At 43.6% G+C, this 144,179-nt stretch overlaps 4 protein-coding genes and 1 long non-coding RNA gene across 10 annotated transcripts; all 5 read left to right on the plus strand.

Annotated features, from left to right (window-relative positions):
• The first annotated feature begins 10,494 nt into the window (after nt 1-10,494).
• Nucleotides 10,495-30,446, plus strand: gtpbp8 (GTP binding protein 8 (putative)). The gene is made up of 8 exons (XM_052083083.1): nt 10,495-10,641; nt 12,470-12,664; nt 12,764-12,917; nt 23,427-23,525; nt 23,928-24,058; nt 24,492-24,591; nt 29,035-29,153; nt 30,252-30,446. The coding sequence occupies exons 2-8, from the start codon at nt 12,489-12,491 to the stop codon at nt 30,340-30,342; spliced, it is 870 nt and encodes a 289-aa protein (XP_051939043.1). The 5' UTR covers nt 10,495-10,641; nt 12,470-12,488; the 3' UTR covers nt 30,343-30,446.
• Nucleotides 30,447-36,028: 5,582 nt separating this feature from the next.
• On the plus strand, nt 36,029-42,972 carry slc10a2 (solute carrier family 10 member 2). The gene is made up of 6 exons (XM_052083057.1): nt 36,029-37,585; nt 37,808-37,926; nt 39,351-39,439; nt 39,520-39,695; nt 39,900-40,057; nt 42,164-42,972. The coding sequence occupies exons 1-6, from the start codon at nt 37,188-37,190 to the stop codon at nt 42,355-42,357; spliced, it is 1,134 nt and encodes a 377-aa protein (XP_051939017.1). The 5' UTR covers nt 36,029-37,187; the 3' UTR covers nt 42,358-42,972.
• A 3,968-nt stretch (nt 42,973-46,940) lies between these two features.
• si:dkey-3d4.3 (kelch domain-containing protein 3) lies at nt 46,941-71,523 on the plus strand. Of its 5 annotated transcripts, XM_052083048.1 has the most exons (9): nt 46,942-47,212; nt 48,636-48,676; nt 54,902-55,094; nt 56,116-56,198; nt 56,318-56,396; nt 59,481-59,527; nt 61,232-61,352; nt 63,404-63,593; nt 68,882-71,523. In XM_052083048.1, the coding sequence occupies exons 3-9, from the start codon at nt 54,935-54,937 to the stop codon at nt 69,504-69,506; spliced, it is 1,305 nt and encodes a 434-aa protein (XP_051939008.1). In that variant the 5' UTR covers nt 46,942-47,212; nt 48,636-48,676; nt 54,902-54,934; the 3' UTR covers nt 69,507-71,523. The 5 variants fall into 5 exon arrangements, 4 of the variants coding, with proteins under 4 accessions (XP_051939009.1, XP_051939008.1, XP_051939007.1 ...); XM_052083047.1 differs by lacking the exon at nt 48,636-48,676 and having other exon boundaries at nt 46,942-47,228; XM_052083046.1 differs by lacking the exon at nt 48,636-48,676 and having other exon boundaries at nt 46,943-47,212.
• On the plus strand, nt 47,235-47,934 carry LOC127612131 (uncharacterized). Its single transcript, XR_007965589.1, has 2 exons — nt 47,235-47,443; nt 47,510-47,934. It is a non-coding gene; the product is annotated as an uncharacterized LOC127612131 (long non-coding RNA).
• A 2,875-nt stretch (nt 71,524-74,398) lies between the features above and the next one.
• On the plus strand, nt 74,399-107,171 carry inhbb (inhibin subunit beta B). 2 transcript variants are annotated; one of them, XM_052083054.1, is made up of 2 exons: nt 74,399-75,503; nt 104,053-107,171. In XM_052083054.1, exons 1-2 carry the CDS (start codon nt 75,128-75,130, stop codon nt 104,877-104,879), a joined length of 1,203 nt encoding a protein of 400 aa, XP_051939014.1. In that variant the 5' UTR covers nt 74,399-75,127; the 3' UTR covers nt 104,880-107,171. The 2 variants fall into 2 exon arrangements, with proteins under 2 accessions (XP_051939014.1, XP_051939015.1); XM_052083055.1 differs by having other exon boundaries at nt 74,403-75,503; nt 104,056-107,171.
• Nucleotides 107,172-144,179: the final 37,008 nt, after the last annotated feature.

Below are 144,179 nucleotides of genomic sequence, written 5' to 3' on the forward strand. Positions count from 1 at the left end.
GCCCAGTAAACACATTCAGAGAGCAGGCTGGGAGTTCACACAATTATCTGACAGGCTGCATGCAGGAGCACTGGGCTATGGTTGTCCGACTTGCCATCCAATCGTCGAATTATATGTGCCATGAATGGGAGGAAAAGAATTGAAAGAAAATAGAAGGATGCGGATTTTGCAAACTTTGCTTCCTGCTCACTAACATCCCAATATAAAAGAGTATACAAGGAACACACATACATTTTTTTCACAAATGAATTGTTTTTAAACCTGAGAGTTCTGAACAACATTCAACTTTAAGCCTTTCAGGGATAGTGGTTACTGCAGCGGACATCTTATCCTGTTATCAGGTTACAGGGTAAACGAAAGGGTTAATAACGAGATACCCAACCATGGTGCACAATAAACAAACAAATCAAAAAGTCATAAGCATAGGCGCAGGCAATTGTTCTTGTTGAGGAAGCATGGTCCTGCACCTTTAATATCAGCTTACGCTCACACCGAGGGTCAATTTAGAGCACCCAACCAGCCTGCCATGCATGTTTTTGGAATGTGGGAGGAAACCGGAGCACCCAGAGAAAACCCACGCATCCCCGGGGAGAACATGCAAACTCCACACAGGGAGGCCGGAGCTGGAATCGAACCCGGTACCTCTGCACTGTGAAGCCGACGTGCTAACCACTGGACTACCGTGCCGCACCAGAGTGAAACTGACACAGCCATTATCACTTTATTCACTCCATCTCGTACTCCCGTTCGTCCATTTTCTTTTTGTTATTACTTTCAGGATTAGATCAGGGTTGAATGATCTACAGAAAAATAGTGCCAACTTAGAGAATACTTTTTGATTTGTTGTTGGTGTGTTTTGTGTGTGTGTGTGTGTGTGTGTGCGTGTGTGCGTGTGTGTGTGTGTGTGTGTGTGTGTGTGTGTGTGTGTGTGTGTGTGTGTGTGTGTGTGTGTGCGCACATTTTCATGGTAATGTGCCAGTTTGCCTCTAATTTTATTCACTCAGTCCTCTCTCACATCACATCCCATAGTACATAATAACTGCTGCAAAGACACAAATGGAATTCATTTTGTTCTGTTCAGAATATTTTAGAAGATGCAATGTTTTTGTTATGGTGAAGAAGGTGCTTAAAACAAATTCCCTTCTTTGACACCTGTAGTGAACTGAAAACTTCCTTCGATCATGCTGTATATTCCGTTTCCGGGAGACTTAGCGCAGGGCCTCATTTTGCTGCATCCCCTAACAGCATGGCCGAAAGCATCTTTTTCATCCATGGGCCAATGGCTGGCCGCTCCACTCTTCAACAAAAAAGGACAAAATCCGATTGCACCGGACTTCGGAAAAAAATCATCGGCACCGCCCTACCCACTCTTGAGGTCTTGCACACCGCAAGGACCCAGACCAGGGCAGGGAAAATCCTACTTGACCCCTCACACCCTGCCCATCACCTTTTCCAGCTACTCCCCTCAGGCAAGCGCTACCGATCCATGCACACCAAAACCAGCAGACATTCAAACGGCCTCTTCCCTCTCGCCATTAACTCCCTAAACAGTAACCGTGTGTTGTCCTTGTTTATCGTGGTTGCTGGTTATATATAATACTAGTGTAGCCTGTACTACCGGAGACAAATTCCTTGTGGGTTTTACATACTTGGGCAAGAAAGATGATTCTGATTTCTATTCAAACTTATGCCACTTGTTTGGAATCACGCCAGAGGAGAGAGTTAAAAAAAAAGGTGGAAAAAAAAGGTGGAGGGAACAAAACAGGCTCCCGGAGATAGTCAGGAGATGACTTGTACAAGTTTGATTTTACTATCTTGGCATCTCACTTGCAAATATTCCGAATCGAGAGTCTTCTTGTGCAAAAACACAAAGAAGATCAGTCTGTCCTCTATGTCTACAAATCAATGCATGACACCATCACCCCTTCAACAACTTTGCGTAAAAACTGCAACGTCACTCCTGTGAGTGTACCTTGACATCCCGTGTGTAATGTCTGCCTGCTGTATTTCAGGGCACAACTTTATCTGCCAAGATTGCTTACTGGCTCAAGGTCACTCCCTCGTCATTCAGCTCCCTCTCCTGGGTGTATTGATGCCAGTAGAGCCGTGGCTCTTGGCTGCTAAAGCAAAATCGATATTCCCTAGCGCTCAGCGCTTGTGTTATAATATCCTCCAAACACCAACTGCCAAAATGTTTATGCTGCATTCATGGGAGATGCTTAAGGAGACACCCGGAATAACAAGGAATGACATGGCATATGGCTTAGAAGGATCACAAATAAACCTTTGGTTAATGACCGGTACAAGTTCAAGGTCGATACTTTATGGCAGTTTCTGGTACGCACGTTTGCAGCTCATCTTTTTTTTTATTCCAGTTTCAGCTCATGTTTGCTGGCGACAGTAAATTATTGATGAGCCGTTTATAGCCGGGTGAAGAGCCTAATTTGGAGCAAGGCCTGTCTACTTCTACAAGGATTGCAGACATCTCTCTGATTGTTCTGTCTTTAGTGGCAGCAAGAGTGAGGTGAAATAAAACACTGGTCAAGGAAATCAATTTGATAAAAGATTTGCTTTGAAAGGTCGTGTTCTCAGTTCTATGGTTTGGAGATGTTTGGCCGGCGTGGGCCCTGGTCACAATTCATTCAGCCTTGTCAGCTGGGGGAAACGATGCAAATAGAGTGTGTGCATCTCATAGCCAGTAATTGTTTGTATGCGTGGGCCTCTTGACTCGATAAAGTCTTCAGAACTGGATCCTCCTGGACAAACAAAAGCACGGACAAGGGTGGGGAGGAGCAGGCGGTCTGGAGGCACACGGTCCCTGCTGTGTGCCGAAAATGTCGCAGAGGGAGGTTTGGATGTTGAATGTGAGGGGCGGGGACAGGCTGTCCCTTGCTGGTTAACATGTAAATGAATCGTTTAATGCATCCAAAAATGTCACAGAGGTCAGGCTCTGTGGTAATTCTGTTTCATGTTAGAGAATCACTGTTTGCACTTGTGGGTGTCAGTGAAAGGCCGGTAAGCATTGCAGCTGGAATTTTTCCTTGAACTTGAATTCTTGTGCTTGCACATTAATCACACACTCTGAAGGTGTAACAACAGATGAAAAGGCCAATAGGACAGTGTTGAGAGGGACAGCTACAAAGCAGGGCAGCAGAGATAAGTGCTATCAAGAAGGGTGCTATTCGTATGGATGGGATTTGGGTCTTTTTGAGAAGTGGGGGGATAAGTGATGAGGATTTTTAATAAAAGTGCCCAATTTCCAGTGTTGACATGGTTGGGCTCTAAGTGAGTTTTTCACAGGATCCGAAATCCCTGACACTTATTGTTATGAATAACAAATGAGGATGGCCAAGAGCCTGGCTTGATGTATGGGTGTGCAAGGTGTTTTGGGACAATTGATTTGTTTTCTTTATTATTCTATTGATATAGATGCCGGGGAGGTAAATGTCATCATGGTTTGTGACATAGATGTCTGCTTGCTGGATGATTGATTGTTCTGGCATTTGATCCCACCCCGCTCTCAATGATGGGATGATGGAGTAATGAGAGTACCCACGGCTGCTGCTGCTTCGTGTCCCCCATTGTAACTTTTCCTGTTTGGGCCTGCCATCGACCACCCTGCTCCATATTTTTCTATATCCTCTTTGCCCATACATTTGCCTCTTAAAAACCCAGTGCTATTTATTTTTATGTGGTCTTATGATTGCAACATGAGCAGTATACGTGTCCGAGATCTAATGGAAGTTCCAATCAGCTGATAATTTCATCAGGCCTATTTACCCTTGAAAAAAAATTGTTCATGTAACAATCTGTGAAATAGTAAAGGAAAGCTAAATATCGTCAGAATGAACACGTGGGGTACATTTAATTTCGAAAAGTATTATGTACTTGATACACTCGTATAGAAAAAGTCAACAAGTGGTTTTAGAAGATGAATACGTGTTATAAATTACAAAGATGTACGAGTGGCATCCATGGTACACAGAACACTCGGTCAAAAGAGGAGGTGGGAGCAGAGGAAGCACGAAGGCAAGCATGGCATTCCTTTTAGTGTTCTGCACTACCACCATGTGGCCAAAATGAGAAAATGTGTGTAGTAGTTAAAAAGAATTGTATATTCAAATGAAGGAAATAAAACTGATTTGATGTCCTTCAAATAATCAGTTACATTACCTCTACTATTGGAGAATCGTCATTTTTCAACACGAGTGAGGGAGGGAGGGAGGACTAGATGGTATGACAAAACGTTTTGGGGGGCAAAGCTGTCACCAATCCCCAGTCTTTAGGGGTGCACATGAAATGCATACAGGGGGGTCTGGGGGGGGGGGGGCAATTATTATTACCTATATACAACTGCATGCATGCGTATGTGGCTCCAATAAACATACAGCACACACTTTGAAACCTACTTTGAGGCATGATAGGCTGTTGCACATTAGATACCTATCAATAAAACAAACATCATGTTTCTTTATATTTTTAATGTCTTAGTTCAGCGTGTACCCCGCCTACTGCCCAACGTCAGCTGGAATAGGCTCCAGCATGCCTGCAACCCTGGTGAGGATAAAGTGGTTCAGATAATGGATGGATCGATGGAGTAATAAAAGACTCAACACAAGCATTTCTTAACCCAAAATAGAACCTATGATTGTAGGGGAGAGCTACTACTTATTCACTGATTCGGCTAAATAAACTGTCTTCACACAAGTGTGTTGGTCAAACAAGGCTTGAGGTCAACTCCAAATAAATAGACAGGGCAGGTGTTTGTCTTTCTATGCTCTTATCCGGTTTTCCTCATTGAATCACTTAGATCTTCATAAAACATTGGTGCACTATTGTGGCCTATGGGTATTTTGGGTATCCATGTGTTAATATGGCTTTCCTAAAGAATGGCATAAATTAGGGATGTGAATCTCAGCACTGAGGACGATTCGATACACGTCACGATCCACTGCCAGCGATGCGATACTTAAACGATACATGGAATTTTCTGGCGATACGATGCGATACGTTTCACCGTCGTCACGATGCGATACGATTCGATACACATTAAGTTCAAATCAATGCGATCCGATACGATACAATGCAATTTGTTGCGATATTGTGCAATTAAACATGATGCAAATAAGCAAAGAAAAAAAGCTTTTAAAAAGATGGAATTCAGTATGGTATTACAAAAAGGATACCACTGTATTCCTTATAAAGAGTAGAACTTGTAAAACAACTTATTTAAGTCCTTTCACAATTGGGTTTTGTGCAAAGAAAATGTAAACAATTTGGCACCTGAGACTCACAGCTGTTGCTATAGTGTAAACACAAACAGATTCTCACTGAGTGTCTTATATGAAATATTCATGTATCCATCCATCCATCAAACTTCTACCGCTTATCCGGGACCGGGTCGCGGGGGCAACAGCTTTAGCAGGGAAGCCCAGACGTCCCTCTCCCTAGCTATTTCTTCCAGCTCTCCCCGGGGGATCCCGAGACGTTCCCAGGCCAGCTGGGTGACATAGTCTCTCCAGCGTGTCCTGGGTCTTCCTCGGGGTCTTCTCCCGGTGGGACATGCCCGGAACACCTCACCAGGGAGGCGCTCAGGAGGCATCCGAATCAGATGCCCAAGCCACCTCATCTGGCTCCTCTCGATGTGGAGGAGAAGCGGCTCGACTCTGAGCCCCTCCCGGATGACCGAGCTTCTCACCTTATCTCTAAGGGAGAGCCCGGACACCCTGCGGAGAAAACTCATTTCAGCCGCTTGTATCCGGGATCTCGTTCTTTCGGTCACGACCCATAGCTCGTGACCATAGATGAGGGTTGGAACGTAGATCGACCGGTAAATTGAGAGCTTCGCCCTTTGGCTCAGCTCCTTCTTCACCACGACAGACCGATACAACGTCCGCATCACAGCAGACGCTGCACCGATCCGCCTGTCGATCTCTCGCTCCCTCCTGCCCTCACTCGTGAACAAGACCCCAAGATACTTAAACTCCTCCACTTGGGGCAAGATCTCCCCCCCGACCCGGAGGGGGCACTCCACCCTTTTCCGACTGAGGACCATGGTTTCAGATTTGGAGGTGCTGATTTTCATCCCAACCGCTTCACACTCGGCTGCGAAACGCTCCAGTGAGAGTTGGAGAGCCCTGTTTGAAGGAGCCAACAGCACCACATCATCTGCAAAAAGCAGGGATGCAATACTGAGGCCACCAAAACGGACCCCCTCAACGCTTCGGCTGCGCCTAGAGATTCTGTCCATGAAGGTTATGAACAGAATCGGTGACAAAGGGCAGCCTTGGCGGAGTCCTACCCTCACTGGAAACGATTCCGACTTACTGCCGGCAATGCGAACCAAACTCTGACATCGGTGGTATAGTGACCGAACAGCCCGTATCAGGGGGTTCGGTACTCCATACCCACGAAGCACCCCCCACAGAACTCCCCGAGGGACACGGTCAAACGCATTCTCCAAGTCCACAAAGCACATGTAGACTGGTTGGGCGAATTCCCACATACCCTCGAGAACCCCGCTAAGGGTGCAGAGCTGGTCCACTGTTCCACGGCCGGGACGAAAACCACACTGCTCCTCCTCAATCTGAGGCTCGACTTCCTGACGGGCCCTCCTCTCCAGCACCCCTGAATAGACCTTACCAGGGAGGCTGAGGAGTGTGATCCCTCTGTAGTTGGAACACACCCTCCGGTCCCCCTTTTTAAAAAGAGGGACTACCACCCCGGTCTGCCAATCCAGAGGCACTCTCCCTGTTGACCACGCGATGTTGCAGAGGCGTGTCAACCAGGACAGCCCCACAACATCCAGAGCCTTGAGGAACTCCGGGCGGATCTCATCCACCCGTGGGGCCTTGCCACCGAGGAGCTTTTTAACCACATCGGTGACTTCAACCACAGAGATAAGAGAGCCCACCTCAGAGTCCCCAGGCTCTGCTTCCTCCAAGGAAGGCGTGTTGGTGGAGTTGAGGAGGTCATCGAAGTACTCTGCCCACCGGTTCACAACGTCCCGAGTCGAAGTCAGCAGCGCCCCATCCCCACTGTACACAGTGTTAGTGGTGCACTGCTTCCCCCTCCTGAGACGTCGGATGGTGGACCAGAATTTCCTCGAAGCCGTCCGGAAGTCGGCTTCCATGGCCTCACCGAACTCTTCCCACGCTCGGGTTTTTGCCTCGGCGACCACCGAAGCCGCGGCCCGCTTGGCCAATCGATACCCGTCAGCTGCCTCTGGGGTCCCACAGGCCATAAAGGGTTGATAGGACTCCTTCTTCAGCTTGACGGCATCCCTTACTGCTGGTGTCCACCAGCGAGTACGGGGGTTGCCGCCACGACAGGCACCAACCACCTTACGGCCACAACTCAGATTGGCCGCCTCAACAATAGAGGCACGGAACACGGTCCACTCGGGCTCAATGTCCCCCGCCTCCCCCGGAACATGGGAAAAGCTCTGTCGGAGGTGGGAGTTGAAACTCCTTCTGACAGGGGATTCCGCCAGACGCTCCCAACAAACCCTCACTATACGTTTGGGTCTGCCAGGACGGACCGGCATCTTCCCCCACCATCGGAGCCTACTCACCACCAGGTGGTGATCAGTTGACAGCTCCGCCCCTCTCTTCACCCGAGTGTCCAGAACATGCGGCCGCAAATCCGATGATACAACAACAAAGTCGATCATCGAACTGCGACCTAGGGTGTCCTGGTGCCAAGTGCACATATGGACACCCTTATGTTTGAACAAGGTGTTCGTTATGGACAATCCGTGACGAGCACAGAAGTCCAATAACAAAACACCACTCGGGTTCAGATCGGGGGGGCCGTTCCTCCCAATCACGCCCCTCCAGGCCTCACTGTCATTGCCCACGTGAGCATTGAAGTCCCCCAGCAGAACAAGGGAGTCCCCAGCAGGAGTACTCTCCAGCACACCCTCCAAGGACTCCAAAAAGGGTGGGTATTGTTGAGGAATGGGAGCTGTCAATTTGCTCTTGGCCCTTCCTTGGTTACAGATTATTTTATCTCTCTATAAGGTGGAAGAAGACCCAACACCACGTAGTCTTTTCTTCAGTTTATCGCAACGCAACACGAATCGATTCGGGCTCCTGTGAGTCTCAGATTTCATCAGGAAGCCCCGAAGAAACACGTTCATGAGATTATATAGAGACAATATGATAATGAGAGGCGTGGAGGTACGCCTCTCATGCAAATCCCGAAACAAAGAAAGTAACATGTCATCTGACCCGGTGTGGCCGGAGGAAGCCAGGAGCGGTGAGGTGAGACCAGACCACCACTACCCCCCATTTGGTGCGATGGCAGGAACACAGACACCTGAGATAACAGCTCCTCTAAAACATGTCCCGTGGAGGGGGGCCCCAGAAGTGGTGGGGGTCGAGGGCACTAAAGTTGATTGTAATAACATTGAGCAGGAAATACCTTCTGGTCACAGATCTTGAGATTAGGGTTCCTCTTTGAGGGCACTTGAGAGCCTTCAGGGACTTTTATGAGGTGGTGGAGGCAAGAAAACCCTTGGGGGGCTGTTAATTAACCAAAGGGAAATGGGCTCTAAACTTCACAGTACATTCTTTGTTTTAACTACTTCAGCAGATTCTCAGGAGAGAGACTAGTGTCAATAGTTCTCATACCAAGATGAAATTCAACAATGTTCTACTACTACTTCTAGCGGAATAATTCCTTAACAGTATGCTGAGCTGCTGTTTGGTGCATATGCACAAACAACAGTCAGGACCCGTCCCCCCACCCGCAGGCGGAGGGAGGCAACCCTCTCGTCTACCGGTGTGAACCCCAATGTACAGGCACTGAGCCGGGGGGCAATGAGTATGCCCACACCTGCTCTGCGCCTCTCACCGTGAGCAACTCCAGAGTGGAAGAGAGTCCAACCCCTCTCGAGAGAACTGGTACCAGAACCCAGGCTGTGTGTGGAGGCAAGTCCGACTACATCCAGTCGGAAATTCTCTGCCTCACACACCAGCTCGGGCTCCTTCCCTGCCAGAGAGGTGACATTCCATGTCCCAAGAGCTAGCTTCTGCAGCCGAGGATCGGACCGCCAGGGTCCCCGCCTTTGGCTGCCGCCCAGCTCACATTGCACCCGACCCCTTTGGCCCCTCTCATGGGTGGTGAGCCCATGGGAAGGGGGACCCACGTTGCCTCTTCGGGCTGTGCCCGGCCGGGCCCCATGGGTGTAGGCCCGGCCACCAGGCGCTTGCCAACGAGCCCCACCTCCAGGCCTGGCTCCAGAGGGGGGCCCCGGTGACCCGCGTCCGGGCAAGGGAAACCTTGGTCCATATATTTTGCTCATCATAAGGGGTCTTTGAGCCGTGCTTTGTCTGGCCCCTCACCTAGAACCTGTTTGCCATGGGTGACCCTGCCAGGGGCATAAAGCCCCAGACAACTTAGCTTCTAGGATCATTGGGACACACAAACCCCTCCACCACGGTAAGGTGACGACTCACGGAGGGGGGCTACCGTCCGTATTCAACACAAAACGCAAAGCAATGATGGTGCATTCCATGCGCCTAGGAAAGGGCAGATATGTGACGTTTAACATGAATAAAACGGCGATTGAAGCGGATTTTACCGATACCTATCAATGCATCGTGATGAATCGCGATTTCACCCGTCAATCGCGTCGTACCCAGTGAATGAGCCGATGCACTCGGATCGCGGACGTGCGCATCGATGTATCGATTAATATCGATTATTTTCCACACCCTTAGCATAAATAGACCAATAAACATGTGTACACCACATATATTAAAGCAACACTTCCGGTTGTGCTCTTATTGTGACACTAAAATAGTGCCACTTCCGATGCCTGACTTCGCGAAGTGACAACAATTTAACTTCACTACCCAGTGATGTGGGTACTGTACATGAAAAACGTTGAACAAAATACCCGAACAAAATATTTTGGTGAAACACATTATGTCCACGTCCAACAATGTGCTTACAGACACATAATTAAGACTGACATAACTAACTGGTCATACTGCTAAACGAACTCACAACACGTGTCCACACCAACCCCAGACTCCTGTGAGGCACACGTAACTTGTTTTGCATGGGTGACGGGTCTGTTTGGGAGTACACAAGTTAAAAAAAAAATGGGACATACCATTAATAAAGCATACAGTATTCTGTTCAAGTACGACGTATGCACGCACACACGCATCCATACACACACACGCACACGCAGTAGCGCGCACAAAATATTGAGAAAACAAAACACAAATTAATTGCAAATAAATATAGATTACTGCTCCACTTTACGACTGTAGCCCAAATCTTATTTTCATTCATTTCTGATGAAAAGCCTCATCATACAAAAATGAAATAAACAGGAAATGAAAACGTTTTAGAGTGTTACATCTACAGACTTTTACAACGTCTAACTGTTATTTTAGATTTGATGTATTTAATAGAATTGACTGGATAGCACCAAACGAGCACACAAAGTATTTCGTTGATTGAGAATAAGCAGGAACCTATTCTGAAATGGTTGATGTTTCAAAGGGACTTATTTTGAGTCGCACGCAATATAGAAGAGGGACTTCATAGTAGATATGACAGATAAGGCTTGCCTTAACATTAATTATTTCTGAAATATTTTGAATCCATGCAAACATAACACGGGTGAGCAATGGCATATTTTGTCTTTTCTATTGTTATCTTTTTGCAGGATTTACATTTACAGTTGTTCGATCACATCTTGATCCACCACTTGATTAAATTAAGGCAGTGTTTATTTGTCATGACAGGCAACTCTCCGTGAACGTCTCCGATTGGTCAATCGCAGAATAGTTGGCCGTGAAAAGGTTATTTTTTTGTGATGTGTTGGCTGCCGTGTTATGGTTCCATTGGCTTCCACATGAACTGGCTCCTGCTTACAAATGTTGCTAACCTGACCTTAACTTTGATTAAAAATGTATACAGGTTACACTCTTCAACTTTGATTGAATCTAACCTCAACGTCATTTTAAATGTTACTTCACCCTCTACTGATTCTTACCCATTATTTTGGTGGGTCCCTAATCATTTTGCCAATTATTTCTGTTTCACAAGCAGCATTGAACCCTAGTGGGGATCAAACGGTACGGAAGATGAGATGAGATGAGAAGCAGCATTGAAATTGTTCAACAGCATTACTGTTCAATTCTTCAATAAACACGTGAAACAAAACGGGTCATTGACAACTCTTGACCTGCTGCAAGAAATTGTAAACATAATTTAATTAATTAATTAATTAATTAATAAAGAAAGAAAGAAAGAAAGAAAGAAAGAAAGAGAGGTTGCAGTCCAAAACGCGAAATGTAAAAAAGCTTAATGTGGCTTATTGTGAGAAAACTACAACCGCGTTCATCAAAATTCACATGCACATCTCGACTTGCTTAATGTTGGAAAACTGTGACCAATTGGCACCAAAATATATGTGCACATCTCTACCCATGCCCACATCAACATCTTAAAATAAAAGCAATCGCACCAATATTTGAGATTTTTTTGGGACATTACCGTCTTCCTCTCCATCGGTGCACACTCAGGCTTCATGTCACTGAATGAGGAAGATGCTTAATGTTCATCCATCCATGATTTGATCCACTTTATCCTCACAGGTTGCGGGTGTGCTGGAGCTCAGTTGACTTTGAGCAATAGGCGGGGTACACCCTGGACTGGTTGCCAGCCAATCACAGGGCACATATAGACAAACAACAAACATTCCCACTCATAATTACACTTTAAGACAATTTAAAGTGTTCCTTTAACCTCAGGTGCATGTTTTGGGAATGTGGCAGGAAACCGATGCATACAAACTCCACACGAGAAGGCCCTTAATCGAAACAGTAACCTCTGCAGAAATCCCAAATATTGAAGGAGGGGATTGTTTTGTTTTCAGAGATTGGTGTGGACATAGGTAAAGTTCTGGACATTAATTTTGGTGGTGACTGGTCAGAGTTGTCTAACAGGCCACATTAAGCTTGTTCTCTATCGTGAGCATCGATGGGGAGGAAAAAGATTAATGCTGATAAAATCCAACATATTTTGGTGATTGTTTTGATATTTCTTAGGTTGAAGTGGGCGTAGGTGCTGCTATGCATGTGAATTTTGGTGGTGATAGGTTTTCAAACACTAAGCCACTTTCAACTTTTTACACGCACATTAAGCGTTCTACACTGTCCGGCAGAGAGCTGTATTTGATGTTGTGACGCCATGGAATAAAACATCATGTACCTCACGGCAGAATGATAGGTGGTGAGTTGCCAGTCACTGCAAAATAACCACTGCATTAAATTAAACACGACATAATTAATATCCCAATTAATATTTATGACTACATATAATGTTGTAATAACATTTTTTTTCTCGGTGTATCAAATTCATACCTTTACACACATCTATTTAAAGCTTTGATGCCACATTAACTACTTTCTGTTTGTGTTTCTTTCCAATTTACTTCAACCAGATTTCTATTTCACGGGAAGATGTTCAATCATCTTCGGCAACCTGTACAATGGCTTCAACCTTGGACGCAGTTGTGTGCTCTCCTTCGACGGAGAGTTCACAAGTTGGCCTCGCTCAAAGAAGCCAGCGTTTTATCCCCAAACAAAGTGAAACGCTTGCTCTACCCTCTGACAGATGTAGAGGCATACCTGGACAGGTACCGTTTTTTGTATACAACGCTCCAATGTTCCTCGTCTCACGCTCACACAATCAAATATTACACAGACATTAATAACTATTTTCAATTAACTTTCAGCTCTGTGGATAGGACACAGTTTCATCTATTTCATCCCCATGTAGATGATGTTCTAAAAGCTGAGAGGCTTTTTTGCCCCTCACCATCTCATAGGATTGATTATTATACGTCAGCAGAGAGGATGGACCACTCACCTGCACTAAAACAACCCGAGGTGAGTAGAATGCCTTGGTCTTACCGCAAAGGCTTTTACTTTTTGCCATCCATGATGAGTTCGGTAGATTGGATCTTTTCCACTTCTACGTTTTAATCAGTGTTGTGCAAGTTACTTCTAAAGCAGGGGTGGGCAAACTTTTTGGCTCAGGGGCCACATTGACTTTTAAAATTTGATAGACGGGCTGGGTCAGCACAAGATAGATTTATTAACATATCAGAACATATTAAACATAAACAGAACAAAAGCATTAAAGTATTAACATTCTTTTTAATGGGAGCAGTCTGGTTGGAATCATGTTGTCGCAATTCTCAGAACATATCTGAGGTGTTCATCACTCATCTGGGATCTGTGGGGTGCTTTGTTGGTGTTCATCACACTAAAAGTCTGTTCACACACATATGTCGAGCCAAACAACCCCAGCATTCTCCATGCCATAGTCTGGATGTTTGGAAATTTGGCTGCACTTAACGAAGCATAAAACATAACCAGTTTCAGGAAGTGGAACTTGTCCTTTAACATTGTTTGTTTGTTTATTTATTGAACATAAAACATATACGGTAATAATTTGACAGAAAATAAGGTAGATAAAGTAAAAAGAAAGAAATCAGTCTTCATTCAACACAGTTATTATGTTCAAGGGAGTAGGATGAAGTAAAAAAACTTATCTAGTCCTACCCCGTTATGTGTTTATATCTACTAAATCATTTTTATATCAATCAGAAAAGAAAAAGTAAGAAGAAGTCTCCATTAAGGCTCATACTTTACCCTTAGCCGTGATATTTTCACAACTTTTGGTTTGTATCGGGATTATATACATCCTCACCCTGGCACTCTTGTGTCAATTTTCTCTTGTATTCATAATGGATATTTCAATACCTTTCTCTATTTATCAACTTAGTTCTGATTTATCATTATATTTAATGTTTAGAACTTATCATTTTAACTCTGATTGATGTAGGTTGTTTGTACTATTTTTTTGAATTTGTTTTTGAAATCAGCAAGCGATTTACTCATTTTTAGGTCCGTTTCGAGATTATTCCACATATTAACACCTTTGCTAGATACACTTCTTTGCTTGATGTTTGTTCTTATTTTGAGTTTTTTGAATAAGTTGGTACCTCTTAATTCATAGTTGCTTTCTTTTTTCAAAAAACTTCTGAATGTTTTGGCAGAGCAGGTTATTGTGTGCTTTGTACATTAATTGGGCGATTTTAAAGTCAACCAGGTCATAAAATTTCATCGTATTTAATTTGATAAATAGTGGATTTGTGGGTTCCGTATATTTTGATCTATTAATAATTCGAGTTGCTTTTTTTTGTAGTTTGAGAATAGGGAGTGTGTTTGTTTTGCAGGCATTTCCCCATATTTCCACACAGTAGGTCATGTATGGTAATAATAATGAAGTGTATAATGTGTACAAAGATCTCTTATTTAGCACTTCCTTGGTTTTGTAGAGGATCCCTACGGTCTTGGCTATTTTTCTTTTTACGTTATCGATATGTGGTTTCCAACATAGTTTTGAGTCTATTACTAATCCGAGAAACTTGGTTTCATACGCTCTTTCTATTTCAATTGAGTTTACCATAATTTTAGCTTGGTGTTTGATTGGTCTTGTGCCAAAAACAATTGACTTCGATTTTTTCAGGTTAAGTGACAATTTATTTCTGTCGAACCAGTTTTTTAATTTGTTTCATTCGTTTTCTACAGTTGTCAGGAGCTGTTTCAGATTTATTCCAGAACAGTAGAAAGTTGTATCATCAGCAAATAGGACACATTTAAATAGTTTTGAGACCTTGCAGATATCATTTATATATAAGATGAATAGTTTTGGACCAAGCACTGACCCCTGAGGAACTCCGTGAGTGATTTTCAGTTGATTCGTTTTTTTATTGTTGAGTTGCACGTACTGATATCTGTTTTCTAAATAACTTTTTATCCATTTATAAGCTACACCTCTAATGCCATATCTTTCTAGTTTTTTCAATAATATACTGTGATCTATTGTGTCAAAAGCTTTTTTTAGATCTAGGAAAACCCCAACAGTAAATTCTTTGTTGTCTATATTAGTGGCTATTGCTTCCACAAACTCCATAACTGCCATTGAGGTGGTCCGTTTTTCCCTGAAGCCATTTTGATTCTCACTTAACAGCGCATGCTTTTGTATAAAACTATCAAGTCTGCGAGAAAATAGTTTTTGTAATATTTTTGAAAATTGTGGTAGTAGTGATATTGGTCTATAATTTGTAAACAGATGTTTTTCTCCACTTTTATAGATTGGAATAACTTCAGCATTTTTCATTTTTGATGGAAAGATACCAGCTTTGAATGACAGGTTGCATATGTGTGTGAAAGGTCGTACCACATATTCTATAATCTGCTTGATTATTGTCATATCAATATTAAAGCAATCAGTTGACTTTTTATTTTTAAAAGTTTTTATAATATTTGATACTTCTTCTTGTTTTACTGCAGTAAGGAACATCGTGGAGGAGTTTTTTTCTACGTATTTATCTATTTCAAACAGGTTTGTTGGATCAGGAATTTGTTTTGCTAGGTTACTGCCGATGTTGACAAAATACTCATTTAATTCAGTTGCTATTTCTGCAGTTTTTTCCAAAATAGTATTTTTGCCTTTGATAAAATACTCTGGATAATCCATTTTTTTAGGACTATTTCTGATTACCTGGTTAAGTATTTTCCATATTTCTTGTGCGTTACCTTTATTCTGCTCTAATAGTGCATGATAATGATCTCTTTTACTGGTTCTTAAAATATTTACTAGTTTATTTTTATAGGTCTTATATTTTTTTCTGCTTCTTCAGTTCTGAATTTTAAAAACAATTTATATAAATTGTTTTTCTTTTTACATGCGTTTTCTATGCCTTTCGTTATCCATGGCTTACTTGGGTCTTTATACTTTTTGGAGACCTACTCAATGGAAAATGTTTATCATATAAGGAGATTATGGTAGACTGAAATACTTCAAACGCTGTATTTGGGTCTTCGTTTGAGTAGACCTCGGTCCAGTTTTGTTTTTCTAGGTCTTGCTTAAAGGCATCGATGGAACGTTGGGTTCTTAGTCTTATTTCTGTTATACAAGTTGTTGATTTAGCTTTTCTATCAAAATAATTATGAAAAACTGCAAAAACAGGTAGGTGGTCACTTATGTCATTAATGAGAAGTCCACTTTCCATTTTATGATCAATCTTATTTATAAATATGTTATCTATTAATATGGCCGTGTCAATTGTTATTCTGCTAGGTTTCTGGATTACTGGGGAAAAGCTGTTGCTGTCCATAGTATTTATGAAGTCAGTCGTTTTTTTGTGTCTATTTGGGTTTAATAAGTAAATGTTAAAGTCACCACATATTATTCGTGTTTTCTTATCGTTGTAGTAACTGAGCATATCTGTTAGTTTTTTATTGAATGTGTCAATACATGTTCCTGGTGTCCTATAGATGCAACTTATGATGATATTTGATGCCTTTTTATTGTGTATTTCAATGGTTAGACATTCCATTAGGTTTTCTATTGTGTTTGTCAATCTCTCGATTTTACTGCATTTAAGTGCTTTGTCTACATATATTGCAACCCCCCTCCTTTTTTGTTTTCTCTATTAGTTGCAAACATTTCATAAACTTCTATTTCCATTTCAGTTGTTTTATCTTCATCAAGCCAAGTTTCTGATATGGCAATTATTTTAAATTTATTGAATTTAGTCAGGTATTCTTTAATTTTTGTGAAGTTTTTATAGAGACTTCTACTGTTTAAGTGTATTACCGAAAGTGCATTTTCCAATTTTATATTAGTGTTGAATTGTTCATCCAGGTAATAGTCAGAGTTTGTTACCCTTTGTTTGTTGTTGAAGAAGTTATTGTCTGGGTCCAAATTGTTCTCGGGATCGAATGGCTTATAGTCAATATCTTCAAAGGGTTGGAAGTTCATGTTTTTGGGATGTGAATTTCCCGCTCCCACACGGTCGTCGATGGCTCCCTCACGGCCGTCGTTGATTCCCTCGCTGTCGTCGCTCGCTCTCTCTCCGTCATCACTGGGTCCCTCGTGGTCACTGGCTCCCTTGCGGTCGTCGCCGACGCCCTCACGCTCGCCGGCTGGCTGCCTCCCGGCTCTCTCACGCGGTCGTTGGCTCCCTCACGGTGGTCGCAGGCTGGTTGTCTCCAGGCTTCCTCACGGTCTCTGGCTTCCCTGCAGTCGTCGCTGGCTTCCTCGCGGTCATCACTGGCTCCCTCACGGTCGGTCGTCGCTGGCTGCCTCGCGGTCGGTCGGTCTTGAAAAAGTTATTGTCCGGGTCCAAGTTGTTCTCAGGGTCAAACGTCTTGTGGTCAGTAGGGTTGGAAGTCATCAAAGGTTTGCAAGGGTCATCAAAGGATTCAAAGTCCATGTTTTTTGGTATGTGAATTTCCCGCTTCAGTAGGGTCAGAGTTTTTATTGTCGGGTGGTGAATAATTCTCAGTATGCTGCTTGATGGTGTTGAACTCGAGCCTGTTGTGTTGGAGTACTGGTGCGGGGGTGGACAATAAGTTTGTTATGTCTTAAGTAGGCAGTTTCCCCTCTGTCACGTGCAGCTTTTAATTTTGGGAGGAATTTCTTTTTTGTCGTACGGCATCTGTAAAGTCTTCGTTGATGTAGATGTTGGAGCCTTTTAAGTATTTTGCTTTTTGTAGGATCCTTGATCTGTCCTTGTATCTTAGAAATTTCACCACAACTGGCCTTGGTCGAGGTCTTCCAGGGTCTTGTCTTCCTGTGCGGTGAGCTCTCTCCACCTCAATTTGCCCCTGTATCAGCAGTTTCTCCTTAAGGATTTTTGAACTTTTTCCTCTGTTTCAGTCCACGTTTCTCCCGGTTTTTCCTCAATTCCATCAATTACGAAGTTGTTTCTTCTTGACTGTCCTTCCAAGTAGTCCACCTTGTCCGTTAATACAAGCATGCCGTCACATACTTTGTAGAATTCCGTTTGCATGTCTTTGGAATGGCCAGTTTGACAGATTAGATTTTTTTTAATGTCGTCTACCTCTTTTTGGGTAAAGTTGATGCTGGTTTTTATTTGTTGGACTTCCCTGGTAAAAGTGTCAAGTCGTGAGTTTGTTGAGTCTCTTATCATCTTGATAAATCCTTTGAAATTTTCCTGTTGTTGTTGCCGTAAAAAGTTCTTTTTGTTGCTGGAGTAATTCATTTACTTGAGTGAGGGTCAGGGAATCCTCTTCCTGCTTTGTGTCTTGCTTCTGTTTGGGTGGCATTTTGTCGGGTCTCGTCATCATGTCACATTGGAGATCTATCAGTTCCAACTGCAACTTCTGTGGCACTGTTTCCGGGTCTTGTGAGAAGGGACATGACACCAGCTGAAGTGCCCTGTCAATTTTTCCAAAATTACAAAAGCGACGGCAGAATTCCTCATGCAGGTCACCCAGTGATTTTCTGTATTTTTTCACATGTTGTGGGGCCTCCTTTAATGTAGCCAGTGTGGGGAAATGAGCAAATGACTTGGCTGACATTTGCTTCGAAAATAAAATCAACTTGCTTTTGAAGGCTTTGACGTTTGCTTGCATTTCATGCACAAACTGGTTTTCCCTTGGAGCTTCATATTCAGTTCGTTCATATGTGTCAGTATGTGCACAGTAAAAGCAAAATCACTAAGCCAATCTGTGTCATTCAGCTCAGGAAACTTGTCACTGTTATCAAATTCCTCTAAAAATGAAGTAATCTCCCGTCTGAGCTCGCACACACGTTGACATACTTTCCCCAACTTAACCATCGGATATTAGAATGGTACAATAAATCCGTGCGTCAGCTTCTTCAAGGAATTGAATAAATTGACGATGGTGAAGTCCCATCGCTCGAATATAATTGACAAGTTTCACGACTGGCTTCACAACGTGGTCAAGCTGCAGCACGGATTTACACAGTGCTTCCTGGTGAATTATGCAGTGTAGGAAAATTACCTCCTGCTCAGGGTTATCCTCTTTCACCCTGTCCTGAACTCTCTTCAGCATCCCGATTTTTTTTCCTGTCAGATTCAGTGATCCGTCTGTGGTAACGTTGGTGAGCGTTCTCCAAGGTAATTTGTGCCTCTGTATGACCGCTGACACGCTGTTAAATAAATCCTCTCCTCATGTTTTTCCTTTCAAGGATTCCATATCCAAAAACTCCTCTGTAATCTCGAAATTCTCATTAATCCCTCTGATAAAAATTAAGATTTTAGCAGTGTCCTTAACATTGTTGCTTTCGTCCAGTGCCAAAGAATATAATGAAAATCTCTCCGCTTTTTTGTTTAGCTTGCTCGTTAAGTGTTCGTCAATTACCGTATTTTCACGACTATAAGGCGCCATTAAAAGTCTTACATTTTCTCCAAAATGGACAGGACGCCTTATGGTGCGGAGCGTCCTTTATATGAGCTGAGTTCCAAAATCTGACTGACAGCCGACACGCTGTTTGTATAGAGAAAAGGCGGAAGTGACTGTGGCCAGGCATGCGGGAAAAAAGTCGGCCAATCAGGGAAGGGTGGGCGTGTATATATACATATATGGAGAGAGAGAGAGAGAGAGAGAGAGAGAGAGAGAGAGAGAGAGAGAGAGAGAGAGAGAGAGAGAGAGAGAGAGAGAGAGAGAGAGAGAGAGAGAGAGAGAGAGAGAGAGAGAGAGAGAGAGAGAGAGAGAGAGAGAGAGAGAGAGAGAGAGAGAGAGAGAGAGAGAGAGAGAGAGAGAGAGAGAGAGAGAGAGAGAGAGAGAGAGAGAGAGAGAGAGAGAGAGAGAGAGAGAGAGAGAGAGAGAGAGAGAGAGAGAGAGAGAGAGAGAGAGAGAGAGAGAACAGGCAAGCTAGTCCGCCAATGGTGAAGGGTGGGCGTGTAGTGGGCGCTAAAGGGACACCTCTAGCCAGTACCAACACTTGTATAGAGTGTGGCAATGTGCATTGTTGCAAAACAACTCCGGTTTTGGTTTCTAAGAACCCCTGAAAATAAATTCGGCAAAAAGACACGCCTACGAAGCTCAGTTCAAATTTAAAGCCACCGGTTATGCTTTTGGCATGCGTGCCCATCTCACAGCAGCGGTGAAAAAACAAGTCAAGCAAATGAACTCTGAGCTTGCCGTTATTCCCGGAGGCTTGACTAAAGAACTCCAACCGCTGGACATTGGCATCAACCGGGCGTTCAAAGTAAAGTTGCGAACGGCATGGGAACAATGGATGATCAGTGGCAAACACAACTTTACAAAGAGTGAGAGGCAGCGCTTGGCGAGTTACGCCACAATACGCAACAACGAGAGGGAACGCGGTGTTTTTGATGGATTACGGTACTTGCACAATTGTTCAATTCTTTCTACACACACACGCGCTGCCACCATGTTTCGCTGTTCTTTACTTTCAAATGTGGGAAAGCTTCACACGAGAGAAATGTTGACTTTGCTGTTGCTACTCCTTCTTTCCGCTCGGCAATGCGTAGCAACTCACACTAGCATGTGATGCATTCAATGACAACTGAGATGTGCAGTCCTCTGCTTCTGATACAGAGGATGAGGACTTTGATGGATTTCTGGGTGATGATTGATCGAAAAACGTGAGAACATTGTACGATGGCTAAATAAAATACACCCGAACTCAGTTCTGCTTTCGTTGCCTTTTTAAAAACGTGTTTTTAGCTTATCTGTATGTCTTGGCATGCTACCGTATGCTTCAAGCTAACGTGTTAGAGTGCGCGCATGCATGCCGTATGTTTAAGCTTTACCACTGTAAAACTGCGGCCATTGGTACGGTGCGTTCTGTGTATGTGTAAAATACAGAAATGTCACCCATTAATGAGACTGCGGCCATTAGTACGGTGCGTCGAATGGTCGTGAAAATACGGTACTTCAATTCGGCGAGTCACTGACCTGAGAAAGGCTTGCTGGCTCTTGCTAGTTTGAATACCAGTAAAAAAAATTGTGATCGTGCTTGCTTCTTGGATGGAAGTTGATCGAGTAAAGGTGTTTTGTTGAGCCTGCAAACCTGCTAGCAACCTGTCAGCGGTGGCTGTACGTTCTTGTGCTGAAAGGTTGCTGGCGTAATTAGCATGTTTAGTGGAAAATGTATTCTTTTAAAACCGCAACAGTTTCTTGGCATATATGACATACAGCCTTGGATCGGACTTCGGTAAAAAAGTATTTAGGCCTTCCTTCTTAAACACCCGGCACTCACTGTCTACTTTTCTTTTCTTTGACATTGATGATGGCTTGCGATCCAACCAGTAGAAGTAGAGCGATTACTGAATTGGAAATGGCTCGCTCTCTAGAGTGCTCTCTCTCTCTCTCTCTCTCTCTCTCTCTCTCTCTCTCTCTCTCTCTCTCTCTCTCTCTCTCTCTCTCTCTCTCTCTCTCTCTCTCTCTCTCTCATTCTTTCGCAGTACAGGGACTGCAAAATAACGTCACAGCGCCACCTGGTGTTGAACGCAAGTAAAAATGAAATAAATTGCGGGAATTCACATCAAACCTTGTACTGTATTCTGAACCAATCTTCGGCGGGCCGGATTAAAAAGCCCAACGGGCCGGATCTGGTCCGCGGGCCGTAGTTTGCCCATCCCTGTTCTAAAGTGTAATATAGTTAATCTTACAAGGTACTTGCATTTGAAAGTAATATGTTTCTTTACAATATGATCGTCTGTGTCGAGTGATAAGTTACTCTAAGTTGCTTTTAATTTACTATGTTGAAAGCGAGATTAATTGATTTAAGGATTATTTTGACATTTTCAAAGGAAAATGCTACATTTGCAACCACAACCATAGCTGGTAAAATTAAATTGCAATGAGGATCTTTTAGTATATAGTGTGGGGTAAAATGTGACTCTTTGCCTTTGATTATTTGTATCAATAACAAGATGGGTTTTTTACATTTTGATCTGATATTGGGTCCAGTAAATAAATAAATAATAATAAATAAACTGTACACCATGAATAAAATGATCAACAAACTAAAATTTATTTCCACACATATGAAAGATGTTTATATTGCCAATACATGTTCCTGTTCTCATAAAAAATGTATTTTTTTGATGTATTGAAATATATTTGATCATTAGTTGAACAAATAGAGAGAGACGAAGTATAATTAATTTGTCAAACAAAACTGGATGGAAAGAGGGATGGATGGATGCATAGATAGAGACAGACCATCAGATTTCTGGGCATTGCAATTTTTAAAAACATTTTAAGTGACACAATTTGGATGTGGATCATGTGATGGGAAAAAAACTCAACATGAAATAAGATATCTTCAGATTTGAAACAGACCTCTTCCAAACGTGGGTGAAAATCTGATGCATATTGCACAATATTTGTCAATGCGAGCGCGGCGTAAACTAACATTCATTCATTCATTCATTCATTCATTCACTTTCTGAACCGCTTTATCCTCCCTGGGGTCGCGGGGGGTGCTGGAGCCTATCCCAGCTGTCTTCGGGCAGTAGGCGGGGGACACCCTGAACCAGTTGCCAGCCAATCGCAGGGCACACAGAAACAAACAACCATTCACGCTCACACTCACACCTAGTGACAATTTAGAGTGTTCAATCAGCCTGCCATGCATGTTTTTGGAACGTGGGAGGAAACCGGAGGACCCAGAGAAAACCCACGCAAGCACGTGGAGAACATGCAAACTCCACATAGGAAGGCCACAGCTGGAATTGAACCTGCTACCTCTGCACTGTGAAGTCGACGTGCTAACCACTTGACTACCGGGCCGCCCGTAAACAAACATTGAATATTGTAATTATTTATCCAGGTAAGGGAATTCAGAACAGGTTCTCTGTTGCAATGCCAACTTGGATGAAGACATAAGACTAAAACAAGGTAATATAAAAGCAAATATGGGTAAATACACATACAACCAATTTTTAAAGTGGGGTGTACATACACTATACACCAAATTTATTACATAATTATATAATAATTATATACAAAATGATTACCAATTTTTTTAACTCTTCATTGTGCATGTTAAATTGCTCCATGTACAGCACTTTGTATGCAGCGATGGCTGTTTGAAAGTGCTCTATAAATACAGTTGACTTGTCTTGACAAATGAAAATAATGTAATCATGAATAACCCGCTCAAATGTTTTGCAATCGAAATGCAGCATAACTCCCTTCACATTGGCCCATTGACTGTGTCAATGTGATTTAGATCAGGGCTTATTGAAGGCTACTCCAGAATAGTCCAATGTTGTGTTCTTAGCCATGGGTGTTTTTATTTTTATTTTTTCCCGTGTGTTTTGCCTCACTGTCCTGTTCTAAGAGCCACATAACTGCGACTGAGCCCATTCTTGCTGACACTGGGCAGCACATCTCTCTCCAGAATACCTTGATTATCTTGAGATTTCATTGTCCCTTACCTGCGCACATTGCACCCCTGCACGGATTCTCGATATTGGACCTCAGATGTAGCAAAGCAGTCCCAGAATATCACAGCGCCTCCTCCTCCCTGTTTCATGTGTGTATATCCACGGTGTTGTTGTGTATTCCCAGGTGTGTTTCATTGGCCGAAGCAATGTGGGGAAGTCATCTCTTATCAAATGCCTGTTTTCCCTGAGTCCTGAGGTGGAAGTCAGAATCTCCAAAACCCCCGTGAGTAGTCATAACAGAAATGGATGTGCATGATGAAGCAGTCAACATTTTAAATACACATTTGAGAGAAAATAATCATCATCAAACCATTTTTACTTACCGGGTAGTGCCCTTCATTTCTTGCTCTCCTCATGTAATTATATTTGATTGATGTCAGTTTGCATGTCTGCAGCTGTTTCTCTAACGCAGATAGAAAAGGAAACACAAATGGCATTTAAACATTGATGTGTAAAATATAATTTTGAATTAAAAATAATTATTTTTCCTAACTAAGGGCTTCACAAAGCTAAATCATTGTAAGAGGCAGGAGCGTGACATGAAGCTATCTCTTATAATGAACAATTAAGCTTAGTGCTAAATGATGTGAATCAAAGTCAATGTTTGTTTTATATTCCCTTGCAGGGTCACACAAAAAAGATGAACTTCTTTAGAGTGGGCAAGGCTTTCACCATCGTGGACATGCCAGGTTATGGACATCGAGCACCCAAAGATTTTGTGGATATGGTTGAACCATATCTCTATTCAAGAAAGAAGTGAGAAATTGAATTAGCTATTTGGAGAAGGCTTGTTGTACAAAAAGTGCAATTATGTCGTGTGGTAGTTTGGTGAAAAACAACACACACACACACACACACACACACACACACACACACACACCTCCTTGTATCTAAGATGACCAATACACAACATTTATTTCTGAACATAATAGTCTAAAGATCTGCATCTCCAAGCCATATTTATGTTTTCTTAAATGACTGCAATTCTAAATGAACTTTCTCTAAGATGACTGCAGACTGACCAATCACAATGATACATTGACAATGTATCATCATTGACAATGATACAAAAACACATTTCCCACTCCCCCAAAAAAGACAGTGGAAGCATCAAATTATTTTTAATTCAAGTGTCTTCCAAATCATGTGACCTTCCAGGCAACGGCTTTGTATCCCTGTTTTTTTACAGTCTTGTCAGAACATTTTTGTTGGTGGATGGCAGCGTTGGACTGCAAAAGACTGATCACATCGCCCTTGAGCTGTGTGAGGAGACTAGATGTCCATATGTGGTAAGCTGTATATTCTTCTTTTAAATCAGAAACGCAAGTTAGCCTTTTTAAAAAGTCCCAAGATCAGATTGAACCCATGAAATACAAACACATCCCAGACTCTGCTTCCTCTTAAGGTGTGCTGGTGGAGTTGAGGAGGTTTTCAAAGTATTCTGCCCACGACTCACAATGTCCCGAGTCAAGGTCAGCAGCGCACCATCCCCACTGTACACAGTGTTGATGGTACACTGCTCCCCGCTTCCCCCGAGATGTTAAATGGTGGACCAGAATTTTCTCAAAGACGGCTTCCATCTCCTCAGCGAACCCTTCCCATGCCCGAGTCGAAGCTGCTTTCCGCTTGGCCAGCCCATACTCATCAACTGCCTCTGAACTCCCACAGGCCATAAAGGCCTGATAGGACTTGTTTCTTCAGTGTGACAGCATCCCTTACTGCCAGTATGCACCAGCTTGTTTGGGGACTGCTGCCACGACAGGCACTGACCATGTTACGGCCATAACTTCAATTGGCCGCCTTAACAATATAGGCGCGGAACACAGTCCACTTAAACTCAATGGCTCCCGCCTCCTTTGGGACGTGGGAAAAGCTTTGGTGGAGGTGGGTGTTTATACTCCTTCTCGCGGTGTTCACACGGGAAGATTTGGTCCGGTGCTACGCCAGGGCTGCCCCAATAGAGCGTTCAAATTAGCTCTGACGTAGCCCCGGAAAACAGCTTACACCGGACCAAATTTGACCAAATTTCCACCTCAGGGAGGTGGTTTAAAATTTTGCTCCGGAGCAAATGCTCATTTGCGAAGCAGCACCGATGTAAATTTGCACGTGTGAACGCAACTGGGTTAAATTTGCTCCAGAGCAAATGCTTGTGAAGCGTACGTACGGCGAAAATGCGTTGCTTTCGTGCTCTGTTGGACTTCCGTCATGTGTTTGTTTAATAACGACACAAGACTTGACTGGTAACATCTTTACTTTTGTAGGAGACTGGATTGTCTCGGAGTTGTTAGTGTAGTTTGTTCCCCACCCCCTATATAATTTATTTTGTGATTTCCTCTCTTGATTTTCAGTTTGGCACATTATGTGTTTGCTTTTCTGAGTGTCATTGAAGTCATCGTTGATATACATTTTCGGGGGCGGTCACTCTCGAGCAGAAGGCACTAGTGATGGGTCCATGAGGCCTCATGAGGCGTGTCGACACAATGACACACTGTGTTGATACTGTACCGATACTGTGTCGCTGACCACTGCCACCTGCTGGACCTTCAAAATCCCTGCAGCCAACCCACTTGACAGACTGAACAAACTGATTTGATGATGACGTGTATACAATGCACTACCTCACTCTACCCAATGACTGGTACTGAATGAGTTAAAAGTAGCCACAAGCGCCATTGTTTATGCTGTTGTTTATGCTGTTTATATTGTCTATACCAGTGGTCCTCAACTAGAAATGCTGTCGGTCCACTTTTTTAAAAAAAATAAGACCAAGGTCCGGTCCCATGCACGGCGGTCATGGGGAGCAGGGCTATATACCCATTTAGTATGGTCAAGTCAAGCTTATACAAATCAACACTCCTCACAACCAACCAATAATGGGGTGCATGAAAATAACAATTATTCACTTTGCCAGTACACAGCAAATAATGAGAGGTATTGTGTTGAGGCACAGAAACTCTTTTATTTTGTTAAGTTGTGCCTGCTTAATAATAGAAATAGCCCTTTTAGGGAAATAAGACATTTTTACTTTAACTTTGTTAAACAGTGGTTGTCTTTTTTCCCTTAATTTAACAAAAACAAAATACTAATTTTACCAAAATAAATACTAAACATTAAAACAAAAATATTGTTTTCATTTGTACAATTCCCCTTTTCACATCCCCTCTGAAATCACTTAAAAAATATATCAGAAGAGGAGTTAAGAACCATTTTAAATACTGACACAAGGGAGCACAGGAATGTGCAGTGCTTTTCTTCCACTAAAGGTGAATGCAATGTCTGAGGCAAGCAAATATTATTTGAAGACGCCATTGTGATGTTCATTTCCCATGTTGCGGTGTTCTGTTATTAAACAGCTGCTAAGATCCCCGATGTAGACGGGAGCAGAACTGCACACAATCGAAACCTCCCGCGATTCGTTTTGTCTAATTGTCTGTGTGCGGCTCTCCTGGGCTGAAGCTGTGAGCACACTGTGGGGTCGCGCATGCGTCTGTTTCTTGACACAATCATCCATTTTGAATGGGTGTGTTTTGGGATAGACGCGTGCTGACGCTTATGTATGGACACACCTTAAGTTCAGACGAGCCAATCAGCGCATCGTATATGCTGACGCTTATGTATGGGCACACCTTCAGTTCAGAGGAGCCAATCAGCGCATCTTATCGCCGACATGCCCTGGTCAGCCAGGGTCTCCAGTCCAGTGAGTCAAACATTATACACGCAAAGTCGCGCTGCCGCGGTCCTCTGCATTACATTTGTTAGTGCACGCAAATAATACAACGGATAATTTTAACAAGTGATCGCGGTAATGCGCAGATTATAGTCCACAAATATAAAATGTATAACGTAAAAATCACTTTATAAAGTATTATTTTATACAATTTGCCGAGGGCCCGGACAGAGGAGGTCGGCGGTCCGGACAGAGGAGGTCGGCGGTCTGGTCGTGGATCGCGGTCCGCCAGTTGAGGAAGACGGGTCTATACTGTTCAGATTACATGTCTTTTTTTAAATAGTGAGGCTGCTATCCTTTCTTAGCTGTGTGTGTTTAATGCACAGCATGTTTACATGCATGTATGCACTGAGGATTGAGAGGAAGAAATTTCATCTATGCTGAATGTCATACATAAAGCATATTTGACAATAAAGATGACATTGACACTTGACAATATCATTCACATCCCTGCATTCATATTGTATCATTCAATGTGTTTCAATAATGTGAAATTCGTGTGAATGAGGATGCTTGTGGGCTTTGTCTTCACAATTTTTGATTTAGAAAAATAAGATGCTCCAGTGTTTTAAATTTCAGTCTGTTGCATTTAATGCATGCTATTTCCTCTGTTGTGGAGAAGACACACACACAATGGAATAAGACATGTCAAAAATCCGAGAGGCACTTGGTGAGACAAGGAGATTTTAATGAATACCTTATTCTCCAAAAGGAGATCAAAATGGCTCTACGCGGCGGACAATTTGTATTTGTCCGGAAGCTGCTCCATAATATGCACGTACTGTAGCAACGTCACTCGAGTGAAGCGCGTCTCAGCACTCAGCAGTCGATAGTCTGCTGCTCCCAGCTGTGCGCGCGAGCACGTACTTGTGGCGCCGACCCAACCCACGCCACATATTAAGCTTTGAACTACGACAACAGCTAAGCTAGCCTAGCCGATGTAATGATGGTCAGCAGACAAGGTTTACGTTTTATGTGACTTTTAATAGCAACGTGGCAGAGTCATCAAACATGCGGTGTGCTCACTCGCAGTCACTTTCTGCAACTCCCCCTTAGAGGCGGGACCTCTCAATCAACTGGAGTATGACGTACAGTACAAACGTTCATAAAACACTTCTCATATAATAATAGCCTATTATATGACAGCCGGCATGACGCTAGAAGTCAGACGGACACATTTTTTTTCTGATAATCAGTGTGTTTTCCGTATTGCCCAAACATATATTTTTATTCGAGCGAGGGTGGGGTCTAGCTTGTTTGGGCAATCGGCATCGTGTTGCCAGACGCACTTCCTTAGGATACACTGTGCAGGCTTTTGCTGTGTCAACGCCCCCTGCTCTGAGTCGACGCCCCCTGGTCTAAGTGCCGCAGCTTGGACTGTGCCAAGCAGCCGATGCAGTCTAAACTGCCCCGGTGCAGTTCATGTGTCAATCACGTGACGTAATGAAGCGGCACATGCACCGACACGTGGTTTGCTCTGTGAGCCCGGCGCATCCATCAACGCATCGGTGTCTCTGGACCCATCACTAGAAGGCACGGAGACCGAGAAGGAGAAGGACGTGCCTGTCCAGTAGTCGCTTGAGTTGTGTATACGTTTTAAAACGAACCAACACGACAGCTCGTTTGTTTTGTCGTTTTGCTCCGCTGCAGAAACTGCCGTGTGAACGCAAGTGGGGCTGCACCGACCCGGCCGCTCAGCGGCTTTGTACGTGTGAACGCTCCACACAATTTGCTGGGAGGCAAAATATATCGGTGCAGCGCCGGAGCAGATGTGTGCCGTGTGAACACCCTTTTGACAGGGGATTCTGCCAGACGCTTCCCAACAGACCCTCACAATACATTTGCGTCCACCGGGAAGGGGGTGTGTGTATTGGGGGCAGGGGGTGGGAGGGTTGTTTGTTTGGGTTTTTCAATTTACCAAAGTCCCAACTAGCCCGCAGAACTCAATGGGACATAATTCACACAGTTTTAAATATAATCTTACAAACTTTTTTTTTTTTTGCAGATGGTGGTGACTAAGATCGATAAATGTAGTCGTGGCTCACTACTGACAAACTTACTGCAGTTTCAAGATGTGATTAAAATACAGACCTCGGGCTGCTTCCCCCAGCCATTTTTGGTCAGGTGAGCGTCACTAATTTCTATTCCCGTTTTGTAATTTAGTTTTTTTCATTCATTCATTCATTCATCTTCCGAGCCGCTTGATCCTCACTAGGGTCGCGGGGGGTGCTGGAGCCTATCCCAGCTGTCTTCGGGCAGTAGGCGGGGGACACCCTGAATCGGTTGCCAGCCAATCGCAGGGCACACAGAAACGAACAACATTGAGGCCAAAAAATCCTTCATAAGGATTTCCAGCTAACTAATCCTACATAGTATTATTTGATGCATGCATGCAGTAGGTGAGATCACAAATGTGAACAGTACCGTGTTCTGCTTTTTAACCATAGACTGTTTTAAAGTAATGGCAGCTTTATTTATGTCGTGCATTTTATCCACAAGGTAGCTCAATGTGCTTCACATAATTAGGAGTATATTTTAAAGCATTTACAAACAAAAGAGTTAAATACATTCATAGCAAAGAAGTAAAAAGTCGATTACTAAAATAAAAAAAAAAGGAACTTAAAGTGCGAGAACAAGATTGAGAAAAACATGATTTTAAAAATACTTTGAAAGACTTTAATCATAGGTATGGGGGGAGGAAAGCATAACTCAAAAAATGGTGTGTTGAATTTTCACAATTTCGTCAAGTGGCTGCACTCAATATAATCATCTTGATTTAGATACATTTTTAAGCACTTTGTAGGTGTACAGTCTACTTAAAAACATGTATCTGGATCCAGATTATTTTATTACGTGCAACCACTTGACAAAATAAAATGTAGTAAATTCAACACGCCATTTTTTTAAATGTAGTTTTAAACCTGGATTTAAACGCAGTTACACTTGAGGCTGACTTTACTTCTATATGGGCACATTATTCCATGTGCGTGCAGGATAACATTCATTTAAGTGTTGCTTCACGATGTTTGCTTGGAACTTAATCTTTTTATATCCCGTTATTTAAACATTATTGATTCACTAATAACTTCCTGTGTGTCTTTATTTTCTTTACAAATACATGTCCATATATCACCACTGCCTATCCAAATAGTGATGTGGGTGATCATGATTTGATGAACTTTGAATTTCTGACCTCTTTCATCTTTTCTTCCCCCCAAACAGTTCCCTCAAGTTTTCAGGGATCTACCTCCTGAGATGCTTCATTGCTCATATAACAGGCAATATCCTTTTAACAGACACCTGTCAAAATTGATTACACACTAGCTTTGTGTAAAAAGGTGGTCCTGGAACTCTGTTGCGGTTTTTCTTGTGATCCCTTGAGCAGTGACATATAATAAATGTACAGGTTTGAAGACATATGGCGTGCTATGTGCTTAATAATAAAACGCTTAAATGAAAACATTTTTTTTTCTATTTTGGTGTTTCGCACAGTCCTTAAACAGCCATATGGACTGAGATACTGCCATCTATTGTCACTAAAAAAATTGCATGTCATCATTAATTTTTGTATCATACATAATGCATTGTATTGATTATCACACTTGAAAATCACAAACCAGGCTTAGATTAAGACAATTGTACGTATAAACCCTATTAACTTTTAAATATACGTACATTATGTTTCAAGTTTAATAATTTGGTCCTGTTATTTCGTCAAGTGAGAATGAAAAAAACAAAACGATCCAACCTGTCGAATGTTACAAGTTAGAGAAATAAAAATCAAGAACGGCAGTTAACTGCAGTCATAACATTTTATAGAAAGTAGTGTGAATGGGGTCAAGGTGACTTGATGAAAATTCTTTACACTGTCCTAGCTATCACTTCATAAAAGGCAATCTAGACAGTGGGTTTGTTTTGTCAAAGTTTATCTTCACTAGAGGAAGAACCTGATTAAGTAAGGTTTTATCTAGAGTCAGATCATCTAAGAAAATGACCATGACATGACACAAAGCTTCATCATTTAAGAGCTGCAGTACACATATTCTTAAAATTGAAAGCATCCTAATGAGGAACAAGTACAAAAAGATAACAGATGGGGAAGATAAAGATTAGATAAGACATGCTAAGCTAACTACATCTAGTATTTCATTGCCCACTTGGTCATATTACGCAAAGGAATCCATGAATGGACATATTTTATGAGTTAATGAGTAATTCAAGGCTGAAGATTTAAAGGTGTTTCATACAATAGGTGAGGCCAAAGTAAACATTACTTGTTCTACACTTTAGATTGCTACTAGAAACGGCATTAGAGCAGTTTTGAGCTCAAAAGTGACAGCAGAATATCGATATATATATTGCGCGTTGTCCCGCACGCGGTCTGTCCTTCCGTCTGTCCCTTTTCAAAACGTACCTACTTCACCGCGCCGCTGCGCGCCGCCACTGCGCCGCCACTGCGCCGCTCAGGCAGTGGCTCACTACGATCGCGCGGGCATCTTAGCGAAAAAATGTTGTCTACCCACAAGCATTGCAATAAAATTGTTAGTTATTTAGTAGAGCTAAACATCTCTTTATTTTCCCCGATAAGCAATGAAGATGAACAAAAAGTTGAACCAAGCAACAACACTTTTGTGGGCCGAAGGCCCACCTTACCAGCCTTCCGCAGGAACTAGCTGATGAGCCGCCCGGAGGGCGGCGAACCAGCTAGTATTTTATATTGGTCGATACCAATAGTTTTTGCCGCGTTTTTCCTTTCAGCATCGTTGACTTTTGTGGGCTACTAAACCACTCCTCGCGTACAGTTTAGACCTCCGAGTCGCCGCTATCTTCTAAAACAGGAGGTGTCATGCTTCTGCAAACCCTCACAGAAGGAAAATGACACAAACCTCACTTCTGATTTCTTCCCGGGTGATGTTAGCCCTGTTAGCTTTGCTAGCTCGCTTCAAGTTATACACTGTACAGTGGCCCTTGTACATTCCATCCTGTAGACTTGGGCCCCCTGTCTCCTTATCTTAAGTCAACAGTCTCAAAGTAGGGCCTTAAACTGGACAGTGATTTCAAACTCGATCGGCAAATCGGTGCCGTTGTTAAATCCAGCTTCTTTCACCTTAGACAGCTGGCCAAAATAAAACCTCTCCTCTCACATGAACACTTTGAGACAGCAATTCATGCATGTGTCACATCCCGGCTCGATTACTGCAATGCCCTTTACTTTGGAGTCACACAGTTCTCCATTAAGCGCCTTCAGCTGGTCCAGAATGCCGCTGCTCACCTCTTGACTGGTACTCATAAGAGGGAGCACATAACTCACTGCACTTTTTCACCTTGCAATACTAGTGAGTGCAGTTTATGAGTCCTTAACCAAGAATTTGTGGACTCTGAGAATAGGCTTTTATTATGCAAGTTTTAATAAATGAATGCTTTAACACGATCATGATATTGATCATATTCTCAAGAAATTCTGAACTTAAAAAAAGGTTTCCTGAAAGAGAAAGTGAGTCCGTTGAATTTACAGAATACATGCTTGTCATGGCATTTAAGCACTTCACCCTATTTTGCCGTCTGTCCTCAGTCTGCAACCTTGGGCCCCTTTGTCATCGTCCCTCCGTCCTTATTCCTAAAATAATCATCTTGTGTTCCCATCCGTCCTCCTCCTTTTAAAGCTCCCACTGGCTCCCTCCCCCGCCCTGAATTTTTCTTTTTTAAATTTGTCTGTGCATGACTCCGTGGGACAGAAGCATGGGGGAGGGCAATTAATCCCTCTGAAAATATTAAAACAGGGGTGGTCAACCAGTCAGACGAAGAGCCAATTTTTTTACTGTGTTAGTTTTGAAGCGACCAACTTCTCACGAACGACCCAATCGCGCATGTGCAAACACACACACACACACACACACACACACACACACACACACACACACACACACACACACACACACACACGCTCGCACCCACGCACTCATGCGGGTGCCCACTAAGGGTGTGGAAAATAATTACGGGTGAAATCGAGATTCATCGCGATGCATTGGTGGGTATCGATAAAATCCGATTCAAGCGCCGTTTTATTCATGTTAAACGTCACCTATCTGCCCTTTCCTAGGCGCATTGAATGCACCATCATTGTTTTGAGTTTTGTGTTGAATACGGATGGTAGCCGTGCGTCACATACAGTCCAGTCCACAACTAGCGAAACACTATGGAAGTTCGCACAAGCAGCAGCAAGGAAACTACTGTATTTAATGCTTCCGCAACATTCATATCTTATGTTTGGAAATACTACGGCTTCGAAAAGAAAGACGGAAAGATTGATAAAAGCTCCGTAATTTGCAAAGAATGTCGCACTACGAAGCCATACAACGGCAGCACCAAAAATATGCAGACCACTTAAAACGATGGCACCACATCACCGACAAGTTTCCCTCCCCCTCCCCCGCGCCTGCCCGTCCAGTTCCTCGTTGGACACCGGAGAAACTCTTGGCAAACCAGGTCAGGATCAGAAAAAATCGCCTCTTATTTTGGGGGTCCCCTTGCAGCTCACTGTGACCGCGCAAGGAAAAACTATATATGGATGACTCTTTTGGACATTTCATTTTGACACTCAGTGAGAGTGGTCTGTGTACGCTACAATACACACAGCAGCTTTGAGGCTGTGACGGCCACATTGTTTCAATTGTATTTTTTTTCCTGTCCTATGGAGATGGATATTTCATATAAGACACTCAGTGAGTAGTCTGTTTGTGTTTACACTACAGCAACAGCTGTGAGTCTCAGGTGACAAATTGTATACATTTTCTTTGCACAAAACCCAATTGTGAAAGGGCTTAAATAAGTTGTTTTACAAGTTCTACTCTTTATAAGGAATAAAGTGGTATCCTTTTTGTAATACCATACTGAATTCCATCTTTTTAAAAGCTTTTTTTCTTTGCGTATTTGCATCATGTTTAATTGCACAATATCACAACAAATTGCATCGTATCGGATCGCATTGATTTGAAATAAATGTGTATCGCGTCGTATCACATCGTGAAGACGGTGAAACGTATCGCATCGTGTCGCCAGAAAATTCCATGTATCGTTTAAGTATCGCATCGCTGGTAGTGCCTCGAGATGTGTATCGAATCGTCCTCAGTGCTGAGATTCACATCCCTAGTGCCCACCAGTGTACTTGGGACCAGTTCACTGGCTCCCGGTCGATTCTGATCGACGTATTGGGTACACCTGCCTTAAAATCAGAGGTAGTTCGCGGACTAGCTTAGCGTTAGCGCCGTTGTTTGCGCATGAGTGGTGATGGATTGATGATAGCCTGGCAGAGTACGTTCTGTGACGTTAGTGCCTTGATTGAATGGCGTCGCCACTGCCGAGGTGTTTCGACGCTTGTCGTGTGAGAGCCCAGGAGCCGCATTGAACCAGCCAAAGATCCGCATGCGGCTCGTGAGCCGCGGGTAGGCCACCCCTGTATTAGAATGATTTGAATTGATGATCGCCCAGTTATTAGGAATTTTATGGTGTTTTCCTCTTCATAGAGGCGCTCACTACAAATGCTGATGCGAGAAATGAGCTGCTGTGTGGGAGGGATCAAGAAAGTTGGGTGTCAATTTTAAAAATACCTTATTGACTCAGACCATTGTTTTCAATCTTTCTCAAAATAAAAAAATATGTTCGAAGAACTGGAGACTCCAGTCCTTGCAGAAGCTTTATCGACTCAAACCGAACATCGAGCCTATAAGAATTGCAAACACACCCTGAATGAAATGGCTGAAGTAATAGTCTCTTCCTTGATAGGTGGACAAATATAAAAAGGACTCCTGGAAAGCATCACAGGAGGGAGTTATGTGGTGCCCGAGGGACAATCGAAAAAAATATGTCATGGTTTAATTCACTCCAAAGCATTGTCTTTTGATTTTTATTAATTGTGTGTTTCTTAAATACGAGAAAATACAATACAATACAATACATGCTGATTTAAGAACAAGAAAACCTTTATTTGTCTCACAATGTAGAAATTCCCAATTTACAGCAGCAAAATTATGAAATGGAGAAAGTCGAATGAGTACCCAGTGATGGAATGCCCATGTTTGCAAATTGAACTGCGCTTTCCGAGTGCTGATGCGAGAAATTAGCTGCTGTGTGGGAGGGATCAAGACAGTTGGGTGTCAATTTCAAAAATACCTTATTGACTCAGACCTCCTCCAGAGTGTCCAGGGAGCAGCCCAGGACAAAGCTGGCCCTCCTGACCAGTTGGTCCAGTCTCTCTCTGTCCCGGGCTGAGATGCTGCCTGACCAGCAGACTAAGCCATAATGGATGGCTGAAGCCACCACAGAGTCATAGAAGGTTTTAGGGAGTGACCCCAGACCTCAGTTTTCTGAGCAGGAAGAGCCCGCTCTGCCCCTTCCTGATCAGAGCGTCCATTGTTGTTTATTGTTGAGAAGAACACACAGGTACTTGGAGGTCACCCTCTCGATGTCCGTACCCTGGATGTTCATCGGTGCAGGTGAAGACTGTTTCCTGCAGAAATCCACAACCAGCTCCTGAGTTTTCCTGGTGTTGATCTGGAGGTGGTTCTGCAGGCACCCGTCCAGAAAGTCCTCCGCCAGTCCCCTGTACTCCCGATCATCTCCACCCGTAATGAGGCTGATGATCGCTGAGTCATCAGAGAATTTCTGAAGGTGGCTGGTTGGATTGACGTAGCTGAAGTCTGAGGTGTAGAGAGTGAACAGGAATGGAGCCAGGACAATCCCCTGCGGTGCCCCAGTGCTGCAGAGAGGCCTGCCTGACTTGCAGGCCTGTGCCCTCACGTAGTGTGGCCAGTTTGTGAGGTAACCTGTGATCCATGATATGAGGTGGTGTTCCACTCTGGCATGCTGCAGTTTGTCCCCCATAGGTTGGGCTGGATGGTGTTGAAGTCACTGGCGAAATCAAAGAACATGATCCTCATAGTTATAGTCATAGTTCCTTTCATAACTTTGCTGCTGTGAATCTGGAATTTCTCCATTGCGAGACTAATAAAGGTTTTCTTAGTTCTCCCAGCCTTCTCCAGGTGTGACAGCACCGAGTGGAGGACGTACGTAGATGATGGTCTTTCTCTGTCCATATCATCTGTCTCTTGGTGTCCAGGGAAATCTGTGGACCTTCAAAGATTTGCCTCTTTGCCTGTGAAACCTGACAGCCACACACTGTTGTTATTTTTTTTTATTATGAAAGAACTACGATAAGAATTGATAAACAGTATGCACTCGCGTGATGAGCTCCAAGATGGCGCTTGAAATAAATCATGTGACCGGCAATCAACGTCCGGAGCGGCAAGAAGTGGAGAGATCAAAAGCTGCCCAGACTCGTTTTATGTATGGCGCTCACTTTTATTACTCCTGGGATCCCCGAGTCATTATAATTTTTCTGATGTGCTATATATGCGTTTACTTTTTCATTCTATGTTACAAACAAAATTCCAAATACAATTGGAAGTGATTTACAGTACAATAAATTCATCTTTACCTGTGAGACCTCAGTTGTCAAATTGAAAACATGCCTCTCAGGCATGATTTCAATTTTACAGCCATGCACTGTGTGAACCCTCTTTACCGTAAGGCATATACCGTATCCTTCGTCCCATGGTTGTCAGTTTGTAATATGTACACTATGTGTCAGACTATTTTGCATTTTACTTGAAATTTACATGATTTAACAACGCCATAAAACAATTTATTTGTGGTCCTTCTATGTGGATATAAGATGTACTCTATTGAGCATAAGCATTGAATCATCTTGTTTGAATTCGGAAGACACAGTAATTCATAGTTTAACTGTCTATAAAGTTTTAAGAGGCCAAAGAGCATTTAAAAGAATGATGGTGCAATCACATTTCAAAAATGATTCTTTTATATGCACGGGCTTTGAACACTGACCCCATAAAACGTAACAATGATTAATTTTTTTCCACACAATTTTCCTTCCTACTATGATTCGGCAGTTGCCAGCAGGGCATTAAGAGCAGTGGGCTGGACATTTTGGTCGCCAACATCTTATTGGATAACCAACAGAACAGTCGAGGATTGAGTCCAGTAAAATCCACGGATGATAGTCTGTTGAGGAAACACATCTAGTTGTCTTTAGAGGTCGGCTGGACACGGATGACTCTCCACTGACATCACATTTCCAATATGTCAATATTCAAGGAAACAACTGCAGAACTTTCTGCCTGCCCATCTGAGGCCACGATCTGCTCCGGCACTAACTGCCTTGTACCGACCACTGACTTTAATGCAACGCTTAGTCTCGTGCTGAGCACCGTGCTCACCATCATGCTGGCGATGGTCATGTTTTCCATGGGCTGCACTGTGGATGCCCAAAAACTTTGGGGGCACCTGAAGAGACCCTGGGGCATCATTATTGGGTTCCTCTGCCAATTTGGCATTATGCCTTTTACCGCCTTTGCTTTGTCAATTGCCTTCAATGTGTTGCCTGTTCAGGCCATTGTCATCATTATCATGGGCTGCTGTCCTGGAGGGTCCGGTTCCAATATTATCTGCTACTGGCTAGATGGAGATATGGACCTAAGGTAAGAAGCTGTCGCGTTCAAAATGAGTTCATGGTACAGTAGGTTGGCTGAATGACTGCCGTTGATCATATCACCTTGAAGTACTTTACTTAATGTTAACATGTAAATATGCGACACCATTGCATTGATTATTTGGCCAAAATGTCATCAAATCACTCTTTTGTGCTTCAACAACAAAATGTCATCAGAGAAGCTTATAGCTGTCAATTTCCTTCTCTTAAGTATCAGTATGACAGCATGTTCCTCCATCCTGGCCCTGGGAATGATGCCACTCTGTCTGCTTATCTACACCTCCACCTGGACGTCTTCAGAAACCATCCAAATCCCATATGACAGTATTGGTAAATATAATACTCATGTTGATTCCTGGTAGACATAGCAAAACACTTTCTCAGTGGGGTTTTTTTGTTGTTGTTGTCATGTTCATGAGATAAGAACAGGGTCATTACTTATTATTTATTATTGTAGTTACTGTACAAAATAACTTAAATGAAAAAAACACTTATTAACAAAAAAAAAAAAATCATTAAAAACTTAAACTAAAGCACCTCGCCCACAATTGCGAGGGTTTGTGAGGGCAGCGAATGTAGCATTCTCGTCAGGGTTTCTTCAAGGTCACAAATGTCACCAGACAGATTGCCTGTTCTTTTCTTGTTGGAAACATTCTAAATTTTCTTGTGACAAGAAGAAAAAATTAAAAATTGTGAATTTCCGGCGAATGTTTTGTGAACATTTGCGTACTTGAAGGAACTCTGACAAATTCTGACGTGAACGCCATTTTACTAACTTCACCAGTAGTCACAAATGTTTGCTGCTCAGTGAGATAGGCTATTAATTACAACTATATCTCACCTTTTATGAAGCTAACCATGAGTGTAAACAAAAAAAAAAAAAATATATATATATATATATATATTTGTTCGTATTTTCAAGAAGAGATTTCAGGGTTCATTTTAAATGTATTTATTTTGGTATTTCCGTACATTTGTACAGAAGAACAAGGGCCAAATCTTTCATTTGAGAATGGTAGTTGAATTCATTACACAGTATTTAGTGGCCATTTTAATTCATTTAGCACTCAAAAATCTCATTAAAAAAACTACCATAATACTAAAATAATGAAAACTAGCGGGCGGCACGGTTCGCAACTGTTTAGCGCATTGGCCTCACAATGGAGAGGTGCAGGGATCGATTCAAGCTCCGGCCTTCCCGTGTGGAGTTTGCATGTTCTCCCCGTGCCTGCATGCGTATTCTCCAGGTTCTCCGGATTCCTCCCACATTCCAAAAACATGCATGGCATGCTATCGGAACACTCTCAATTGTCCCTCGGTGTGAGTGTGAGGGCGAATAGTTGTTTGTCTGCGCATGCCCTGTGATTGGCTGGCAACCAGTTCATGGTGCAGTCCGCCTACTGCCTGAAGACAGCTGGGATAGGCTTCAGCACGCTGCGACCCTCTTGAGATTAGCAGCTCAGATAAAACAAAACTAAAATGAAGCACCCCCCCCCCACACACACACAAAACAACACAAACTAGTAAAAAACTAATGAACTTGCTCTCGAAACTAATTTAAAATAACTGACTTAAAAACAAAGTCAAAATGAAATAAAAAATAAATTGGAAAGACAGATCAAAACTATTATAACCTTGAATTAGACATTGAAACTACCGTCACTCATTTGTTTATGCTGTGTCAGCCTTGTCATATTTTTGGTCCTGCTGAAAATTAGAGAATTAAAAAAAACAAAAATGTTGGCTTTCCTCAGGTATAACTCTTGTGGCCCTCCTTGTCCCAATCACTATTGGAATGTATTTTAAACGCAGATGGCCCCATTTGGCTAAAAAGATCCTCAAGGTAGGAATTTGCATTGATATGTCATCTTGCACAAACCAATCCACTTGTTATTTACTGTATATGATGTATTTTCTGTCTAGATTGGGTCCTTGACAGGCTTTGTTCTCATTATCATCATTGCTGTCGTTGGGGGAATTCTTTACCAGTCTTCCTGGACCATCGCACCCTCCCTTTGGATAATTGGAACTATCTACCCCTTTATTGGTTTTGGGCTAGGTTTCCTTCTGGCCCGCTTTGCGGGTCAACCATGGTACAGGTAAGGGGACAGTTGTTGATATGAACTGTTTCAAAATGTTGCCGAAGTGGTGCAAACCTGTTTACAACATATGCTGGACTGTGTTTGTTCAAGAGAATGAACACTTGGTTGTCTTCAAGAAAGCTTTACTTTAATTTTGCTCAGCATGTACGTGCTGCAGTTCCGTTATAGTTTTTTTGTTTTGTTTTTGTTTCCCCCCCAAAGGTGTCGAACGATTGCTTTGGAGACTGGTTTTCAGAACTCCCAGTTGTGTAGCACCATTGTCCAGCTGTCCTTCAATCCGGCTGAACTGGAGGTCATGTTTGCATTTCCTCTTATCTACAGCATCTTTCAGCTCGTGGTGGCTGTCCTCTTTGTAGGAGGTGAGTGAAAAGTATTGACCAGATGTGAACACTCGTAGTTTTGTGATCCAGTGCTGTTTTCTTCTCAGAAGCATATTTGTGAGTCAAAAATAACCAAATACGGTGAACATGCGATAACAAGAAGCAGCTTCCGTTTACGACTGGTTTTAGTGCAGTGTGTGAGATAAGCCTGAGTCTGTCGGTGATCTGTGTGTGTGTCTGTGTGAACATCTCATCGATTTTAATTCAGGAAAAACTTTTAACGAGTGTCCCCATATTAGAGCATATTTCATTTTCAATATTTTGAGTCATAGTGGCATCTTTATATTAAAAAAATGGTCTGGCAACAACCAATTATATCACATACTAGGAATACTGTCATACTCTCTAAACATGGTTGTGTGTCATTTTTATTAAAATCCCTCTTATAATGACTGAATTAAATTCAGGGACAACACTTAATATCTGTGATTAATTAAAAATAACTTCACCGCATTTTACCAATAAAACAAGCAGATGGGGCAGGACAAAGTTGCTGGGATTATTTTTTTTGCTGTTCTATCATACGGTTCGCCTAGCTTTTTTTTTTTTTTTTTTTTCAGGCAGTGGTAATAAGGTCAGTAATTACTGCCACAGTGACCAACAAGAGAAATTGGCATATGCCAATTCAAATTAATTAGGAACTGAAAAGTGTTTCCAGATTTGGACAGACAGTTAGAAAGAAAGAGAAACACACCACTATAAAGACTAGTACATGTGTAACAACGCAAGCAATAAAAATGCAAAAAATATATGCTCCAAAAACTGTTTATAACAAAAAACTGTACCATATACAGATACAGGTATATGAACAAAATATAGTATAACAAAATTAGGACTATTTCCAACAAAATTAGACTAGTAACAGGCTTTTCTTTCCGCTCACTCACTGTCTCTAACTTGACCTCCCCTCGATCACCACACAAGACAGCATTGCTCAACTGATGTGGTGCAACGAACTTTTGAGGCCAGCCACGGGACGCTTCGAAGTCCTCGATGCCTATAGTTAGCACTATGGAACTCACCATCCATCCATCCATCCATCCATCATCTACCGCTTATCCGGGGCCGGGTCGTGGGGGCAACAGCTTTAGCAGGGAAGCCCAGACTTCCCTCTCCCTAGCTACTTCTTCCAGGTCTCCCCGGGGATCCCGAGACGGGAACTGAAACTCACATTCTATCTAATTAGCGGTCCAGTTGCAGAAGATTTTTAACACGGTAACACGTAAAGCATTCCAGCAAACGTTCGTTTACTCGATTGTCTGTTGAGCCAAAAGCAATTTACTCTGAGCATGTAATCGGATGCATTCCACTCTCTCTTCCACGATCATTATCGTTTAGATCGTTTGGATACCACGATCTACAGGCCGTAAATGTAAATGCATGAAATAGAACATTGTTTTGGATCCAATGAGTGTAAATAGCGGCAGGGACAGTTATTCCATAGTATCGGGAGGTACTTGCTTGAGTTTGCGCTACTGTGGGCTTCCTTATGGCTTCCGGGTTCTGATCGATTACCCGGTACCTGGAACTTCCCTTGTTATGAATCGATCATTAATGTAATGTTGTAGTCGAAATTTTAATGCATCAGTTTTTATTCCGGGTGAGTGAATTTCCGCTTGACAGAAGTCCATAGGTGGGAACACATATGTGTGTGCGTGTGCATAAGTGTAAGCGGAGTAAATGGAAAATCATTTCGCTGGAGTGAGGTCAAGGACAATGACCAAGGTTCATACCATATAATGTGTCATCAAAAGCTGTATAAAACATACCTTGCAAAAGATTCCCTGCGCCTGGCTTGAGTAGTATTTTTTTCACATGTATACCACCACAGCAATTTCAATTCATGAGCGGAAGGGAGTAAGGGATTAAACAGTTTTACTGAGAAACTGTGTTCAAGGACAGTGGTCTTTGATAGGAGCTTCGCAAGATAATCCTCATTGTTGGTCACAGTGGTCGAACTATTCATTACACCTTTTACAACTTTAGTCTTGAAGTTCAGAATGACCTGGTGCATAATTGTCTGGTGATTGAAATAATTATGTTGAGGTGATGAATCATTCACATTTTTTCCATTTTGCTTCACAGGATACCAAGCCTACAAAAAGTCATGTGGTCCGGGATCAGCTGAAACAGACAGTGAATCTCCGCCATTGGAAGACGGCTTTGTAGAACGAGCAAAGGAGAAGCGCTTTCATGTGGAAAATAGCTCTTTTGAGTTGAATGAGGATCATATTAATAAAGGCAAGGCTGAGCACTTTGACAAGAACACCCAACTCTGAGACGATATCTTTGCTGACTTTGTACAAAATGACCTCCACAAGCAAGGTAGTCCTGTGGAAACCCCCAAACTGTGAACCCACGCTACACTCTGCAGGATAGGGTTGTGTGCAGCGGTTTTACTCTGTTTGAATTTTGAAGAACCCCTGAATAGGGGGTTACCCAAATGAATGGTGAATATTCGTGTTTTAGTCGAGAGACATTTTTCATGCTCAGAAGAAGGAATTTGAATGGCCGTCGTGTTATAGAGACCTGTTGTATGCGATAAACGCCAAATTAAAAAAAAACAAAACCAAAACTATAATATAAAATAACTAAAACTATTGTGTACAAACTATTACATTTTGCTGAACCTATATACACTGAGCCAATTAAGTAACAGGACAAAAGTATATTTGCACATTGAGGTAAATTAATCTACATTCCATCCTTTTTTTTAAACTGTATAATCACAATTTATTTATAGTATTTTAGAAAGAGTTTTTCAACTATACTTTGCTTGTTTATGTGTTTGACTCAATTTATACCTCATGGTTCTCCAATTTCTCCACTGTGAGACAAATAAAGGTTTTTCTTATCTTATCTTATGTTTGTGAATAAATTGATGGCTAACCTCAGGCTTCCTTGCATTTATTTGACTGAAAATGTGACGTTTTCCTGAGCAACATTTTCACTTAAATGTATTAGTCCGGGCGGCCCGGTAGTCCAGTGGTTAGCACGTCGGCTTCACAGTGCAGAGGTACCGGGTTCAATTCCAGCTCCGGCCTCCCTGTGTGGAGTTTGCAAGTTCTCCCCAGGGCCTACGTGGGTTTTCTCCGGGTGCTCCGGTTTCCTCCCACATTCCAAAAACATGCGTGGCAGGCTGATTGAACACTCTAAATTGTCCCTAGGTGTGAGTGCGAATGGTTGTTCGTCTCTGTGTGCCCTGTGATTGGCTGGCAACCGATTCAGGGTGTCCCCCGCCTACTGCCCGAAGACAGCTGGGATAGGCTCCAGCACCCCCCACGACCCTAGTGAGGATCAAGCGGCTCGGAAGATGAATGAATGAATGAATGTATTAGTCCATTGCACTGTGCACATTTCAGAAGTGTACAACATCTTCTATGCCTTAACAAATTAAAGAAACTGTAACTGACATCCATCTGTACATTTTCAACATTTTCAATTGTCCTGAAATGAGTAGCAGTGAGTTCCTGGAGCCTATCCCAGCTGACTTCAGGTGGAAGGCAGACTACACCGTGAACTGGTCGCCTGGCACATATAGAGATGAACAACCATTCACACCGTCACTGAGTGGGAACCGATCCCAGAGAGAGAGAGAGAGAGAGACACCACAGTCGAGTCCTAAATTTATAAAAATGTAACATATTTGGCATTGGAGGAATCCCAAATGATTTGACGATTTGCCTTTGCCTTTCGTATAGTACAAAAGTTATGATGGATGGATATATATGTAAGACCCAGGACACGCTGGAGAGACTATGTCATCCAGCTGGCCTGGGAACGCCTCGGGATCCCCCGGGGAGAGCTGGAAAAAGTAGCTAGGAAGAGGGGAGTCTGGGCTTCCCTGCTAAAGCTATTGCACCCGCGACCCGGCGCCGGATAAGCGGTAGAAGATGGATCTATCTATCTATCTATCTATCTATCTATCTATCTATCTATCTATCTATCTATCTATCTATCTATCTATCTATCTATCTATCTATCTATCTATCTATCTATCTATCTATCTATCTATCTATCTATCTATCTATCTATCTATCTATCTATCTATCTATCTATCTATCTATCTATCTATCTACCTATCTATCTATCTATCTCGGCTCGGCTCCCTAAAAAGATCCGGCTCTTTCGGCTCCCAAATGGCTCCTCAGTTTTTTTTGTTGCTTAAATTAATTTAATACCAAAAATAACGTAATATTATGTGTAAAATGAAGTACTAATGCAAAAAATACACATTATATCAAATGTTTATTATTTATATGGCTTTATTTATATTCTTCTGAACATGCTCAACGTGGAGTGCTACAAAAATAAAAACAAAGTACAAAGACCCATCTCAAAACAAGGTCGTCAAAAAGTTCCAGTCTCTGAATGTGTATATTTATAAGCTTTTAACTAATTACAGTAAAACAACCTAAGTAAACTGAATACCACACAACAAATTATAAATTAAAATTTGTAAAACAAAAAGTTTTTTTTTCACAAACTAGCTCTCTCGTCACCTCGTCTGTCTTGTTCGCGTGCTGCTCAGTGTGCTGTGTGTCTCTTCTCTAACCCCTCCCCCTTCTCTAAACTGCAGCGCGCGCGTGTGTGTCTGTGTGTGCGCGTGTGTAACCTTCCCCTTCCGGCTCCCAATGAGGTGGGAGCCGGCTCCCATCGTTCACTTCAAAGAGCCGGCCCTAGGAGCCGGCTCGTTCGCGAACGACACATCACTATGATGAAGCAGTCCAGTCCCAAGAGGGTCGCACTGTGACGACACTAGGGGAATTCCGGCTCCTTTTGGAGAGTCGGCTCTTTTGGATCGGCTCCCTAAAAAGAGCCGGCTCTTTCGGCTCCCAAATGGCCCCAAGTGGCTCCTCAGTTTTTTTGTTGCTTAAATTAATTTACTACCAAAAATAACGTAATATTATGTGTAAAATGAATTACTAATGCAAAAAATAGAGAGTATATCAAATATTTATTTATACTCAACATGGAGTACAACATGGAGTGCTACAAAAATAAAAACAAAGTACAAAGACCCACCTCAAAACAAGGTCAACAAAAAGTTCCAATCTCTGAATATTTATATTTATAAGCTTTTAACTGTTTACAGTAAAACAACAAGTAAGCATTGAATACAACACAACAAATTATAACTTAAAATTTGTAAAACAAAAAGAAAAACGCAGCATCCAGGTAAAAGATTTAATATGTCTTTAGTGAAGATTGGCATTAAGAAAAACCAAGTGCCTCCGCTTTGAGGGGTTGATCCTGTTTCTCCTTTCTGTTAACATTTGCCCTGTTTTGGAAAAGATTCTTTCTGAGGGCACAGATGTTGCGACAACACACAGCCTCTGTGTCATCACATGTGTAAGACGTGGGTACAGTGAATCCTTGGCCTCCCACCAGCTCAAAGGCTCTGCACTTCTCTGGAAAAGGGGCTCCTCAAGATAGGATCTCCAGAATTGCATCTGATGAAGGATTCTGTCTTGTAGTGCTTCCAGTTACTCGTTCTTCAAAGAACCTCCAAACAGCAGATGCTTGTGGCTCTTCTTGTTGTTGCTCTGCTCCCTCTTCGCCTCCTGGCAGTGCAGTTGTCTGGCTGGCTCTTGCTGCTGCTGCAGTTATTCTTTGAAGAGCTTCATCAACCGCTCTATTGTCAGTGAAGGCCAGCTTCTTGAATCTTGGGTCAAGAATGGTGGTTTCTGACAGAACAGTGTTCCACTCCATTCTGTGGAATTTTCTGTCCATGGATGCACAGAGAGCATCCACTAACTCTTTCACTTTCCCTGTGGTTACGCTGGTCTGATGCTCAGCTGTCACTTTCTGAAGACCCTTGCACAGGATAGAGCTCTGGGTTGTACTTCTAGGCAGTTGTTGTGACATTGGAGCAGCAGCAACAGTTGCAGACACACTAGCACCTTCATTAACATCTGGTTCCCTTGCTTGTCTTTTCTCTCGCAATTGTACTGATGGGTGGACTTTTCTTATGTGCCTGTGCAGGTTATTTGTGGAGCCTGATTTATGGGATATTTTAACTTTGCAGAGTCTACACGCTGCCTTTGAACTATCAATAACATTGAAATGAGTCCAAATTTCACTGCGTTTTCTATCCATTTCTCACCTTTTCGCTTTCCACCGTGTTCTTTTTTTTTTTGCTAACTAGCTCTGTCGTCTCCTCGTCTGTCTCGTTCGCGCGCTGCTGTGTCTCTTCTCCTCTAACCCCTCCCCCCTCTCTAGACTGTAGCGTGTGCGTGTGTGTGCGCGTGTGTGCGCGTGTGTGCGCGTGTGCGCGCGTGTGTGTGTGTGTGTGTGTGGACCCCCCCCCCTCCCCCGTCTACCACAGATCTTGACCAATCACGTGCGGCTTTAACCGAAGGGGGGGGGGGGGGGGAACAACTGGAGAAACAAAAAAGGCGGCTCTAAGAGCCGGCTCGTTCACGAACGACACATCACTATAACCCTCCCGTTCCGGCTCCCAATGAGGAGCCGGCCCCCAATGAGGTGGGAGCCGGCTCCCATCGTTCACTTCAAAGAGCCGGCTCTGGGAGCCGGATCGTTCGCGAACGACACATCACTAGACGACAGTGGTTTTCAGTACGCATGAGCCATCGAGTGTTCTTTTAGACATGATATTTGTATCACGTTATTTTTATCAGTATTTATTACACCATTGGCATTCTTGGCGTGCATTAATGCTTTCGCGATTCGAACTTTGTCCTAAAAGTTTAACGTGACACATCGTGACAAAGCGCAGCCCATAAACTCTGGTAATTTAGCTTGCGGCAGCTGATTCCGATTTGTAAACTGGATCAAAACGTAAACGCGCTGAACCAACACCCTTTCCTTCCTTTCACTTTGCCCCGCCTCCGGAACACTGATGCATTCAATAACATTTCGTCCCTTGTAAAGGTACGCATTTGTGCACTGGCATGTCTTAACAGAAAACAATCGCAGCGTGGATTTATTCAACACGTTAGTGTTTACATTTTGACTTAATACATCCACCTAAAGAAATGAATTGTATAATGGACAAAGCGGACAGTAATCCAACCTCCTTTTCGACTATTATATTTACGAGGTAGCATGAATGCATTGTCGATAATTTTTTTGCAAGACAACGTTTGATGGAAGAGCTGCGGCAGCGATTTCGTAAGTATCGCATATGGTGTGTACTATTATTGAATGTTTTCAAGATAGTTCAAGGTTTAAGAGCAACAAACGCATGGAGTGCAAGTTTTCGTCACACCATGAAACGGTCCACTGAATAAAGGAAGACGTCAACTCGATCATCATCTCGTCTTCAACTTTACCGTTATTGTGTCCGGTTTGATTCTCAATTGACAGAAAATCCGTTTATCAAAATTATGAGGTGAAAAAGTCGTGACTTATTATTTAAACATTCATCCACTCTTCGCGTATGCCTTTGGTGTTCCTCATTCCTGGTAGTACGGTGATTAAACGCCAAAGAACTCTGATCGAAAAAAAGAGGCTATGTATTACATAATATAGAGTTTTCCCATCGTACCACACTGACTTTAGCGTTTGGTTCCTGCAGAAGTCATAGTAGACGAAAATATAGAATTAAAATGCTTCCCAAAGTCGTAGATATTGTTGTTTGTTATTATTGTTATTTTTATTTTTATCATCTGCTGTGTATTTGAATATACTCTGTAGTTACCTATTTTCATTTCAGGCAGCTGTCCACCCACAAATATTTTGTCTCTCTTCTTTATTATTTATTTACCTAATAAAACAAACACGGGAGGAAACAAACAATAGGTGTTTGGACAACATGCAGTTACTTTCTGTCTTGACCTCAGGACTGTTTGTTCAAATGTCACTGATCAATTAAAAAGAATCATTCAATGTTGTGAAGGTGATTTTTTTTTTCTCGAGAATACTTTCTTAGTCATACATAATCCAATCCGGAACCATCGTAAAATTAACAAAATATACACGGGTATCAGATGTACCGTCCCTATTATTAAATTATTTTCATTTTGAAGACCACCATGGTTACTCTTGCTATTTTTGCTGTCCTCTCTTATGAGATCAAATCAACTTCAAAAATATGCCTAGCCAACTATATTAGACAGATAGCCAACTCATGTTGTGCATTTCAAGTCCAGAGTGATTTGTTTCTCTCTCCTGATGATAGAGACTGTAAGAGCAATCCCAGTTGGAACACCCTTACCCATAACAACTAATAAGCAGTGACTCTTTGTGGAGGTGACTGGTAAAAGGAATGTAATTAAGTATTGTAGTTTGTTGATAAAAATCCTTCCATCACAGAGTAAGTAAACCAGTCGTGGTTTCATTGTTTGTACCGGTAATTAAAAGTTGCTTTGTCGTTATCAATGATGATAGATGGAGTGTGGAGTCTTGTTGAATCATCTTCTTACATTTGGGCCGTTTATTGTCAGTGCTGCATCAAAAGATAGATGATGTTAGAATAGAAATGATTTCTGTTTAGAAAGTTGAAATTGTTTTTCAACAAGATATGCTAACATCCGTAGGGTGCTTTGTGGTTTATGGGTGTGCGTCTGACATTGAAATGTTTGGCCCTTTTTAGAGCTGCAGTGCAGGTGGGTGTGGTAGACATTTAATATTCAGGTTGGATTTTTTAAAATTTGGGCCTTACTTGCAGAACTCTTTACGTAAAAATATGGGCACTACATTGTCAAAATAAAGCAATTTTACCCCAATATTTTATGAGTACCGGTATTATGCTTTTTGCTGTTATCTCAGGAAGAAGCAGAGAAAATGCATGAAACATTCAAACAGCGGATCATTGATTGAAATGAAAGTGGTGGCATGAAATTACTATGTATATACTATATATCCCTTCCGTGAGTCGTCACCTTACCGTGGTGGAGGGGTTTGTGTGTCCCAATGATCCTAGAAGCTAAGTTGTCTGGGGCTTTATGCCCCTGGCAGGGTCACCCATGGCAAACAGGTTCTAGGTGAGGGGCCAGACAAAGCACGGCTCAAAGACCCCAATGATGATTGCAATAAATGGATCGAGGTTTCCCTTGCCCGGACGCGGGTCACCGGGGCCCCCCTCTGGAGCCAGGCCTGGAGGTGGGGCTCGTTGGCAAGCGCCTGGTGGCCGGGCCTACACCCATGGGGCCCGGCCGGGCACAGCCCGAAGAGGCAACGTGGGTCCCCCTTCCCATGGGCTCACCACCCATGAGAGGGGCCAAAGGGGTCGGGTGCAATGTGAGCTGGGCGGCAGCCGAAGGCGGGGACCCTGGCGGTCCGATCCTCGGCTGCAGAAGTTAGCAAGTTAGCTCTTGGGACATGGAATGTCACCTCTCTGGCAGGGAAGGAGCCCAAGCTGGTGTGTGAGGCAGAGAATTTCCGACTGGATATAGTCGGACTTGCCTCCACACACAGCCTGGGTTCTGGTACCAGTTCTCTCGAGAGGGGTTGGACTCTCTTCCACTCTGGAGTTGCTCACGGTGAGAGGCGCCGAGCAGGTGTGGGCATACTCATTGCCCCCCGGCTCAGTGCCTGTATATTGGGGTTCACACCGGTAGACGAGAGGGTTGCCTCCCTCCGCCTTCGGGTGGGTGGACGGGTCCTGACTGTTGTTTGTGCATATGCACCAAACAGCAGCTCAGCATACCCACCCTTTTTGGAGTCCTTGGAGGGTGTGCTGGAGAGTACTCCTGCTGGGGACTCCCTTGTTCTGCTGGGGGACTTCAATGCTCACGTGGGCAATGACAGTGAGACCTGGAGGGGCGTGATTGGGAGGAACGCCCCCCCCTCCCCGATCAGAACCCGAGTGGTGTTTTGTTATTGGACTTCTGTGCTCGTCACGGATTGTCCATAATGAACACCTTGTTCAAACATAAGGGTGTCCATATGTGCACTTGGCACCAGGACACCCTAGGCCGCAGTTCGATGATCGACTTTGTAGTTGTGTCATTGGATTTGCGGCCGCATGTTCTGGACACTCGGGTGAAGAGAGGGGCGGAGCTGTCAACTGATCACCACCTGGTGGTGAGTAGGCTCCGATGGTGGGGGAAGATGCCGGTCCATCCTGGCAGACCCAAACGTATAGTGAGGGTTTGTTGGGAGCGTCTGGCGGAATCCCCTGTCAGAAGGAGTTTCAACTCCCACCTCCGACAGAGCTTTTCCCATGTTCCGGGGGATGCGGGGGACATTGAGCCCGAGTGGACCATGTTCCGTGCCTCTATTGTTGAGGCGGCCAATCTGAGTTGTGGCCGTAAGGTGGTTGGTGCCTGTCTTGGCGGCAACCCCCGTACTCGCTGGTGGACACCAGCAGTAAGGGATGCCGTCAAGCTGAAGAAGGAGTCCTATCGAGCCTTTATGGCCTGTGGGACCCCAGAGGCAGCTGACGGGTATCGACTGGCCAAGCGGACCGCGGCTTCGGTGGTCGCCGAGGCAAAAACCCGAGCGTGGGAAGAGTTCGGTGAGGCCATGGAAGCCGACTTCCGGACGGCTTCGAGGAAATTCTGGTCCACCATCCGACGTCTCAGGAGGGTGAAGCAGTGCACCACTAACACTGTGTACAGTGGGGATGGGGCGCTGCTGACTTCGACTCGGGACGTTGTGAACCGGTGGGCAGAGTACTTCGATGACCTCCTCAACTCCACCAACATGCCTTCCTTGGAGGAAGCAGAGCCTGGGGACTCTGAGGTGGGCTCTCCTATCTCTGTGGTTGAAGTCACCGATGTGGTTAAAAAGCTCCTCGGTGGCAAGGCCCCAGGGGTGGATGAGATCCGCCCGGAGTTCCTCAAGGCTCTGGATGTTGTGGGGCTGTCCTGGTTGACACGCCTCTGCAACATCGCGTGGTCAACAGGGAGAGTGCCTCTGGATTGGCAGACCGGGGTGGTAGTCCCTCTTTTTAAAAAGGGGAACCAGAAGGTGTGTTCCAACTACAGAGGGATCACACTCCTCAGCTTCCCTGGTAAGGTCTATTCAGGGGTGCTGGAGAGGAGGGTCCGTCAGGAAGTCGAGCCTCAGATTGAGGAGGAGCAGTGTGGTTTTCGTCCCGGCCGTGGAACAGTGGACCAGCTCTACACCCTTAGCAGGGTCCTTGAGGGTATGTGGGAATTCGCCCAACCAGTCTACATGTGTTTTGTGGACTTGGAGAAGGCGTTTGACCGTGTCCCTCGGGGAGTTGTGTGGGGGGTGCTTCGTGGATATGGGGTACCGAACCCCCTGATACGGGCTGTTCGGTCACTATACTACCGATGTCAGAGTTTGGTTCGCATTGCCGGCAGTAAGTCGGAATTGTTTCCAGTGGGGGTAGGACTCCGCCAAGGCTGCCCTTTGTCGCCGATTCTGTTCATAACCTTTATGGACAGAATTTCTAGGCGCAGCCGAAGCGTTGAGGGGTTCCGTTTGGGGGCCTCAGCATTGCATCCCTGCTTTTTGCAGATGATGTGGTGCTGTTGGCTCCTTCAAACGGGGCTCTCCAACTCTCACTGGAGCGTTTCGCAGCCGAGTGTGAAGCGGTTGGGATGAGAATCGGCACCTCCAAATCTGAAACCGGGGTCCTCAGTTGGAAAAGGGGTTGAGTGCCCCCTCCGGGTCGGGGAGGAGATCTTACCCCAAGTGGAGGAGTTCAAGTATCTTGGGGTCTTGTTCACGAGTGGGGGTAGGAGGGAGCGGGAGATCGACAGGCGGATCGGTGCAGCGTCTGCTGTGATGCGGACGTTGTACCGGTCTGTCGTGGTGAAGAAGGAGCTGAGCCAAAGGGCGAAGCTCTCAATTTACCGGTCGATCTACGTCCCAACCCTCACCTATGGTCACGAGCTATGGATCGTGACCGAAAGAACGAGATCCCGGATACAAGCGGCTGAAATGAGTTTTCTCCGCAGGGTGTCCGGGTAAGGTGAGAAGCTCAGTCATCCGGGACGGGCTCAGAGACGAGCCGCTTCTCCTCCACATCGAGAGGAGCCAGATTAGGTGGCTTGGGCATCTGATTCGGATGCCTCCTGAGCGCCTCCCTGGTGAGGTGTTCCGGGCATGTCCCACCGGGAGGAGACTCGGAGGAAGACCCAGGACACGCTGGAGAGACTATGTCACCCAGCTTGCCTGGGAACGACTCGGGATCCCCCGGGGAGAGCTGGAAGAAGTAGCTAGGGAGAGGGAAGTCTGGGCTTCCCTGCTAAAGCTGTTGCCCCCGCGACCCGGCCCCGGATAAGCGGTAGATGATGGATGGATGGATGGATACTATATATGGCAGTATAATTATGGAGCAATTTTTGTCTAATTATGTACTGTATATCACTACTCTCACATAATTGCTCTCCTAAATGTCCTTTGAGATATGCTATCTAACTGATAATGCATCCCAAACATCCATAAATGTTCCATGCTGATTGATCTCATTAGGGTTAAAGGCGATCTGCCTCTCTAACAGGTGACTTTGGGACAAGAGGCATGATTCACCCTGTACTTGTCACCAGCTGATCACAGAATATTATCGGTTTTCAGCGCCGCACTCTTGTACAATGTTTTTGAACTGTAATTGAGCCAAGGCGACATTACATAATAAAAATATCTGTTGACACGACCACACACCAATTTCACAAAAAGTGTGAATATTGAAATTATGATGATCTCATTTTCATTCTCATTTTACACTTAAATCTGTTTAATTAAACATGCAGCTTATATAATTGCAGGAATCCATGACCGAAACTGTCGTACGGATGGCAAAATGTGTTTAATGGACGTTCTGCCATTTAATGGAAGAGCATTTAATCTCATTTCAATTCTAGACCCCATTTATATTTTTCTTTTTTTTTTTTTTTTTACCCTAAGTCAAAATTTTAAATAAAAAAAAAAAATCAGTATCTGGGGTTGAACGTGTGGACTGTGAAAAGACATAAATACATGTATGTCTTTGAGAGTGTGAGAATTAGTTAATTGTTCTGCCTTTAACTAGACATCACTGGCATGGATGAATAAAGATATATTTGTAGATACTGAATTATTCAACGGTGGCGTGTGTTGTTCACACGACAGTTAGTTTATCAATATTCATTAGAGTATACCAGTAACATCACATGCATTGTTTTCACGATTTGGACTTTTGTCTTAGAGGTTTAACGTGACACGTTCTGACTTAGCATAGCCCATAAACCTTTGTAATTTAGTTAGTGGCAACCGTGGCCAAATGGAATGAATGATTGTAATTGCACAGATGACCTAAATAATTCCACCTTGGTTTCATTCGACCACAACAAAATCTCCCAAACGCATGTTGAAAATGCGTGATCGTCTGATGAGACCAAGGTAAACTTTCTGGCCACAAGCAATGTTTGTCGCAAACACATTACCAAAAGAACATGTTATCTACAGTGAGGAATGGTTCTGGCACCATGCTGTTTATCTTCGGCTGGAACTGGGATCTTAGACAACGTGGGAAAAAAATCATGTTCTGTTCAAAATGGCAGCCAATGTTACACCAGAACATTAGAAATTCATTTGTGTGGAGTTTGCATGTTATCCCCGGGCCTGAGTGGGTTTTCTCCGGGTACTCCGATTTCCTCCCATATTCCAAAAACATGCTTGGCAGGCTGATTGAACACCCTAAATTGTACCTTGGTGTGAGTGTGAGCGCGGATGGTTGTTCGTCTATGCGCGCCCTGTAATTGTCTGGCAACCGGTTCAGGGTGTCCCCCGCCTACTGTCCGAAGATAGCTGGGATAGGCTCCAGCATCTCCCGCGACCCTTGTGCGGATCGGAAAATGGATGGATGAATTCTTATAATGCATCCATCCATCCATCATCTACCGCTTATCCGGGGCCGGGTCGCGGGGGCAACAGCTTTAGCAGGGAAGCCCAGACTTCCCTCTCCCTAGCTACTTCTTCCAGCTCTCCCCGGGGGATCCCGAGTCGTTCCCAGGCAAGCTGGGTGACATAGTCTCTCCAGCGCGTCCTGGGTCTTCCTCTGCGTCTCCTTCCAGTGGGACATGACTGGAACACCTCACTGGGGAGGCGCTCAGGAGGCATCCGAATCAGATGCCCAAGCCACCTCATCTGGCTCCTCTCGATGTGGAGGAGAAGCGGCTCGACTCTGAGCCCCTCCCGGATGACTGAGCTTCTCACCTTATCTCTAAGGGAGAGCCCGGACACCCTGCGGAGAAAACTCATTTCAGCCGCTTGTATCCGGGATCTCGTTCTTTCGGTCACGACCCATAGCTCGTGACCATAGGTGAGGGTTGGGACGTAGATCGACCGGTAAATTGAGAGCTTTGCCCTTTGGCTCAGCTCCTTCTTCACCACGACAGACCGATACAACGTTCGCATCACAGCAGACGCTGCACCGATCCGCCTGTCGATCTCCCGCTCCCTCCTACCCCCACTCGTGAACAAGACCCCAAGATACTTGAACTCCTCCACTTGGGGTAAGATCTCCTCCCCGACCCGGAGGGGGCACTCCACCCTTTTCCGACTGAGGACCATGGTTTCAGATTTGGAGGTGCTGATTTTCATCCCAACCGCTTGGCACTCGGCTGCGAAACGCTCCAGTGAGAGTTGGAGAGCCCTGTTTGAAGGACCCAACAGCACCACATCATCTGCAAAAAGCAGCGATGCAATACTGAGGCCCCCAAAACGGACCCCCTCAACGCTTCGGCTGCGCCTAGAAATGGCCCATATTGCGAGCGTAGTCTCGGTCTGTATTAACTCCCAAGTAACACAACTGCAATCAGAGACTGCTCTGCATAGATGCTCGTCATTAGAATTAACCTTTGGAAGCCGATGTTGCTGTGGTTTCATGAGGGCTATAAAAGTGTGTGGTGCCTACTTCCGTGTTTCTCCCATTTTGAAAGTGGTTTGTTTTTCCTCATTTAGAAAATGGTCCGGTAAGGTTGGCATGGACATACAATGAGTCAAAATAATACCTGCCTGTGGAGCCAGCTTCCACAAGGCATCAGTGTTCCTTGTGACCGCTACAAGCATTCCTGCTGCAGCCATGATGGGAATGTCTATCTTCTGGGAGGAAGAGACAACATCACTTTGAGGGACTTTTGGAGGTACAGTGTAGGTAAGCCATAGTCAAAGCATGACCTTTGCGCAATTCATCTGAAGGAGACATTTGATGCATTGAACGATAACAATTCCCCCCACATGTCTGTGATGTCTTTCAATCACAATAAATAACATAATAAGGATAAAGGCGGCCCGGGAGTCCAATGATTAGCACGTCAGCTTCACAGTGCAGAGGTACCGGGTTCAATTCTAGCTCCGGCCTCCCTGTGTGGAGTATGCATGTTCTCCCCGGGCCTACGTGGGTTTTCTCCAGATACTCTGGTTTCCTCCCACATTCCGAACACATGCATGGCAGGCGGATTGATCACTCTAAATTGTCCCTAGGTGTGAGTGTGGGCGTGCATGGTTGTTTGTCTCTGTGTGCTCTGCAATTGGCTGGCAACCAATTCAGGGTGTCCCCCGCCTACTGCCCGAAGGCGGCTGGGATAGGCTCTGGCACCCCCACGTAACCCTAGTGAGGATAAAGTGGTTTGGAAAATGGATGGATGGATGGAATAATGATAAAGAAATGAAAACACACAGAGTGGTTCATATGAGACATTCAAAGCCCAAAATGAATAGGATTTTTAAGGCCATAACTTGTGACCATAAATCAAAAGCACTGTTGAAATCCATCACTTTAAATTTGACATTGAAAAGGCCTTTTCGGCCTGCTCTAGTTTATTTTTGTGTTTGCGGCAGCGCAGCGCACAAGGACGTCAAGGTCCCAGTGCAAGCTTTCTCACATGGTTGAGCGATTACCGGTTGCACCCTGACAATACTCCTCCGGCCCCTCTCCTATTGGATGCATCTTTTAACATCATTGCTATGTTGCTCTCAAGTTGAACATCTTTCAACTTGACAAGGCATTGTGGTAAACACCCGCCTTCCATGTAGCAACAATAATTCAGCTTCAGTTTTACCCGTATTGTTGAAATCCATACAAAAAATTGGATCTGTCCTAAGTCTGCTGTTTCTGCATAGATCTTTGTCATCATCCTTCTGAAAGGTATTCTTCAATGCCCAATTATTTTTAGTGCGTAATGAATGGACTGAGTTGAGCTGCGTAGGTGAAGCCGCACCGGAGGAAGTAGAGGAACATTCCATGGTCGTTCATAAGGTAAAAATGATTTTCTACTTGTTCTTAAATATTTGTTTAAACATACAGTACATGCACATCCTTAGAAATGTTGCGTTGCTCATGATGGTTGGACTATGCTAAGTAATCCTAACTTTCAGGGCTTTATATACGTGTTTGGAGGCACACTGGATTCAGCATACACATCGCTGAGATGTCCTATCTGGGTGTTTGACATTGGTAAGCTCTTCTATGAGGACAAAACATGTTGCAACATGCATGCATGCCAGTATGATTCTCGCTCTCGCTACAAAAGTTCACAACAAGTGCATAGACCATTTTTTACGAAAATACTTTGTTCCACACGGCACACCCATTCTCAAAGTTTCCAATGTTCTATTTATTCCGATGTTTTGAAACTGTGACTCAACTAAACTTGATTGATAGAGCACTTTCAAAATAACCACAGCCTTAGTGCGACACGGCTCAGTGCTTGAGTGGCCATCGAGAGGTTGGGGGTTCAATCCATTACAACCTTGTTGAAGTGTCCTTGAGCAAGATACTGAATCCCCAGTTGCTCCTGATGCTGTGTCATCAATAGGTAAACGAGGAAACCATGTAAAGTGATTTGGGCCCAACCACCATTTACAGCTGTAACGAAGCTCAATCATTAGACCCTTTATAATTAGGCTATGATAAATAATTTTTTTCAACTTTTTTCCAATCCCCCAAATCTTGATTAAGTGTGTCCATGAAGAAATGTGCATTGACCCCTAAAAAAAAAAAATCCTCTTCTACTTCCCTTACATCAAAATCATCGTAGTTTCTAACCCTCACACTGCTAGTCGTTTCTCTGATGCCTTTAATAACCTTTGCGTACCCTCGTCTAACACAGAGGAACTCGCCTCTTGGTTCGACTCGTCATGCCGTGCCATCCTGGATTTGGTGGCTCCTTCAAAAATTGTGCTCCCAAAGCCTAAACCCGAGCCATGGTTTAACGACTTTACCCGCGCAGCTAGGCAGGAGTGTCGCAAAGCTGAACGCAAGTGGAAAAAAGACAAATTGCATGTCTCTTATCAAATTTGGAAAGACTGCTGGCGTAACTACCAGCTCACAGTAAAAGAGGTCAAAAGAGAATATCTGTCGGACCTTATTCTAGCTAACCGTCACAACGCACGCGCACTATTTAAAACGATAGATTCTGTACTCAAACCCCCTCTGCCTACTTGCTCGGATTCTTCACCCGAGATGTGCAACAGATTCCTTCAGTTTTTCATTGATAAGGTCTCTACAGCGAGGACTCCGGTCTCAAATACCGCATCTGGCCCCTCTGTCCATGTTCCATGTTCAGCTGTACTAAATTCTTTTGATACTGTGTCCTTGGCGCTTTTGGAGGATGTAGTTCGCCAGACGAAGCCATCTGGCTCCCCTTGCGACTCTCTTCCCCCACCCTTCTTTCAGGAGGTTCTCCCGAGTGTTGGTGCTTCGGTCTAGGATATCATCAACAGCAGCCTTTCTTCTGGTGTAGTTCCCCAACAGTTTAAACATGCTGTGGTCCAACCCTTGATCAAGAAACCTGGTCTTGATCCAGATGTGCTGTCAAGTTACAGGCCCATTTCCAAACTGCCTTTCATTTCCAAAATTCTGGAAAAAGTGGTGCACAGGCAGTTGAAACTTTTCTTGGATGAACATAACATCTTGGAGGTCTCCAGTCAGGTTTCAAGACGATGCATAGCACGGAGTCAGCCCTATTACGCATTTCTAATGACATCCTCCTGGCAAATGACTCTGGAGACCACGTGTGTCTGGTTTTATTGGACTTAACTGCAGCATTTGATACAGTGGATCACAGTATTCTGCTGACTCGTTTGCAGCACTTGGTGGGCATTGGCGGCAGTGCTCTTCAGTGGTTTAGGTCCTATCTAGCTGACAGGACCTTTTGTGTCAGCCTTGGCTGCTCTGAGTCACGCACTGCTCCCCTGTCATGTGGTGTTCCACAGGGCTCAATTCTGGGGTCTCTGCTGTTCTCGCTGTATCTGCTCCCATTGGGTTCCATCTTAAGGAAACATGGTATTCCCTTCCACTGCTATGCAGATGAATGCCAGATCTATGTCCCACTGAGCAAGAAAGACACCTTCTCATTAAGGCCACTCCTATCCTGCCTGGAAGAAATCAAAACCTGGATGGCACAAAATTTCTTGAAATTCAACGAAAAGAAGACAGAGGTGATATTTTTTGGTCCCAGTGACCCTTGTACATTCCATCCTGTAGACTTGGGCCCCCTCTCTCCTTATTTGAAATCAACGGTCTCAAACTTGGGCCTTTAACTGGACAGTGATTTCAAACTCGATCGGCAAATTGGTGCCGTTGTTAAATCAAGCTTCTTTCACCTTAGACAGCTGGCCAAAATAAAACCTCTCCTCTCACATGAACACTTTGAGACAGTAATTCATGCCTTTGTCACATCCCGGCTGGATTACTGCAATGCCCTGTACTTTGGAGTCAGCCAGTCCTCCATTAAGCGCCTTCAGCTGGTCCAGAATGCCGCTGCTCGCCTCTTGACTGATACTCGTAAGAGGGAGCATATAACTCCTACTCTGGCATCCCTTCACTGGCTCCCCATTCATTTTAGAGTTCTTTTCAAGATCCTCCTCTTTGTTTTCAAATCTCTGAATAATCTCGCGCCACCTTACCTCTCTGAGCTCATCCGCCCTTACACACCTGCCCGGCGCCTCAGGTCTGTGGACCAGTCTTTGTTGGAAGTACCAAGAACGAAACTGAGGCTCAGAGGGGATCGAGCCTTTTCTGTTGCTGGTCCCTCTCTCTGGAATGACCTCCCACTGAACATGCTACTACTGTGAAAACTCTAGTTACGAACTTAATTAGCTATGACCCTGTTTGTAACTCAAAAGGTTTGTAAATCGCCTTAATTTTTTCCCACTGAAATGAATGGAAGTGCAATTAATCTCTTCCAACTCCCAAATTAAAATGACTGCAGACAGCGGCTGACATGCCGCCATTCATGAATCTCCCAAAATATTTGATGGGCACCATGCCCCTGCACAGATCCAATGATGGTTAAATTGCGCGAGAAGCACAACAAAGAGTTGTCCGCTCATTCATGCTGGGATGGTTCTTATAACGAAACATGATCGAAGTGGCTTTTCCACAATAATGTTATGTGTAGCTCAAAATGTTCGAAAAAAGGGTCCTGCGTAACTTAACGTTCCACTCTACTACTATTACTACTACTACTACTAATAATAATAATGTAGTTGTGTCATGTTTTCTTTTGTCCAACATGAATCTTTTTGTCTGTTTCAGCAAAGCAGAAATGGGCTCACTGTCCGAGAAGAGCAAGTGTCCCTCAGGTGGAGATACATTTTTGTTCTTTTCACATAAAGCCTGTGCTTCCAGTTGATGTAATGTTACTCAAAGTTAAAGTTGGGGGAGGGGCGGGGGTGATGGAAAAAAAACTTCCAAAGTGTCCAAAATTGTTGTCCTGTAGTTTGAGTAACTGATTTACATTCTTTTTCAGTTTGGCACAGAATCTGGACTATAACAATTACTGAGGTACATACAGTAAGTATAGAAATGATACCGCCTCTATACAGTATTTCCTTAATTAATACCAGCCAAGCATCTGTCGCCATCGGCGAGGAATTGCAGGGGGATGAGAGACAAATGTCAGTACCGAAAGATGACACACTTTCAGATATTGGTAACAGTACACACATACTGTATATATGGCAAGTATTAACATCTCACATTGTTCATTAAATGTATTGCATCACGCAATGCATTGTGGGAACTGAGAGGCTAGAATCGTGTTTCGTTGGGCTGCGCTTGGTGTACTTGGAAACCTTCATCACCGCAAATAATTTCATAATGGGAATATACGAGGCATTCAAGTTTGGTCATTGTACTTTCTCAACAATCCGTTTTAGATTTCTTTATTTATTAACATATTTACAATGTATCAGGGGGCTTTGACATGACGTCAGATTTCTTCATGTTCAAATCATGGATGTCTTTTTGTGGGTGCCACCCAGCCTTCACATAGTAGAGGATTGAAATCAATGTGCATAGTAAGATTAGTAAATGTATGCACTTTTTGCACATTAGAAATTGGCAACTGTGACAACCAACAGGAGTTTTCATGCAATTACGACCCTCCAGATCGTAGCAAAGACAACAATTGTTGAAGACGGAAATGAGTCAATCAGTTTTGTATGGGATGTGGTAACGCACTCTGATTACACACTCAGTAACAGGAATAAAAATAACTCTCCTCGTTTAAAAAAAAAATTAAAACAGTTGTCGACTTCAATTGTGCACATATTAGATGTAAACGATGCTCAAACATTGCACTACAATTATCATTAACCCTTTCATGCACCCTGTAACCTGATAACATGATAAGCTGTCCACTGTAGTAACCACTGTCCCTGAAAGGGTTAAAGTGCATTTCTCTGATGGTCTTTTATGTGGGCAAGAGATCATGTTATACCAATTGGAGCAATTAGATTTTAAAATCCTTCTCCCCAACAAACCAAATGATCCAGAATTGTCTTATTTTAGTGGACATGTGCTGGCTGTATCAACTTAGTAGGGCATTGCACTTCCAAAGTTTGTATCTGATTTCCAGAATCTGCAATGGCTAAGCTTTACTCGATGAGGATTTTGCAGTAGATCACTGATCGCGTTTGGAAAAAAAAAAAAAAAGATATCCGATCAGACGATGGACCAATCTATCCAATCAGTTTCAACAAGTTATTCATTTAATGTACAAACCACCCATGCAATTTGCTGGATATTTTAACTGTCCCGGCCCACGAATAGCCAAAATTCACATTTAATTGACGCCAATTAAAATGGATTGTGGAAAAATAATGAAACCCTAAAAATTCGCCTCAAAACATTGACAAACATTCAATACACGGAAAATGAGGGGACCGACCCCCCACCCCCCTATGAAAAATGAACTCCGTTTAAAGTGCCTTTGAGGTCATATGGCACTACAGAAATAAAACTAAATTGACTTGTGGCTGTGTGTGATGTTTTCATGCATGTAGAGCCCTATGCCAACCAACAGAAAGGGCCACAGTGCGGTGGTGATTGGTTCATCCATGCTGGTGTACGGTGGCTTTATAGATATAAAGGGATCATCTCAAGAATTTTGGAGTTTGGATTGTGGTGAGTATCAAATGGTAAGAATAAAATTTCTTGTTAAGATTAAAGTGTAAACGTGTATCATAATACAGATATACAATTTGTTTAGGAAATGTGGCATAAACATGCAAGTCACCAGCAATATTGGATAACAAAGTAAAGTGAAATCCACCGCCCAAAAAAGTAACGAAGTGGAACTTTGATTTCACAGCTAAATTTAGGGGAGGTGTCATCTGTCGGAGCTTATTGTCTGTTAATGTGTAGTACTTTTTTGTGCCCTAAAAATTCCCAATAAAGCAATGGTCCTAAACCTTTTTTGTGTCACTGACCAGTTAACATGTTCGCGGACCGGCAACCATTTTTTGTCATTGCTTATAAATTACCGGTACCAGTCTTAAAGCACTGGCACTGACAACAACACTAATTATAGAGCAAATAAGTATTTTATAAACATAGATTTTTTTTCTCCATTCATTTCAAACAGGGTAATTCTACTGTACAACAAATAAAATAAAAGTGAACCACTGAAAATTGGATCAATCAGGAATAATAAATACGCCTTATAGTATAAACAAATTTATGATCCCACATACAGTGTTGGCATCATTGCTACTTGCAAATGTAACTGATCAAAAGATGCCACGAGTGATTGCTGGTAGTTATTAGCGACTAAACTGCAAATATTTATGTGGTCAGGATGTGCAAACTCTGCTTGCATTTTCATGCTTTCCACATGATCACCTGGGTGACACTTGTTCAAATGATTCAACGGGTTTCTTGTATTGCCTTGTATATGTCGACATACCATGCACAAAAGCTTCTTCCTCCACATCGCTCTAAAGATACTGCTAGGGGAGGATCTTCTCTTGTGGAAATAGGTTCATCTTCGGAAGTCATGGCTGCCCCATCAGCTACGTGTTTAGCTGTACTTTTGGTCAATTTATTACTATTAGCTATACAAACCCTTATCAATGAAAAACTGAAGGAATGTGTTGCACATTTCGCGTGAAGGGTCTGAGCAAATAGACTGAGGGGGTTTAAGTACAGAATCAATTCTAAATGGTACACGTAGGTTTTGAGGGTTAGTGGTTGCTGGCGGGCGATAATAGCACGCAGCTGGTTACTCAAGCCGCAATGTTAGCGCACTTCCTTTTTTTTCCACATCCATTCTGATGCATTGATAAAGGTTTGACCAAAAAAGACAACTGCATATTGTACCAAAAATAGCATGTTCAAGAAAAGTGTACACAAGCGTGCTCGCTTAAACAACGGCTTTAGATATGATTCGTAGACTCCCAAGCTTTGCGTTACTTTGAAGGGACAGTCACCCCTGTTAACAACAGGGGTGACTGTCACAACCTGGAACCTCAACAAAGGGACAATATGAAAATTTGTGGGTGTGGTGAGGGAAGACTTGCACATAGCTCGAGGTCGAGCAGAAAATGGAGAGACTGGGGGGGATAATTTGTCTGGAGCCGCAAAAATATAAAAGCCTTCTATGAAACTTACAATGAAGGAAACACATGCTCTATGTAGGAGTCCAGTCTCCTACATACATGTCTCAGAATTGTTTTTGTTTTTCATTCCTTTGTGTTCACAAACACCCCCATCAAATTTATTTTGGGATTTCCTCGCTTGATTTGTTTTGTTTTTGGTGCATCTTTTTCATTTTTCTTAGTGTCATTGAAGTGATCATTAATTTCCGTTTTTCGGAGGCTGTCTCTGAACGCCTCTCGAGTCGAACAGAAGAAGTCAAAGAGTCGGACGCAGATGTGTCTGTGTTTGTCGAGACCGTTAAAAGCATAAATAAAGTGTGTTTTAAAAAACCAACACCAAAGCTCTCCTTTTTCAGAGCTGCAATATGTATCTATATCTATTTGAGCTATATTAGCCTACTATAAAAATCTTTTTCCATTCTCAAACATTTTTTATAAAGCTCCAGAGAGCCACTAGATGTCGCTAAAGAGAGTGTTGCCGACCCCCGGGTTAAGTCAAAAAGACAATTCAGTCAAATACTAACTGCTGCACATCAAATATGTTCTAATTTATATTTCGTGTGTCTATTTGCCTGACAGATACCATGGTTTGGTCGCTCCTCAATGGTTTACAGCAGGGATCTCTTAGCCCAGGTCCAAGACACAGTCACTCTGCAATGGTCTACCAGAGCTGCATGTACCTGTTTGGTGGCTTGAAAGGCTTGAGAGAGCAGAGAGATTTCTGGAAATGGAATCCTGCCAGTTCCACATGGACTTTACTCAAAACCAAGTAAGTTTCTAGAAAAATAAAATAAAAAAAGATGAGAATGCTGTCATGGATCAAAAATGTTCTCGTCGTTGTAATGACCAAAGGTGGGCAGTCGCTCAGTCGGTCACTGACAGACGCCCGTTTCGCTGACAAGTGACGACAAACTCTTAAAAAAAAAAATTGTCCGTCGATGTATTCATCACTAACCAGGTCAAAGAGTGACGGACTTCTCAGTTCATCACAGAGGGACACCGGTTTTAAGCTTAAGATTAAGATATCCTTTATTTGTCCCGCAATGGGGAAATTACAATCAGAATTCAGAAAGGAAAAACACTGGGTAGGGAGAGGGGAAAAAAAATGCGCTCGAACTATCCTCTTCCGAGGATAATTTAAGTCCAGGATAAAAAAAAAACCCTATCACATGAATAAGCATATGACAGTTACAACAAGTCACAAGACATAACATGTATAAGGGGGAGGATGAATGGGAAGCGGTGAGGGGGGTGGGGGGGTAACCACAATGCGGTTTGCTGAAGAAAACAGTCTGGCGTGTGTTTCTTAACGGGGGTTCTTTGGATTGCATTTTTTTATTTCACCAAATGTGTGTTTGTTTTTTGTTTTTTGTTTGTTTTACTATTTTTACTTTTATCTGGTAATTTGGGTAAGTATTTTTTTTCTTTTTACGATTGATATGAGTCTTACATTTTTTTTATACCTAATTTCCGCATCTTTGGTTCTTTTTTTCCTTTCAGTATTTTTCCAACATTTGGTTAGCCTAGGATTATTAATAGTTTTTCTTTTTCTGCTACGAGCATAAATTTAGAACTTATTACACTTAGAAGTTCATACTCCCACATCAAGTTGATCACAGTTGTAGTTTTCTGTTCAATAATTTAGCAATTTAGGCTATGCCCCCACCATCTTTCTCCATCCTGTTTGCATAAAACATATTGTCTCTTTCAATCCAGAATATACATTTCACCACGTACATCCCTGTTACAGCAATGACTTAAATTTAGTTTTAGTTTACCAAAAACTAATGAATCGAGGTCATTTGTATTTTAGACTTCGACAGTTAGTGTATGATTGCATTATCTTTATACATTATCTATTCTTGTATAAAGAGAGAGCTAAGTAGGAGCTATGTCATCGGAAAGCATCCACACGTCACTGCTTAAATCGTTTATGCAAGAGTGCGCTATTAACAATAATAATAATAATTATTATTATTATAAACGAATGTATGATAATTAAAAATAATTAACCTATCAACGCTGTAAGAATCTGCTATGCAACTTGACATAGCATTGATTATGCTTGAATGTAGTATATAATAGTGAGGGACATGCAATCAGCAAACGCTTATATCTTTCTTAATCATTAATCATTGTAGATGATCTGGCTGGCTGAAAGTCGGAGATCGCATACTCTCTGGTGATGTCCGCGATCGCTCTTCTAGTGCAACACAATTGTGTCTAGGGAGTCATTCCTCTACATCTGCAATCGTCATGATGACCCCGACGTGGTGCCAGAGTGCCCAACAAATAATTGGGGCCAGTTTAAGCACCAGTTTTAAGCACTAGAGCTAGAGCCAACTTTGGTGGTGGAAAAAGAAATAACTGGTGCTAACCTGGGCACTGTCCCAGAACTTTTAGTAGCACAAGCTCGGTGGACAAGGTCCAACTGTGGTTTGGGCCTCAAAGTCACAATTTTCATCGCATATCATGCACAGTCTTTAAAATTGTCCATATGGAATATCTGTCATGAGAAACTTGGAAGCTGGGTGGAAGCTGTCTGCTTTCATCATGGTATTTCTATCACTGCTTTTTCAATATAGAGAAATGCTAATTGCCCCCTAAGAGTTAACGGTTCTCTTAAAGTCCAAAAAAATTGATTCCCTGTACTCCAAACTTAGTTTTCTATTTCTGTTGGTCTTGTTGAGATAGGTATGAAAGGGTTAATGCAGTCCCAAAAAGGGTTGTTTTCATGAAACTAGTATCTTTCTTGAGCTGCTGAAAAATTTTGATCCTCCATCCATCCATCCATCATCTACCGCTTATCCGGGGCCGGGTCGTGGGGGCAACAGCTTTAGCAGGGAAGCCCAGACTTCCCTCTCCCTAGCTACTTCTTCCAGCTCTTCCCGGGGGATCCCAAGACGTTCCCAGGCCAGCTGGGTGACATAGTCTCTCCAGTGTGTCCTGGGTCTTCCTCGGGGTCTCCTCCCGGTGGGACATGCCCGGAACACCTCACCAGGGAGGCGCTCAGGAGGCATCCGAATCAGATGCCCAAGCCACCTCATCTGGCTCCTCTCGATGTGGCAGAGAAGCGGCTCGACTCTGAGCCCCTCCCGGATGACCGAGCTTCTCACCATATCTCTAAGGGAGAGCCCGGACACCTTGCGGAGAAAACTCATTTTGGCCGCTTGTATGCAATACTGAGGCCCCCAAAACGGACCCCCTCAACGCTTCGGCTGCGCCTAGAAATTCTGTCCATAAAGGTTATGAACAGAATCGGCGACAAAGGGCAGCCTTGGCGGAGTCCTACCCCCACTGGAAAAGATTCCGACTTACTGCCGGCAATGCGAACCAAACTCTGACATCGGTGGTATAGTGACCGAACAGCCCGTATCAGGGGGTTCAGTACCCCATACCCACGAAGCACCCCCCACAGAACTCCCCGAGGGACACGGTCCAACGCCTTCTCCAAGTCCACAAAACACATGTAGACTGGTTGGGCGAATTCCCACATACCCTCAAGGACCCTGCTAAGGGTGTAGAGCTGGTCCACTGTTCCACGGCCGGGACGAAAACCACACTGCTCCTCCTCAATCTGAGGCTCGACTTCCTGACGGACCCTCCTCTCCAGCACCCCTGAATAGACCTTACCAGGGAGGCTGAGGAGTGTGATCCTTCTGTAGTTGGAACACACCTTCTGGTTCCCCTTTTTAAAAAGAGGGACTACCACCCCGGTCTGCCAATCCAGAGGCACTCTCCCTGTTGACCACGCGATGTTGCAGAGGCGTGTCAACCAGGACAGCCCCACAACATCCAGAGCCTTGAGGAACTCCGGGCGGATCTCATCCACCCCTGGGGCCTCTCGCCACCGAGGAGCTTTTTAACCACATCGGTGACTTCAACCACAGAGATAGAAGAGCCCACCTCAGAGTCCCCAGGCTCTGCTTCCTCCAAGGAAGGCGTGTTGGTGGAGTTGAGGAGGTCTTCGAAGTACTCTGCCCACCGGTTCACAACGTCCCGAGTCAAAGTCAGCAGCGCCCCATTCTCACTGTACACAGTGTTTGTGGTGCACTGATTCCCCCTCCTGAGACGTCGGATGGTGGACCAGAATTTCCTCGAAGCCGTCCGGAAGTCGACTTCCATGGCCTCAACGAACTCTTCCCACGCTCAGGTTTTTGCCTCGGCGACCACCGAAGCTGCTTTCCGCTTGGCCAGTCGATACCCGTCAGCTGCCTCTGGGGTCCCACAGGCCATAAATGCTCGATAGGACTTCTTCTTCAGCTTGACGGCGTCCCTCACGGCTGGTGTCCACCAGCGAGTACGGGGGTTGCCGCCACGACAGGCACCAACCACCTTACGGCCACAACTCAGATTGGCCGCCTCAACAATAGAGGCACGGAACATGGTCCACTCGGGCTCAATGTCCCCCGCCTCCCCCGGAACATGGGAAAAGCTCTGTCGGAGGTGGGAGTTGAAACTCCTTCTGACAGGGGATTCCGCCAGACGCTCCCAACAAACCCTCACAATACGTTTGGGTCTGCCAGGACGGACCGGCATCTTCCCCCACCATCGGAGCCTGCTCACCACCAGGTGGTGATCAGTTGACAGCTCCGCCCCTCTCTTCACCCGAGTGACCAGAACATGCGGCCGCAAATCCAATGACACAACTACAAAGTCGATCATCGAACTGCGGCCTAGGGTGTCCTGGTGCCAAGTGCACATATGGACACCCTTATGTTTGAACAAGGTGTTCGTTATGGACAATCCGTGACGAGCACAGAAGTCCAATAACAAAACACCACTCGGGGGCTGATCAGGGGGGCCGTTACTCCCAATCACGCCCCTCCATGTCTCACTGTCATTGCCCACGTGAGCATTGAAGTCCCCCAGCAGAACAAGGGAGTCCCCAGCAGGAGTACTCTCCGGCACACCCTCCAAGGACTCCAAAAAGGGTGGATATGCTGAACTGCTGTTTGGTGCATATGCACAAACAACAGTCAGGACCCGTCCACCCACCCGAAGGCGGAGGGAGGCAACCCTCTCGTCTACCGGTGTGAACCCCAATGTACAGGCACTGAGCCGGGGGGCAATGAGTATGCCCACACCTGCTCTGCGCCTCTCACCGTGAGCAACTCCAGAGTGGAAGAGATTCCAACCCCTCTCGAGAGAACTGGTACCAGAACCCAGGCTGTGTGTGGAGGCAAGTCCGACTATATCCAGTCGGAAATTCTCTGCCTCACACACCAGCTCGGGCTCCTTCCCTGCCAGAGAGGTGAGATTCCATGTCCCAAGAGCTAGCTTCTGCAGCCGAGGATCGGACCGCCAGGGTCCCCGCCTTTGGCTGCCGCCCAGCTCACATTGCACCCGACCCCTTTGGCCCCTCTCATGGGTGGTGAGCCCATGGGAAGGGGGACACACGTTGCCTCTTCGGGCTGAGCCCGGCCTGGCCCCATGGGTGTAGGCCCGCCCGGGTGGGGCTCGCTTGCCAACGAGCCCCACCTCCAGGCCTGGCTCCAGAGGGGGGCCCCGGTGACCCGCGTCCGGTCAAGGGAAACTTGGATCCATTTATTGTAATCTTCATCAGGGGTCTTTGAGCCGTGCTTTGTCTGGCCCCTCACCTAGAACCTGTTTGCCATGGGTGACCCTGCCAGGGGCATAAAGCCACAGACAACTTGGCTCCTAGGATCATTGGGACACACAAACCCCTCCACCACGGTAAGGTGACGAATCACGGAGGGGAATTTTGATCCTGTAGAATTTTTTTAAAAAAGTTTTTTTTTCCCCTAATTTTGATCCTGTAGAATAAAAACATGTTGTTGTTGTTTTTTAACATCCGGTTTGTGAGAAATATGAGAGCGACCATCTTGCGCTGAACTTTCATACACCAAAACATAGTCATGATAAGATGTCCACTGTACTAACCGCTGTCCCCGAAAGGGTTAAAATAACAACGGACGATTTCAGTTTAGTTCTGCTTGAAATGAAGACAGATTGATGATACTTACCTCTGAAGATAAGTGCAGTACAAGAAAAAAAATGCAAGTGCCCTAACACCACCTTTTGTTTTTTTCCCAGGTCTGGACCCTCAAAATTAATTGGTCACTCAGCTGTAGCCTACAAGGACAGCATGCTTCTCTTCGGAGGAGGAGAAAGCCTGAACTATCCAAAGAACTGTTTATGGAGGTACAACTTCTCCACTCATGCATGGCGGCAAATTACCACAGTGCCAGGGTCAAGCTCTCCAGATAAGATTCACCACTGTTGTGTTGGTCTGGGTCCGAAGTACGCAGCTGACACAACCAGCATCTGCTCAGAAATCCACCCAAAGCTGCAACATGAAAAATGCAAGCCTTTTCAAAACAAATGTTTTCCCGCCCCGCTCAATTTTCTGGGTTTAGAGGGCGCTATAGAGATGCAAACATTCACCTTGGAGAAATGTCACCTTAAAACTCTTAGTAATGCAACGGAACCGGACAAAAGTGTCTTACTGGAAAGAAGTGCACATCGCAGCAGAACCTGTTTAACGTTTGAAAATAAAGCCTTCAGTAAGCACTGGAGCTGCACAGAGGAGGAGTTGCTGGAAGAAGAGGATCAAGATATGTCACAACATTTGCCTGACCTGCTACTCGTGCTAGGGGGCAGACCTCGTTCCGGGCTTAATCCTCTCTCAGTTTGGCAAATGACTCTTTCTGACTCTTGACAGAACCAAGAGCACGCAGAATGGGGTTGAAAAACAGTGTTGCAGTATTTTATCTCGTTACCTGTATTGTAATGTTGGCAGATTTTATTGTGACACACCTTGTACTCCATATTCCTTTTTGAGTTTACATCCTGTTACGTATCCATGAAAAGAGGGTAAATTTCATTTTCATTATCACACATTAGCATTAGCTTCCTTTTGGGAGCTTATAAAGGGGTTTGTTTGTTTGCTTGTTTGTTTGTGAATGCAAACTGTGTACCCATGGATTACTATGTATTGCTTTCACGCATACAGTCCTGTGAAAAAGAAACTACAAAACCAATTTCAAGGAAGTCGGGACATTGTGCTCAACATAAAATCATTTATTATTAGCTTTACTTTTAAGCAAATAATAATAAACCTTTAAATTTTATGGCTTCAACATGTTCCAAAAAAGCTTGGACACGTGGCAAAAACGACTGAGAAAGTTGAGGAATGCTCATCAAACATCTGTTCGGAACATGACGCAGGTGAACAGGCTAACTGGGAACAGGAGGGTGCCAGCAAGAGTATAAAAGGAGCTTCCCTGAATTGCTCAGTCATTCACAAGAGGTTCACTGCATTAAAAATTCCATCAATGTTTAAAGGACATCCTCACATGGGCTCAGGAACACTTCAGAAAACCAAAGTCAGTAAATACAGTTCACTGGTACATCCGTAAGTGCAACTGAACACTCTGCTATGCAAGGCAAAAGGCATTTATCAACAACACCCAGAAACGAGGCCGGCTTCTCTGCGGGTGAGCTTATCCAAGTGCAAAGTGGAAAAGTGTTCTATAGTTTGACGAGTCTACATTTCAAATCATTTTGGGAAATTTGGGACACTGTGCCCTTTGGGCCAAGGAGAAAAAGAACCATATGGGCTGTTGTGGGCGCAAAATTTAAAAGCCAGTACCTGTCATGGTATCGGCTTGTGTATGGGCAAGGGTAACCTACACATCTGTGAAGGCACCATTAATGCCGAAAGGTACGTACAAGTTTTAGAGAAACATCCTGCCATCCAAGCAATGTCTTTTTCATGGGATGAGCTGCTTATTTCAGGAAGGTAATGCCAAACCACATTCTGCAGGTGTTACCACAGCATGGCTTTGTAGTAAGAGTGCGGGTACTAGACTTGCCTGCCTGCAGTCCAGATCTGTCTCCCTTTGGGGGAAAAAAACTGAGGCGCATGATTAAGTGCAAAATACAACAATGGAGACCCCAGATTGTTGAACAGCTGAAGCTACACATCAAGTAAAAATGGGAAAGAATTCAATCGACAAAGGTTCAATACTTACTGTACTCAATTCTCAAACCTTGATTGAATGTTGTTAAAAGAAAATGTGATGTAACACAGTGATAAACATGACCTTGGAGCCATAAAATTTGAAGTTAAAGTTTATTTGCTAAGAACGAAGTTAACAGTTTGAACGTTAAATATCGTGTCTTTAGTAGCCTATTTCATTAAGTGTAAATTGACCATGACTTGCAAATCATTGTATTCTCTTTTAATTTACAGGGTATGTTGAAATCAACCTCCCAACGTCATTGGAATTGTATGGCTTTGTACATCCACTTTAAACAAAGTTATGTATGAGACCAAATCAAATTGGATCAATCCAAATGTAGACCGTACTCATCGGCCAACGGCCTTTTCTGTTTCAGTTCCCTGTACAAGCACTAATTCACACAACACTGTTTTGAGTTGTATACAGACAGTTCTGATAGCTTTCTGCTTTTGGTCAGGTCAATGTCTTTGGTCTTTGTTATGCTGGAGCATGTGAACAATCTTTCTCTTGTCTGGGCCTAAAATGGATAAATACTTTATATTACGTTGCACATTTGTTCCTTGTTTATTCTAATGTTTACATCAAAATCATCAGGCTAAAATTGGCCCAATAAAGAAAGAGCACATGGTTGAAATTACAACCTGCTTGGACATAATTTGTGTCTTGTGTATTTTCACATTGTTGATAAAAAAGGATTTAATCAATCTGTCACATTTTGCATGGTGGGAGTTGTAGGACCCCAAGAGGCAGGGAGGAGCTCCACCCTGCTCCTCCCTGCCTGACCAAAATGTATTTAACAAATATACAAACAGGAGTACAATGGAAAAAACACTGAGTCCAAGTACTCAAACAAATGCCTGGAAATCACAAGGAATCAAAGTAACAAACAAAACTATGACAGGAAACAAAACATGACAGGAGCACACGTAAACTCAAATACTCACATAAAGTCCAGAATTTCACAGGAAACCAAAGTAGCAAACAAATCCTAAGAGAGAAAACAGAACACGACACATGCACAGAGACACACAACAACAACAATGATTCAACACCGACTGGTCAGGCAGGGAGTCCTTTCAACAAAACACGAACTAAAGACATAATGACCAACAGGCGTGCCACTGCAGGAGGAGCCCTACAGTGCCACCTGTTGGTCACAAACAGAACCACCCTAACACAATCCTTCAAATAACCTACCATACATCATCAGCAAAACTGCACCAGGGAGTTCACTGTAGCTGACCCAAATCTGGCAAATGTGAACCAGGGTTTCAATACTTTCGAATAGTGGTTTTCAATTTGGACAGTATCGCGATATGAACTTTTGAAGAGGCGCTCGTCAGTAGACGGTTGGATGGGGGCATTGAAATTGTGAAGGGGGCGTTGGAGCAATTACAGTGAAATGTGATATTGGTGTTGGTAGAAAGGCCAGGAAAAAATGGGGTGATTTAATTAAGCGTTCCCCCATTCGCTGCAACTAGCCATACGTGCCTGCATACCTGTACATCAAGTATCATCATCCATTTTGTAATCCGACCTATGTCAGTAATTGAATTGTCAGATGAACAACAATAGCTTTTGTGTACCGGTAATAATATTTCACCAATCATAACCATCTTTTGGGAAGATTGCATTTGTTTTGCATTTCTGGTCAATAATGTTCAACGATGGTGGTTTTAAATGGTGTTGAAATACTTGTCATTACAAGTCCAAACGAAATGAGTGCAATCAAACCTTAATTGTGCACCAATCTTCGGCAGGCCGGATTAAAAAGACCAACGGGCCGGATCCGGCCCGCGGGCCGTAGTTTGCCCACCACCGATCGTTACTCCATTTTCTGCCTCTAAAAACAGTTTGCATTTTTTCCTCCAGGCATAACTGTGGCAACCCCAGGAGCATCAAAAAAGAAGTGTAGGCAACTAGGCAATACTCTGGAGTACTTGAAGTATGGAATTATACAATCTACCGACCAATCCACAACAACCCTTGTGCTTGGTTTGTGAGAAAAACTTTTCTAATAGGCTCCTAGAACATTTGAAGAAGCTTCATCTCAATAAATCTGGCAAAACGCTGGTGTTCTTTCAAACTCTTTGAGATGAATTTTTGAAGCGAACAATGGATATGTTTATTTCCTCATCGAAAAATAAATTTCGAGGTGTTTGTGATTGAAAAATACATGTTAACCATTTTTGTTCATCAAAATATGTTTTTATACTTTTTGTGATTGGAGAATCAACCAATCCTTATGGCAGTTAACGTTACCGTTGTTCTGGCGTTCATTGGAGAGGGATGGGGGGGGGGGGGGCACTGGCATTTTGGACCGGCGGTGAAGGGGTGGTGCCAAAATGTTTGAAATCATTTATTATAGTTGGTGTTTGTTGTTTCGACTTTTGTTTTTGTTTATTCAGTTAGCGTTTTTTTAGAGCAGATTTGTTAGTTTTTATTACATTTTTTGGAATTTTTTTTATTAGTTTGAGGTTTTTTTTATTTCTCAATATATATTGTATTTGTCAAGTGCAAGACATAAGTTGTAGCTTTTGTTTTGATTTGATTTTGTTCAAAATTTGTTTTTTTTTTCTTCCGTTTTTGTTTACATCCATCCATTCATCCATTTTCTAATCCGCTTATCTTCACAAGGGTCGCGGGCGTGCTGGAGCCTATCCCAGCTGTCTTCGGGCAGAAGGCGCGATACACCCTGAACTGGTTTCCACCCAATCGCAGTAGAGTAATCTAAAAGTAATAACAAATATCAATTACTTATGTTACTTGACATTACTTTAATAAGATAAGATATCCTTTATTCGTCCCACACTGGGGAAATTTAATATCAGTATGATAAACATATCCGTATCATATCCGATATTATGTTTTTGGCGAGTAACTGTACCAGACACTGGAGTGTCAGGGGGAGAGGGTGGGGGGCAAGGTTAAACCCTGGGACTAGTTACCAGCCAATTGCATAAATTGCAATACAGAATCAAAGGGTGCATGGGACTTGAGAAAACCAAAAGTTAGTTCAAATCTTGTCTCCAGCCTTCTGATGTGAAATTTGCATGTTGTCTCCTGTTAAGCCATTTGGTCATGATTTACCTTTGACTAATATCCAAAGAACAAAAAGGGGAAATCCTAATTCTAAGATTGGAACTTTTTGAAATAGATGACGCAACTTTGAGCATTGTACCCCCGTGAAAAATCACAATTGTAATTCTTCGCCCCCTGGAGAGAGACTATATATTGTATGAGAAGAGTGATGACTGCACATGAGCAGTAGATGGCAGTGTGCATCCAGTCATAAATAAGCAACAAGACGTGCGCGACTCGCGTCCCACAAATGTTTACGTATAGTGGTCGCATACACTCGTACACTGTGGAAATTGGTAAAAAGAAAAAAAACCCATCAAACAACACTAAAGACACGCTTCGTGAAATATGAAACATATTTAATGTGGTGAGGAAGTGTTTTAATTGGAATATTTTTTTATTTTAAAAGCGCTGCAAATTAATCACATGACGAGGTGCCTTTTGAACCCTCACACTGCGTGTCACGGAGTGGGTTTAATAAGGCAACCCTTTCCGAGGGCGGGGGGTTTGCTCTATGAATAGGCAACCTATGCTACGTCCGACCATAATAAAAGCCTGTCAACTCAATCGGAGTAGTCGTCGCTCTGAAACATACAGTCGACTAATCCCTTGCGTCTAGTTGGTGGAAATCCCCACGTGGTTCCCACTTCTCTCAACAAAAAAAAAAGAACAAGAAAGAAAGAAAGAAAAACAACTTTGGAATTGCGGAGCCCTTGTCGTGATTGCATAGGGGAAAGGGGTCCCAAGCAGGAGCATCTCGCAGAACAAAAACGAGCTGGTCATCTGCAGCAACGCACTCGGACGCGCGATCCGGGAAGCTACCGAAAACCTTATTCCCTCTTTCGAAGTGGTGCTGGAGAAGATGAGTTCCTGCGTATGAATGAAAAAGAGCGGACTACACACAACTGGCCATGTAGAGAGAGTTTTTACTTCTATTTTTGGAGAGATCACTGAACGTCTTGTTTCACTCAACGTATATTTTACCTGCGAGCCAAGTCAAGACTCGTTGTTGGACCACCCGCTGAATGCTTACTTCATGAGTGGAGTTCATAATTTCGCAAATTAGACGGCACTTGAAGGCTTAGAATTTTTTCATTGACTTTTGGACTCGGCGGTTGTGCTCTTTCGGAAGTCGCAGATTAAAAAAAAAAAAAAAGAATAACTGTATTGCCACAATTTATTTGAATTCCTTTTCTCTTCTGTAGAGTGGACTTTACTGTTTCCGTTTGTGAAAATGACTCCAGCCACTGTGCTGATGTTAATTGCCTGCGCTTTCTCGGTGCGCTGCAGCTCAGTGCCAGAGACTTCGAGCTCGCCCGTGGAGTCGTGCGCGTCGTGCGGCTTCAGGGCACCGGATCAGTCCGAACGAGTGAACGTCGACTTCTTGGAGGCGGTCAAGAGACACATACTGAACAGGTTGCAGATGAGGGAGCGACCTAACATCACCCATCCCATCCCAAAAGCCGCGATGGTGACAGCGCTGAGGAGGCTGCACGCCGGTAAAGTGCGAGAAGACGGTCGAGTGGAGATCCCCAGTTTTGACGGACAGGCGTCCTTCAACAACGAGGTTCACACGGAGACCTCGGAGATTATCAGCTTCGCCGAAAGCGGTAGGATTCTAATTCATTATTAATCACGACACCTGAAAGAAATTTGTCCGGCTTCAAGCCGTAATTGGCAGCGCATGAAATCCACCCATTTGTTTTCAAATACACAAGCGATAGTGCGCGAGAAAATAAATGGCTTACATTTTAGTTTCAATGAAAAATGTCATGGGAACGTTCTGAAATCAATACTATTACACACTTTTGTTTTAATGTGTTATTTATTCAGGCAGAGTTCCACAACAAGCCATTTACTCAAAAATCTTGGCAGAAGCACAATGTTATTATGCCTAATTTAAATATACTGTAGTCTAGCTGTCATTTGGCACCGCAGCTGGAATTGCAAGGTTGTTTTATCTATCCATCTATCCATCTATCCATCTATCCATCTCTCTCTCTCTCTCTCTCTCTCTCTCTCTCTCTCTCTCTCTCTCTCTCTCTCTCTCTCTCTATCTATCTGATCGTTTATAGTTGTATTCATGTTTACATACCCTGGCAGAATGTGTTAAATGTTAACCATTCTTTCGAGAAAACACGAGTGACCAGGCAAAACACCTTCATTTGACTTCAAATGAATTACAGTGGAAGACATTTCAAAGTAGCAAAAGTATTCAAGTAATACATTCCAAAGTAGCAAAAGTATCCCCCACTCCCCCCCAAAAAACTATGGTAATAAATAAAATATAATAATAAAATGGTCCATGGAACATTAAAGTATGAAAACTTGAAATTCTATATCCATCAATCCATATCTCGCTCTCTCTCTCTCTCTCTCTCTCTCTCTGCCTCTCTCTCTCTCTCTCTCTCTGCCTCTCTTTATCGATCTAGCTAGTATCTATCTCCACAGAAATATATATATATATATATATATATATATATATATATATATATTTGCGTGTGGATACACATTCCAAGTCTCCCTTCTTTGCATCTTTGTTCCTGCATCAATTGTACAAAGAGAACACCCTTATCTACCTTTTCACACATACAGTCAGCAAGTGCGTGCACACACATACACACACAGAGTGGGTGCTCCACAATTTTATGCACGTGACGAAAAATGTCGCACTTGTCACTTCACCACAAGACAAACCACTTTAATGAATGTAAAATGTTATTTTAACTAGAACAAAACATCTACTTGGGTACACTAAAACTACAATGGCATAAAGGCAAGCGCTCTCACCGTGCCTTCCTTTTCTTATTGACCCAGCCGTTAAAATCCGCCTGAATGGGCTGCTGTCATGGAATGGGAATGATCTGAGCACCGTCATGACAAGGGAACAAAAGCCAGGGAATTATTATTAGAGCTCTATGTGTTCCTTCTGAATGCTACATGTCAACGATAAGGGAAGAAAACTGACAAAACAAAAGAAATTGCGCAGAATAATGCATGTGACATTTGAGTCATTGTAAGCGGAAGGGGTGAGTCTGGGTGGAGGGGTGTAGTTGTGGTGATGCTGGAGGGAGAGGGCGGGGGTGATATTGTGTGTGTGCCCATAATGCAGTGTTATAAAGCACGTTTTTGTCATTCTAAATGTCCACTGGGCTCCTTTGCTTCTTCTTCTTCTATTTCTGTTTTTTTCTTTTTTTTCTGTTTAGCTCTATTCTTCCTCACACCTTTGAGCTTTTGTGCGGTATTGTACGGCGGAGCTGGCTTGGGTCCCTGCTCCCCGGTCCCCGTTTGCCTCCTGGCCAGCTGGCCCTAGACCCACAGATCACATACTGCCAGCTGGGGCAGTGTTTTCAGAGGCAAGGTCTCTTGAAAGCCAGGCAAACTTGCATGAGGGAGGCTCAGTTGTTGTTGTTGTTCTTTCCAGTTTAAGACAAGGCAGGTTGAGAAGTGAAGTATGGGGATCCACAACAAGAACAATGACAATGATGCTTATGATATTGTGTTGATTGTCGTGCAATGGTTTTTGATTTCTCTTCTGCCTCTCCTCTGGTTCAAATTAGGTCTGTTGAAGGTGTAACCCGGATTATGGCATGAGGCAATGGGGAGTGGACATAACCAAAATCTATATTGACTTAAAAGAGTAGCGTCGTTAAAAAAATGCTTAATTAAACAGAATTGAATATTGCCGTGGCCCGAGCGAATCAGGGCACAAAATACTAGTGGGGTGTCAGCGAATGAGAGGTGCAGTTTTTCACCTTCGTGACGTCACGAGCGTGCGACCTATCTCGGTCTCTTTTTCTGACGGGACCTGAACGCGAGCGGACGTATTCTTCGCCGTTGTGAGGAAGTGTTTCGGGAGAAAGAGAGTCATTCTACGCAGTGAGTGTGTTCAGAGGCTTGAACGTGTTATGCGCATTTCGTTTAAAATCACTTGTTGCTAAAACATAGTCACTTTCCTTAGACCTCGAGTACTGCACTGGGTTAACGTAGCTGTTAGCATTACGTACCGCCGGGATTTCGCCGACCGTATAACATCGTCGGAGTATCGTTCAACATTCTTCTGGCCGGGTCTTTTGTGGAGTTTCAATTGAGGACAGCGCTGGGAATAGCGTGCCTTCAGTGGAGTGGATTCCATTACGGTGCCCTGACGTCCGAAAGTGCTGGAAAAGGGGGTACAGTGGTGGTGGCGAGCCAGCCAAAGAACATACAATATATTACATTTGATAAATTTTAATTTATTTTATTTGTGTTGGTGATGTTTAGAAGAATTTATTTTGTACGACAGGAGCTGACAAGAACATTTTGTGTTTAGTTATTTCATTCAGATTGAAAGGAAAAAAAGGGAACTCACACCGGTGTTGAGAAAGGTGATCACCAATTATTTTGCTTGAGGGAAAGGTCAACTAAGAGGTTGAGACTAAATTGTATTTATTTACTTTTTTTTCCACTGTGGTTGTTGTGATAATAATTTTGTTGTCCTGTGTCTGTTTGATATAAAAGTTAATTGTTTTTACAACTGTTGTCTTGTTTCTTTGCCCATGCCACCCCCTCAATAGTGACATCATAAGCTCCAGTGAATCGAAGCTAGTGTCCCCTTACTGGTCCAAGTAGAAACCCGTTGTCTACCCATAGTGTTTTATCATCTCCAGCAATTATAAAACAAACGTAGCCCTTGTTACAAAGGGAAAAGGTCTCTCATTTTGCTGTTGCAGGTGGATAGGATGAGGTCAGTTTGTGTTTGCAGATAATGGCAGCTTTTCTATGTAGCTTTGGTTCATTTCAGAGATCAGAATTGAAATGTACAAAGCATCCATCATCTATCCATCCATCTCTCCATTACCCAGGCTGCTTATCCTCACGAGGGTCGTGGCGTTCTGGAGCCTATCTCAGGTGTCCCCAGGCAGTTGGCGGGGTCCACCCTGATGTGGTCGCCAGCCAATTGTTTGTTTGTTTGTTTGTTTGTTTGTTTGTTTTATTTTATTGAGCATATATAGTACATGCAATAACAGGTTGACAAAGGTCAAACAAAATTATAAAAGGAAAATTAGAAATAGTTAAAAGAGAAAAAAAAAAAACACATCACAGTTATATGCTCAAAGGAGTAGGAGGAAGTAAATAACTTATCTAGTCCTACCCCTTATTATGTAACTGATTGTTCATTTTTCAAAACTAAGAAATGAAAAACTACATATCATTAAATATTTTTACCCTTGTGTATACTATGCTATTCTATTTCTACACCTTCCGGTTTGTATATATATTGTTATTCTTTCTTCTTTTGTATTTCAATTTTCTGATATTCATTATAATTAGCATTCCTTGAATACAACTGTTAAGTTGATCAAAATCCAAAACAAGAACAAACAGTTATATTACTATATTTTATAAGTATATCAAATGTATCTATTTTAATTCAGATTCATGTAGTTATTTTGCACTAATCTTTTGAATTTGTTTTTGAACTCCTCCAACGATTTACTCATTTTCAGATCCGTTTCAAGCTTATTCCATAGATTGACACCAATTACTGATACACACCTTTGCTTAATGTTTGTTCTTGTTCTGGATTTTTTGTATTGATTAGTGCCCCTTAGATGATACCAGCTCTCTCTAATTTCAAAAAGCTGCTGGATATTTTGACAAAGGAGGTTGTTATGTGCTTTATACATTAATTGAGTAATTTTGTAGTCAACCAGGTCGTAGAATTTCATTGTGTTTAATTTGATGAATATTGGATTTGTGGGTTCTATATATTTCGACCTGTTGATTATTCTGATTGCTTTTTTTTGTAATTTTAAAACAGGGAGTGTGTTCGTTTTACAGGCTTTTCCCCATATTTCCACACAGTAGGTCAGATATGGTAGTAATAATGAGTAATATAATGTATACAAAGAGCTCTTATTCAACACATCCTTCGTTTTGTGGAGTATCCCGATAGTTTTGGATACTTTTCTTTTTATGTTATCTATGTGTGGCTTCCAGGATAGTTTGGTATCTATTACTAGTCCAAGAAACTTATATTCATAGACGCGTTCTATTTCAATTGAATTTATCTTTATTTTAATGTGGTCTTTAATTGGTCTTGTGCCAAAAACAACTAGCTTAGTTTTTGTTAAATTTAAAGATAATTTGTTTTTGTCAAACCATTTTTTTAATTTTGTCAATTCGTTTTCTACAATATTCATGAGTTGTGTCATATTTTTTCCAGAGCAGTAAAAGGTTGTATCATCGGCGAAAAGGACGCATTTGAATTGTTTTGACACACTACAGATATCATTAATATATAAAATGAACAGTTTTGGTCCAATCACTGACCCCTGGGGCACTCCATGGATAATCTTCAGTAAGTTGGATTTTTTGTTTTTGAACTGCACATACTGATATCTGTTTTCTAAATAACTTGCAATCCATTTATGTGCTGTGCCTCTGATACCATATCTCTCTAATTTTTTCAATAATATAGCATGGTCTATAGTATCAAAAGCTTTTTTTAGATCTAGAAAAATCCCGACCGTGTATTCTTTATTATCTATATTAGTGGCTATTGCTTCCACAAACTCCATTGCTGCCAATAAGGTGGTCCGTTTTTCTCTGAAGCCATATTGATTTTCACTTAATACCATGTGTTTATCAATGAAGTTATCGAGTCTACGAGAAAATAATTTTTCTAATATTTTTGAAAATTGTGGTAACAGTGATATAGGTCTATAATTTGTTATGAAATGTCTTTCACCATTTTTAAAAATTGGAATAACTTTAGCTGTTTTCATTTTTGATGGAAAAATACCGACTTTAAATGACAGGTTGCATATATATGTAAAGGGTCGCACTACAAGTTCTATAATATGTTTTACTATTGACATATCAATATCAAAACAGTCAGTTGACTTTTTGCTTTGATATGTTTTTACAATATTTAATATTTCATTTTGATTCACAGCAGTAAGAAACATTGTGGAAGGATTTTTTTCTATGTGTTTATGTATTTCTAAAGAGTTTATTGGATCGGGAATTTGTTTTGCTAAGTTACTGCCGATATTAACAAAGTATTCATTAAATTCATTTGCTATTTCTACCGTTTCCTCAATAATGGTATTTTTGTCCTTCATAAAATACTCCGGATAATCTACTTTATTAGAGTTATTTCTAATTACATGATTTAAGATTTTCCAGATTTCTTGAGTATTGCTTTTATTTTGCTCTAATAATGCATGAAAATGGTCTCTCTTACTAGCTCTTATAATATTTACTAATTTGTTTTTATAAGTCTTATATTTTGTTTCAGCTTCATTAGTTCTGGATTTTAGAAACGATTTGTATAGATTGTTTTTCTTTTTACATGCATTTTCTATGCCTTTTGTTATCCATGGCTTACTTTGTCCATTGAACTTTCTGGTGACTTTAATTACTGGGAAATGTTTATCGTATAAGGAGGTTATGGTTGACTGAAATGCTTCAAACGCAGTATTTGGATCATCATTTGTGTAGACCTCAGACCAATTTTGCTTGTCTAGGTCGAACTTGAAAGCTGCAATGGAATGTTGGGTTCTAAGTCTTATTTCTGATGTATGGGTTCTTGGTTTTGTTTTTCTAGCAAAGTAATTGTGTAGGACTACAAAGACTGGTAGATGGTCACTTATATCAGTTATGAGAAGTCCACTTTCCTTTTTGTGATCGATCTTATTTATGAATATGTTATCTATCAATGTGGCCGTATCCACTGTTATTCTGCTGGGTCTCAGAATGACTGGGAATAGACCGTTGCTATACATTGTATTTATGAAATCTGTTGTTTTTTTGTGTCCATTTGGGTTTAATAAGTTGATGTTAAAATCGCCACATATTATTCGTGTTTTCTTGTCATTAGAACAACTCAGCATATCTGTCAGTTTTTTATTAAATGTGTCTAGACAAGATCCTGGTGTCCTATAAACGCAACTTAGAATAACATTTGATGCATTTTTCATGTGTATTTCCAAAGTTAGACATTCCATTAGATTCTCAGTTGTGTTTGTCAAGCTCTCAATTTTGCAGCATTTCAGTGTTTTATCTACATATATTGCAACTCCCCCTCCTTTTTTGTCTTCCCTATGAGTTGCATACATTTCATATCCATCAATTTTCATTTCACTTGTTTTTTCATCATCAAGCCAAGTTTCTGATATGGCAATAATTGTAAATTTATTCAAAGTAGTTAAATATTCTTCGATTTTGGTGAAATTTTTGTATAAACTTCTACTATTTATATGTATCACTGAAAATGTATTTTTCAGTTCTACATTTGAGTTGAATTGTTCATCAGTATAATACTTTGAGTTTGTGATGCTGTGATTATGATTGAAGAAATTATTGTCTGGATCCAAGTTGTTCTCTGGATCGAATGTCTTATGTTCAGCGTAATCAAAGATTTTAAAGTCCATGTTTGTGTTGTTTGTTTCCTATATGTATTTAGTCATTAAGTTTTGTCTGGTGGTAATCAGCTCTCAGCATGTTGAAGTGGAGCCCTTTGAATTGGAGTACTGGTGCGGGGGTGGACGATGAGTTTGTCGTGCCTCAAGTAGGCAATTTCCCCTCTTTCACGTGCCGCTTTTAGTTTTGGAAGCAATTCTTTTCTTTTTTGACGTACAGTATCTGTATAATCTTCATTAATGTAAATTTTGGTGCCTTTTAGGTATTTTGCTCTCTGTTGTATCATTGTTTTGTCCTTATATTTTTCAAACTTCACCACGACTGGTCTTGGTCGAGGTCTTCCCGATTCGTATCTCCCCGTGCGGTGGACTCTCTCCACCTTGATTGTCTCCTTTAATTGCAGTTGGTCCTTGAAGATTTTCTGCACTTTTTCCTCCGTTTCGGTCCACGTTTCTCCTTGCCTTTCTTCAATTCCATCGATTATCAAGTTATTTCTTTTGGATTGTCCCTCTAAGTAGTCCATCTTGTCAGTTAAAACAAGCATACTGTCACATACTTTATATATTTCAGTTTGCATGGCTTTGCAATGGTCAGTTCCATTCGTTTGTTGTTTTTTAATGTCATCAACCTCCTTTTGGGTAAAATTAAGACTTGTTTTCAGTTCTTGAACTTCCCTGGAAAAATTGTCGAGTCGTGTGTTTGTTGAATCCAGTATCATCTTTACAAATCCTTTGAAGTGATCCTGTTGTTGCTGAATAAGTGCTGTGAACAGTTCTTTTTGTTGCGTGAGTAGTTCGTTGACTTGCGTATTGCAGGGCACACAGAGACAAACAACCATCCGCGTTCACACTTACACCAAGGGACAATTTGGAGTGCCCAATCAACCTGCCATGCATGTTTTTTGGAATGTGGAAGATAACCAGAGTGCCTGGAGAAAACCCACACTGGCACGGTGAGAACATGCAAACCCCACACAGGAAGGCCGGATTCGGATGGCGCCAGTCTTTTTCCCAAATACAGAAGTACTGCGAATATGGGTGAATGATAAACATGAACTTTTGTAGGTTGTTGCTGTATGAAATTGAGGTCCATTCAGCTTCACTCCATAGGAGGTCTTACCACAACAAATAAAGCAATGAGAAAAACCACTGAGGGTGAAGACATTTGTCTCTGCTCAAATTTGAATTGTAGTTTTTTTTTTTGGTTTGTTTTAATGGTATCCTATAGTTCCCAGATTCCAGTTTCCTTATTGTCTATCACTAAAGTGTCTTCTCATTTTATATTCTGCCCTCAGTGATTGTATTACAGTACAGTGCCCCTAGTAGCGGAAGTAGTTAAAACCACCCAAAAAGTCATTGGGGTAGCCATTTTGAGTCATAACAGTGAAGACGTGTGATCACATCCACTTCCATTCTCCTTCTTTAGACAAGTTCAGGGACAGTCTTTTTACTCTTCTGCACGGACGACGTTTGTTACGAGAGCATGGTGGAGACAGCGACCTACAAAATCCTTCCAAGAAAATACCAAAATAGTGGATTCTCATGCACACTCCACACAGGAAGGCCAACTCAAGACATTTGCAGTGTGAGGTCAAAGTGCTAACCAGTTGAGCATGTGCTGCCATGTGCAAACCAATACGTGCATATCTAAAACAGATCGTAGAAATAGCAAAATATATTACAAAATGTAAACAGCGCAGACTGTCCAACAGCGCCGACATCTCCGCTAACCAAAACTGTGGGTGAAACAGGACTGTGAAAAATCCTACCCAATACAGCCTTAAAAAACACAAGCGCCCTGAGGCTGTCCAGCGGTGACATTCAAATAGCGCAGAGATTCCTCTCAATCAAAATCAGTGCTGGTACACGTGGGCTACCAAGAAGATGCAACCACCAAGCACATATTTTTTCTCCTTTGATGAATGTCGTGACCAAAAATGCTGAAAACATTGGGTCAACACAGAAGTAACAACAAACACAATATGTCAAAAGAAAATACAAGAAAATAAAAAAGCAAAGCTCTTGACGAGCACTTGCTGCCAACTACGGCGCCATTTTGGACATATCATGCATGGCAAAGTGAAGTCATCTGTGAAGACTCCACGTTCACTTGCTACTTGGAGATGTATCAGAAAGAAAGAACTCATTCGATTAATACTGAATCATTGCTTTTGATTTTATTTTGTCATTCTCATTCAATTTTACAAAAAACATTTGCCGATTTGATGCCAAATACAATGGACACATCCAACATGCCAGATGTGCTGACATTGCTTTGAAAGGGCCACCCAGTTCACCGGGCATGTCCAGCAGCAAATCGGTCATTTTAGATGTCCAAACAATTTGTTGCTTCTGTGGTTTCTTTTATGAAATGCCTCTTTAGTTGGACACCAATGTAGTAAGTACTGTATTGGGGTGATCAGTGTGCTATTTTCGGAGGTTGATGTGGGTATAAATACAGATTTATACATACATTTTGATGAGGAGTGATTGCAGTTTTCTGACATATCAAGCTCTCTTTTTGTTAAACGCTTATATTAAGTTCTAGACTGCTGCTTGGTGGCCCGGTAGTCCAGTGGTAAGTACGTCGGCTTCACAGTGCAGAGGTACCGGGTTCGATTCCAGCTCCGGCCTCCCTGTGTGGAGTTTGCATGTTCTCCCCGGGCCTGCGTGGGTTTTCTCCGGGTGCTCCGGTTTCCTCCCGCATTCCAAAAAACATGCATGGCAAGCTGATTGGACGCTCTAAATTGTCCCTAGGTGTGAATGTGGGCTTGGATGGTTGTTCGTCTCTGTGTGCCCTGCGATTAGCTGGCAACCGATTCAGGGTGTCCCGAAGACGGCTGGGATAGGCTCCAGCCCTCCTGCGACCCTAGTGAGGATCAAGCGGTTCGGAAAATGGATGGATGGATGGATGGATGGACTCCTGCCATTCTACTACAGTGTCCTTACAGATTGCAAATTCACTTTGAATAATGTGCCGGACTCGCACATGCAAACATTGACGTATTTGTTGCACATAAGGCTGCAACCCAAACCTTATTCTCAATTAGGCCCTGATTGGCTGTTGCAGATAAGCTTGGCCATCAAACAAAAATCAGACCACTGTTTCATTGAATTTTTAATGTCTTTGTCATAAGCATCTCAGCGTTGGTATTTCAAGCAGTGCCTTAAATGGGGAGTGGGAGGTGCGGGGGGGGGGGGGGGGGGGGGGTTACAACCATCTCGGTGGGCGGTCACAGCCTTCTACGACCCACATGAGGTGATGGGTCTGCTTTGGAGTGATGTTCTGATCTGAACTGCGGCTGAAGTTTTTATGACAATTCTTCTAAATAGTATGATACAACTAAGTGCATGTGGAACGATTGATTGCAAGAGACTGGGGAAGATTCACGTTTATTGTTTGCACTGTAATTTGTTGACAAACCATCATCAGAAGTGAAAAAAAACAGCACTGCTGAGCACAAAGGAAAAATGTGAATAAAGGGCACAAACCTTCGGAAAAGTGTACCTGCACCACTGCAGGAATCACAGTGCAGTCTTCCTACATCTTTTGGGCCACAAATCGTCATCACAACAGTTATCTACACATTCTTTGAGCTGGTTGTTATTGACTATTGGTTCATGTTCACATATAGACAGTATTTAACTGTTTATGTGTTAGAAAAAGATTCACCTGGGATGTTTGGAAAGATAGTTGACATTAGGGATGTGAATCTCAGCACTGAGGACGATTCGATACACATCACGATCCACTGCCAGCGATGCGATACTTGAATGATACATGGAATTTTCTGGCGATACGATGCGATACGTTTCACCGTCGTCACGATGCGATACGATTCGATACACATTAAGTTCAAATCAATGCGATCCGATACGATACAATGCAATTTGTTGCGATATTGTGCAATTAAACATGATGCAAATAAGCAAAGAAAAAAGCTTTTAAAAAGATGGAATTCAGTATGGTATTACAAAAACGATACCACTTTATTCCTTATAAAGAGTAGAACTTGTAAAACAACTTATTTAAGCCCTTTCACAATTGGGTTTTGTGCAAAGAAAATGTAAACAATTTGGCACCTGAGACTCACAGCTGTTGCTATAGTGTAAACACAAACAGACTCTCACTGAGTGTCTTATATGAAATATTCATATATATATATATATATATATATATATATATATGAATATAGCGCAAGATGTCCACCCATCCACTGTAAGTGCAACTCTTTGCGCACTGTTCAGCGACACAGTAATCTCACTTCTCACTTTGTTGTACACATCGGGAATATGTTTGTAAGTGAACACAGACCTGTCTGGTATTTTATACCTGGGTTCCAAAACGTGCACGAGCTGTCGGAAACCCTCGTTGTCCACCACGCTAAGGCTGGAGGTCTTTGCATATGAAATAAGCAGTGGCCTTAGTTATAGCCATTGCGCGGTCACAGTGAGTTGCAAGGGGACTCCCAAAATAAGAGGCAATTTTTTTCTGATCCTGACCTGGTTTACCAAGAGTTTCTCCGGTGTCCGACGAGGAACTGGGCGGGGAAGCGGGAGGGAAACTTGTCGGTGATCTGGTGCCATCGGTTTAAGTGGGTCTGCATATTTGTGGTGCTGCCGTTGTATGGCTTCTTAGTGCGACATTCCTTGCAAATTACGGAGGTTTTATCAAGCTTTCCGTCTTTCTTTTCGAAGCCGTAGTATTTCCAAACATAAGATTTGAATGTTGCGGCTGCATTAAATATGGTAGTTTCCTTGCTGCTGCGTGCGCTAACTTCCACAATGTTTCGCTCGTTGTGTACTGGACTGTATGTGACGCACGGCTACCGTCCGTATTCAACACAAAACGCAAAGCAATGATGGTGCATTCATTGCGCCTAGGAAAGGGCAAATATGTGACGTTTAACATGAATAAAACGGCGATTGAATCGGATTTTACCGATACCCATCAATGCATCGTGATGAATCGCGATTTCACCGATACCCATCAATGCATCGTGATGAATCGCGATTTCACCCGTCAATCGCGTCGTACCCAGTGAATGAGCCGATGCACTCGGATCGCGGACGTGCGCATCGATGTATCGATTAATATCGATTATTTTCCACACCCTTAGTTGACATATGACAACTTTGACTATGACAACCATTTTGCACACAAAGACTAATGAATGAACAAATGCCAACATATTGTGGGGTTTGAAACAATTCAAAAAAACCCAGTGTAATACATTTTGATGAACATGACATCAACCTTTGAAAATGTAGGAAAAAGCGAAGAGAATTTGACATCGTAAGCCTTTCATTGGATGCGCCAAAGCAGTTGCAACTTGTTCAAAGAAATAAGAAAGTGCTCTTTTGAGGCGCACAAATGACATATTTATGTGAAAATTTAAAAATTTCTGAGAAATTAAATTTTGATCTGAGAAATATATCAAAGCAGCTGAGAAAAGGTGTCATTGAGAGGTTTAGTTAGGAGCTACTTATGTCTCCAAAAGTGAACATCGGTGAGTGGAAGCTTAATTACGGCAGGTAATTCACTACCAGGGGCGCCAAGGCAGTCGGTTAGACCGTCGTCTTCACAGTGTAGACGTGCAGGGTTCGATTCCGGCTCCGGCCTTCCTGTGTGGAGTTTGCATGTCCTGCGTGGGTTTTCTCTGGGTACTCTTGTTTCCTCCCAAATTCCAAAAACATCCATGTCAGGTTAATGGAACACCCTAACTTGACCCTTCATGTGATTGTGAGTGTGAATGGTTGTTTATGTGCCCGGGGATTGGCTGGCAACCAGTTCAGGGTGCCCAAAGATAGCTGGGAAAGGCTGCGGCACACCCTCGACCCTTGTGAGGATAAGCGGCTTAAAAAATGGATGGATGGATGGTTTTGCTACCATGACACTGAGGTATCAGGTGGGCAGGTTTACATCAGGGCAAACACTCTTTCATGAGGCTGGTGTCTCTCATGACGCTCTTGGACCTGTCCCAGACATGTTGTATATGTTTTAAACTTTGACCGTTCTTTTGTATACCTTCTGATTGGATACATAATCCACAAACATTTATTAAATGCATGTGCAATTTACTCCAACTACAGCGGTGCACTCACGGATTCGATGTCAGCCAAAAGTTTTGAATTTCAAACTTGGCCCACCATCCTCATCATCTCTCACTGCCTCACCCCACACTGACTTCAGAGTGCTGAGGAGTCATGCCTGAACAATGGCAGCAAAATGCGCACACGCCTCGGCTCATGTTTAGAACTACAGCAGCATGGCCACACCCTCGTCTTTTTGCGATGTGCCGTTGTGTCTCGCGGCATTGAGTAATGAGTTGCTTCTCTGTCAGCTCCCCTGCTTCCATGGCCCCTTCCCTCACATGCACCACTGAGAGGCTTCTGGCGCAGGTAAAGACAAGCTGAAGCAGCCCATTATCGACACAAGCCCACCCAGGTGTCCTAACTGCTGATCTTCACGAGCAACCTCACTCCGCCGGGTCAGCCAAGACGTGTTGGGGCCAGTTCAAAACGGTCTGAAATAATGGATGAAAAGAAAAATCCTCAAAGGGACCATGAGTAGCGAAGCGGTAATTTGCTTTGTACGTTCGCTGTGTGCTTTCAACATTGAAATAGCACAAGAGAATATGTACAAAGGGTATAGAGTTCTAGGAAAATCATCTTCTGGACCCAAGTAAGGCAGTTACATTCAGTACCTGTACCTGTATATCATTAGTTTATTAGTAAACATTTTGTTTTTAATCGATGATTTTATGATCTCTGAAGAAACATCTGTATTTTTTTTTCCCTGTGTGTATTTTTAGTGCACTGCCTTCAAACTATTCATACAGTCATGCTGTTGTTACATTATCCTGTACCGCAGCTGATGTACCCGATTCCACTATCTGGACAGAATATAATGAATGAATCACATTGTATTCAGGACAAATCACCCCCCCCCCCCCCAAAAAAAAAAACAAAAAGCAAAAAACAAAACAAATGTAAGTTCTTAGAAACTTCAACTGTGTCTGCCTGTTAATCATAGTCCCGCTTTATTATTGTTTCTTTGAACACTCCCCCAGTTTTTAGGCGTTCTAATGCTCGGCGTTGAGGCAAGTACCATGCATGGTACTGAGGGGAGGTTCGTTACATTTGATCAGAGGAGCTTTTACCGCCCTCACAAATAAAAGCTGTCGTTAAATGGGGTCCTTTATGTGAGCATGTACAGTATCTAATGTGCACTTGATGGCCAGCAGTATTGGGAGGCCTGATGTGTGATGCATTACTTTGCATGGTGGTGGTTGTGTGCATGGATGGATGGAAATGTGTGCATGTACAGTGGTTGCGCTTGAACTGGTCTGAACAAGTCCGCGTGTGAATGTAAAGCTGTGCTTTACAGGAGGAAGAGGCGTGAGGCGCCTTTTAGAGGGGGCCATCTTTGGTGGCCACATGTTGACACTGACAAACACTAATCAGTCTGCAAACAATGTAATTTAGCCACTTTTAGGGCACCGCTCTGCTTGAGAACTTGTGCCAAGTTTCCTGAAATAGAAACCTTTCAAGATGCATTTGGGTGAATTGGAAGACATAATTGAGCTCTCATTGGCAGTATTTTTTTTTTCTCCGCTAAGCCCACCGTCACCTTTGGACTTGTGGAATCTCTTCTTTGTACTCTTTTAGAAAGTGGCTAGTGTCATGTAAATGGCTTTTATCCCCCCCCCCCCCCCCCCCCCCCAATCTTGCATTTTGCTGGAAAGCCACGGGTTTCAATGCTGGGCTGCTGCGCGGCTGTCTCCCAGCGCCTCACAGGGAGCTTTGTCCTGTCACTCTTCGGGTACTTGCACTGGAAGGAGGAGAGAATGGGTGGAGTTCAGTGGGGTGCTAAAAGTGAACTCAATGAACCCCCTAGGGGTCTTGGCCATGTCCGCCATCCTAACACCTTTTCACTTACATCCTCGCTCTTTTTTTTTTTTTGTCTTCCTCTGCTCAGATTCTTCAGTCTCTTGCTCTTTGGTCCTGTCACTTACAAATTGGGGCCACACCTACCCCACTGGGCACTGGATTCTTACTGAAAGTGTACATACAAAAGCCAGAAATGGCGTGCAGCAAAAAATGGAAAACAAAAATGGGAGGAAATCTTACCTTGATAAATCACTTGATTGGACATACATGTCCAATCAAGTGTGGACATGGATGATTCTTATATATCGCCATCGAAAACCTTCATTGGTCAATGTAAAGCATGCTGCTCAATGTTACAGTATATCAAGATAGACCGAAATTGAGGTGCTTATCAGCGAGGAGGGCAAGGAAGAGCCTTTTGTTTGGTAGCCGTGTCAGCGGCACAACAAACAAAAGAAAATGCAGCGAGCTGTGGTGACTGCGATCGGTTCGACGTGGAAGACGGCGCAACGAAATTGTTCTGCCTTGAAAGTAGATGCCTAAGAAAAGAAAAACACATTAACTGAGTATCTCTACCGCTGGTGGGGGCAGCGGCACACCCTGGCTTGACACATGGATACTGCCTGAGCGGCTGGTAGACCTCTCTGTTTCACACCACCAAACACAATCAAGGGAAAAATGAGAAACCTTGAGAAGGGGCCTCAGATGGAAGAACCCCACTTCCAGGATGACCAGGCTGCAATGGATGCCGAGTGGGCAACATTTGAAACGGTATTCATTCATTCATTCATTTTCCGATCCGCTTTATCGTCACAAGGATCACGGAGGGTGCTGAAGCCTATCCCAGCTGTCTTCGGACAGTAGGCGTGGGGCACCCTTAACCGATTGCAAACAATTGCAGGGGCACATGAAACAGTATAGATCAGTTACATGTGACGTATGCATATATTAAGTCTGGCTGTGTGCCCATCTTGGAGGCAGAAAACACACGCTAGTGAGTCGTAATACAGTGAAACGACTCACTACTTAACGAAACCTACACATGCGAAAATACCCCCTTCTAGTGTGAAAACGTCTTCATGCATTAAGCCATTCCCTCTTTTCTGCTTCCCCCCACAGCGAAAATCCCCCCTGTTGCATAATACGAAATATTTTTCTCCACCCTTGCCTCGCAATGACGTTCACTACAATGAAAACAAGCCTTCCACAAGTCTAATCCAACCTCAGCATGTCACCGCAACCGCTGCTGCTTCGTTTGGAAACAGCAACAGCAACCACCACTGGCTTATACATGCGCTGAGAACTAAGGTGGCAATTAAGAATGCTTGTCTTTGTAAACAACAGTGACGTCATTAAGATGCGCACGCATCTTGGAGGCAGTGTTTGCCAACATTGAAACTCATCTATAGTACTATATAAAATCCATTAACAAGATGAAAACACTGCAGTGAGACGCCTTTGGAGAGGTTGGTCCCCCTCGAAACCCAGCCCAGTTGGTCAATGAAGAAATCTTCATAGCAGCGCCTCAGAGTGGTCGACACTGCTCTTGTCCAGCTCAGTTGGTGCAAATCATGTCAAAACGATCGAAGCAGATGTCATACAGTGACATCCAGTTAGGTCATTATCACCTTGCCCCTCTCCAGATCAGGGAGGCGGGGGAAGGATGAACAGAGGAAACGGCAGTACAAGCAGGCAACATGTAGTTCAACAAAATGCAAGAGTAAACAAATGAGACTTATTTGTAACAGCATATATAGATGGGTATCATCAGCATAACAGTGAAAACAAATGTTATATTTACGTATGATGTCATCGAGTGGAAGCATGCCAATGCTGAACAATAGAGGACCAAGTACCGATCCTTGTGGGTCTCCACATGTAACATTACAAAACTCAAAAGTCCTTTTACCATAAATTACACAGCACGCACTTTCTGAGATGTAAGAACTAGACCAGGAAAGAGCTGGGCCTGAATGACCAACACACGTTCTGAGGCATTTTAATAGTATTTTATGATCGACAGTGGGCGGCCAGGAGGTCCAGTGATTAGCGCGTCGACCTCACAGTGCAGAGGCACCAGGTTCAATTCCAGCTCCACCCTCCCTGTGTGGAGTTTGCATGTTCTCCCAAATTGTCCCTAGGTGTGAGTGTGGATGGTTGTTCGTTTCTGTGTGCCCTGCGATTCGCTGGCAACGATTTCAGGGTGTCCCCCACCTACTGCCCGTAGGCGGCTGCTATAGGCTCCAGCATCCCCCGCGACCCTTGTGAGGATAAAGCGGAATGGAAAATGGATGGATGGATGATCGACGGTGTCATAGGCAGCGTTTAGATCGACTAATAATAATATTGATGAGGTGTCGTAGGCCATAGCAGGGAGAAGATCATTGGCCACTTTAGCAAAGGCCGTTTCAGTAGAATGGTGGGATTTAAACCCTGATTGAAACGGTTAAAATCGGTTGTTAGCAGCCATGTAGTCATGAAGCTGTTGCGCTATGACTTTTTCAAGAATTTTCGCAATAAACGGGAGATTTGAAACAGGCCTATAGGTACAGAGCATGCAAGTTGTCTGTTTTGCTGCACTAACCAGTTTGTAAGACTTTTAATAGGTACTTCTTTAAAAATAATAAATACTTTTCGGGCAACTATTAAACTTAATACCCCCTTAACTTTGTTTATCTCAGAATGCAGCTGGGGTTTTTGGATGTGTCCTGAATCTAATTTCGAATTAGCTAAATCTTCACAGTAAAAAGATGCATAAAATCTTGAGCTGAAGCTAATGGGGAAGCTATTGGAGGTTGGCTCCTGTTGCAATAGTAATGCCACTGTATCAAATAAGTATTTCGGGTTATTTTTATGAAGACTGAATTATTCTAATGATTAGTTTTGGCTAAAACAAGTGATTCTTTGTATTTCAGGAAGCCATCACACCATGCCTGATGGAAGACTTTGAGTTAACTCGCACACCTTTTGCACTCAAGCTTCCCACATAATTGTTTGAGTGTCATCTGTAAACCATGGAGAAGGTCTCTGAGGACCAATTTTTAGTCTTAATGGTGCAACCATGTAACAGAACCACATTGAAATCATTCATGAGATTATCAATCGAACCCTTATAAGACGAAAGGGTAGCAGTTGCCAGAGGCAATAGCTCATGGTTAAATAGCTAATATTGCGGCTGCTATAGCTTTGATTGTGGTCACGATGATGACCTTGAACGAAGAAAAGAAAATTTTACTAAGTACCGTATTTTCACGAGCTTTCGGCGCACCGTATGGTTGGGCGCAGTCTCATTAATGGGTGCTATTTCTGTATTTTACACATAGACAAAACGCACTGTATTATTGGGCGCAGTTTTAAAGTGGTAAAACATACGCCAGCTTAAACATACGGCATGCATGCGCGCACGCTAAAAACACGTTAGCTTGAAGCACACGATAACATGCCAAGACATACAGATACAACCTAAAACACGTTTTTAAAAAGGCAACAGAAGCAAAACTGAGTTCCGTTGTATTTTATTTAGCCATCGTACAATGTACTCACATTTTTCGATCAATCATCACCCTGAAATCCATCAAAGTCCTCATCCTCTATATCAGAATTGAACAATTGTGCAAGTACCGGTAATCCATCAAAAACGCTGTGTTCCCTCTCGTTGTCAGAGTCACTCTCATTGCCATGTGGCTCCACAGAAATGATTGCCTTTGCCAAAAACTCGGAACAACAGTGCAAGCAGACACGTTCGTCCAAGCAGCAACAATCCATTCGCAAATTGTGGCGTAACTCGCCCAGCGTTGCCTCTCACTCTTTGTAAAGTTGTGTTTGCCATTGATCATTCATTGTTCCCATGCCGTTCGCAACTTTACTTTGAACGCCCGGTTGATGCCGATGTCCAGCGGTTGGAGTTCTTTAGTCAAGCCTCCGGGAATAACGGCAAGCTCAGAGTTCATTTGCTTGACTTGGTTTTTCACCGCTGCTGTGAGATGGGCACGCATGCCAAAAGCATAACCGATGGCTTGAAGTTTGAACTGAGCTTCGTAGGCCTGTCTCTTTGTAGAATTTATTTTCGGGGGTTCTTAGAAACCAAAACCGAAGTTGTTTTGCACATTGCACATAGCCACACTCTATACAGGTGTTGGTACCTGCTTGGGGCGTCCCTTCAGCATCCAGTTACACGCCCACCCTTCACTCATTGGCGGACTTCTTCGCTGCATGCCTGTCCTCACTCACGTCGACCTCTTCTCTCTCTCTCTCTCTCTCTCTCTCTCTCTCTCTCTCTCCATATATGTATATATATACGCCCACCCTTCACTGATTGGCTGACTTCTTTGCCGCAAGCCTGTCCACAGTCACTTCCGCCTTTTCTCTATATAAACAGCGTGTCAGCTGTCAGTCAGGTTTTGGAACTCAGCGCATACACAAGACGCTCCGCATCATAAGGCGTCCTGTCCATCCATCCATCCATCCATCCATCCATCCATCATCTACCGCTTATCCGGGGCCGGGTCGCCGGGGCAACAGCTTTAGCAGGGAAGCCCAGACTTCCCTCTCCCTAGCTACTTCTTCCAGCTCTCCCGGGGGATCCCGAGTTGTTCCCAGGCAAGCTGGGTGACATAGTCTCTCCAGCATGTCCTGGGTCTTCCTCGGGGTCTCCTCCCGGTGGGACATGACCAGAACAACTCACCGGGGAGGCGCTCAGGAGGCATCCCAATCAGATGCCCAAGCCACCTCATCTGGCTCCTCTCGATGTGGAGGAGAAGCGGCTCGACTCTGAGCCCCTCCCGGATGACTGAGCTTCTCACCTTATCTCTAAGGGAGAGCCCGGACACCCTGCGGAGAAAACTCATTTCAGCCGCTTGTATCCGGGATCTCGTTCTTTCGGTCACGACCCACAGCTCGTGACCATAGGTGAGGATTGGGACGTAGATCGACCGGTAGACTGAGAGCTTCGCCCTTTGGCTCAGCTCCTTCTTCACCACGACAGACCGATACAACGTTCGCATCACAGCAGACGCTGCACCGATCCGTCTGTCGATCCTGTCCATTTTGGAGAAAATTTAAGTCGTGAAAATACGGTAATGGTCAGATCGAGCAAGGGTATATGGTAGTACTATTTGATTTGAGGTTGAAGGCCCCCTGGTAAGTACCAAATCTATAGTGTCACCATTCTGCGTGAAACCAAAAGTAGCAATTATCGTCTTAATCGCTGAGGTAAGCGGTTCTGTCCGTGGATTCATACGTATATTGAAGTCACCTATTATTAGTATATTATCTCCATGAGTCACCAAGTCAAACCCACATTCAGAAAATTCATCTAGTGTAAGGGCTAAGAGAATGATAAATCACACAGATAAAACAGAAACAAAGCTGTGGATAGCATAACAAGAGCTTCAAAAGTGGTAAAGTCAAGTCAAGTCAAGTCAACAGTATTTATAGAGCACTTTCAAACAGCCATCGCTGCATACAAAGTGCTGTACATGGAGCGATTTAACATATACAATAAACAGTAAGACGAATCAGTAATAAGTAATAAGTAATAAGGCGGTAGAAAGCACCAAGCAGTCAAATCAAGAGCAAATCTAAGTCATGCTGAGTCAAACGCCAAAGAATACAAGTGAGTTTTGAGGAGGGCTTTAAAGATGGGCAGCGAGGAGGCTTGCCAAATGTTCAGTGGGAGGTCATTCCAGAGAGATGGACCAGCAACAGAAAAGGCTCGATCCCCTCTGAGCCTCAGTTTAGTTCTTGGTACGTCTAGCAAAGACTGGTCCACAGACCTGAGGCGCCGGGCAGGGGTGTATGAGCTCAGAGAGGTAAGGTGGCGCGAGATTATTCAGAGATTTGAAAACAAAGAGGAGGATCTTAAAAATAATTCTAAAATGAATGGGGAGCCAGTGAAGGGATGCCAAAGTAGGAGTTATATGCTCCCTCTTACGAGTACCAGTCAAGAGGCGAGCAGCGGCATTCTGTACCAGCTGAAGGCGCTTGATGGAGGACTGGCTGACTCCAAAGTACAGGGCGTTGCAGTAATCGAGCCGGGATGTGACAAAGGCATGAATTACTGTCTCAAAGTGTTCATGTGAGAGGAAAGGTTTTATTTTGGCCAGCTGTCTAAGGTGAAAGAAGCTGGATTTAACAACGGCACCAATTTGCCGATCGAGTTTGAAATCACTGTCCAGTTTAAGTCCCAAGTTTGAGACCGTTGATTTCAGATAAGGAGATAGGGGGCCCAAGTCTACAGGATGGAATGTACAAGGTCCACTGGGGCCAAACAATATCACCTCTGTCTTCTTTTCGTTGAACTTCAAGAAATTTTGTGCCATCTAGGTTTTGATTTCTTCCAGACAGGATAGGAGTGGCCTTAATGAGAAGGTGTCTTTCTTGCTCAGTGGGACATGCTCCATGTACAGCACTTTGTATGCAGCGATGGCTGTTTGAAAGTGCTCTATAAATACTGTTGACTTGACTTGACTTGACATAGATCTGGCAGTCATCTGCATAGCAGTGGAAAGGAATACCATGTTTCCTTAAGATGGAACCCAATGGGAGCAGATACAGCGAGAACAGCAGAGGCCCCAGAATTGAGCCCTGTGGAACACCACATGACAGGGGAGCAGTGCGTGATTCAGAGCAGCCAAGGCTGACACAAAAGGTCCTGTCAGCTAGATAGGACCTAAACCAATCAAGAGCACTCCCGCCAATGCCCACCAAGTGCTGCAAACGAGTCAGCAGAATACTGTGATCCACTGTATCAAATGCTGCAGTTAAGTCCAATAAAACCAGACACACGTGGTCTCCAGAGTCATTTGCCAGGAGGATGTCATTAGAAACGCGTAACAGGGCTGACTCCGTGCTATGCATCGTCTTGAAACCTGACTGGAAGACCTCCAAGATGTTATGTTCATCCAAGAAAAGTTTCAACTGCATGTGCACCACTTTTTCCAGAATTTTGGAAATGAAAGGCAGTTTGGAAATGGGTCTGTAACTTGACAGCTCATCTGGATCAAGACCAGGTTTCTTGATCAAGGGTTGGACCACAGCATGTTTAAACTGTTGGGGAACTACACCAGAAGAAAGGCTGCTGTTGATGATATCCAAGACCGATGCACCAACACTCGGGAGAACCTCCTGAAAGAAGCGTGGGGGAAGAGAGTCGCAAGGGGAGCCAGATGGCTTCGTCTGGCGAACTACATCCTCCAAAAGCGCCAAGGACACAGTATCAAAAGAATTTAGGACAGCTGAACATGGAACATGGACAGAGGGGTCAGATGCGGTCAGATGGGGTAAAAGCCTTGTTTGAGCGAGGACTAAGTGTGAGAGCAAATTCGGAAATAATAGCAACGCCCCCACTCTTCTTACGAGGACATGCCATATGTGACCTCATAAAAGTTGGAGGGAAAGCCTGTATATCAGTTAAAAATTCATTGGGTTTTAACCTGGTCTCGCAAAGGCCGATCGATCATGTTAACATTATGGTCTCTGATGAAGTCATTAACTAACAGGGCTGTCGAAGAGAGTGATCTAATATTCATAAGATCAAATTTCAATAGAGTAAGCTGACCTGTGCTCTTTGATATTACAGGGATCCCAGTAGCAATATTAACACCATTGCGTTGTCGTGGTCCCGTATTGTTCTTTGAGCAACTAAAGGGAGGTTACAAATGTAGGAATCTGATAGTTATTTGTTAGCTTTTGAATACTTACATAGGAAGCGGACACTGGTATCTTCAATGTGACCGAACGACATATAATGCCTAAGGGGCCAGAGACAATTACTCGATACCAACTCATCTTTCTGGCAAGATCACAAGTGCTAACTATTTTCCTCTTTGTGATCTCTGATTGTCTCATCCTTGTGTCGTTGGAGCCGATGTGTGTCACTTTGTCCGAGTAGCTAGTGTTGTTAGTCTTTCACTGGTGTCTAGCCCTGTTGCGCGCCATTTCCTTTATATTAACTTCAGTGTCGAGCGCTATGGCTTCAGGAATACACATTAGTGTGGCTGAGTTTGTAAGATTAATGTTACGGGTGATTGGGGTCACCTGTAACTGAAGTGTGGGAAACAGTAGACAACTGCTATGCGTCTTAGCTGACTCACGATTAGCTGACCGCTAAGGGCTAAAGCCAACTGGACTAGTCTGACTACAATCTGCGATTAATAGTGTGTCCACCACGTCTACAGCTCTGACATTATTCTGCTCTAGCTGATGGACACAACCCTCTAGCAGGGTAAGCCTGAGTGAGAAGGATGCAATAAGTGCAGGTGGAGCATGAAGCCATACTTACTTTTAAATTGTCTGGTGAATGAAGCAAGTGATTGGTGAGGGACTCCGCTGTCGATATCTGTGGAGAAAAAGGAAGTAAAATGGATCCTACTTTGGCAGATAGTGAAGGGTGGAGTCTGTGTGGCTCTCTAACTCTCCCTCATCCACGTGGCTTCCTAGATCACGCTCGTCCATGTGGGTCGCTAGCTCTCTTTATACAATCTGACTTCATTTCACTACCTCACTACTTGTGTCACTATATTCTTTAGTCTCCTGAATGTGTGTATGCATGAGTCAGTGTTTCTAAACAGGTGCACACGTTGTCATACTTTGCATGGGATGTTGCGTACACCTCTTTTTAGGGTGCCCATCATTCAAAAGTGAGGCTCTTGGTACTTCGGCCAACTTTCCCTGATTCAAGAACTATGCTCAGTGCTGCAGATTTAGACAAAAGTGGTCTCATTTGTGACCAGTTTTTACACATGTACAAGTAAAAACTTTAACAAGTTGCACTTAGGCAAGTGTATGTTTTAATTTTCCTTCTAACAGAGTCTCACAACAAATGACATGGTTGAAGGTTGCCCTCTGTACACTGCTTTAGTCAATCTCCTCAAACTGTGCCATTTCATTATTATGAATGGGCAGAATGGCTAGAATGGGTCGGCGCGTCGGTGAGCGAGCTCCTTGCTCACTGGATGGCTCGCCACGACAACAATTTGTGAGTTTGACAGTAAAGGAAAATAAACTTGTGTTGCTAAATTAGGTATGAGAGGTTAAGGTTAAAATAATTATTGCGGTTATATGTAGGTAGCCTAATACATTCAACTGTATTATTATTATTATTATTATTATTTTATTTTTTAAGAAATCACAAAAAATGTAACCAAATACGGATATCTTATATCCATCCATCCATTTTCCGAACCGCTTGATCCTCACTAGGGTCGCGGTGGGTGCTGTAGCCTATCCCAGCCATCTTCGAGCAGTAGGCGGGGACACCCTGAACTGGTTGCCAGCCAATCGCAGGGCACACAGAGACGAACAACCATCCACGCCCACACTCACACCTAGAGACAATTTAGAGCGTTCAATCAGCCTGCTATGCATGTTTTCTGAATGTGGGAGGAAACCGGAGCACCTGGAGAAAACCCACGCAGGTCCGGGAGAACATGCAAATTCCACACTGTGAAGCCGACGTGCTAACCACTGGACCACCGGGCCTAGCATATCTTATATTTATTCATAATTTAATTTCAGGGAGTAGAATTGAATGATCTATTTAACTAAGAATGTAGCTCATTTTGGGCAAAGGTGGCCATCATCCTGCTGAATTAGGCTTTTTTTTTCTTGTCAAAATATGACTTAGTCCATATTCTAAGTAAATGGCCATCCATCATCTACCGCTTATCCGGGGCCGGGTCGCGGGGGCAACAGCTTTAGCAGGGAAGCCCTGACTTCCCTCTCCCTAGCCACTTCTTCCAGCTCTCCCCGGGGGATCCCGAGTCGTTCCCAGGCAAGCTGGGTGACATAGTCTCTCCAGCGTGTCCTGGGTCTTCCTCGGGGTCTCCTCCCGGTGGGACATGACCGGAACACCTCACCGGGGAGGCGCTCAGGAGGCATCCGAATCAGATGCCCAAGCCACCTCATCTGGCTCCTCTCGATGTGGAGGAGAAGCGGCTCGACTCTGAGCCCCTCCCGGATGACTGAGCTTCTCACCTTATCTCTAAGGGAGAGCCCGGACACCCTGCGGAGAAAACTCATTTCAGCCGCTTGTATCCGGGATCTCGTTCTTTCGGTCACGACCCATAGCTCGTGACCATAGGTGAGGGTTGGGACGTAGATCGACCGGTAAATTGAGAGCTTCGCCCTTTGGCTCAGCTCCTTCTTCACCACGACAGACCGATACACTGTCCGCATCACAGCAGACGCTGCACCGATCCGTCTGTCGATCTCCCGCTCCCTCCTACCCCCACTCGTGAACAAGACCCCAAGATACTTGAACTCCTCCACTTGGGGTAAGATCTCCTCCCCGACCCGGAGGGGGCACTCCACCCTTTTCCGACTGAGGACCATGGTTTCAGATTTGGAGGTGCTGATTTTCATCCCAACCGCTTCACACTCGGCTGCGAAACGCTCCAGTGAGAGTTGGAGAGCCCCGTTTGAAGGAGCCAACAGCACCACATCATCTGCAAAAAGCAGGGATGCAATGCTGAGGCCCCCAAAACGGACCCCCTCAACGCTTCGGCTGCGCCTAGAAATTCTGTCCATAAAGGTTATGAACAGAATCGGCGACAAAGGGCAGCCTTGGCGGAGTCCTACCCCCACTGGAAACAATTCCGACTTACTCCCGGCAATGCGAACCAAACTCTGACATCGGTAGTATAGTGACCGAACAGCCCGTATCAGGGGGTTCGGTACCCCATATCCACGAAGCACCCCCCACACAACTCCCCGAGGGACACGGTCAAACGCCTTCTCCAAGTCCACAAAACACATGTAGACTGGTTGGGCGAATTCCCACATACCCTCAAGGACCCTGCTAAGGGTGTAGAGCTGGTCCACTGTTCCACGGCCGGGACGAAAACCACACTGCTCCTCCTCAATCTGAGGCTCGACTTTCTGACGGACCCTCCTCTCCAGCACCCCTGAATAGACCTTACCAGGGAGGCTGAGGAGTGTGATCCCTCTGTAGTTGGAACACACCCTCCGGTCCCCCTTTTTAAAAAGAGGGACTACCACCCCGGTCTGCCAATCCAGAGGCACTCTCCCTGTTGACCACGCGATGTTGCAGAGGCGTGTCAACCAGGACAGCCCCACAACATCCAGAGCCTTGAGGAACGTCGGTGAGCGAGCTCCTTGCTCACCGAGGAGCTTTTTAACAACATCGGTGACTTCAACCACAGAGATAGGAGAGCCCACCTCAGAGTCCCCAGGCTCTGCTTCCTCCAAGGAAGGCGTGTTGGTGGAGTTGAGGAGGTCATCGAAGTACTCTGCCCACCGGTTCACAACGTCCCGAGTCGAAGTCAGCAGCGCCCCATCCCCACTGTACACAGTGTTAGTGGTGCACTGCTTCCCCCTCCTGAGACGTCGGATGGTGGACCAGAATTTCCTCGAAGCCGTCCGGAAGTCGGCTTCCATGGCCTCACCGAACTCTTCCCACGCTCGGGTTTTTGCCTCGGCGACCACCGAAGCCGCGGTCCGCTTGGCCAGTCGATACCCGTCAGCTGCCTCTGGGGTCCCACAGGCCATAAAGGCTCGATAGGACTCCTTCTTCAGCTTGACGGCATCCCTTACTGCTGGTGTCCACCAGCGAGTACGGGGATTGCCGCCACGACAGGCACCAACCACCTTACGGCCACAACTCAGATTGGCCGCCTCAACAATAGAGGCACGGAACATGGTCCACTCGGGCTCAATGTCCCCCGCCTCCCCCGGAACATGGGAAAAGCTCTGTCGGAGGTGGGAGTTGAAATGGCGATATTTAAAATCTATAAAATCTTCATAATTGCCAGCCCGCGTATTGAAATTATAAATGTTATCTTCTGAATTGTGAGCAGTTCTTTTCCCAGTGTGTCCGCATTAATAAATCACCACAACGCTCACATGATTTAGGGGTTAAGATGTACAGCAAAAACAAGTCTCACTACACCCTGGGGGAGCAATGGGGGGGTGCTCATGCATGGTCAGTTCTCTTCGATGTCTTCACTCAACGCTTTCAAGTACACGTGCACCTAATCACATCGTAAACAATGATTTTTAGAAAGTGGTCAATATGGTCCATTAAAAGCATCCAAAATGTACCTGCTTATTTTTAGCAGGAAAGTATTTGTTTAATTAAAGAGTAAGTATCGTAAAGCGAGCATACATATTGACTATCATTGTATGAAATATTGATATACACATATTTTACATAAAATGTATCTATGCTTAAAAAAAAACCCTAATGGAATCTATCCAATAAATTTAGGGTAATCTAGAGCCACTTTAATTGGGTAAATATACATCCCATCATTTTGGTAAAGAGTACCTTTAGTGAAAAGATACAACTAACATAAATTGAGCAAAGTTTACTTGACATTTATGGTTATATTTGCCTATATACTGCAATATGTGCATGGGTTACACCTCGAATCCCCACCCGACGGTCGCGGGTTCTATCCTGTACACCTGTGTCTTGTTTTCAGGCTTAAAAGCAAGATACTGGACTCCAGTTTCTCGTGTTGCTCTGTCATCAGCTGCTGAATGACAGTGTTTAAGAGGGGCTCAAAAGTAAAAGCCCATTTCCCACTCAACTTTTATGGATTTAATTGATTCATAATTATTAATTGATAGAACAAAAAATCTGGAGTATATTTGACTCGATTTCAATGACTAATTTAGTTGTGGAATGTAATAAAAAAAAACGTTACCTAATTTATGGAATCATTTCATAGCTTTTGAATTAAAGTAGCTTTCACCCAAAACATATGATTTAAATTTACCTAATTCAATTGGCTGCAAATTGTTAATATATTGAGTAGATTCTCTCAGTGGGTGGGGGGGGGGGGGGTGTTTTTGTTTTGTTGTTTGTATCTAGTGTACTTGACGAAAAGATTCTATGGCTCTTAATATAATCTTTTAAAGGCTCCCATTATAATGTAATAATTTTATTCCCTTTTTAAAATATACATTTGTCAAAATATAGTACAAAGAGAATGGACTTGGATTTCATACATCAGTTTCAGGTGTACAAACATTGTTTCCATGATTCACAAAATCAACTCAAAGAAAGTTATTCGACGACAACAAAAATCAGAAGCCAGACGTTGAGGTTCTGATAGGGTTCAAATTTCCTGTTCAGTACAACATGTTACAGCACAGCTTCACCTTTCGCAAGGTCCAAAACACCCTGCGAAGAGTGAACATATACAAATAATGGACCATTAAAAAATGGATTTGTCACCCTCGAGTTAGAGTTTACCATCCCATACTCTTTCAACACATTCCCGACAACAAAACATAAAAACAAGATTTCGAAATATGTAGATTTCCAACGACTACATTGTGTATACTGATTAGATCCGTGAGGAATCTGTAAAATTCTCATATGTAAATGTATTGGCTGTACATTTATGCTTCCAGTAAATATTGACATGTGTTTGTTCTGTTTTTATTTTCTTATACACAAACACACATACTGTGTATATATACAAGGTGTGTGTAAAATATACAGTATAATTCCTATTTATACATATTTTAAATCCATGTGCTTACCGGTGCAGATACAACATTTGAGTGAAGATGATGATGATGAAACGCCCGTGCAAAAAAGAAAAAAAAGAAAACTGTTTCCTGCATAAATGAGCTCGTAGCAAAAAATAAAATAAAAATAAAAAAATTGAACAATATGCAGGATGCTTCACTGATGCTGGGATATTAGCCTGGAATGTGTGAAGAAATTGGGATCTGCTCACATTGGAGTTTGCAAAGTTTTAACCACAATATCTACATTACTTACAAACATTAAACAAACAAAAAAAACTTTTCATGTCATTGATTTAATAAGTGCCACGTTTTCTGTCTTTGTACTGATGATGTTTTTCTTTGCTGTGTGTCCCAGCAGATGAGTACACATCATCAAAGTCCAGTCTTTATTTCCTCATCTCCAATGAAGGCAACCAAAATCTGTATGTATCCCAAGCAAACTTGTGGCTCTTCTTTCGGGTGTCGCCAACCGGTCATGAGAAAGGCTTGCGAAGGAAGGTGACAGTGAAGATCCACTACCAGGAAGCTGGAGCTGTGAGCAATGTCGAAGGAGTGCCAGGAGGAGGTGATGGCGGGGTCACAGGGCACTGGGCCCTGGTGGAGAAGCGCGTTGAGCTAAAACGCAGCGGTTGGCATACTTTCCCCCTCTTAGAGGCAGTCCGGGCAGTGTTTGGCAAAGGTAGCCGTCGACAGGACCTGGAGGTCCACTGTGAGGGATGTGAGACGGCGGGAGTGGCCCCAGTGCTGGTGGACCCGGGTGACCCCTCCCACCGACCATTCCTGGTGGTCCGTGCAAGACAAGCGGACGGAAAGCACCGCATCCGCAAGCGGGGGCTGGAGTGTGACGGCACCAGTGGGGGTCTATGCTGCCGGCAGCAGTTTTATATCGACTTCCGTCTTATCGGCTGGAACGACTGGATCATCGCCCCTGCGGGCTATTACGGCAACTTCTGTGAGGGCAGTTGCCCAGCTTACATGCCTGGCGTGCTGGGATCGGCTTCATCATTCCACACAGCAGTCGTAAACCAGTACCGCATGAGAGGAATTAGCCCAGGTTCGGTCAACTCCTGCTGTATCCCCACCAAACTGAGTACTATGTCTATGCTCTACTTTGACGATGAGTACAATATCGTCAAGAGAGATGTGCCCAACATGATTGTGGAAGAATGCGGCTGTGCTTGAGTCCACTTTGGCCCTCAATTCTCTCTGGACTTCCAGCAAGGCCTTTTTTTTTTCCTACAACCGGACCCTTTGTACAGTAGACATATACAGTACAAGAAATGTATTGCAACTGTATGTGCGGACGAGACACGCTGTAGTATAAATCCGGTACCAAAATGTGCGGAAGTTTGGTTGCACATGTTCATATGAGTGTATGTATTTATCGGACTGAGTGATATGCTTGCTGTCTGACCTGGTACTAGACAGCATTGGGAGGAGAAGGGAATGAAGATCACCAAATGGTACTTTAGCTGTACTCTGCCATTTTAAATTAATAAGTATTTGGGCCCCACGCCGCCACCTGAAAGCAGACAAGAAGCATTTAAGGAAAGTAACATGATCAGCCAATGACATTATTGGTGTTGTCCCCAGACTCCCCAACCTCTCCCCCAAGCCCCTAAGTATTTTAAGCACATGGCAGACTTTTTTTTTTTTTAAGCACTGACAGTTCATCAGCTTACACGATTCGGAACACAAGCACTTCACTAGAATGCCGACAGACACAGTCTGACTGTCCTCTGGTGGATTTAGACCAGCAGCGCTTAATGCCTCACAGGATTATTCCCTCCGCACTGCAGCGGCAAAAGAAAGTCCTCCACAGAGCTGCTGTCATTATTTTCAATGTTAATTGCAGGTCTTGAACCTCAGCGTCCTGCTTATCGAGAGGGTTTGCAGGGCCTGTAACCATGAGATGACCCGGACTAGACAGATCTCAGAAGTGCACTTGACTAGTGCACCGGGACAGAGCTCCTTCCCTCTGCCCGTTAATGTTTTGGGATACGGAGACACTAGTTTTGGTGGGTCGCCACAGTGCAGTGCAGCACTTGTAGAAACTGAAATGCACATCCTGATTAGCACTTGTATAAAGAATTGCCTTCCGAGGGGTACCGAGTGTCCCGTCATATCATATTAAGTAAGTGCCACATGAGCTATGCAATGTATAGTCAACTGTACCCGTACTCCAACATGTCCTCTTAGACTGAATGATCTTTCTCTGAAAATTTCTTTGTGTCTTGTGTTTGCTTTCTCACCCTTTCCCGCTTTCAGCCCTTGACTCTTAATCAATACTTGAAATGTAATCTTTCGCGTCCTTTCTAAGGCGAATGATTGTTGTGATGTTTGCACTGAAAAGTTGCAGGATTAGTGAAACAAAAACTGCCATTGAAAAGTTATTTTTTATAGTAAGTAAAGAAACTGAATTTTGTGTCAGAGGTATTTTACATAACTAATGGAACCAAAGAGGCCATGATATTAGCTATTGTACCAAGAGGGCATGGTCACAGAGTGTACGATACTGTTTTGATCATTCGCAAAAGGCCTACTCGTATCAGGGTACAATAAATGATTCTCTTTGTCAATACGCAACACTTTTCATCTTTAGTTCTATTTTTTTGTTTCGGTTTTCTATTTAATAAAATACTATTTTAGTTGCTGTTTCAGAATTATCTAGCCAAATAAATGATGTCTGTACAGTTTATGTTTTCTTAAAATATTTTGGAACTGTAAAACGGACTTTCTGTGTCTTGTTTTTTTTGTTTTGTTTTGGGTTTTGGCCATCACGAAAATGGGTTCATATGGAGCTTGAATCTGTCAGGCCTTGGATAGGCGTTTTGGTCATATAACCCAACTTAAAAGGTGTGGCTGAAGGTGTTGGGAACTACAAGAAAAACACGTGCTTCACGCTTCAGCCCGAGCCTATACTGGTTGCAACACATGACTTGCCGCCATCTGTCAGAACTGATTACCTCCCATTATCTAGAGCCGTAATTACAACGATGATTAAGGGTTTCAGTGTCAGGTATATTATCAGCCAGCACGCAGATTCACATTCCTCCTCGATTCCAATTTGCCTGCAGTGTGCACACAGCAATGTCATTTCAATCGAATATACAGTATGTCAGTGAAGTGGCCAGCACCGTGCCTTGTTCAAATGTCTGCCAATGGATTTTTGCTTGCAATGTTTCTGTTTCACAAGGTAGGCTTAGAGAAAAAAAAAGTCAGGTTTCTTGTGTTGTCATCTGTCTGTGGCAACACCTAACAACAGCAAGATTATGTGCACTGTTTTGGCTCCATCCAAACAAGTCTGTGATCCAATCTAATGATAAATGCTTTAAAATACTATCACGGCTGGAAGGCAAATAGCATAAGGGAGGGTTAAGTGGAACTAAATACCTGTACCTTGATGGATATATGACTCACCAGATGAAGCGACGGAAAATCAAAAGGGAGAAAACTAATGAGAACCCCCCCCCCCCCCAAGAAAAAAAGTGTTCTGTTAGAAATAAAAAAATGTGTATGTTTAAAAACAAAAAAACAAAAAACGATGCACTTAGTGTGTAGCAGCCATACCTCCACAACTGACCTGTCAGGAAATAAGCTGCCGTCCTTGACGGAATGGCACTTGCTCTTCCAAAGTCCTGCAACAGGTGTGTGATTCTCCAAATGCAAACAGCCAATTTGTATGCACACAAATGAGCCCTTGGGGTTCATCATTTCACATCCTTTCAATGCCAAATTATTGACATAAACACACATCCATTGTCCCAAAGTCATTCACACACACGTGCATTAAAAACATGACACAACACCAAGTATTCCGCGCACACATACAACCTCCACCACCCCAAGGTATCAGCTTGAACAAATATTGTCCCTCTGCCCTCCCTCGTCTAATTCCGCCACAGGTTGAGGTCATGACAGCTGCCAAGTTGACGGGGTCAACTGGTTTATCACTGCAATAGCTTTCATTCTCCCAATCCAACTTGGTACGCACTAACTAATGAATTTATGACTATTCATCGCCTGGGGTTCAGCATTCCTCTGCATCACATTGCTTGCGTTTAGCTGAGCGATGTGCAAAAATGCGCGAGAAAGGGCTGATCAGCTTCTCTCCTGGCCGTTCCCTCATAAGAATTAATAATCAAAGATGAAGCCAATGCAATTCCAGACGTTTGTCTTTCATTTCCTTGAACATAAAAGATTGATCCATAGACCTTTTTTTCACAGCTCATATGAATACTTGGATAACAAATGAGTTCATTGAAGTAACACAACAGGATTTCTATTACTCACGATTTAAGCATGACCTCATGTTTCAGCTTTTTAGAGATCATGTCAAGGCGCTCTTATTCGAAGGATTTATTGTGCAGGGCCCCCTAAGACATGAGGCTTATTTCTCTCCTGTTTACTTCTCCCTACAACACAAAGTGACATTTTGACCTTTGAAGAAACGTGGACTGTGGTCTTTGCAAGCTCTCTCACAGGCGGATTACTGCGGCAGTAAAATGGCTTTGCAACATGAAAGCATATTTGTGAACACTAATGAGCAAAAAACTTCATTAATCCAATTATTCTTAATGGCTGCATTTTTGTCCGTGCATTTCTTTTCCGTTCTTTGTTTTTTTTTGCTTGTTTTTTTTTTCTTTTGCCTTTGTCATGTTAAGAAAGGAAACGGCAGCGGAAACCCCCCCAAAACATTTCTGTTCAACTTCGCCGCATGCATGCATTTTCAGCCAGATATTTTGTCCCAGGAGTTTTGTTTTCGACGCTACGCGTGCACTTCATTGTCAGTTCATATACGTTTGGGAAAGCATGTGCATGCTGGATGATTACGACGGGCTGAAAGACATTCAGGTTGACAACAAAAGCAACACTTGACTGGTCACGCGTGGCCAACAAGGGCGGTGTGGGAGTCGGGAGGGACGGGGGTGGGTTGTTTTTGAACCATTAGCACTGCCTCTAAATGTTTTCATCAGATTTGTAGCGCCGTTGAACTTTCTCTCTCATGAATGCCGCAGTGAAGGAGGTGGCAGGGTCACAGTGGCACAGTGCGAGATGTGTAAGTGTATTTTTGTGAGTTTGGCGCGTCATAATGTCAGGGTTGTTCCTTTCCCAATTTAGCAAAACAACTGAAACCTTGTCACCACCCCGCAAAAACTATGTCTCCCTGTCAACCCCTAAACCTCACCTCCTCACCCCACCTTCCACCCTACTGACCTCCTGACTCCTTCCAGAGTACACAAAGCTCTCATTTGTCTCTGGTGGCTAACGCCGGCCCGAGTGTTGCCTCTTCCAGGCAGTAAGTGCAGCATTGCCGTACATACTACATTGAATAGATGGAGGCAACAACGCTGGAGATTTCCTGTCACCTTTTTTTTCATGGATCTCCAGTGTTACTTGAGCTCTCTGTGAATAAGAAAGGATAAGAAGTTATCATTAAGTAGCCAAGCAATTGCGGCTTACCCCTTCATTCCAACTTAGTATGGTTTGGACAGATTCATTTCGTCACGACATGTATGAAATCAAAGTTGTGCCGAGTCGGCGAATCAAAGAAGCAGCATGTAAGATTACGCCATTATGCGTCACGACAAGGCACGCTTCATGAGTCATGACTCGCGACTGCTACCTTTAATGATAGCCTATGCTGTGTTTCAACATATGTGCAAATATCAGCTCCATTGCAACAGAACTCAGAAAGTAAGAATCCCAATTTTCCTTTGTTGTGCAAATAGCAATGAAAGAAGACTGTCAGTGACGACCACGAGCTAGCTAGCAGACAGCAGTCTCAAAGGAGATGATTCATTGAATGGAAGCGACTTCAAAGAAGTTGCCCAACCAGAATTATAAACATAATTTTTGGAGAAAGTTATGTGTGTGCCACTGTCTTCTGAATGTTCTAAAAGATGCAATTCACACTTTCAAGAAGGCTTGCTCTGTGACAGGCAAAATATTAAACAGGCTTAGGGTCAAGGTGGACAAGGTCAAATAAATACGTCGCATGGCATCTTTTGACTCAATTATATTTTTCAAGCAATCTTCCTCAAAACTTCATGGATTATTTCTTTACGTCGTAGCAGGAGCCTGTCTGACGATATCCCAGACAAGTGGCTTTAAGTAGCTTGAGTCAAAGGTCATATTGGCGCATGCTTTTTGTCAACTCTCAACTTGTTGCATCTTTCAACCAATTTGCCTCGCTGCGAAGCAGTAATTGCTTTGCAGGGACTCCACAATGTTTGTGGCTGTTGTATACCACAGAGATGCATTTTGGTATTATAAGCAGTGGCCAAGAGTACCCACACGGAGAAGCATTACCAAAAAAAAAAATAAATAAAATAAACATATTTACAAATTTAATGAAATAAAATTTTCGAACATTGGAAAAAATAACACCATACACACATGTGCACAAAACATGAAACTGTGGGTCAAATACAGCATGCGGCCTGACAATCAACACCCCCAAAACACTGCCCCGCCCCCCTCGGCAAAACCCAAAGACCAGCTAAATTTAGTTCACAAATGGAATTTGGTACCGATGAGAGATTTTTAAACAATCTGTACAAGGGAAAGGAATTCTGGTGACTAACGTTCCATGTGCTCACAGCACTTAAATGTGGAAAGAGTAAGTAAACAGTGTTGCCTTTGTTTCTGTCCACATAGTTTCATCGTTTCTGTCTCGATTCAAGAGGACTGCGGTCACATGGGCAAATTAGGGGTGGGGGGGGGATCAAAAATTGCCTTCTTCTGTTGGGATGGCACTTTGTGGTGGTGTTTGTATGAATCTGAACATGCTTTGTGTCTCTGTGCGTGGGTGTGTATAGTTTTGTGTGTCTCGGGAAATTCCAGAAAGGGGTGAGGGGGATATTAGGTGTGGCCAAGGATCATCCCTGACCACTTTAAAGAAGGGCCATCATCAGTGTTCCTGTATGACTCTCTGCCGCAGCTGCATTTCGCTCTGAGGGTTCATTATTCTTGCAGGTGCCCTATTGTCCCTTCTTTGCGGGTCTTTTCATGAGCATACCAAAAACACAACACGGAAATATGCAGGGAGGAGAATGGGAGGGGTGGTGGTAGTCGTCTTTGGTCAAAGTGTAGATGACACAAGCACACCAAAAAGGCTCTGGCATCAAAAGAAAAGCAAAAAGCTTTGTTTCGATAGACTGCTACGGTGAAGTTGAGCAGGAGGGAAGGTAATATAAATATTTGGTTAGAGTGATCACATCCACTTGATGCTACTATAAAGTTGCCCCCATCCCTCCACCCCAAAAAAATGAAGAGACCAAAATTGGGCCTGATTAGAACAATCTTGACATATTTGTTGCCTGTAAAATTAAAGTGATACTTGACTTTTTTAGCATTTTTCAAATAGTTAATATTTCATCCAGAACGCATTTAATAATTTCATAATTCTAAATTCTAAACATTAAATGTAATGATAAATTAGAACTAATAAATAGAGAAAGGTATTGAATACAAGAGAAAATTCGACACAAGAGTGCCAGGGTGTGGATGTATAAAATCCCGATACAAACCAAAAGCCTCTCCGTGAGCCGTCACCTTACCGTGGTGGAGGGGTTTGTGTGTCCCAATGATCCTAGGAGCTAAGTTGTCTGGGGCTTTATGCCCCTGGCAGGGTCACCCATGGCAAACAGGTCCGAGGTGAGGGACCAGACAAAGCACGGCTCACAAAGCCCCTTATGAAAAATAAAATCGATGGTACTCAGTTTCCCTTGCCCAGACGCGGGTCACCGGGGCCCCCCTCTGGAGCCTGGCCTGGAGGTGGGGCTTGTTGGGGAGCGCCTGGTGGCCGGGCCTACACCCATGGGGCCCGGCCGGGCTCAGCCCGAAGAGGCAACGTGGGTCCCCCTTCTCATGGTCTCACCACCCGTGGGAGGGGTCAAAGGGGTCGGGTGCAATGCGAGCTGGGCGGCAGCCAAAGGCGGGGACCCTGGCGGTCCGATCCTCGGCTGCAGAAGCTAGCTCTTGGGACATGGAATGTCACCTCTCTGGCAGGGAAGGAGCTCGAACTGGTGTGTGAGGCAGAGAAGTTCCGACTGGATATAGTCGGACTTGCCTCCACACACAGCCTAGGTTCTGGTACCAGTCCTCTTGAGAGGGGTTGGACTCTCTTTCACTCTGGAGTTGCTCACGGTGAGAGGCGCAGAGCAGGTGTGGGCATACTTATTGCCCACCGGTGGACGAGAGGGTTGCATCCCTCCGCCTGCGGGTGGGGGGATGGGTCCTGACTGTTGTTTGTGCATATGCACCAAACAGCAGCTCAGCATACCCACCCTTTTTGGAGTCCTTGGAGGGTGTGCTGGAGAGTACTCCTGCTGGGGACTCCCTTGTTCTACTGGGGGACTTCAATGCTCACGTGGGCAATGACAGTGAGACCTGGAGGGGCGTGATTGGGAGGAACGGCCCCCACGATCAGACCCCGAGTGGTGTTTTGTTATTGGACTTCTGTGCTCGTCACGGACTGTCCATAACGAACACCTTGTTCAAACATAAGGGTGTCCACATGTGCACTTGGCACCAGGACACCCTAGGCCGTAGTTCGATGATCGACCTTGTGGTCGTGTCATCGGATTTGCGGCCGCATGTTCTGGACACTCGGGTGAAGAGAGGGGCGGAGCTGTCAACTGATCACCACCTGGTGGTGAGTAGGCTCCGATGGTGGGGGAAGATGCCGGTCCATCCTGGCAGACCCAAACGTATCGTGAGGGTTTGTTGGGAGCGTCTGGCGGAATCCCCTGTCAGAAGGAGTTTCAACTCCCACCTCCGACAGAGCTTTTCCCATGTTCCGGGGGAGACGGGGGACATTGAGTCCGAGTGGACCATGTTCCGTGCCTCTATTGTTGAGGCGGCCAATCTGAGTTGTGGCCGTAAGGTGGTTGGTGCCTGTCGTGGCGGCAACCCTCCTACTCGCTGGTGGACAGCAGCAGTAAGGGATGCCGTCAAGCTGAAGAAGGAGTCTTATCGAGCCTTTATGGCCTGTGGGACCCCAGAGGCAGCTGATGGGTACCTACTGGCCAAGCGGAACGCAGCTTTGGTGGTCGCAGAGGCAAAAACCAGAGCATGGGAAGAGTTCGGTGAGGCCATGGAAGCTGACTTCCGGACGGCTTCGAGGAAATTCTGGTCCACCATCCGACATCTCAGGAGGGGGAAGCAGTGCACCACTAACACTGTGTACAGTGGGGATGGGGCGCTGCTGACTTCGACTCGGGACGTTGTGAACCGGTAGGCAGAGTACTTCGAAGACCTCCTCAACTCCACCAACATGCCTTCCTTGGAGGAATCAGAGCCTGGGGACTCTGAGGTGGGCTCTCCTATCTCTGTGGTTGAAGTCACCGATGTGGTTAAAAAGCTCCTCGGTGGCAAGGCCCCAGGGGTGGATGAGATCCGCCCAGAGTTCCTCAAGGTTCTGGATGTTGTGGGGCTGTCCTGGTTGACACGCCTCTGCAACATCACGTGGTCAACGGGGAGAGTGCCTCTGGATTGGCAGACCGGGGTGGTAGTCCCTCTTTTTAAAAAGGGGGACCGGAGGGTGTGTTCCAACTACAGAGGGATCACACTCCTCAGCCTCCCTGGTAAGGTCTATTCAGGGGTGCTGGAGAGGAGGGTCCGTCAGGAAGTCGAGCCTCAGATTGAGGAGGAGCAGTGTGGTTTTCGTCCCGGCCGTGGAACAGTGGACCAGGTCTACACCCTTAGCAGGGTTCTCGAGGGTATGTGGGAATTCGCCCAACCAGTCTACATGTGTTTTGTGGACTTGGAGAAGGCGTTTGACCGTGTCCCTCGGGGAGTTCTGTGGGGGGTGCTTCGTGGGTATGGAGCACCGAACCCCCTGATACGGGCTGTTCGGTCACTATATCACTGATGTCAGAGTTTGGTTCGCATTGCCGGCAGTAAGTCGGAATCGTTTCCAGTGAGGGTCGGACTCCGCCAAGGCTGCCCTTTGTCACCGATTCTGTTCATAACCTTCATGGACAGAATCTCTAGGCGCAGCCGAAGCGTTGAGGGGGTCCGTTTTGGTGGCCTCAGTATTGCATCCCTGCTTTTTGCAGATGATGTGGTGCTGTTGACTCCTTCAAACAGGGCTCTCCAACTCTCGCTTTAGCGTTTCGCAGCCGAGTGTGAAGCGGTTGGGATGAAAATCAGCACCTCAAAATCTGAAACCATGGTCCTCAGTCGGAAAAGGGTGGAGTGCCCCCTCCGGGTCGGGGGGGAGATCTTGCCCCAAGTGGAGGAGTTTAAGTATCTTGGGGTCTTGTTCACGAGTGAGGGCAGGAGGGAGCGAGAGATCGACAGGCGGATCGGTGCAGCGTCTGCTGTGATGCGGACGTTGTATTGGTCTGTCGTGGTGAAGAAGGAGCTGAGCCAAAGGGCGAAGCTCTCAATTTACCGGCCCATCTACGTTCCAACCGTCATCTATGGTCACGAGCTGTGGGTCGTGACCGAAAGAACGAGATCCCGGATACAAGCGGCCGAAATGAGTTTTCTCCGCAGGGTGTCCGGGCTCTCCCTTAGAGATAAGGTGAGAAGCTCGGTCATCCGGGAGGGGCTCCGAGTCGAGCCGCTTCTCTTCCACATCGAGAGGAGCCAGATGAGGTGGCTTCGGCATCTGATTCGGATACCTTCTGAACGCCTCCCTGGTGAGGTGTTCCGGGCATGTCCCCCCGGGAGGAGACCCCGAGGAAGACCCAGGACACGCTGGAGAGACTATGTCACCCAGCTGGCCTGGGAACGTCTCGGGATCCCCCGGGGAGAGCAGGAAGAAGTAGCTAGCGAGAGGGAAGTCTGGGTTTTCCCTGCTAAAGCTGTTGCCCCCGCGACCCGGCCCCGGATAAGCGGTAGAAGATGGATGGATGGATGGACAAACCAAAAGTTGTAAAAATATCACGGTTAAGGGTAAAGTATGAGCCTTAATGGAGACTTCTTTCTTCTTACTTTCTTTCTTTTCTGATTGATATAAAAATGATTTATTACATATAAACACATAACACGGGTAAGGACTAGATAAGTTCTTTACTTCTTCCTACTCCCTTGAACATAACTGTGTTGAATGATGACTGATTTCTCTTTCCTTTTTACTATTTATCTTATTTTCTGTCTAATTATTTCTGTATGTTTTATGTTCAATAAACAAACCAAACCAAACTAATTTTTCATGTACATTTCGCCACTTGACCACACGAGCTGAGGACAACTAAACCCCTGCGAAGTAAAAAAAAAATCCTCATCTCACCCCTCATTCAGCTCGGGTCCTCTACCAGAGGCCAGGAAGCTTGAGGGTTCTGCGCAGTATCCTTGCTGTTCCCAGCACTGCACATTTCTGGACTGAGATGTCCGATGTTGTTCCCGGGATCTGTTGCAACCACTCATCTAGTTTGGGGGTCACTGCCCCGAGTGCTCCGACCACCACAGGCACGACTGTCACCATTACCTTCCAGGCTCTCTCCAGCTCCTCTCTGAGCCCTTGGTATTTCTCAAGTTTCTCATGTTCCTTCTTCCTGATGTTTCCATCACTTGGGACCGCTACATCCACCACAACGGCTTTCCTCTGCCCTTTATCTATGATCACGATATCTGGTTGGTTCGCCATTACCATCTTGTCAGTCTGGATCTGGAAGTCCCACAGGATCTTCGCTCTGTCATTCTCCACCACCTTCGGAGGTGTTTCCCATTTTGACCTTGGGGTTTCCAGTCCATACTGCGCACAGATGTTTCCATAGACTATGCCAGCCACCTGGTTATGGCGTTCCATGTAGGCTTTCCCTGCCAGCATCTTACACCCTGCAGTTATGTGTTGGATCGTCTCAGGTGCCTCTTTGCACAACCTACACCTTGGGTCTTGTCTGGTGTGGTATATCTGGGCCTCGATGGCTCTGGTGCTCAAGGCCTGCTCCTGAGCAGCCAGGATGAGTGCCTGTGTGCTGTCCTTCAGGCCAGCCCTCTCTAGCCACTGATAGGACTTCTTGAGATCAGCCACTTCAGTTATGGTCCGGTGGTACATCCCGTGTAGGGGCTTGTCCTCCCATGATGGTCCCTCTTCCAGCGCCTCATCTTCTGTTCCCCATTGTCTGAGACATTCTCTGAGTACGTCATCCGTTGGAGCCTTCTCCTTGATGTATTCATGGAGCTTGGATGTTTCATCCTGGACAGTGGCTCTCACACTCACTAGTCCCCGGCCTCCTTCCTTTCGGCTTGCGTACGGTCTCAGGGTGCTGGATTTGGGATGGAACCCAATCTGTGAAGTATATATATATTCATTCATTCATTCATCTTCCGAGCCGCTTGATCCTCACTAGGGTCGCGGGGGTGCTGGAGCCTATCCCAGCTGTCTTCGGGCAGTAGGCGGGGGAAACCCTGAATCGGTTGCCAGCCAATCGCAGGGCACACAGAAACGAACAACCATTCGCACTCACACTCACACCCAGGGACAATTCAGAGTGTTCAATCAGCCTGCCACGCATGTTTTTGGAATGTGGGAGAAAACCGGAGCACCCGGAGAAAACCCACGCAGGCCTGGGGAGAACATGCAAACTCCACACAGGGAGGCCGGAGCTGGAATCGAACCCGGTACCTCTGCACTGTGAAGTCGACTTGCTAACCACTGGACTACCGGGCCGCCATATATATATATATATATATATATATATATATATATATATATATATATATAATATATATATACACACACACACACACACACACACACACACACACACACACACACACACACACACACCATCGGACATCTCAGTCCAGAAATGTGCAGTGCTGGGAACAGCAAGGATACTGCGCAGAACCCTCAAGCTTCCTGGGCTCTGGTAGAGGACCCGAGCTGAATGAGGGATGGACACTGCCCGAAGGGTGAGACGAGGATTTTTAAAAAAAATATATACTGTATATATATATATATATGACTGATGAATGTCTTCGGTAAAGTGAATATTTTGCTTTGAGCACAAACTAAATTCAAATTACTTTGAGATGAAAATGGCAGATTCTGCCTGTTTACTCAATCGACTTGTCATATGTCATAAGTCATTTGTTTGTATATTTGCAGGCAGTGTGTTGATACAATACACTCTTAGATATGAAAGATTTCACAGCATCCCTGAGAGTGAGAATGGACACGTGTCACTCATCCAAAGACATACTTCGGGAAAAAAAAGCCACGGGTAAGAAGAAACACGAACAAACAAAACAAATCCGTCGTGTCTCAGGGTGATGAGTATGGTGAAATATTTACCTTGGTTGGCTGCCACATAGGCCAAGTTCAAGTAGATCACTATGCACAGTGCATGGAATGGAGTGATATAACCATGATCCTGTTCAATTTCACAGCCTTGAAAACATTGTCGGAAGAGTGACATTAATGGCTTCAGGTGCAGTCTTTTTTGAGTGAGAATACATGACCAGGTTTTGTGTTGATCACTCAGAGCAACATGAAACATTGCCGCCCTTGGCTTGGGTTCAGGACATGTGAGTGCGCCACCCACGATCTTATAATTGTCTCTAATGGCTCAGATGAAGTACAAGATGAGATACTATCTGAATCTACTCCCCGCTTAAGTCTTTCTTCTCTCGACACTTTTTTTTTTCATGTGTGATTGCAGCGGCGCTGCAGGGTCTATCCTCTACTGCTGCTGAGCCACTTCTGTGAGCTCAAAGAATGTGCATAATGCAATTTGTTGTCTTGTAAATACTGCTGTTGACTTTTCAGGTGAATTTTGAACATTCCATGTCGCTTTGTCAAGGATACACAAGTTACTGCTGATGTTGAATAAAACATCTCGGAGCTGGTGACACAACTCCCCAAACAAATCTTTTTTTACCTTGTAAGACTGCCAATTGACAAGCCCTTTGTTTCAACAAGAACAGACACGGCCTTTAATTACACGCCAAGTTATTCAACCTCATAAAGTTGAATCATGACTCACAGTGTTTTCTCCGACCGCAGCAGATAATCATAATGACGACAAACCAGAGGCCAGTGCCTAAAATAGGTAGCACCTTCAGGGAGTTTGCTGTTTCTCTTTTTTTAGACGATCATCGCAACAACCTTTTGTAGGCCTGCAGACTGAGGTAATGCCCTGGGAGAGATTCCTGAGGCCTTACCTCACGCCTGTCCAGCCGAGAAACGCCTCAGTTATCTCAGCTACTTCCTTTTCTTGACTACATACATATCAGCTGAGGTAAGGATGGATTGGCCTGGCCCTTGAGCACCAAGCCATCTGTACAGACGTGATTAGATTCTGTGGCTGCAGAGTCAGGTGCTACAAGGGCTAAAGTTAGATTTTTTAAAATCTTATTAAGTGCTTTCTTTTTCATCACATTCGACAGATTTATTCATGACAACTTCAGAATTTATTCAGCATCAAACTATATTTAATTTATGTTCATGTACTTTTCAAACAGGTGAACTTGTATTTTTTTAAAGCAATCTAATGTTTCAATAGTCTTCAGTGACCCATATCATTACATTTTATATCAACCATACATTACTTGAATGGTATTCATAGATTGACCATGAAGCATTCCCAAAAAGGCGACCTGGTGGTCGAGTGGTTAGCGCCTCAACCTCACAGTACTGAGGTCATGGGTTCGATCCTGGCTCCAGCCTGTGGAGTTTGCATGTTCTCCCAATGCCTGAGTGGGTTTTCTGCGGTTTCCTCCCACATTCTGAAAACATGCGTGGCAGGCCAATGGAACACTCGAAATTGTCCATTGATGTGAGTGTGAACATGCACGGTTGTCCGCCTTTCTGTGCCTTGTAATTGGCTGGCAACCGGTACAGGGTGTCCCCCGCCTATTGCCCGAAGACAGCTGGGATAGGCTCCAGAACCCCCCCCCCCCCCCCCCGTGACCCTTGTGAGGATAAAGTGGATTCGAAAATGGATGGATGGATTACCAAAAAAGGTGTGTTTTTTTCGTACTTTGACCGTGTACTACTCTGTGTTTCTTAGAAAAGTCTTTGGTACTTTTTTGCATTATCTTGAAACTGTATCCATTTCATTTGTTCCTGTTTTACAATTTTAAATGTCTTCTAAAAAAATAAACCTAAAAACATTAAGCCAGTTGCGGGCTAAACTTTCACACTTTTCTCTTCTTGGTGCCTGTAGACCAGGGGTGCCCAAACTTTTTGGACCGAAGATCTACTTTTCGATCAACTAACCTCCCGGGATCCACCCTTACCGGCGCACGCACACACATACACAGACGCACGCACGCCATGATGAGAAACGGCCTGAAACTGAGGCATGCGATGCACTTTTGCAGCCTGTTAACTATCGTAGCTCACACTTACCGTTATAAAGTGCATCTGCGGCCCCTCCTAAATTCCTATTCTTTGCCCATGCCCTCAGTGAATTGTACACAAAGCAAACTCTGAATGAGAATAATTACGATAAAAGATAGAGTGCAACAGCTCTGATCACAAGCTGCAATTGCAGACTGCTGAGCGCTTGTCACGTTACGCACGAAACAGGAAAGGAACCGCTTCGTTCTAAACTAAAAAACGAGAATAAGTGGATCTCCGAAATAGCAGACACTAAAGAGGACTTTGACACAAAATAATATTTATTATAAACAAAACCCCGTCTAATTGAAAACAGAAAACGCTGGTTAATAACGAAAACCAGGAAATGATATAATGAGACAACGAAAAGCGCTTGCAAAAACGGCAAGGGATATGATTAGGCAAATACTATAATTATTAACAAGGAGACATCGAAGAATGTAACAATCAGCAATAGTACAAGAGTAGCGCTTTCAAAAATACATGGGCAACAGCAGTGGCACGGCATGGAATACTCCGGCAAGGAATCGGCAGGCGGAGCGCCTAGATATAGCAGGTGTAATCACAGACAAATAGGCAGCAGGTGTGCAGCTCTAACAACTTCCGGTGACGTAATCACGCACCACCATAAATTCAAGATTTACCTGATTTATTAAATTTTTTAAAAAAATTTTTGTTTGTGAAAATGAGACTTATAGGATGAAAGGGTGCAGCATACATTAACACAAAAAATATATATTACAAACGTGTACAAAGACACACAAATGGTTGTTTGTTTGTTTTTTCTCCTCGACAGTCCTCGGATTTACTTGGGACTTGGGATTTACTTGGGACCACTTGCGTTCACAGTGCAGTTTCTGCAGCAGAGCAAAACGACAGAAAACAAATGAGCTGTTGTATTGGTTCTTTTTAAAATGTATACACAACTCAAGCGACTACTGGACAGGCACGTCCTTCTCCTTCTCGGTCTCCGTGCCTTCTGCTCAAGAGTGACCACCCCCGAAAACGTAAATCAACGATGACTTCAATGACACTCAGAAAAGTAAACACGTAATGCGCCAAACAGAAAATCAAGAGAGGAAATCACAAAATAAATTATATGGTGGTCTGGGAGTTGTGAACACACAACAAAGGAACAAACTACACAAACAACTCCGAGACAGTCCAGTCTCCTACAAAAGGAAAGATGTTACCAGCCAAGTCTTGTGTCGTTATTAAAAAAACACATGACGGTAGTCCGACAGAGCACGAAAGCAACGCATTCTAGCCGTAGGTAATCAACTCTTCACAAGCATTTGCTCTGGAGCAAATTTTTAAACCACCGCCCTGAGGTGGATCAAATTTGGTCCGGTATAAGCTGTTTTCCGGGGCTACGCCGGAGCTAATTTGCATGTGTGAACGCTCTACTGGGGCAGCCCCGGCGTAGCACCGGACCAAATCTTGCCGTGTGAACACTCCTTTAGATCTAACGGTAGATCAGGATTGACGTAATGGGCACCCCTGCTATAGACAACAGATGCTTTGGATACTTTCCCAATAGAAGTATTGTATTTTATTTCAGTTTCCCTGATCCCATGTTTGTATGTTTCATCTGAGGGATCAGATCTAGGACCAGCAGGATTTTGAACCATGAGTAACAGTGCATACACAGGACAGACTCAGATGCTTAGAATGCTTTCTCAACACCAAAAGGATCATTAGCAACTGTGACATCTGTGTTGGCTTTATAGAGAATCCTCTAATAATAATCATCTCACCAGCTAACCGGGGTGCTAACAGAGAAAGTCAACACCTCATCCCAACTACCGATTGTCCCTGCCTGCCTATAGACTGCCTCAATCATCCCCGTCCTCCACAGTGACAGATTTGAATGACCACCAATCTCTCTCTGATCAACATCTCTGCTGTTTAACAGAAAAAGTCATCACTATTTGAAAAAAATAATAATAAATCACCACCATCACCAGTGTCAATTTCCTTAGATACGGCATCCTTGGAGAAGTTGAATGACTAATGCATTCTAGGTTGACCTCTAAAGTTGAGTTGCAACTTCTCAATTTGTTTGTAGATGCAATTTGTACTCTTTAATTAAGGATGGTCTCCCACTGGTTGACATTGTTGTACTGAACATGATCAATGTTTGTTTATTTATTTTTTTGACTGACTAACTATGTACCACAGTCAATTAGATCCTGTAATCAAACCACTGATTTAAGAAGCTGCTCTTGAGTCAGATGTCTTGTCCAATTATAGACAGTAATCAAACCTTTCTTTTCTGCAGTGGCAAAGCTAAACTTTTATCTTTGAGGGAGGCAATGTGGTGGCCAAGACTATCTCAGGGGGTCCACAAAACAAAACAAAAACTTGGAATCGTGTTATACAAAATTTGCCTACGCGCGTGCACATACACACACGCACACACACACGCCCACCGACACACAGACACACACACACACACACACACACGCACACACACACACACACACGCACACACACACAAACAAACACACACATCTAAAAAACATGCAACAACAAATATACAGACAAATGATTTTTCAATAGCTACAATGTTAATAATAATAATTATAATAATAAGAATATCCATTTATCCATCCATCCATTGTGTAATCAGCTAAATGTCACTGACGGTTGCGGGCATGCTGGGAGTTGATGCAAGCTGTCTTTGGACAGTAGGTGAACAACAATTTGCGCTCACAATTTAGAGCAGGGGTGCCCAATACATCAATCACCTACAACCAGTTGCTCGTGGACTGGTCCTAAAATGATCGTGAGGGACGTCGGAGGGAGGGGAAGAAATGATTTGTGTTTGTAGGCATATTATTAATATGATGTATTTTTGTTTTAGTGTACACTGTACCCTAAGCATTATATCAGTTTCACTTTCACAAAAATATTTAAAAAAATAAAAATAAAATAACAAAGAAGGTCACCTGGCACGTGGGCTGTATGATTGGAAGGTGTTAGGGATTAGCAGTCTCCAACTACAGTTTACGATCAGAGCTTTTGGGATATATCTTTTTTTGATTATTCCCAGTATTATTCTCATTCAAAGTCTCGCGTACAATTCACCAATGGTAACGGCAAAGAATGGGTATGTGGAGCATCGGGATAAGCATTTGGGAATTTGGGAGGAAACCGGAGTACACGGAGAAAACCCATGCAGGCACGGGCAGATCATGAAAATTCCACAAGGGAAGACCGGAGCTGGAATTGAACCCTGAACCTCTGCACTGTGAGGCCGACGCACTAACCACTCGACACCGGGCCGCCCTCAACTGAATGCCATGTCTGAATATTCCAGTAATAAGAGGGTTGGACCGAAGCGCTACAGCAACAAAAAACAATAGACGGATAATGAAGAAGCAAGAAAATCAGCCCCTATCTTTTAGACCACATGAGGAAACTTATGCTGGTGTCAGCGCACGTGCTAGCACTCACACTCGTGCATTTGCTCTTGTGTAACTGGCAAATCATTGTTCACCATGTGATGCACAGTCATGGTTCCATATAACAAAATCTACTGCTGTCAAGCGATTAAAAAAATTGTGAGATAATTCATTATGATCTGTAATTAATAGATCTAATTAATCTATATTTTAATCTCATCTAAAAAGTGCTAAGAAAACCCCTATTTTCATTTTTAATTCATCACATTATTGCGGCAAGTCAAAAGATAAAGCAAGGCAAGGCTTTCGGTGCTAATTTTAGCTGTGGATGCACTCGCGACTGGGCGCTTTGCATTAATGTGGGAGGCTAAACTTGAGCTGATTCGGTGGTCAGCAAACTACTTCTTACAAATTAGACACAACACTATACTTTTAGCAATAGTGCCGTCAGGGCGTTTTTGAAAATTAAATTTTTCAATCATTTTGCGGAGAACTCTCTCATGATCCTCCATTTTCACCTCTCCTCCTCACTGCTGTTAACTTAGCCCGTCCAACTCCAATGGGAGCCAAACAGCTTTTGCTAAACAAGCCCAAACATAATGACAGCCAATCAATGTCCGCTTCAGGCTGTAAGTGACAGTTGTATCCCCACCCTCAACTACTCGAACATAGGAAGCCAACACATGAAAAGGGATATTATAAAAATGCAGCCCACCTACAGAAACAATAAAGTTAGAGATTAAAATTTAGATTAACACGATAAAACGAGAACATAAAAGGACAAAATCCGACTTCAACGGACAGTTAGGACGGCGGAAAAAATCATTGGCTCCGCCCTACCCACTCTTGAGGACTTGCATACTGCAAGAATCAAGACAAGGGCGCGGAAAATCCTCCTGGATCCCCCGCACCCTGCCCACCACCTTTTCCAGCTACTCCCCTCAGGCAGGCGCTACAGATCCATGCGCACCAAATCCAGCAGACACTTAAACAGCTTCTTCCCTCTAGCCATTAACTCCCTAAACAGTCACTGACATAGTCACTCTTCTTGTATAACAAATACTGCTACTGGTCACTCTAAAATGGTTCAATGATTTTCTGCACCAACCGTACAACTGTCATAGTATTGTATTCTACCACTGATCACTTTAGCTCTGCGTGATACTTTGCACATTGTCTCACAGTTGTCACTGGGTGGTACCACGGCACTACAGTTCACTTACATTACGAAATGTCCTTCCGTACCTATTTGTCATGTCCTTGTTTATGATGATACGAATGCAGTATGTTATCCCGTAGACAAATTACTTGTGTGTTCTACATACTTGGCCAATAAAGATGATTCTGATTCTGATTCTGATAACGCATTAAATAATCTTAATTAATTAATTATTTGCAATTATCGCGATAAATTGACACCTCTAACAAAATCTACACATATCCAGAACCTACACCCACAACACAATCAGGACCAAATCCAAGTAAAAAAAACAAGGTTTTGTGGCGCTTAATTTACTACATTATGCTCATAGCGCCTCTTTACAGGATACGCTTGTCGCGTGCCTGGCTGCTCAAAAAAGTAGGTGTGTCTCTAGTCTGCAGGTTCGGTATGTGTTTTGCTTCTATATGGATAAGATTGAGGACCCAATTTTTTTATTGGATTCGACGGAGCTTCTTCTTAGAGAGCAGGAATGCTCAGAGTTGGGTAAATGGAGGGAAACACAACTTTTTTGGTGAGGAATTAGCATTTTTACATGGCTCAAAGCTAAAACAAAAAAAGTTGATTTTGCATGGTACAGGCCCTTTAATTCATGTTGAATTTTTTTTTAACTGTTAACAGTATTGAAAGATGTAAAGTGTAAAGTTGTGGTATGGTCATTTTGTACTGACAGAGTAATACATTTGGGCGAGAGATTTTTTCCCTCTGCCTTTGTGTTTCACCATAACACAGAGCAAAGGCAGATCTCGTTTGTGCAAAAAGTAATGTTCATCTAAAAATTCCAATATAACTTGTTAAAGTATACACTTAACCATTTGGCTCATTTCCAGTTAGCAATATATATATGTAGCAACAAGCCACTTTTCATACTTACAGCTAAACAAGCTGAAACTTGAGAGGCTACAAATCAAGACTAAGGTATCTTTCAGAGAGGCTGAATTTGCCAAGTCTGCATTGGAAATTGTAGCCTGCCGAACTAAAATCCTTCAAAAGTTTAAGCTTGCTTAAAAAGTGCACAAAATCATGGAAGTGCCAGAAGAAACTGTGTACTCATGTTAAAAGTTGCATGTTGACCTTTGTTTTTCTTTTGAATGTTTCTTTTTAGGCGACCCGTTATTGACCTCACAGTTCAGAGGTCATGGGTCCGATCCCGACTCCGGCCTCCCTGTGTGGAGTTTCCATATTCTCCCCAGGCCTGCCAGGATTTTCTCCGGGTACTCCGGTTTCCTCCCACATTTCATAAACATGCATGGCGAAATACTCAAATTTTTCCCTTGGTGTGATTGTGAGCGCAGATGGTTGTTCGTCTCTATGTACCCTACGATTGGCTGGCAGCCGGTTTAGGATGTCCGCTGCCTGCTGAATGAAGACAGCTGGGATAGGCTCCAGCACCCCCGCGACTCTTGTGAAGACAAAGCTGATCAGAAAATGGATGGTTGGATTGATTTTGAATTTTTATTGCATTGTTTTAATATTGCTGTCATCGTCTTTTCATATCAAAGTGTATTTTAACAGTTTCTAAAATTCCAAGAAGAAATGTGTGCTGTAAATTAGCTTTTGCTTTAAGCACTACAATGCACGCATCAGACTGCTGCGCAACAGTTTGTCTATGATTTTATATTTGTTCCAATCAAATAACCCCTGCCGCCCAAAAAACGGACATTGTCACCACCTCGCTTTGTGGAAGCAGACAGTGCATGTAAACTGTGTGAAAAATGCCAGAAAATGGGACATGCTTGAAAATGCACTTAGTGAGAGCACCAGGCACCTAAATATTCACTTCACATTCTTGTTCGGAGTAGAGGAGGGACAGGCCCACCACCAGAGTCTCAGTGTTCAACATAAGTACTGTATTAGTGTCAGAGGAGGAGGAGTTGAAGTAGGGATGCTGCATGCTGCAGCATGTCCCTCCCAGACTCGTAGTCTCGTAGATTTGAGTCTTTCCGACGCGCGGCGTCTCCTGAATGTTTCGTACTTGTTACCTGCTTCGTTTAATCAGATACAGTACATATTACTTTCCCTTCCATGGTGATTACTCTCTCCCTCTTTCTTTGTCTTTCCCTCCCTCCCAGTGCTCTGCAACTTGAAGTAACTGCGCCACCAGGTGTTGAAATACCTGTCAAGTCAAGTCAAGTCAACAGTATTTATAGAGCACTTTCGAACAGCCATTGCTGCATACAAAATGCTGTACATGGAGCGATTTAACATACACAATAAACAGTAAGACGAATCGGTAATAAAGGCGGTGGAAAGCACCAAGCAGTAAAATCAAGGACAAATCATGCTGAGTCGAACGCCAAAGAATACAAGTGAGTTTTGAGGAGGGCTTTAAAGATGGGCAGCGAGGAGGCTTGCCGAATGTTCAGTGGGAGGTCATTCCAGAGAGAGGGACCAGCAACAGAAAAGGCTCGATCCCTTCTGAGCCTCAGTTTAGCTCTTGGTACCTCTAACAAAGACTGGTCCACAGACCTGAGGCGCCGGGCAGGTGTGTAGGGGCGGATGAGCTCAGAGAGGTAAGGTGGCGCGAGATTATTCAGAGATTTGAAAACAAAGAGGAGGATCTTGAAAATAACTCTAAAATGAATGGGGAGCCAGTGAAGGGATGCCAGAGTGGGAGTTATATGCTCCCTCTTACGAGTACCAGTCAAGAGGCGAGCAGCGGCATTCTGGACCAGCTGAAGGCGCTTAATGGAGGACTGGCTGACTCCAAAGTACAAGGCATTGCAGTAATCCAGCCGGGATGTGACAAAGGCATGAATTACTGTCTCAAAGTGTTCATGTGAGAGGAGAGGTTTTATTTTGGCCAGCTGTCTAAGGTGAAAGAAGCTTGATTTAACAACGGCACCAATTTGCCGATCGAGTTTGAAATCACTGTCCAGTTTAAGGCCCAAGTTTGAGACCGTTGATTTCAGATAAGGAGACAGGGGGCCCAAGTCTACAGGATGGAATGTACAAGGGCCACTGGGACCAAACAATATCACCTCTGTCTTCTTTTCGTTGAATTTCAAGAAATTTTGTGCCATCCAGGTTTTGATTTCTTCCAGACAGGATAGGAGTGGCCTTAATGAGAAGGCATCTTTCTTGCTCAGTGGGACATAGATCTGGCAGTCATCTGCATAGCAGTGGAAGGGAATACCATGTTTCCTTAAGATGGAACCCAATGGGAGCAGATACAGCGAGAACAGCAAAGGCCCCAGAATTGAGTCCTGTGGAACACCACATGACAGGGGAGCAGTGCGTCACTCACAGCAGCCAAGGCTGACACAAAAGGTCCTGTCAGCTAGATAGGACCTAAACCACTCAAGAGCACTGCCGCCAATTATATTACTGTCATTACAAGTCCAAACGAAATGAATGCAATCAAACCTTAATGTGCACCAATCTTCGGCGGGCCGGATTAAAAAGACCAACGGGCCGGATCCGGCCCACGGGCCGTAGTTTGCCCATCCCTGGTCTAGAGAGTTCAGTGTAGGTTGTCCCAATGCATTGAAACGAGACGAGCCATTGGATAAATGCTGGTTTTGTCCCAACCAGGGGGCGCTTTGCGTCTCTGGGTGTCACGTTCCGTGTTTGCCAGCAGGGGGCAGGCTTCCTGCCTGCCGCCTGCACACCTGTCACCCATTTGTGATTAATACTCAGCCTTTATTTGGACGCTCTGGCAGTCTACTCACTGCCGGAGTATTCCACGCCGTGCCAATTCTCTCGCCCATTTCGATTACTGATTATTCGTTGCCTCTAAGCCTTGTGGCTGTTATTGCGCGTCGTTGTTCTCTTTCGTGTGATCTTTATAGCGTTTTTCCAAACAGACTATCCTTGCTATTTTCCCACAAGCGTTTTCTGTTGTTCTCCTTATTTAATTCCTGGTCCTTATTTTGACTAGCGCTTTTTGTTATTCCCCCGGTCGGGTATTTTTGTGTTGTATTAAAGACCCCTTTTGTTCTCTGACAAATCTCCTTCTGTGTCTGCTATTTCGGGGATCCACTTTCAGTTATTTCGTTGTACACGAAGCGATTATTCTGTCGCTTCGGGTACACCGTGACACTGGGAGTCTATGGACAGTTGGCGTTTATGGGCTGGCCCGGACGCTGAGCTTTTCTGCATGATGATCTGTCTGAGGCTGAATCTCTTTTTGATTGACAGCGAAATGAGCCAATCGTCGATCTTATGGTGAAGGCATCCTTTTCATTTTTTTTTGAAAAAGGAACGAAGAGTAGAATATAAACGGACACATTTTATGATATAGGCCGAAATTGAGCTTCCCCTCCTTGACAGACCATCATTCGCCACTGCTACCTGGGTAGCTAGCTAGCCTCCTGGCCAGCTATCTGGAGGGACAATGTGAATGTACAGTATACCTGACTACTTGAATTGGGTTTGAGTACGGGACTGTTGGCCCTGGTGGAACAGCTGACAAGTGCGAGACTATTCAGAGTCCACTCTGCTTTGGCTTAGTTTGAACTTGGCCACATTTCTCTTTATACATGGTCTTGAGGCAAACTCTAACTCAACTCAAGCAATGTTGTCTTGGAAACAAGTGTGTACTCACTTGGACACCACATCAACCATGACTTTGTTATGTAATACACTTGATGCTTGAAAAGTACATACGGTGTGTGTCTTCTCGCTGCTGTAGGATGCTGAATAGTTCCCTTGCAGTTTGTACATCTGCGTGTTTGTGTGTGGTCATCTGGACATAAAGAACAGCTCCATTGTCTCCATTCAAAGGTGAGGGGGACGAGGGACCTGAAAAGCACCTCTCATCCAAACCCACGGCTACACTTGACATGCAGGGGACAATTCCCCAGGCAAAGATTGAAAAGGTGCTGGCCAGCTGAGCGGGACACTCAGAAAAGAGGAAAGCAAAAGAAAAAGAGAGAGAGGCCGGCGCGTGAGGGAGGAAGGGTAAACAGAGAGGGTAAAGAGTGGGATATTTAGAGAAGGTGGCAGTTGAGTGTGATTATTACTCATATACAGATAATTGGAAGAAAATACTATTCCTGAGTTTGCTCTGTGAAAATTAAAGAAGTGTATTTTGTTTGGTGTTGAATGGTAAATATAGTAAGTTCAAGTGGTTTGTTGAAATTTGAGTCTTGGGGAGGTAAGCGGGGCCATTAGAAGGGCCTGGGATCTTTAAAAGTACAACTCCTAAAGCACAGGGCATGCTATGAGAGGAATACCAAGCTTTGAGAACAATGAGGCGAGGGCCGAGTCACCCTTGCTTAACAGCTTCTCACCACACGAGCCACTCAAATGGCAATTCCAAACAGTGGAGCGCAGGCTTGTCAAGACAGCGAATTAGACAGAGATCAAATGGCATCACATATACATTGATATCAAATCATTTCGTGAACATTTTGGTTTTTGCTTTATTAAAACAAAACAATTCTAATCAACCTGGGCATTTGGTGTTACTGTTTTGTATTACACAGAGGCCAATTATCAAATCTATTTTTATTTACAGTTTTGTCATAAATGGTGTCTGTACAAAAATTATGTGAGAGCATTGAAAAGATTTCCTCCATAAAAGCCCATCCTGATAGCAATGGGGGAACAGTGTCTCATAAGCACACGAGCTTATTACCAAAATCACAACAAATCCCATTATTCACTGAGATCATTCCAGCAGTGGATTTGTCAATTGTTTTTATATGTATCTGAAAAATCAACATCATTGCTGAGGCAAAACAAAATGGCTGCTTAGCATTGATCTCATCAAGCTAAACAAGGAAACAACATTTTAATTCATGGCCAAAGTTAAGAGTCAATTATTTCTTTTTTTTCGTTTCATTTTAAATTTCTCTCACGGTGAAATAGTGTGACAAAGTGCCATTAAGGCATAATTTTAATCAGCTCATTTGCAATATTATAGAAGTATGGAACTGCCAATGTGGAGTAAATATTTTTGATTGGAAAATGCATTCCAACATACAGTATTTGCAACAACATATATGCATGAGGTATGTTTGAATGTATTTAAATATGATGCAAAGAATTTATAAGTAAGCCTAATGTATTTGTGAGTATGTTTAAATTTAGTATTTGAACACAGTTTTTTCCATAATGCCACGGGGTGTGCACAAACACAAGTCTGTACTTTGTGGGATTATGGAGAAAAAAATTCAAAAAGAAAAAATGCATTGCTGCCATGATCATTCAAAAGAAACATATAAACCCATAAAAAAATCTTTTGCTGGTCAAAATTGTTGACTGCATGTTGGGCTTTCCACACTTCCATACAATATGACTGAAAGTGTTTCAATCAAATGCTAATGAAAGACTGTCAACAGTTTCTGTCAATTCCAGACATTTGTCAAAGACACCAAGGAAACGCATTAACTGAGGACAAATCAGAGCTTTCTTCTTTAGTCAAGTGGATAGATGTCTAGCCTTGTGCTTCAAGTTTGGTTTGTTAACAGTTTTGAGTATTTTGTATTATCGTGACTGTTTTCTAGTTCTCCGGAAAGGCCTGTGAATGCCACAAACACAATCATTGTTTTTGCTCACTCTCCGATTTATTGTATGTGCGTAGCTTAATTGTGAACTGCCACCCCACTGCTCCCAGCATCACTGACTTATTTGTTCTCAATTTTCACTCCACTTAACACCATTTCTATTATCTTCTTTGTTTTCTAAACAATAGATACAAATTTCCCAAATTTAATCAGGGATGTTGCTTTAAAATGACTCCGGAGGCGAGCACTGTCACCGTTTTCCATTTCAAAGTGTTGGATATCTATGTACACCCAACCCAGTCTTTTTCTCAGGTTTAGTATTGTTTTTTTTTTTTTTTTCATTTGTAGTTAACTCCTGTGGGCGTCTGTCATGTTCCAAGGCTTGTACAGCCTGTCGCGAATGACTGTAATTTCTAACATTAAGCTGCTGAGTTATCACTGCAATAACAAAAAGCGTGCATTGTCAGTCAAGCCCTTTGATCTTGACACTTTTGGAAAACAGTCTCCTCGGATGTTGAGAATAAAGCCATTTGACAGGCCTTTTTTTAGGCTGTGGAGAAAAGAAGATTATTCCTCTTTGTAGACATGACCCCATTCATCTCTTCGAGAGGTTTGAGCCGTCTTAGAGGAATTTGGGGATGTTGAGTTCTACCCATGTTTTCGATTAAAAAGAACAAGCTTTTAAGAGGGTTAAAACCATGCAACAGAACGGTTTAGAGCGATATGATAAAATGAGCTACAGTTAAATGAGTTGTTGAATCAAACGGAAAACCAAAGGAGCTTTTAAAAGCCCCCAAGAAACTGCATTTGGTAGATTTAAGAGATTAAAATTTAGACCAAACTGGCATTGTTTTTAAACCGTTGGTGGTGCTATCTGGTTGTTGGCAAAGCAGAAAAAGCTGTAAAAGTGAAGCCAGCGTAAAAACTTTCCGAAATAAGAAATTTGTCAAAATTATATCAACTCACGATAGAGTTCGTAACGAGAGCGAGGAACCACTCTAGTGGATAACAGAAGTCTTTGTTGTCTGAAAATATTAGTCCAGTAAAACAATGGGTCATTGCTGCATGCCACAAGGGTGTGCAAATAATTATGCTTCTCTAAATCGGAAGCAGCTGGTGAAGAAACCCGACTATTTTAGCACCTGAACGCAACGTCTACGAAATGAAAACTGCATTACCATTTCGGCAGCGCTTCTCCATTTGACATTAAATTGTCATTGGTGATCCATTTCCTGTTCTTAGTCGAGAGATTTGGAAGATTGGCAAGGGTGGCTGGGTGTTCTGGGTAGCCCAGAGAACACTGGTGAGAAAAAAAGAACATATAAACAGTTTCAAAAGTGGTTTTTGACCTTTTTTTTTTTTAATTTAGTAGGAAAATAATGACCTGAATAATATGTAATATAATCTACTGAGTCAGTCAGAGTACCAACCTGTGAACTTGAGTTCTTGCATTAGCCTCCTTCATTGACGGGACCACATACTCAAGTTTCCACATCAATCCGGCTAAAACCGTCATTGTGATATTTGTTGTGGTTGTCTTGCTCTCTGGAGTGGACGGATACTGCTAATCATTCTGGTGAACCTCAAGTGGGTGGATGAGCAGGTAAATATGACATGCAGTCATATTTTAGGATTTTTTATTTCCAAAAATTCATGTCGGAAACCTTTCAGGGACAACGGTTACTATAGTGAACAACTAATTATGTTATCAGGCTACAGGGTGTGTGAAAGGGTTAATGAAATAAAAATACAAACTTCAACATCAGCTCAAATGTATTCCGCCAAATGATTACAATTAATAATTAATACATATAATCTAATAAAATACAGGCGGTTTAATTTTCCATCATTCAAAATGTGAGGACTGGTTTTGAGTTTCTCTGGTGACACATCCGTTCCCAGTCAGATTATTATTCTTACTATATCCTTATATGTGCAAAGTTTAACTAAGGCCAATGGGGAATTCATGCGCACAATGTTTGAAGATACAGAACTATCCTTGTCCAAAGAAAAATAATAACGTGCCCCATTTCTCACAACCAACATACACTTAAGACCATTGTTTGTACTGTCCACAATCATTCAATGGAAGGGATTATCACCCCCTTTTATCCCCTTCTTATGGGGTTTTGTGATGATTCTACGGTTCATCAGATCCAGCTGGCAATATTCACTTTGCCCAGATTACCGCCCTGTGTTGAGACATTCACGATGTATATACTGAGAGGACACTGTTTTACTACTTTGAAGCTAAGTGGCTATCATTCTTAAAGTACTCTCAGTGTTTTGAAATTGCACAAGAATTCCTGAATAGATGGACGTTATTCCTGGGAGCTGGCTATTATTTAAAAAAAAACAACAAAAAAAACAAGAGGAGATTCTTATTTATTTTTACGCTATGAATCAATGCGGTCCGATGGTTGAGTGGTTAGCGCACTGACCTCATAGTGCAGCGGTACTGGGTTTGATTCCAGCTCCAGCCTTCTTGTGTGGAGTTTGCATGTTCTCCCTGTGCCTGTGCGGGTTTTCTCCAGGTACACCGGTTTCCCCCCACATTCCAAAAACACGTGTGGCAGGCTAATGGAACACTCCAAATTGTCCCTAGGTGTGAGTGTAAGGACTGATAGTCGTTTGGCTATGTGTACCCTGCTATTGGCTGGCAACCGGTTCAGGGTGTCCCCCTCCCTTGTGAGGATAAAGCGGGTCGGAAAATGGATGGATGGACAATGAATCAAAGGTTTGAACCATAGGCGTGTGTCTAACCCATTTTGGGGAATGCTCAAGCGCCACAAAAGTGAATCTAAGCAGCTCTTTCGGATGTTTTTGTTTAGAATTTCATAAAGCCATTTTATACTTGGTTGAACCGTCATATCTCTTCAACAAAAAAACATTGAGGCTCCACATTTGCCTTCAAAATAGTTTAATTCACCCTATTCCTCGCAACAAGCGTGATCTACGCAGAACTATACCTTCCGTTCATATGGAATGGGAGTCCTGTATGAGGAGGGCTACTTTAGTTAAATCAGAATATGTGGCAAAGTTCTGAATTTCTACAGCTCAATACCAACACATGATGAACAGCAACCTTCACTATTTTTGCATTTAAGTGTAGGATGCTGTCTAAGTCATATATCTTGTCATAGGAGTTAGGGGACTTTTTGTTTTCCATGTGAGGAAACATACTGGTGGTCAGACGGTACCACTTCACTTTCTGAATTGGAATGAGATAACCAAACTTTTGGCACGTGGATGTGTTATTATTAACCCTTTTTCAGGGACAGCGGTTACTACAGTGGACAGTTTATCATGTTATCAGGTTACAGGGTGCACAAAAGGGTTAAAGCCAAGCTGCTACACATGAAGCTAATGGCTTGGATGCCCATTATCACTGAAACTTTTATTATGTCTGTGCATACATGCTAATAGCATACCTTTCTCATAATGCTTGAAGTTGTTTGTGAGTGTGTGCGTGTGTTTTGAGAAGCAAAATATGAAATCCAAGGCGGCGACTAAAGGTTTCCCACAATCGACGATAATTAAACTCCTTCACTTGTGGTCCAATCTCATCTCCGACCTAGAGTGGACACTCAACCCTTTTCCGAATGAGTACCATGTTCTCAGATTTGGAGGTGCTGATTCTCATCCCTACCGTTTCACATTCGACTGTGAACTGCTCCACTGAGAGTTTAAGATTGCATCTTGATGAATTTGACAGAAGCTCATCATCTGCAAAAAGCGGATGTAATACTGAGGTCACCAAAACTGATACCCTCAAGTACGTTTGTTTTCCTTTTTTATTATACTGAAACAGTGAGAATGACCAGAAGGTGGATTATAGTTCCTTCAGAATTTTACAATATTGCAATCGCAACCATGATACAAAAATCGAGCCAACACTGCAAAATCACTGCTTTCATTGTAACTTTAATTTGAACAAAGATTCATAGCGAGTAAAGACAAACAAAACAAACGTGGAACTAAAAAGGCTCTTTCTGGGCAGTTTCAGCTGTTCAAAGCCGCCAGATTCAGCCAGGTGATTCTGAGCACTAGCCTGACACAAGGTTTGGTGACGCTGGAACTCTTTCAGTTTTCGGTGATGTATGGCTTTCGCTTTGCATTAAGATATCCTTTATTTGTCCCACACTGGGGAAATTTACAGCCTCCAGCAGAAAGAATGTGGGTAGAAAGAAGAAAGAAGAAAAAACAAACAAACATGGCGCATTTTGGCTGCCGCTGCTCAACCTGTATTGTTTTGTGTTTTTTGTTATTGTAAAGTGTCCTTGGGTGTCTTGAAAGGCGCTTATAAATAAAATGTATTATTATTATTATTATAAAATGGATACATCGCAGTGCTATTTACAATTGTTTTTCATATCATTTTATTATTATTATTATTATTATTGTTGTTATTTTTATTCACCAGCCTGACAGCAGTCCGTAGGAACGAGCGTCGGTATCTCTCCTTCTTGCAGCGCGGGTGTAACAGTCTCTGGCTGAAGGAGCTACCTAGTGCTGTCTGGGCGGGCTGGAGAGGGTGAGAGGGACTGTCCATCATAGCTTTTAGCTTAGTTAGCATCCTTCTGTTGCCCACCTCCTCTAGAGTGTCAAGGGAGCAGCCCAGGACAGAACTGGCCTTCCTGACCAGTCGCTCCAGTCTCTTTCTGTCCCGGGCTGAGATGCTGCCTGACCAGCAGACAATGCCATAATGGATGGCCGAGGCCACCACCGAGTTATAGAACGTCTTAAAGAGCGACCCCTGAACCCCAAAAGACCTCAGCTTCCTGAGTAGGAAGAGACGGCTCTGTCCTTTCCTAATCAGAGTGTCCGTGTTTGTAGACCAGTCCAGTTTGTTGTTCAGAAGAACACCTAGGTGCTTGTAGGAGGTCACCCTCTCTATGTCCATACCCTGGATGTTCATCGGTGCTGGTTAGGACTGTTTCTTGCAGAAATCCACAACCAACTCCTTAGTTTTCCTAGGATTGATCCGGAGGAGATTCTGCAGGCACCAGTCCACAAAGTCCTTCGTCAGTCCCCTGTAGTCCCGATCGTCCCCCTCTGTAATGAGGCCAACAATCGCAGAGTCATCGGAGAACTTCTGAATGTGGCAGTTTGGAGTGGCGTGTCTGAAGTCCGAGGTGTAGAGGATGAACAGGAATGGAGCCAGAACAGTCCCCTGCGGCGCTCCAGTGCTGCAGAGAAGCCTGTCCGACTCACAGCTCTGCAACCTCACGTACTGCGGCTGATTTGTGAGGTAGTCAATTATCCATGCTGTGAGATGGTGGTCCACTCCGGCGTTCTGCAGTTTGCCTCCCAGTAAGTTGGGCTGGATGGTGTTGAAGGCACTGGAGAAATCAAAGAACATGATTCTCACAGTGCTCCCAGCCTTCTCCAAGTGTGACAGCACTGAGTGGAGGAGGTAGATAATGGCGTCTTCCACGCCGATGCCAGGCTGATAGGCAAACTGTAGCGGGTCCAGTGCCGGGCTCACCAGCGGTCGAAGGTGGGCGAGGACGAGTCTCTCCAGAGTCTTCATCAGGTGAGACGTCAGCGCCACCGGTCTGTAGCTGTTCAGCTCCTTAGAGTGGGGGGTCTTGGGCACTGGGACCAGGCACGAAGTTTTCCACAGCTGTGGAGCTCTGCCCAGCTTCAGGCTCAGGTTGAACATGTGGTTGGACAATGTCACGCAGCTGGTCAGAGCAGGTCCTGAGGAGCCGGTAACTGATCTTGTCTGGACCTGCTGCCTTCCTCACATTCATCTTCCTCAGTTGGTTCCTCACCTGCTCTGTTGTGACGGGCAAGCAGGAACCAGGTGACAGACTGGGTTGATGAAAGCTGGTCGAAAGAGGAGGGGGAGGAGAAGAAGTCCTCGGTGAGAGTGGTTGCAGTTGGTGGTCGGGGGAAGGGACAGACGACTGGTCGAAACGGTTGAAAAAACGGTTCAGTCCATCTGCCCAGTCCTTGTCCTTCTCAGTCAATGTCTTTGGGCTGTCATGGCCTGAGATGGTTTTCAGGCCCCTCCAGACACCAGTGACATTGCTGGCCTGTAACTGGTCCTCCAATTTCATCCTGTATATCTTCTCCCCCCCCCCCTGATCTTCCTTCTCAGCCGAATCTGCACGGCCTTCAGCTCCTCTCTGTTTCTCGACATAAAAGCTCTCTTCTTCTCCTTTAGGAGGGCCTTTATGTCGGGATTAATCCATGGTTTGTTGTTGGAAAAACACCGCACAGTTCTGGTGGGCACGGTGTTCTCCTCACAGAAGTTTATGTAGTCCGTGATGGTGTCAGTGAGTACATCAATGTCCTCCCCATGAACCTCGCTGAAGAGTTCCCACCTGGTTGTCTCGAAGCAGTCCTGCAGAGCATCTTCAGCTTCCGATGACCATTTCTTGACCATTCTGGTCACAGTTGGCTGCCTGTGCACCAGGGGTTTGTACACAGGCTCAAGAAATACCAAGTTGAATATGAATAGGCATGGTACAATTTGCATTTGTCAATGCAACCAGGAACAGTGATTTTCTGAAGTGTTCTCAAGCCTACCTATCCTTGACGCAATGATTGTCATTTATTTATTTATTTATTAATGTAGTGCTGCTGCTTGAGGGATCAAGGATCCGGGATTTCAATGTTTTTTTGGGCCACTTACGTACAGAAACTTCTCCACATTCTTTGAATCTTTGACTCCATAGATTCCTTGCAATGGTACATTAAGAAGTGGTGTTCTTAGACTGTTATACTATTTGCTAACATGCTTGTTCACAAAGTGGTGAACTTTGCTCCGCCCTTGTGTGTGAAAAACCTCCACCTGTCTCCAGTCAGCCTGTTCACCTGTGGAATGTTACAAACACTTACCGGTAATTTTTTTATAACATCTGTCTTTTAGCATTCCACAACTTGACCCGTTTTTGTGTCCCCCGTCCCTGCCTTTTGGAACATGTTGATGGAATCAAATTCAAAATGAGCACAAAAAAAAGGGGAAAAAAAAGAATGCACATCAATTTTAACATTGAGGGCTCTATTTGTGATTGTGGCATTTTCTTTCTTTTGGTATTTTCAAAATAAAACATTAGAAACGGGCCTTTGCGCCGTTGTGGACATGAATAGGTTCTGAAGTTTTTCGAAATTCGAGAAAGCTGCTATGATTTAAGAGGTACCAACCTACACAAAACAATCCAAAACAAGAAATAAACATTAAGCAAAGAAGTGTATCTGTCATAGGTGTTAATCTGTGGAATAATTTCGAAACGGACCTGAAAATGAGTAAATCGCTTGCTGAGTTCAAAAACAAATTCAAAAAAAATAGTACAAACACCCTACATCAATCAGAGTTAAGGTGAAAAATTCGAAACATTAATTAAATATAATAATAAATCAGAATTAAGTTGATAAATAGAGAAAGGTACTGCAATATCCATTATGAATACAAGAGAAAATTGACAAGTGTGCCAGCGTGTGTGTGTATAAAATCCCAATACAAACCAAAAGTTGTAAAAATATCACGGTTAAGGGTAAAAGCATGAACCTTTGTGGAGACCTCTTCCTTCTTTCTTTCTTTTCTGATTGATATAAAAATGATCTATTCATATATAAATATTTTTAACATGGTGTAGGACTAGATAAGTTTTTTTACTTCTTCCTACTTCTTTGAACATAATAATTGTGTTGTATGATGACTGATTTCTCTTTCCTTTTTACTATTTTACTTATTTTACTTTCTGTAATTTATTACTGTATGTGTTTTTATGTTCAATAAACAAACAAATGCAGATGACTAGCTTCTTGGCCATTTGAGGCGGGCCCTCTCATTTGCATTAAAGTCAGTCTGTGGCATCACAGAAGCAGAAATAGACGCTGGTGTCCATGCAGAAGATTGGAGCAGACAAGGTATGTCTTAAATCAGGCATGTCCAGGGTCTGGAGGGCCACTGTCCTGCCTGTTTTCCAGCTCTGCTGGCTGCAACACACCTGATTCAGATGATCAGCTCATCAGCCAGCTCTGAAGCAGCATTAGAATGTTCCTGATTATTTGGATCAGGTGTGTTGCTCTTGGGAGAGCTGGAAAACAGGCAGGACAGCTGCCCTTGAGGACCGACTTTGGACACCCCAGTCTTAAATGAACTGCACAAAATTTGGTCAAGGTGATCAGAGGTGATAATAACACAACAGGGCAGAACAATGGCAACTTATTAAAATACATTAAATTAGATTTCACAAAATAAATTAAAATGCATATTTAAAACAACGTAGTTGCATGACCCCTTGGAAAAATGAAAAGCAGATGTGTGATTACAGTACCTAATTCACCACACTTCTCTCGAGCAGCAGTCCAGAGCCCAATCTTTTTTTGCCCCACGGACTGCAAGGAACGTTTGATGCATTTTATGATGTATTTATACATATATTTTGACAGACCATTGAAGCCGTAACATAGGTTTACCCGTGGCACCATTTAATGGCGAATGTCGTCTGATCAAGCCAGCCACCACAACATTTGTTCATAAAGTATGCAAACGCGCCGTGAGGGTTAGCAAACAGTAAGACTGTATGTGGATATCAGCGCCTTACTTAGTTTTAATTTGGAATTGGCCCTCAGCAGCAGTGGCTATGGCGGCTTACTTAACTTCGAATTGGAGCCGAATATCCTGACTGCAGTCAAGCTGAGTTCCTTTTTTTGGTGGGGGGGGGTGTGCCTTAGAGTGAAGTGCATTATTCAATTTGCAGTGCACATACGCACATGTGCACTGCTTAGATGCACCCCTGTATATTAAGGGTGTGGAAAATAATCGATATTAATCGATACATCGATGCGCACGTCCGCGATCCGAGTGCATCGGCTCATTCACTGGGTACGACGCGATTGACGGGTGAAATCGCGATTCATCACGATGCATTGATGGGTATCGGTGAAATCGCGATTCATCACGATGTATTGATGGGTATCGGTAAAATCCGATTCAATCGCCGTTTTATTCATGTTAAACGTCACATATCTGCCCTTTCCTAGGCGCAAAGAATGCACCATCATTGCTTTGCGTTTTGTGTTGAATACGGACGGTAGCCGTGCGTCACATACAGTCCAGTACACAACGAGCGAAACATTATGGAAGTTAGCGCACGCAGCAGCAAGGAAACTACTATATTTAATGCAGCCGCAACATTCAAATCTTATGTTTGGAAATACTACGGCTTCGAAAAGAAAGACGGAAAGCTTGATAAAACCTCCGTAATTTGCAAGGAATGTCGCACTAAGAAGCCATACAACGGCAGCACCACAAATATGCAGACCCACTTAAACCGATGGCACCAGATCACCGACAAGTTTCCCTCCCGCTTCCCCGCCCAGTTCCTCGTCGGACACCGGAGAAACTCTTGGTAAACCAGGTCAGGATCAGAAAAAAATTGCCTCTTATTTTGGGAGTCCCCTTGCAACTCACTGTGACCGCGCAATGGCTATAACTAAGGCCACTGCTTATTTCATATGCAAAGACCTCCTGCCTTAGCGTGGTGGACAACAAGGGTTTCAGACAGCTCGTGCACGTTTTGGAACCCAGGTATAAAATACCAGACAGGTCTGTGTTCACTTACAAACATATTCCCGATGTGTACAACAAAGTGAGAAGTGAGATTACTGTGTCGCTGAACAGTGCGCAAAGATTTGCACTTACAGTGGATGGGTGGACATCTTGCGCTATAGATTCATATATATATATATATATGAATATTTCATATAAGACACTCAGTGAGAGTCTGTTTGTGTTTACACTATAGCAACAGCTGTGAGTCTCAGGTGCCAAATTGTTTACATTTTCTTTGCACAAAACCCAATTGTGAAAGGACTTAAATAAGTTGTTTTACAAGTTCTACTCTTTATAAGGAATAAAGTGGTATCCTTTTTGTAATACCATACTGAATTCCATCTTTTTAAAAGCTTTTTTTCTTTGCTTATTTGCATCATGTTTAATTGCACAATATCGCAACAAATTGCATTGTATCGTATCGGATCGCATTGATTTGAACTTAATGTGTATCGAATCGTATCACATCGTGACGACGGTGAAACGTATCGCATCGTATCGCCAGAAAATTCCATGTATCGTTTAAGTATCGCATCGCTGGCAGTGGATCGTGATGTGTATCGAATCGTCCTCAGTGCTGAGATTCACATCCCTACTGTATATCTATTTACAGTATCTATCTATCGATAGCGATGGTGACACCACGCACTTCCGAGCATATTTGTAAATAGTTGGATACACATGTATTGTCTCACATATAAGATGCTCTTTATTTGCTTAGACCTAAGTGTGTATGTGATGTTTTGAGATGGACAGAGATTGAAGGGATCAAAGGGCCACTGCAGATGAAAGGGTAGGAGTGCCAAAGAAGCTTGAAGGTTGGCTCAAATAGGCAAGTCTGTGTGTTGGGTGACTGCACGCAAGTTGTGGTCAATAGCGGATCCTGATTGAATGTGCATTCTGTTAACGCTCGTGACATTAAAGCAACTGAGGAGAATTGGCAACCGTGTCATCCTTTAAACAAACATGAGTCTTTTATGAATGCAAGTGGATCATCTCAAAACTGGACTAGGTAAAATGAGCACACATAGAAGTAATATGATACCGGTCGTTGCTTGGTTCACGGGCTGACCTATTCATCCTCCCACCAAGGTAGACACAAAAACACACCGTATAACTTATTTAGAATTTATTTGACACCAGCAGTGATATACTTACAAGCTTCCCCGAGATGAACCCAACACTTGATTGCATCATACAGAGGTGGCATAGAGCTTTGTGAATAGATAAAAGGCCAAAACATTCAGAGGAGCAGTTACCTTGATCTGGGCACGTGATTGGCAGTAGTGCCGCATCACAGCAAGTGGGTCCTCTGTGTGGCTTTTGAATGTTCTCCAAATGCCTGTGTGGATTGTCTCTGGGTGGTCCAGTTTCCTTCACCAAAGAAAAAAAACAAACAACATGTACGGTTAATTTCCAGCCAGTCCTCTTGACCAACGTGCTGATACGATGGGAAGAGCTCTTTTCCAATCAGGTTGTGGATTATTCAGGGAAATATGACATACATATGTGTTTTCATCCTGTAAAACAATTCATTGGCTTCTGTTGTCATTGTCAGTGATAAATAGAAAACGTGTGTGTGAGTTTGAGGTGACCTGGGAAAATAAAAAGCAGCCAAGATTAAATTTGATTGAGAAACAGCAATTCTGGCATGTGTGAAGCAGGTATGTGTGGTCATGTGACTGGCCCGCATGTGAAGAGTAAAAAAAAGTAATAATAAAGAATAATAATAATGATGATGATGATTAGTCATACTTAATGAAGCTCCTAGCATTTTAGTGCTTCCTTTTTTTTTATCTAATGTACCCGGTTCTTTCCTTAAAATTGCTGCATTTGTGAATTTCCCATTCAAATACATAGATGAGACGGGAAGTGTGCAGTTCCTCGTAAAAAAAAACAACAACAGAAGTAGCACTGCGCAATAGCATCGGTCGGTAAAATTACTGTACTACAGCAGAGAAGGCCCGTGGATAGATCCTGTAGTTCAGTTTTCAGACATTTGCAATAGGCATATGCTTTCTGATTTTCCATAGTCTGGGTATTGTATTTAGTATTGTTGTCTTACATCCTGAGTTGCAGGTAAAGAGCACGTAAGTAAGAATCTGTCATGAACGGCTTATTTAGTGTTTGCACTGAGAGCAAGCTTCATATGAACTAAACTGTCATTACATGATGACAGAGTGCCTGGTCTATGTATCTCGTCATCATCCTTGCCCATTCAAATGTGAACATCTCCAGTGACACAAAATATCTTTTCAGTGATACAAAACTATTAAGCCACTTCTTTGGTTGTTTGTACAGTCATGATTGTTTTTAGTTATTGACTAATCTGAAGTGGAATAAACAACTTAATCTCTTTGCCAATGAAATGTTAATGGCTCAACAAACATGTTGTTTTTATGGTTTGTCAAAAAGTGATGGTTTTGGAGATGCAACACATATTAAGTGTACACTCGAACCTTGTTACAACGTACCTCGAGGCGACATCACGAGTCTGTACGGTAGTTCGTTGTAACTATTTCCAATAAAATGGCCGCCAACTATGCTGTATAATACAGGATGAACATTTATAGTTGTAAAAAAATGAACATGTATTACAGGACAAACATGTTAATTACATATATGTGTATCTGAAGAAAAAAAGATTTTACAAGACAAAAAACTGTTCCAACTTCATCTTTGAAAGCATTCACTCAGCCAACGTTATCCGCCATAGGCGACTGCCAGTGCTGCCGACGAAGCCGACTGTCATCAATTTAGAATGTGCCGCACCCCAAAGTCGCTTACGATCATCTTTCAATCTGTTGGCCTCATACTCTGCCATGATTTTGTTGCCACTACAGATGAGTTCTCAAAATCGTTGACTTTGCCAATCCATCCTTCATAGACAGCGAGCTTAGCTTCCGTTGACCACACATAATTTTCAGGAGATGTCCAATCTGGCCTTTTTGAAATGTGGTTACTCGGCAGGCAGCTTTGTTGGTCGCGGAGGCAAAAACTCACGCATAGGAGGAGTTCATCGAGGCCATAGAGAATGATTTCTGGATGGGTTTTGCTCTGACTGCCACCTGTTGGTGTGCTGGTTCCTATGGTGGGGAAAGATGCCAACTTGGCAGACCAAAACGTATTGTGAAAGTTTGATGGGATCGTATTTCAGAGTCCCCTATCGGAAAGAATTTCAACTCCCACCTCCAACAGAAATTTGGCGGGGGACATTGAGTCTAAGTGGAATATCTTCTATGCCTCCATTATTAAGGGCGGAAATCCCCAAACCTGCTGATGGACACCGGCGGTCAGGGATGCCGTCAAGCGGAAGGAAGAGTGGGAGGGGTTTCTCGAGGCCATGGAAATGACTTCTGGATTGCTTTTGAATAAATTCCGGTCTACAATCCAATGTTTCAGGATGATCAAAATGTGTGTTCCAACTATTGGAGGATCACACTATTTAGCCTCCAAGGTTGTATGAGGATTTGTGGGAAGGAGGTTATATCGGAAAGTCAGCTCTTAGTTTAGAGGAGCAGTGTGGTTATCCTCCTGGTCCTGGAAGCGTGGACCAGCTCTAACCCTCAGCAGGGTCCTCACGGGTGCAGAAAAGTTTTCACAACAAGTCTAACATGTTCTTTGGGGAGTCTTGTTTAGGCTGCTCTAGGAGTACGGTGTATCAAACCAGGGGAAATGGAGCACCAGATCAACAGATGGATCTGTGCAGTATCTGCAATAACACAGACTCGGTCTGTCAAGGTGAAGGAGCTCAGTCGAAAGGCACAAGCTCTAGATCCACTGGTCGATCTACATACCTACTCTCACATATGGTCACAAGCTGTTGGTCGTGGCCAAGGAACAAAATCATGGATACAAGTGGACGAAATGAGTCACCTCTCCCTTCGAGACAAGGTGAGATGCTCAGTCATCCTGGAGGTGCTCAGAGTTTTTAAGAAGAGCCACATGAGGTGGCTGGGGAATCTTATTAGGATGCCTCTCTGGACCAGGGACGTGCGGTCAGGGGAGGCAGGTGAGGCAGTGCCGCACCTCTGAACGCGCATTGCATTGCGCAATCATCACAAACTGGGTTGATACATGCAACTGGCACGTCCTGCTTGCCGTACATCTGCACATCAGCAATATAACATTTGCAGATACATTTATTTGATCTGCTTTTCTTAAGTCTGGCTAATGTTTTTAAACCATTAAAGTTTAATTTTTTTTGTGACATATTTAGATTTGCTGATGGGAAATAAAACCGCAGTGAAAAGGCATAGGTTGCGGCAGATCGCTCTCTGCCGCAATTAAGAGGGCGTACGTGAGCAAACTGGTACGTTGCGCTGTTCTTCTGCGCAGAGGTGCCAGGCGAGTCAAGTGCGATCCTTTTTAAAATTTGCTACGTCGGACAGCCAAAATGGAAGAAAAGGATTATATATCGAAGCTTAAAAACTTCTCAAAACTGGACTTTCAGTCAAAAGTGGACGTGATTAACACAGGTAGACCAACGCCGGAGTGAAAAGGTTTGCTTCAAACTACGGGACAGCCCG

This window comes from Hippocampus zosterae, chromosome 12 (genome assembly GCF_025434085.1).
Source record: "Hippocampus zosterae strain Florida chromosome 12, ASM2543408v3, whole genome shotgun sequence".
NCBI classification, from domain to species: domain Eukaryota; kingdom Metazoa; phylum Chordata; class Actinopteri; order Syngnathiformes; family Syngnathidae; genus Hippocampus; species Hippocampus zosterae.

Coding starts and splice junctions, on each gene's coding strand:
- slc10a2 (XM_052083057.1), top strand. CDS start 37,188: ATGTCAATATTCAAGGAAACAACTGCAGAACTTTCTGCCTGCCCATCT. Junction 37,927..39,350: donor AATCCCATATGACAGTATTG/GTAAATATAATA, acceptor GGCTTTCCTCAG/GTATAACTCTTGTGGCCCTC. Junction 39,696..39,899: donor GCGGGTCAACCATGGTACAG/GTAAGGGGACAG, acceptor TCCCCCCCAAAG/GTGTCGAACGATTGCTTTGG.
- si:dkey-3d4.3 (XM_052083047.1), top strand. CDS start 54,935: ATGAGTCAAAATAATACCTGCCTGTGGAGCCAGCTTCCACAAGGCATC. Junction 56,397..59,480: donor TATCTGGGTGTTTGACATTG/GTAAGCTCTTCT, acceptor TGTCTGTTTCAG/CAAAGCAGAAATGGGCTCAC. Junction 59,528..61,231: donor GAAGAGCAAGTGTCCCTCAG/GTGGAGATACAT, acceptor TCATGCATGTAG/AGCCCTATGCCAACCAACAG.
- gtpbp8 (XM_052083083.1), top strand. CDS start 12,489: ATGTTCAATCATCTTCGGCAACCTGTACAATGGCTTCAACCTTGGACG. Junction 12,918..23,426: donor CTGCACTAAAACAACCCGAG/GTGAGTAGAATG, acceptor GTGTATTCCCAG/GTGTGTTTCATTGGCCGAAG. Junction 29,154..30,251: donor CCCCAGCCATTTTTGGTCAG/GTGAGCGTCACT, acceptor CCCCCCAAACAG/TTCCCTCAAGTTTTCAGGGA.
- inhbb (XM_052083054.1), top strand. CDS start 75,128: ATGACTCCAGCCACTGTGCTGATGTTAATTGCCTGCGCTTTCTCGGTG. Junction 75,504..104,052: donor TATCAGCTTCGCCGAAAGCG/GTAGGATTCTAA, acceptor TGTGTGTCCCAG/CAGATGAGTACACATCATCA.